Source organism: Equus przewalskii, chromosome X (assembly GCF_037783145.1).
Source record: "Equus przewalskii isolate Varuska chromosome X, EquPr2, whole genome shotgun sequence".
NCBI lineage: Eukaryota > Metazoa > Chordata > Mammalia > Perissodactyla > Equidae > Equus > Equus przewalskii.
In genome coordinates this window covers 43,466,719-43,610,897 of record NC_091863.1, presented here as the reverse complement: position 1 = coordinate 43,610,897, position 144,179 = coordinate 43,466,719, and the positions used below count along the sequence as shown (strand labels likewise).

General features: G+C 39.5%; 1 protein-coding gene and 1 non-coding gene across 5 annotated transcripts; one reads left to right on the top strand and one right to left on the bottom strand.

Moving 5' to 3' along the window:
• Positions 1-27,806: 27,806 nt before the first annotated feature.
• On the bottom strand, positions 27,807-141,068 carry PHF8 (PHD finger protein 8). 4 transcript variants are annotated; one of them, XM_070605487.1, is made up of 22 exons: positions 140,587-141,058; positions 139,207-139,396; positions 96,874-96,959; positions 96,375-96,483; positions 93,839-93,999; positions 93,080-93,221; positions 91,485-91,671; positions 89,480-89,642; positions 81,641-81,728; positions 81,173-81,279; positions 79,798-79,889; positions 77,207-77,296; positions 75,072-75,374; positions 74,205-74,308; positions 69,636-69,811; positions 69,258-69,343; positions 68,618-68,751; positions 67,440-67,753; positions 51,281-51,376; positions 35,404-35,513; positions 31,355-31,691; positions 27,807-30,421 (listed from the first exon to the last, which is right to left on the bottom strand). In XM_070605487.1, the coding sequence occupies exons 2-22, from the start codon at positions 139,302-139,304 to the stop codon at positions 30,333-30,335; spliced, it is 3,072 nt and encodes a 1,023-aa protein (XP_070461588.1). In that variant the 5' UTR covers positions 139,305-139,396; positions 140,587-141,058; the 3' UTR covers positions 27,807-30,332. The 4 variants fall into 4 exon arrangements, with proteins under 4 accessions (XP_070461588.1, XP_070461587.1, XP_070461589.1 ...); XM_070605486.1 differs by having other exon boundaries at positions 140,316-141,044; XM_070605488.1 differs by lacking the exon at positions 75,072-75,374 and having other exon boundaries at positions 140,316-141,068.
• Positions 141,069-142,101: 1,033 nt separating this feature from the next.
• On the top strand, positions 142,102-142,206 carry LOC139081225 (U6 spliceosomal RNA). Its single transcript, XR_011536348.1, has one exon. It is a non-coding gene; the product is annotated as a U6 spliceosomal RNA (small nuclear RNA).
• The last annotated feature ends 1,973 nt before the right edge of the window (positions 142,207-144,179 follow it).

Here is a 144,179-nt window from a genome sequence, read left to right as displayed (position 1 = left end):
CTTCCTCAGAAATCTCACACACACCTATGGATCCAAGTACCACCAGTGTGCTGATAAAAAATGCTCATTATAAGAAATTCAAGCAATACAGAAAAGTACAAATAAGAAAGCCAAAAAAAGAAAAAAATCACCTCGAAATGCCATACTCCAAAACAGCCATCATTAACATTAGGTGAACATCATTTCAGACATGTCCCAATGCATGAGAAAACGTTGTTAAGTTTTTCTATAAGATGATGCACTAGTGGGCGATTTTCTTCTGTCCCTTGGGTTGTGTTTTCCTTCAAACTAGGTTTTAAACGTGCCGTTGCATGTTATGTTCCTGTTTACTTTTTTGCTTTACTATCTTTGCATAATAGCCTGTTTCTTTCCATCTTGTTCGTACTTAAATGGAAAGCTGTGTTCAGTCCGCTGTTTTCTCTGATATGGGGTGGATGAATTCTCCGACACTCATATTTACCTTATCTGGAAACTTTTTGCCCCCCTTCTCAGGACTCCTCTGTAAGATGTGTGTCTAGTTGTCAGCTCACTGTGGCTTAAGGGTTCCCGGAATGGTGGTAATAGTGGTGGTGGTGAATAGTCACTTGGAGGGTCTGGGCTCTATCACTTTTCAAATTCATGGCACGAGGTTAGCTGCCTTCCTTGTTCTGTTGTGGCTTGGTGTGCTTTTTGCTGGATTTTACTATTTTTCTTTTGGGTTCATTTTAGTAGGCACCGGAGGAGGGAAATTCTGGGGTTTGACTTTATGCCACCATGTTTTTTCCCTGGCAGCTGACAGCATAATTTATATTTCCATCCTGGACTTCTCTTTTGTTCTCTAGATCCGTATAACCAAAAGAGTCTTTGACATCTCCCCTTCTGTGTTGTGGCAGTCACTGTCCTTGGCCTACCCAAAAACAGTTTTCCTACCCCACCTTTCCCATGCAGATGTTTCACAGAGATCCCTTGATTTCATGGAGGAGATGAGAACTGATCTAAATGAGCAAGTGTTCACAATCCTCTTAGTTATTGATTGGCCTAAGAGTGGGCATGCAAGAGAGGCTAACATAATACAAGAGGAATTCCACTAGGGAGAAGCTTCCCTTTCTGAAGAAAACGACAAAGCCTCAAAGGAAGGAAAGAAACCTCTTCCTGCTTATCCCTTCTTCCTGCCTTGGACTGGGATGCATTGAACAGCATATGTGACCATGAGGAGAAAAGCCAAGAAAATTACAGGGATGTCAGCATTGACATTTTTTAAATCGCTGAACCAACTCCAACAACCAACTTCACCTAGACCTTTTGTTTTGTCAAATTTTAAGCCCCATTTCTTTAAACTACCCCTAGTTGGGTATTCTGTTGGCATCTGCATTGATATCAGCAGCCAAGAGAATTACTAGCTGTGACACATTTATTGCACACTCCTCAAAATGAGCATAAGTGAACTCATGATCCTCTCCACTAAACTTGATTCTCTTCCAGTCTCTTCCATCTTAGTAACTTTTACACCATCCACCCAGTTGTCTAAGTCGAAAAACGTGAATTTCCCTTGAATATTCTCCTGACACACCCCAACATTTTATCACCAAACGTTGTCAATTCTATCTCTTAAATATCTCTCCAGTCTTTCCATATCTGCTGCCACCACTCCAGTCCAACTTAGCAGCATCTATTGCCTGGACTACTGAAAATGGTTCTCACCACATCTCCTCTGGCCCATCTCCAATACGTTCTCCAAAACCAGCAATAGCGAGGTTTTTAAAGAAACATATCTGATCAAGTCCATCCCCTTGCTTATTATTCTCTAACAGTTTCCCACTTAAGAGTTAAGTCCAAACTCCTTACAGGGCCCATAAGACCTTAAGTGATGTGAACTTTGCCTACCTCTCTAGCTTCATCTCAAACTTGGTCCTCCGCAATCTCTAGACTGGTGTTACTGGCTTTCTTTTACTTTCTCAACCACTTCAAGCTCTTTTTCATTAGGAATATATATATTAAAATAATATATAACATATATTATTATTATTATATATGTATTATTATTTTAATATATATTATATACTATATATGTAATATATTTATAATATAATGATATCCTATATTTTATATAATATATGCCATGATGTCGTATATAATTATGTATGGCATATAACATGTTATATATATAGTTGTATAATATATAAAATATTATTATAAGATCGTATGTTATACAATATATATATAATTCCTCAGCCTAGTACACTTTTCTCCCAATCTTTGCCTCAGTAACGCTTCCTCAACATTCAGGTCTCAGCTAAAATGTCATTTCCTTAGTAAGTCTTCCACGGACCCACGAGACTAGGTCAAATCCTTCGTTGAATGCTACCACAGCACCATGTTCCCTTTAAGCACGTATAACTTCCAGTTACTTGCTCTGTTTTCCTGCTGGACTGGAAACTCCTGAGCACAGGCACCGTGTCTGCTTTGAAACAGAACCCTCATCTTCCCACCAGCAAATCTTTAAACCTACGTTTACTGGGCACCCAATTTCTTCCTCCTGTTACAAGGGAGAAAATGTCTCTCCTATCCCTTCACTTGTACTTCGGATCCCATCCCCCCTCACCTTCTCAAGCACTTTGAACATATGACTCTACCCTAAACACACTCTTTTCAGAATCATTGATCTCTCCCTCTCCTCTGGGTCATTAACATAAGCATTTAAGCATGTTCTAATAGATCCCATCTTAAAGAGAAAAAAAAAAAACACCCTCACTTGACTCTACATCTGCCTCCTGCTACTCTACTACTTTTCTACTCTCCTTCATAGACAATTTCACACTGAAGAGATTGGCAAAATTTTGAGATTTTAGAGTAGAATTTAGATAGGTATTTGCAATAACCTAGCAAAGTCACAGATGCCCATAATGTATGATCCAGCAAATTCCACTTTTAGGTGTATATCATGGAGGATATACAATAGATATACATAGGATATACATAGAGGATATCCTCATGTATATCATGAGGATAGAGCAACGCTTTCTCAAATTGCTGGCTATGACACTTTAAGAATGTGTCGTGAAGTTAACTCAGTGGGTTGTGACTACCATTAAACAAATGAACTAGAAGAAAACAGAATAGAAAATATCAGGTTGTATTGCATGTAGTAAGGGTAAGTATTGTTTTATGAAAGTTTTATTTCATTTACGTATACATGAGGGTGCTTATATGTGTGTAAGTAGGTATATGAATGCTTGTGTATTCCAGGGCACGGTACAAAACGTATTTCTTTCTGAGGTGTCTGTCAAAAAAATTTGCAAAACACTGTCCTGGAGAATCTCTTGAATGCGCGCCAAAGGAGATCTCTACAAGAGTGTTCACTGCAGCATCGATCAAGCCCTAGGAAAGAGGCTGACTGGGTTTCACAGGGAGTTCCCTATAACTCACCTAATCATTAAGAGCCTGCTTCACAGTAGTGGCCCTTTGGTGAGCATTCACGTGGGGCACAAACATTCTCAAATTCTGTGTCTGTTTGGAGAGGTCCATCCGCATACCTCCTCCTCAAACCTCTGTCACCAATCTGCCAGTCTTATTCCATCTCCCAATCATTAACCACAGCCCCATACATCAGTGTAAATCCTGACTTCAGTCCTCTGTACTTCTTGGGAAAATGGGCAGACAGTAAGATGTATTTATCAAAGTTCTGCTCATTGTGAGGATTTCCCTTTCCCCACTGTACTTCAGGGCCACATCTCACTGGGACTGTAATATCACAGCAATCCATTTCCACATGGTTCTGGCTCATCCTGTAGAGCCCTTCATTAAACCAGACTACAGGGTCTTCCTCCCCAGTCACCAGGTCATAAGAAACTCCCACTGAACCCATATGTGTGGGTTCAGGAACAGGTGGCAGCGTAGGAGGGAATAAAAGCCCAGTTTTGACTATACCATTTTCCTTTGGTGTTGGGGTTCTACTGGCTACACTAGGCCTTATGGACTTAGTGGATTCGTCAACACCCAGTGCACAATGGGCAGCTCAGGTCACATGATTATCTGGTTTCTCATGGTCAGTCTCTACCAGGGCCAATAGCAAGCTAGGAGCCGTTTCTCAAAAAGACAATAGTTGCTTGCTGATGGAGGCAAGGATTTGCTTCAACCTTAGGGTCCACTGATATGATCCTCTTATCAGGGATTACTGAAGACTAGTATAGCTGGGTACATAATTCCAGATAATTCCAGAGAATATTTTAAAAGTCAATGGCTGAGAATATTTCAGAATTGCTGAAAGACATGAATCCTCAGATTCAGGACACACAAATCCTGAGTAGGATAAAAAAAAAAAAAACAGAAATCTATAACTAGGCACATCACAGTAAAACTGCAGAACATCACAGGCAAAGCTGACAGAGAGATAATGCAGATTACCACCATGACATGACAATTAGACTGACTGAAGACTTCACAAGGATTAATGGGAGTCAGGAGACAATCTGGAATTATGTACCCTGCTATACTATCATTCAAGAATGAGATCAGAATAAAGATATTTTCAGGCAAATATGGACTGAAGGAACTTTTAAACAGGTACCTCAAGAGGAAGAAAGCTGTACCCGATGCAGGAACAAATGTTAATCAAAGAAATTGACTGAAATAAAACTGATTGCAAACAGGCATATTTTATACGTGTAAAGAGAGTTTTTAAAGCCCTGGAGGCCTGTTGAAGAAAGAATCATCTGAATCACCACCCAATGAACTTCAGGCCCTGACTTCAGTCGATTCATAGACCCAGAGCCGTTCAAATGAAGGGAAATCCAGGAAACAAACATAAATGTGTAACGTGAATCGTCATTCTAGCATTTCTCCAAGGGACTTGCAGCTGTTTAGTTAAGTATATTTGCACCACGGAAAGGGAAACACCCAAACCTTTTAGTGGTTATTGGATATTGACTCTAAGCTAATACCAATGCCTTGGAATGCAGAATGTCACCATGGTCCATCAGCCAGAGGGAGGTCCATGAGGGTCAGATGAAGAATTTTGAACTGGAAGAATCTCCACATTGCCTCTCTAGTCCGTGGAGTAAGAGCTATTGTGCTAAGAAGGGCTAAGAAGTCTCTAGATTGTCTCCTCCCTACCAATCAAAAGCAGTATCACATGCCTGTGCAAATGCCAGCAATTTTGTACCAGCAACAAAGTATTAAAAGATGCAGAGGTAGTGATTTGTATCTCATTCCCATTCCAATTTAGCCAGTGTAAGAGATGGATGGACCTTGGAGCTCATGCTGTGGATAATCAGGTGGTGACTCCACAGCAGTTGCTGTCCCAGATGTGGCCTCTTTACTGAAGCAAATCAATACTCTTTTCTAGATTCCAGTAAGCAGAGAACGCTAAAAGCAGTTTGCTTTCCCTGGCGTGGAAAACTCTATATGTTTACTATCTCGTCCAGAGATATATCTCCAAGTCTGAGCACCAGTCTAGTCTTTGGAGATTTTAACCACGCTGCCATCCAATGGGAATTATGCTAGTCTACTGTTGATGACATCGTGCTGATGGGACCTAGAGAGGAGGAAGGGGCAAGTACGCTAGATACCTTGGAAAGACTCATGAGGTTCCAGAGGCTTTGAGCTAATCCTTTGAAATTACAGGAGTCTGCTGCCTCTGTGAACTTGCTGGGGGGGCCAGTGGCTTGAGAGACACGTCAAGATATTCCCTCCGATGTGGAGGACAAGTTGCTTCAATTTTCGTCCACTACAAGTAATAAGGCACAATGCTTGGTGGTCCAATTTGGATGTTGAAGATAAAATTTGCCATGTTTGGGTGTCCTGCTCCAACCCATTCTGTAGGTGACAAGTAAAACGACCAATACCGAGTGGGGCCCAGAGCAAATGAAAGCTCTCTGATTGTCCCAGGCTGCAGTTCAAGCAGTTCTGCCACCAAGCCCTTATGAGCCAGGGAATCCAATGGTGCTTGAAGTGTCTGTAACAGATCACGATGCCATATGGAGTCTTCAGTAATCCCTGATAAGAGGATCATATCAGTGGACCCTAAGGTTGAAGCAAATCCTTGCCTCCATCAGCAAGCAACTATTGTCTTTTTGAGAAACGGCTCCTAGCTTGCTATTGGCCCTGGTAGAGACTGACCATGAGAAACCAGATAATCATGTGACCTGAGCTGCCCATTGTGCACTGGGTGTTGACGAATCCACTAAGTCCATAAGGCCTAGTGTAGCCAGTAGAACCCCAACACCAAAGGAAAATGGTATAGTCAAAACTGGGCTTTTATTCCCTCCTACGCTGCCACCTGTTCCTGAACCCACACATATGGGTTCAGTGGGAGTTTCTTATGACCTGGTGACTGGGGAGGAAGACCCTGTAGTCTGGTTTAATGAAGGGCTCTACAGGATGAGCCAGAACCATGTGGAAATGGATTGCTGTGATATTACAGTCCCAGTGAGATGTGGCCCTGAAGTACAGTGGGGAAAGGGAAATCCTCACAATGAGCAGAACTTTGATAAATACATCTTACTGTCTGCCCATTTTCCCAAGAAGTACAGAGGACTGAAGTCAGGATTTACACTGATGTATGGGGCTGTGGTTAATGATTGGGAGATGGAATAAGACTGGCAGATTGGTGACAGAGGTTTGAGGAGGAGGTATGCGGATGGACCTCTCCAAACAGACACAGAATTTGAGAATGTTTGTGCCCCACGTGAATGCTCACCAAAGGGCCACTACTGTGAAGCAGGCTCTTAATGATTAGGTGAGTTATAGGGAACTCCCTGTGAAACCCAGTCAGCCTCTTTCCTAGGGCTTGATCGATGCTGCAGTGAACACTCTTGTAGAGATCTCCTTTGGCGCGCATTCAAGAGATTCTCCAGGACAGTGTTTTGCAAATTTTTTTGACAGACACCTCAGAAAGAAATACGTTTTGTACCGTGCCCTGGAATACACAAGCATTCATATACCTACTTACACACATATAAGCACCCTCATGTATACGTAAATGAAATAAAACTTTCATAAAACAATACTTACCCTTACTACATGCAATACAACCTGATATTTTCTATTCTGTTTTCTTCTAGTTCATTTGTTTAATGGTAGTCACAACCCACTGAGTTAACTTCACGACACATTCTTAAAGTGTCATAGCCAGCAATTTGAGAAAGCGTTGCTCTATCCTCATGATATACATGAGGATATCCTCTATGTATATCCTATGTATATCTATTGTATATCCTCCATGATATACACCTAAAAGTGGAATTTGCTGGATCATACATTATGGGCATCTGTGACTTTGCTAGGTTATTGCAAATACCTATCTAAATTCTACTCTAAAATCTCAAAATTTTGCCAATCTCTTCAGTGTGAAATTGTCTATGAAGGAGAGTAGAAAAGTAGTAGAGTAGCAGGAGGCAGATGTAGAGTCAAGTGAGGGTGTTTTTTTTTTTTCTCTTTAAGATGGGATCTATTAGAACATGCTTAAATGCTTATGTTAATGACCCAGAGGAGAGGGAGAGATCAATGATTCTGAAAAGAGTGTGTTTAGGGTAGAGTCATATGTTCAAAGTGCTTGAGAAGGTGAGGGGGGATGGGATCCGAAGTACAAGTGAAGGGATAGGAGAGACATTTTCTCCCTTGTAACAGGAGGAAGAAATTGGGTGCCCAGTAAACGTAGGTTTAAAGATTTGCTGGTGGGAAGATGAGGGTTCTGTTTCAAAGCAGACACGGTGCCTGTGCTCAGGAGTTTCCAGTCCAGCAGGAAAACAGAGCAAGTAACTGGAAGTTATACGTGCTTAAAGGGAACATGGTGCTGTGGTAGCATTCAACGAAGGATTTGACCTAGTCTCGTGGGTCCGTGGAAGACTTACTAAGGAAATGACATTTTAGCTGAGACCTGAATGTTGAGGAAGCGTTACTGAGGCAAAGATTGGGAGAAAAGTGTACTAGGCTGAGGAATTATATATATATTGTATAACATACGATCTTATAATAATATTTTATATATTATACAACTATATATATAACATGTTATATGCCATACATAATTATATACGACATCATGGCATATATTATATAAAATATAGGATATCATTATATTATAAATATATTACATATATAGTATATAATATATATTAAAATAATAATACATATATAATAATAATAATATATGTTATATATTATTTTAATATATATATTCCTAATGAAAAAGAGCTTGAAGTGGTTGAGAAAGTAAAAGAAAGCCAGTAACACCAGTCTAGAGATTGCGGAGGACCAAGTTTGAGATGAAGCTAGAGAGGTAGGCAAAGTTCACATCACTTAAGGTCTTATGGGCCCTGTAAGGAGTTTGGACTTAACTCTTAAGTGGGAAACTGTTAGAGAATAATAAGCAAGGGGATGGACTTGATCAGATATGTTTTTTTAAAAACCTCGCTATTGCTGGTTTTGGAGAACGTATTGGAGATGGGCCAGAGGAGATGTGGTGAGAACCATTTTCAGTAGTCCAGGCAATAGATGCTGCTAAGTTGGACTGGAGTGGTGGCAGCAGATATGGAAAGACTGGAGAGATATTTAAGAGATAGAATTGACAACGTTTGGTGATAAAATGTTGGGGTGTGTCAGGAGAATATTCAAGGGAAATTCACGTTTTTCGACTTAGACAACTGGGTGGATGGTGTAAAAGTTACTAAGATGGAAGAGACTGGAAGAGAATCAAGTTTAGTGGAGAGGATCATGAGTTCACTTATGCTCATTTTGAGGAGTGTGCAATAAATGTGTCACAGCTAGTAATTCTCTTGGCTGCTGATATCAATGCAGATGCCAACAGAATACCCAACTAGGGGTAGTTTAAAGAAATGGGGCTTAAAATTTGACAAAACAAAAGGTCTAGGTGAAGTTGGTTGTTGGAGTTGGTTCAGCGATTTAAAAAATGTCAATGCTGACATCCCTGTAATTTTCTTGGCTTTTCTCCTCATGGTCACATATGCTGTTCAATGCATCCCAGTCCAAGGCAGGAAGAAGGGATAAGCAGGAAGAGGTTTCTTTCCTTCCTTTGAGGCTTTGTCGTTTTCTTCAGAAAGGGAAGCTTCTCCCTAGTGGAATTCCTCTTGTATTATGTTAGCCTCTCTTGCATGCCCACTCTTAGGCCAATCAATAACTAAGAGGATTGTGAACACTTGCTCATTTAGATCAGTTCTCATCTCCTCCATGAAATCAAGGGATCTCTGTGAAACATCTGCATGGGAAAGGTGGGGTAGGAAAACTGTTTTTGGGTAGGCCAAGGACAGTGACTGCCACAACACAGAAGGGGAGATGTCAAAGACTCTTTTGGTTATACGGATCTAGAGAACAAAAGAGAAGTCCAGGATGGAAATATAAATTATGCTGTCAGCTGCCAGGGAAAAAACATGGTGGCATAAAGTCAAACCCCAGAATTTCCCTCCTCCGGTGCCTACTAAAATGAACCCAAAAGAAAAATAGTAAAATCCAGCAAAAAGCACACCAAGCCACAACAGAACAAGGAAGGCAGCTAACCTCGTGCCATGAATTTGAAAAGTGATAGAGCCCAGACCCTCCAAGTGACTATTCACCACCACCACTATTACCACCATTCCGGGAACCCTTAAGCCACAGTGAGCTGACAACTAGACACACATCTTACAGAGGAGTCCTGAGAAGGGGGGCAAAAAGTTTCCAGATAAGGTAAATATGAGTGTCGGAGAATTCATCCACCCCATATCAGAGAAAACAGCGGACTGAACACAGCTTTCCATTTAAGTACGAACAAGATGGAAAGAAACAGGCTATTATGCAAAGATAGTAAAGCAAAAAAGTAAACAGGAACATAACATGCAACGGCACGTTTAAAACCTAGTTTGAAGGAAAACACAACCCAAGGGACAGAAGAAAATCGCCCACTAGTGCATCATCTTATAGAAAAACTTAACAACGTTTTCTCATGCATTGGGACATGTCTGAAATGATGTTCACCTAATGTTAATGATGGCTGTTTTGGAGTATGGCATTTCGAGGTGATTTTTTTCTTTTTTTGGCTTTCTTATTTGTACTTTTCTGTATTGCTTGAATTTCTTATAATGAGCATTTTTTATCAGCACACTGGTGGTACTTGGATCCATAGGTGTGTGTGAACTTCTTAGAAAAAGAGGATAAAATACACAAAAGCATTAGGCTATATCTCTGAGGAATTTTTGTATTTGATGATCGGATATAGTAAAAATTTCTGACAAAATAGACTTCGAAGAATAACCAGAGGATAGGAGGAAAATGTAGAAATTTCATATCAAGGAAGATAAGGCCAGAACGCAGTTAAAATGGCAGGGAGTGATAAGCTTTTTGTTGAATGCTGATGAAGATGAGATGAAGACTAAAAGTGGTCATGGAGTTTAGCAATATATTGATCATTACTGTCTTAGTTAGAGCACTTTTAGGAGCAGTGGAGGCCCAACCAGACTGATGTGGGTTGAGAAGTGCATGAATAGTGAGGAAATCAGGACAGTACCACATAGAGTATTATTTTAATACACATAAGTGTATTTTAACACTCATGAGATGTAGTCATTAGAGATGGAGATGTGGTACAACAATACAAGCGGATAATCACTAAAACAAGATGCTGAAAATGCAGGAAGGGAGTTAAGTGCCGGTGCTGGGTGAGATTTAGATAACAGGAAGGAAGGAGAGGAGTTTGGGACAAATGGAGATCGGTTTATAGGTTTAGTGGTGAAAGATGTGGTTCATCTACATTGTAGTATGTTTCAGTACTCTGTCCCTTTTTGTGGCTGAATAATATTCCATTGTATTGATATACTATGTTTTTTTTACCCATTCATCTGTTGATGGACATTTGGCCATTGTGAATAGTGCTGCTGTGAACATTCGTGTGCCAGTATTTGTTTAAATACCTGTTCTCAGTATTTGTTAAATACCTGTATTTCGTTTAAACACTGTTTTGGTCGGGGATGGGGGGTGGGTATATACCTAGGAGTGGAATTGCTTGGTCATATGCTAATTCTATGTTTAACTTTTTGAGGAACTGCCAAACTATTTTCTACAGTGGCTGCACTATTTACTGTCCCATCAGCAATATACAAGAGTTCCAATTTCTCCATAACCTTGTCAATAGTATTTTATTTTGTTTTTAAAAAAATTAATATAGCCATCCTAGTGGGTGTGAGGTGCCATCTGATTGTGGTTTGAATTTGTATAACCCTAATGATGAATGATGTTGAGCATCTTTTCATGTGCTTATTGGCCACTTGTATATCTTTTTTGAAGAAATGTTTATTTAAGCCCATGTTTTAATTGGGTTGGTTGTCTTTTTGTTGTTGAATTGTAAAAGTTCTTTATATATCTTGGATATTAGACCCTTATGAGATATATGATTTGCAAACATTTTCTCTCATTCTGCAGGTTATCTTTTTACTTTCTTCATAGCGTCCTTCGATGCATAAAATTTTTAAATTTTGTTAAGTCTAATTTGTTTACTTTTTCTTTTGATGCTTGTCCTTTTAGTGTCACATCTAAAAACCCATTGCCAGATTCAAGGTCATAAAGATCTACTCCTGTGTTTTCTTCTACCAGTTTTATATTTTTAGTTCTTACATTTAGTTCTTTGATTTATTTTAATTTTTGTATGTGTTGTGAGATAGGGATCCAATTTCATTTTTTTGCATGTGGACATCCAGCTATACAAGTATTGTTCTTTTGCAGTTGAATGGCCTTGGAATCCTTGTTGAATATTAATTAATCATAGATGTATGGGTTTATTTCTGGACTCTCAATTTTATTTCATTGGTCTATATGTCTATATTTACATCAGTATCACACCATTTTGATCGCTGTAGCTTTGTATTGTGTTTTGAAATAGGAAAGTGTCAGTGTTCCAATTTTGCTCTTGTCAAGATTGTTTTGGCTATTTGTGGTCTCTTAAAACTCCATATGACTTTAGGATTGGCTTTTTCTATTTCTGTAGAAAAGGCCATTGGGATAATTCAGAACTTCTGGAAGTGGCAATGAAAGTGGGGTTAAAAACAGAAGCACTTAGATTTCCTGGTCCCCTCCTCATTCTGTGAACTGGATGATTTATCTCCTGTGTCCTGGCAGAAGACTCAAGGATTATTCTTAGGAGAGAGTAAAACAGCATTTCTGGAATGGGGGACTCTAGGAATAAGTGAGGTTAGGGATCCTATATTGCAACAGAGAGTTAAGGGAACATGTTCAAACAGATTATCAGTCACCTGAGGAAAGTCTCTAACATAAAATACAAAGAAGGATGGGAAGAAACTTGAAGGAAACTATGCACAAAGAGGAAATCTTTTTAAAAAGTTATTAACCATTCCTCAGAAGTAAGATAAAAGAATATATGCATGAAACATGAACAGAATACTTTTTTAAAAACAACAGAAATGTGGTTTTGGAAATTAAAAATATATTAGCAGAAATGAAAAACTTGTTAAAGAAGGGCTGGATGATATGTTTGAAGAAATCTTCCAGGAAGTAAATCCAAACAATTAATTAAAAGAGAGAGACAGAGGAATAGGAGAGGACAGAGAAGAAATAAGAGGTCTAGACCAGAAGAGGTAACTTCCAAATAATAGGGATTTCAGAAAGAACAGAAGAAAGTGGATGGAAAGAAATGATCAAAAAGTCAAGAAAAATCCCCAGAACTAAGGGTTATAAGTTTCTAGCTAGAGCAAGGGCAGGAGTATGCTTGGCACTTTTAAGGAACAGCAAGGAGGCCAGCATAGCTAGACTAGAGTGAATGAAGGGAGAGTGCAAGAAGAGGTCAGAAAGTTGACAGGGGTGACAGGTAAGGCCTCGCAAACTAAGGATTTGTACTTTTACTCTGAGTGAAGTGAGGAATCATTGAAGGATTTTGAGCTGACGAATTATATAATTTGACTTACATTTTAAAACTTTTTATTTTGAAATTATAGATTTAAAGACTATTGCAAAGACAGTTCAGAGAGGTCTCATGTTCACCCAGTTTCCTCTAATAGACGAATCTTACATAATTATAGTACAATATTATTTTGTACTGTGTGTGTGTGTGTAACCAGGAATTTGACATTTTTGCATTGTGCTGTGTATCATTCTATGTCATTTTATCACATGTGTAGATTCATGTAACCACCACACACAGGATACAGCAAGATTCCATCACCATATCACCATAAAGATCTCCCCTTTAAAGTTACACCCCCCACTTTCCCTGCCACTATCCTTAACCCCTGTCAACCAATAATATTTTTTTTCCATTTCTATAATTTTGTCATTTCCAGAGTATTATATAAATGGAATTATACAGTATATCACATTTTAAGACTGGCTTTCTCATTCAGCATAATGACGCAGAGATCCATCCAAGTTGTGTGCATCAATAGTTTACTACTTTTGGTTGCTGAGTAATATTCAATGGCATGGATATACAACAGTTTGCTTAACCATTTACCTACTGACATACAGTATGTAACCTTTTGGGACTAGCTCTTTTCACGAACATAATCCCCTTGAGGTCCATACAAGTTGTGTATATCAAAGGTTCATTTCCAGTTTTTGGCTATTACAAATAAAGCTGCTATGAACATAAACGTACAGGTTTTGTGCAGACATATATATTTTCATTTCTTCAGGGTAAATGTCTAGGAGTAGAATTGCTGAGCCATACAATAAGTGTATGTTTAGTCTTTTAGGAAACTGAAAAACTGTTTTCCGGGGTGGGTGTACCATTTTACATTCCCACCAGCAATATATGACAGATCCAGTTTCTCCTCAGTTTTACCAACATTTGGCATTGTCATTATTTTTTTTTAATTATCTTTGGTTTTTTTAAAGATTGGTACCTGAGGTAACATCTGTTGCCAATCTTCTTTTCTTCTTCTTCTTCTTCTCCCTGAAGCCCCCCAGGGCCATGGGGCTGGCCCCGCCAATCTTTTTTTTCTTCCTCTCCCCAAAGCCCCCCAGTAGATAGTTGTATATTCTAGTTGTGGGTCCTTCTGGCTCTGCTACGTGGGACGCCACCCCAGCATGGCTTGATGAGTGGTGCCATGTCCACGTCCAGGATCCGAACTGGTGAAACCCTGGGCCATTGAAGCAGAGCACATGAACTTAACCACTCAGCCATGGGGTGGCCCCCTGTCATTATTTATTTATTTATTTAGAGGAAGATTAGCCCTGAGCTAACATCTGCTGCCAATCTTCCTTTTGCTGAGGAAGACTGACCCTGAGCTCACATCCATGCCCATCTTCCTCTACTTTTTATGTGGGACACCTATCACAGCATGGCTTGCTGAGTGGTGCCATGTCTGCACCCGGGATCCGAACCGACGAACCCTGGGCCACCGAAGTGGAATGTGTGAACTTAACCGCTGCGCCACCAGGCCAGCCCCCAGTCATTATTTTTTATTTTAGCTGTTCTAATAGATGTGTAGAGCTATCTCATCATAGTTATAATTTGCGTTTCCCCAATGGCCAATGACATTGAACATCTTTTCATGCACTTATTTGCCATCTGTATATCCTCTTCAGTGAAATGTCTATTCATGTTTTTTGACCACTTTTAATTGGATTGTTTTTTTTTTTTAAAGATTTTTTTTTTTAATTTTTTCCTTTTTCTCCCCAAAGCCCCCCCGGTACATAGTTGTGTATTCTTCGTTGTGGGTTCCTCTAGTTGTGGCATGTGGGACGCTGCCTCAGCGTGGTCTGACGAGCAGTGTCATGTCCGCGCCCAGGATTCGAACCGACGAAACACTGGGCTGCCTGCAGCGGAGCGCGCGAACTTAACCACTCGGCCACGGGGCCAGCCCCTTGGATTGTTTTTTTTAATGTTGAGTTTTGAGAGTTCTTTATATATTCTAGATATAAGTCCTTGTCAGATACACGGTTTGCAAATATTTTATCCCAGCCTTTAGCTTGCATTTTAGTCCTCTTAACAGGGTCTTACACAGAGTAAAATTTCAATGAAGTCTAATTTATCAATTTTTTTTTCTTTTATGGATGTTTTTGGTGTTATGTCTAAAAACTCTTCACCAAGCTCTAGGTCCCAAAGATTTTCTCCTATGTTATCTTATCAGAGTTTTATAATTTTTTGTTTTACATTTAAATTTATGATGCATTTTGAGTTAATTTCTGTATAAGGTGTGAAGTCCAGGTCAAGGTTTACTTTTTGCCTATAGATATCCAATTGCTCCAGCAACTTTTTCTTAAAAAGACTATCTTTCCTCCATTAAATTGCTGTTGCACCTTTGTCAAAAATGAGTTGGCTGCATTTGTGTGTAGATAGGTTAGCTATTTCAGGGCTCTCTATCCATTCCATTGATCTCTGTGTTTATCTTTCCAATAAAACCACACAGTTCTGATCAGTGTGGCTACACAATGTGTTGAAGTCAAGTAGAGTGATTCTTCCCATTATTTTTCCTTTTCCAAAATTGTTTTAGCTGTTGTATTAGTTTCCTAGGGTTGCCATAACAAATTATCTGTCACAACCTTGGTGGCTTAAAGCAGCAGAAACTTATTCTCTTACAGTTCTGGAGGCAAGAAGTCTGAAATCAAGGTGTTGGTACGGTCACCTTATCTACAAAGGCTCTAGGGGAGAATCATTCCTTTCCTCTTCCAGCTTCTGGTAACTCCAGGTGTTCCTTGGCTTGTGGTTGCATAACTCCAATCTCTGCCTCCATCTTCACATGGCCTTACCCTTTATGTCTATGTCTTTTCTTCTATCTCTTATAAAGACAAATATCACTGCATTTAGGGCCCACCCAGATAATCTAGCATGATCTCATCTCAAGATCCTTAATTTAATCATATTTGCAAGGATCCTTTTACTGAATAAAGTCACATTCACAGGTTTTGGAGGTTAGGAAGTGGACATATATTTTGGGGGATTACCACTGAACCCACTACAGTTATTCTAGTTCCTTTGCCTTTCCATGCAAATATTAGAATAATCTTGTCTATCTACAAAACAATCTTGCTAGGAGCCTTGACAGGAATTGCATTAAACTTTATCAATTTGGAAGAACTGATAATCCTTACTATGTTGAGCCTTCTAATCAATGAGCATGGAATGTCTCTGTTTATTTAGATCTTTGATTCCTTTGATCAGCATTTTGTAGTTTTCAGCATACAAGTCCTATACATGTTTTGCTAGATTTACATATAAGCATTGCATTTTTTAGTGAATGTACATTTTAAGTTTGCATATTTTAGTTTAAATAATCTTAATTTAAGCTTTCAGGTGTCAATTTCCAGTATACAGAAATACAGTTGAGTTTTTTGTGTGTTGATCTTGTATCCTGTAGCCTTGCTGAAGTCACTTATCAGTTTCAGGAACTGTGTTCATACTGGCTCATTTCTATTGTTCTGTCTTCAAGTTCTCTGATTATTTTCTCATTTGTCTTCACTCTGCTGTTGAACCCATCCATTGAGTTTTTTATTTTTAGTTATTTTATATTTTAGTTCTAAAATTTCTATTTGGTTCTTCGTTATATCTTCTATTGCTTTGCTGAGACTATTTTTTCATTTGTTTCAAGTGGGTTTGCTTGTTGAAACATTTTCATGATGGCTCCTTTACAACACTTGTCAGATGATTTTATCATCTGTGTCATCTTGGTGTTAGCATCTGTTGATTGTCTTTTCTCATTCAATTTGAGATTTTCCTGGTTCTTAGTATAAGGAGCAATGTTTTATTGAAACCTGGACATTTTGAGTATTATGAGACTCTGGACCTTAGTTAAATCTTCCACTTGAGCTGGCCTCTTCTGAGAAGGCTCTGGCATGGGAAGGTATGGTGTCATCTCATTACTGCCAGGTGGGGGTAGTCCAGGTTCTCCACTTGGCTTTCTCTGACACCACCTCGGTGGTGGGTGGAGGGATGTTTGAGCCTTTCATCACAGTCTGGAAAGAGTCTAGGCTCTTCACTCTTTCTTGGTGAGGGTGAGGGTGGAGCCATAGTTTTTCTGTGGTTGGCTGGAGTGGAATGGGCATTGTCTAAAAGTTTTCTGTGTTGCTAGGTTGCCCCTTTATTGATCCTTTGGCTAGAGAAAGCAAGCTTTTCTTGGGTTTTTTTTTTGTCTGCATATGTTGGTGTTTGTTGGTTGCCCACTTCTCTAGTATCCAGTCTAGGATGTATGAGGCAAAAAGAAAACCAAGGAACTTACTAATGTGTTGTTCCTCAGGTCCCAATGCTCTTAGTTGATCTGCCTTCTCTCTATCTTTCAAAGACTTGTATTTGTTTTATAGATAATATCCAGGGTTTTTAGTTGTACTTAGTGGATGAAATAGGGCAAAGTATGTCTTCTCCATCTCCTCTGAAGTGGAAGTTCCTGATTTATATTTTTTAAAAGATCCTTCTTGATGTGGTGTGTTGAGATTAGACCATAGGGAAGCAATGGAACAGTGAGATGTGTTAGGAGGATATTGTAATTTTCCAAGTGAGAAATGATCATGGTTCTAGTCAAGGTGGTAGCAGTGGAGATGGTGAAGTGGTCAGATTCTGGAAATATTTTGAAGGAAAGCCAACAGGATTTGCCTATAGCTTGGATATGGGCTGTGTGAGAGAGAGATGAACCAAGGATTAACCAAGGTTTGTGGCTTGAGCAACTGGAAGGATAAAGTTAAAGTTGTCATCTATTAATATGAGGGAGGTCACGGGAGAAGCAGATTTGGGAGGGAAGATCAGGAATTACATTTTGGGTATATTTCCAAGTGAAAATGTTGAGTAGGCAGTTGTATATTATTTTTCCCATCTCTTCCCCCTATTTATTCCTTCTGCAACTCCAAATACTCATTTGTGAGACCTTCTTTTGTCCTCCAAATATCCTAGCCTATTATCTTTTTCCTCTCTTTAACTATATGTGCTATTTGCTGAGTAATTTCCCAAGATCTGTCTTCCAGTTAAATTATCTCTTCAACAATGTCTAATCTCTGTTTAACTCATTCATTGAGTTTTTAATTTCAATTACTGCATTTTTCATTTCTAGAAGTCTGCTTTGGTTCGTTTGTTTCAAATCTGTCTATTCTTTTTTTCAACAGTGCTTTTTTCTTTTATGTCCTTAATCAATTTTAACATACTTACTTTATTAACTCTATTAGATTCTTCTATTATCTGAAGTTCATGGAGGTTTAATCATAACGTTTGTTGTGTTTGCTGACTCTTGCTTATTGTGGGTTATTTTGTTCATGTTCAACTGGATTTTATTAATGAAAATCCTGTTCAGCCTGGCTTGCAGGCATGTTCATACAGAGAGGTTTGGTGTTGGCTTTTGCCAGATGCCTCAGAGAGACCAATTTTTCTGTTAATTTCATAAGTTGTATGTTTGGGGACCATATAAGTGTTATAGGCTTGAACCAAAAACCCATGTGAAGCTCAGTTACATGGTTAAGAATTCATAAAGGAAAAAATTTGTCTCCCATCCAAAGCCCAGGCCAAGAAAGACAAGCTGCCTCATTATGTCCCTATGCCAGTAGGAAGGCTATTTTATAGTCCCTTTCCCTGAGAGTATAGTTCTTTAAGGGTCTCCTCATCTGAAAGAGGCCCATGAGCTCATCTCCTATCTCTTTCATGTTAAGACTCAATCCCTTAGGTGCTACTCATTATATTTCTTGAACTGGGAAATGATTACATGAATGTGTTCACTTTGTGACAATTCCTCAATCTGTACATTTAGAGTTTATGCCCTCATTTGTAATATATTTCAATTAAAAATTATATAAAAATCTAAAAATATTTTAAAACCCTCAACAATGTGTCAATTCTCTTCAAATTGATCTATAGATTTAATGCAATTCTTTTCAAAATACCAGCAAGGTATGTGTAGGCACAGAAGAGTTTATTCTAAAATTTATATGAAAAAGCATAGGCCCTAGAATAGCTAAAAAATCTTGAAAAAGAATAGAGTGGGAGAAATCACTCTATTTGATGTTAAGGATTACTATATAGCTACAGTAATCAAAACAGTGTGGCATTGGTGGAAGAATAGAACCGTAAGATAAATGGAATAGAACAGAGATTCCAGAAGTAGACTCATACAAGTATTGCTACCTGATTTTTGACAAAGGGGCAAAGGCAATTCAATAGAGAAAGAACAGTTTTTTCAACAAGTGATGCTGGTACAATTGGACATTTTACAGGCTAAAAAAGAACCTTGACCTAAACCTCTTACAGTATACCAAAATTATCCCAAAATGGATCATAGATCTAAGTGTAAAACTATAAAACTTTTAGAAGATAACATAGGAGAAAATTTTTATGACTTGGGGGTTAGTCAAAGAATTCTTAAACATAATAATCCATAAAATAAATAAAATTGATAAATTTGAATTTATCAAAATTAAAAACTGTTGCTCTGTGAAAGATATTGATAAGAGAATAAAAAGACGACTACAGACTGGGAGAAAATATTTGCAAATCACATATCCAACAAAGAATTTGCATCCTAAACATATAAAAAGCTCTCAAAGCTCAACTGTAAGAAATCAAACAACTCAATTAAAAGTATCAAAAAGACTTGAACAGGAACTTCACAAAAAGGATGTACAGGTGGCAAGTAAGCACAAGTGGAAGCATTGTGTTATGTGCAGTCATCTTGTGACCATGAAGAAGTATCCTGGACTTAATGAAGAAATCAAAGGATAAATTTAAAAAAATACATGGAGTCAAATTAAAGTATGACATACCAAAATCTATGGAATGCAGCAAAAGTGGTACTAAGAGGGACAATACAGGCCTACCTCAGGAAACCAGAAAAATCTTAAATAAACAATCTAACCTTATACCTAAAGGAACTAGAAAAAGAATAAATGAAACCGAAAGTTAGTAGAAGTAAGGAAATAATAAAAATCAGAGTGCAAATAAGTGAAATACAGACTAAAAAGACAATAGAAAAGATCAATGAAACTATGAGGTGGTTCTTTGAAAAAGTAAACAAAATTGACAAACCTTTAGCTGGACTCACTAAGAAAAAAGAGAGAAGGTTCAAATAAAATTAGAAACAAAAGAGGAGACATTACAATGGACACCACAGAAATACGAATGATTATAAGAGAATACTACAAACAGCTATACACAAGCAAATTAGAAAATCTAGAAGAAATGGATACATCTTTAGAATCATACAACCTTCCAAGACTGAATAATAAAGAAATAGGAAATCTGAATAGACTGATCACTAATAAGGAGATTGAAACAGTAATCAAAAACCTCCCAAAAAACAAAAGTCCAGGACCAGATGGCTTCACTGGTGAATTCTACCAAACATTCAAAGATTTAATACCTATTCTTTGCAAACTCTTCCCAAAAGTTGAAGAGGAAGGAATGCTTCTTAACTCATTTTATGAGGCCAACATTACCCTGACACCAAAACCAGACAAGGACAACACAAAAAAAGAAAACAGGCCAATATCTCTGATGAATATAGATGCAAAAATTCTCAACAAAATATTAGCAAACTGAATACAACAATACATTAAAAGATCATATACCACAATCAAGTGGGGTTTACTCTAGGGATGCAAAGATGGTTGAACATCCACAAATTAATCAACATGACACACCACATTAACAAATTGAAGGATAAAAATCATATTATCATCTCAATAGATGTAGAAAAAGCATTTGACAAGATTCAACATCCATCTATGGTAAAAACTCTCAATAAAATGGGTACAGAAGGAAAGTACCTCAACATAATAAAGGCCATATATGACAAACCCACAGCAAACATTATACATGATGGAGAAAACTCAAAGCTTTTCCTCTGAGAACAGGAAGAAGACAAGGATGACCACTCTCTCCACTTTTATTCAATATAGTACTGGAAGTGTTACCCAGAGCAATTAGGCAGGAAAATGAAATAAATCCAAATTAGAAAGGAAGAAGTAAAGCTGTCACTATTTGCAGATGACGTGACTTTATATATAGAAAACCCTAAAGACCACCAAAAAACTATTAGAAATAATAAATGAATATAGTAAATTTGCAGGGTACAAAATCAACATACAAAAATCTGTCGCATTTCTATACACTAACAACAAACTATCAGAAAGAGAAATTAAGAAAACAATCCCATTTATAATCACAACAAAAAGAATAAAATACACAGGAATAAATTTAACCAAAGTGCTGAAAGATCTGTATACTGAAAACTGTAAGACATTACTGAAAGAAATTAAAGATAACACAAGTAAATAGAAAGATATTTCATTCTTATGGATTGGAAGAATTAACATTGTTAAAATGTCTGTATTACCTAAAGCAATCTACAGATTCGATGTAATCCCTATCAAAATCCCAATGGCATTTTCAACAGAAATAGGACAAAGAATCCTAAAATTTGTATGGAACTACAAAAGACTCCAGATAGCCAAAGCAATCCTGAGAAAAAAGAACAAAGCCAAAGGTATCATGCTCTCTGATTTCAAACTATATGACAAAGCTATAGCAAACAAAACAGTGTGGTATTGGAAGAAAAACAGACACACAGATCAATGGAACAGAATTCAGAGCCCAGAAATAAATCCACACACATATGGACAACTAATTTATGACAAAGGAGTCAACAACATACAATGGAGAAAATCTCTTCAATAAATGGTGCTGGGAAAACTGGAAAGTCACATGCAAAAAAGAATGAACGTAGACCCCTATCTTACACCACACACAAAAATTAACTCAAAATGGATTAAAGACTTTATGAATAAAGACCATAAAACTCCTATAAGAAAACATAGGCAACACTCTCTTTGAGATCTTGGATATGTCTCTTCATGCAAAGGAAACAAAAGAAAAACTAAATAGGACTATGTCAAACTAAAACGCTTCTGCACAGCAAAGGAAAGCACCAACAAAATGAAAAGACAACCTACTGAATGGGAGAAGATATTTGCAAGTCATATATCTGATAGGGATAATATCCAGAATGCATAAAGAACTCATACAACTCAACAACAGAAAAATAAATATCCCAAATAAAAAATGGGCAGGGGCCGGCCTGGTGGTGCAGCGGTTAAGTTCCCACATTCCACTTTGGTGGCCTGGGGTTCACCAGTTCGGATCCTGGATGTGGACCCATGCACCACTTGTCAAGTCATGCTGTGGCAAGCATCCCACATATAAAGTAGAGGAAGATGGGCATGGTTGTTAGCTCAGGGCCAGTCTTCCTTGGCAAAAAGAGGAGGATTGGTGGCAGATGTTAGCTCAGGGCTAATCTTCCTCAAAAAAAACAAAAAAATGGGCAGAGCATCTGAGTAGACATTTTTCCAAAGACATAAAGATGGCCAACACAGACATGAAAAGATGTTCAACATCACTAATTATTAGGGAAATGCAAATCAAAACCACACTGAGATATAACCTCACACCCATTAGAATGGCTATTATCAAAAAGACAAGAAATAACAAGTGTTGGAAAGGATGTGAAGAAAAGGGAATCCTCATACACTGTTGGTGGGAATGTAAATTGGTGTAGCCATTATGGAAAACAGTATGGAGATTCCTCAAAAAATTAATAGAACTACCATATGACCTAGCTATTCCACTTCTGGGTATTTATCCAAAGAATACAAAAACACTAATTTGAAAAGATATATGCACCCTTTTGTTCATTGCTGCAATATTTACAATAGCCAAGATATGGAAACAACTTTAGTGCCCACTGACAGATGGATAAAGAAGATGTGGTATATATATATACATATACACATGGAATACTACTCAGTCATAAAAAAGATGAAATCCTGCCACTTGTGACAACATGGATGGAACTTGAAGGTATCATGCTAAGTGAAATAAGTCAGAGAGAGAAAGACAAATACTGTATGATTTCACTCATATGTGGAATATAAAACAAAACAAACAAAGGAACAAAAACAAACTCATAGAAGCAGACAACAGATCGGTTGTTATCAGAGGGGAAGGGGAAGGGGGGAGGGCAAAATGAGTAAAGGGGGCCAATTATATAGTGACGGATAGAAACCACATTTTTGGTGGTGAGCATACTATAAGAATATACAGATGTCAAATTATAATGTTGTACACCTGAAGCCTATGTTATAAACCAATGTTACAGCAATAAAAAAAAATGTCCTGAGGACAAAGCCAGCACACACAAAAGAGGGAAGAACCGAGATGATCAGAACCAAAGCTCTGATTAAACTGTGCCTAAAATCCACATACTTCCAGACTTTTCCATTACAAGAGCCAATGTCCTATGCTTGACTTGTGTTTTCTGTTATTTGCAACTTAAAACATCTTTATGTCTACTACACTTATTACCAAAGTCAACATCCTTCACAACTTAACTCCTTCACCTCCAGGAAATTTTTCATGGCTGCTAAATCCCCTTTCTCCTCTTTCCCTTTGAGCTCCTCCAGTGTCAAGAGTCTGAGTCACCCACCTTCTCTCTCCCTCTCCCCCACCCCACCCCATCTCCTTTTCTCTCCCTCCTCTCTCTCTCTCTCACACACACCCCCCAAACCCTTGTGACACTTTTGTGTTGTTTCACCTCATTTTCCATTCTTTCCTCTGTTATAGCACTGATCTTGGCGAAATGCAACATTCCACATTTGTTACACTGAATTGTGGCTGTCAGTGTTTCTGTCTCCCTGACAAAATTGGCTCCTGAGGGGCTGGCAGTTCTTTGACTCGACTCCTGTCTGCTTCGCTGTTTCATGCACTGACCCATAAAGATGAGGCTCAGTAGGGGAGAGAAGGGAGGGGGAGAGAAGGTTGAAAGGCATCTATTCAAGTTCATTTACTAATGCTTGTGTATTCCCATGATTACACGCCTTCATGAATGCTGGAGAGGAAGCCACCCAGGCTCTCTTTACCTGGATCGTCTTTCTGTTTTCACACATTCCAAATCCTACCCTTTCAAACTCAAAGCCTTCTCTAGATGGAGTAAGGGCTATGAATTGCCTGGGAAGGGACATGTGGGAACTTTCTGGGTTGATGGTAATGTTCTGTATCTTGATAGGAATGTGGGTTACACAAGTATATACATTTATCAAAACACATGAAATTATACTCTTAAGATATGTGCATTTCATTGTATGGATATTTTTGCTAAAGAAAGAACCACAAACATATATTGAACTCTACTTAATGGTATGCATGCAGAAGTGTTTAAAGGGATGTGTACAGATGTCTAATTTTGAAATGCATAAAAAATAAGATGGGTTGATGAATGGACAGAGGTTTGAATAGGTCTGTGCGACAAAGCAAGTGTAGTAAAACATTAATTGTAGCATCTAGATGGTGGATATATGAGTGTTCACGGTACTTCATTACTTCGACTTTCTGAATATTTGAAAATCTTCATAGTAAAATGTCAGGGAAAAAAGGGGGTGGGAGTTAACATCTCTGGTATCTTCACAGCCACTGTCCTGGTTTATACGTATTGCATCTTAACTGAAATCTTGCAACCACCTTCATGGTGGCTTCCATACTAACTCACTTCTGTCTCTCCCCACCCCAAGGATCACCAGAGAAAACATTCTGAAACATAAATTAGACCTCCTTGATAGGGTCCCCGCCAAGCTCTTCAGCTTCATCCCCCAACTTGCCATCTTACTCTAGCCTGTACACCAACCCAACTCAAGGGCTTGTAGTTTCACCCACACACCAGGCTGCTTCGACTTTCTGCTTTTGCTTATGTTGTTCCTTTTGTTTGGAATGCTCTATTCCAACGCGTCCTTCTGCCTTCACTTGCCTGGTGAATGTCCTTCAATATTCAACTCAGGTGTTGCTTCTTTGTCTAAGTCTTTCCTGCTCCTCAGACTGGGTTCAGTCTCCTTCTTTCATGCTCCCATAGCACCCTGTACTTATTTGTAACATAGTATTTATCCCAGTATGCTGTACTTGGGTTTCCATGTCTGCATACCAAACCACATGCACCTTGAGGATCAAGCCCTCCAATGGCATGCACAGGGCCTGACACAACAAAGACTTTGATAAATCACTGTAGAACTGAACCAGTGATATTGAACTAGCATGGATGATACTCTGGCACCTTCCAGTGACTTTGTATCATAGATTTAGTTGTATGTCCACTACAGGAGTATAAGGCTCACCACACTTGTTGTCTCACCCATCTCTCTATGTCCTTCAGATACTTTCCTCATGAAGCCAACTCGATTTCTTGCTCCAGTTTAAAATATTCTTTCCAGCTCCTTTAAAGGCTTACTTTCTCTGTAGTCTTTATAAGATTATAGGCCTTGTTGGGCAATTTTTAACTGGAAAAAATTAAACCAGATTCACTGGTCACCTGAGTGCCAGACATTGAATTAAGTTCTTTAAAGATACTAGCTACTATAATTCTTCCCAATAACCCTATAAGGTAGAGATTATATCTTCATTTTACAGATGATGAAACTGAGCCAAGGAAATATGAAGTATTTCTTATTTCTTAAATATGAAGTATTTATGAAGTATTTCAAGATCACATAGGTGGCAGAGCTGAAATTGAATCATTGCTCTTCTCAATTCCTGGGCACATCCTCTTTCCACCACAGGCACATCCTCCATTATCTGAGGTTTTAAAACAAATATTATGCCTAGAAACAAATCAACTTTTAGCATATGCCTTCTCAAATTACACATTCCTTCTTGGAGAGTCTGCATGTTCCCCCAGGTGAAAGTTACAGCTGCAGTTATACTAAATTGTTTCTTCTCTATATGCACATAGGTTCTTTCCCCCCACTTCTGTTTTTATTCATGCTATTGCCTTGGCTTGGAATACTTTTCCCACTGTTCTCTGCCTGAGTGGCTAATTACTTTTCATCCTTCGGCTCAGGCATCACCCCCGACAGAAAGCCTTACCTGAACTCCCTGCTTCCCTGGGACAGATTCCCTGACCAGTATCCTGTGCTCATCTCTATCACCACACTGTACCATATGGTGCTCTTCTCCTTCACCCAGCTTACTGGAGGGCAAGTGCCATTTCAGTCAACTTGGTATGAAAAGGGTCCTGACGGAAAGGAAGGAAGCTGTGTACTCAAGGCAGGGAACACAACACGAGCAAGCAGAAATGGAGATCTGTACTCAGGACAGGTCAGGGCTAGAGGATTCAGTTTGGGAATCAACAGAATCCAGAAAGTTTAGGGGTGACCATGCTTCTAGGGAGCTTCATGGTTGAGATGGTTCCATCTGGCAAATGTAGAAACTGCGACCCAGACAAGCAATCTCCTCCAAATTACTTGGTTAGTCATTAAGAAGCTAGGCTCTTACTGACAAGTTCTATACATTTTTTTTTTACTCCATATTGGAAAGAGGGAAGACTAAAGTTGGGTGCACTTGTTCTCCTTCCAATTTTTAGACAGGAGCCTCTGATCTAGTGGCACCTCCTGTCTGGATGAGGAGTGAGGTGACCAAGACTCTAGCTTATCCCTCTAACTTGAGGCTGGTGACAGTGTTTTGGCCTCTCAGTGGGGAGGGTGGCGAGGGAGTTGGTGCCAAAGAGAACCCAGCCTACCATTCCTGAAAGGGCTCTGAAATCCCTCCCCTCTTTCCTGTTGCCTTTTTACCAGGAGACAATTTCCCATGTCCCAGATAAGAACCTTCTTTATCCAAATCCCGCCTAATAGCAAGACTCAGATTGGGAGAACTGGAGGAGGTCATTTAGCCTGTAGGTGACAAACACAGACAGACTCACCCCGGACCCACAGTAGCAGAATCTCCAGGATGAAGAAATCCTTACTAGGTTCAAATTCATTTTATAGTGACCCTTAGGCAGTAAGCAGCCTGTCCTGGGTCACACAGAGAGTCAGGGTGATGGTGAATTTGGAACTGAGGCTCCCGACATCACCCCAGGGGCTCTCCTTAGGACACAACTCTCAATGCTACATCTTGCACAAAACAGGTGCTCAATAAACATCTCTTGGGTCGTTGAACTACAAAACATATTCTAACATGGCGAGGGGAAAGAACATGAGTCTTGGAGTCAGGGAGATCCTGTTGTAGAGGACCACTGGCAAGCTTCAGTCTCTTTCACTGTAAAATAAAGCTAATAACTATCTCCCAAGCTTGTCAGTAAAGATTAAATGAGATATCTTCAGTAAAACCTCTAGCCCAATGCCTGCACAGAAAAGCCCCTTAATAAATGGTAGCGGTTATCAGTGAGAGGTGGCAGAACAGAGTGATAAGAATACAGACTCCGGAACCAGCCTGGCCCCACAACTTACGATGTGTAGCACTGGAAGCTTTCTTTACCTCTGCTTCCTCATCAGTAGAATGAGGATGTTGGTGAGGATGAAATGAATCAATAAACATAGAACTCTAAGAGCTGTGTCTGGCACAAGGAAATGAGCATGATGTGTTAGCTCTAATAATTATATTCTATCCCTTGCACGGGCCCTAAGCATAGTAATTAAGTTCAGCTGGGAGGAACATGTCAGAGAGAGAGAGAGAGAGAGAGAGAGAGAGACAGACAGACAGACAGACAGACAGACAGACAGAGGGAAGAAGAAAAAAAACCCAAACTCCACATTCACAGAAAGAGGACACAGGTGTGGTCACTAAAAACAGCCCATGGAAGCTATGCAAAGCCTTCCCAACAAACTTGTCAGTCCCCTTTGAATCGCTGCACCCTCTATTTTGTGCTCACTGTACTTCTGATTATCTGTTTCTGGTGTGTGAACTGTGTCTCTCACGAGGGCAGGGATCCTGTCCCCTCCACACCTCAGGTGTGGCTGGGCACCAGGGAAGGACTGAGTTGATGGGAGGGAGGGAGAGAGAGAGAATGTAAAGAGAAGGCAGCACTCCTGGACCCCACCACCCCATCATCCCACCCCCACCTCCACCCCCATCACCAAAAAAAGAATTCCAAGCAAAGCAATTGCCAAGATAAATCACTTTTATCTCTATAGGAAAGGGAGGATCTAAAAAAAAAATATAAATTACATTAGTAACACAACATAAGAAACAAACAAGAAAAAAACAACAGAGAAGTCTGTATGATGCTATTCTAACCTGTTTATAAAAAGGCCCTGCATCAGAAATTCGTAATCCTACCCACTTCTAAAAATATATTTAGACATGTACAGAAGCGGTGGGCTTGTTTTTAAATTGTTTGCTTTTTTGTAAAAATATATTAAAGGTGAATAGAAATCCTCTCTCCCTGCCCCCTATCCAACTCCCAGCTCTGTACTGGGGATTGGAGACCAGAGGTAACTCTCTCAGCATGTTCTAAACCTTGGTTACTACCACTCCCAACCCCTCCCCAACTCACTTCACTTAGAACCTGAAACATTAAAAAAAGAAAAAAAGCACACTAGCCTCTTTGGAAAAGCATAACTCTGAGGGTAAACTTGCTTTTCATTTGAAACACAAAACAACAATTAGGGGGCTCTGAGAGCCCAACTAAACTAAACGCAAACCCAGTCAAACGGAGGTTGGGTTTCAGCTCCACAGAAACTTCTATCAAAGAAACAGAGGGGAAAGAGGCCCGGAACCAGGGAGATTTGCTAGCAATTAGCTGCCTTTGAAAGATCAAGGGGGGACATTAATGGGCAGAAGGGCTGGGGTCCTGGTCTTGGTTACAGCAGCCAGAGCCTAGTCAGGCAGTTGCCAACACAGGGACACAGGCTGCCCCCAATCTCTCCCCTCACTACCCTCTGCTCCGTTGAAATCCCCAAGAAAAGCAAAGCTGGGAGGAAATCGAGGAGAGGGGAGTGGGGACCTCACGTGCTAGGGGGAGGTAGCCAGGCTTTTTGCCTTTGGTGTGACTAGATGGAGAACTGCTTGGCCCCTGGAATCCCCCAGATAGAAAAAGCAAATGGGGCTAAGGGACCCCTGATTCCAAAGAAGGAGAGTAGATGTGGGACTGTGAAGAAAAAAAAGACAATCTGGAGACAAAAAGACAACAAGGGACGCCTCACACATTCCCTGTGGCCTGCATGGTAGCTGTTAAATTCCCCAGAAGCACTGGGAGAACTGGGGTGAGGTTGGGGTGGGGCGGGGGTAGAGGGCAAGGATCCACTTCACTTTGGCAGTGCCAAAATGGAAGGAAGGGGTCATTCGCCATCCAGTTCAGGTCACTAGGGAGGCAAGACAGGGACGGAGCTAGGAAAGGGGGAGGGGGCGGGTGGGCACTGTCTGGATAATAGAGACATCCACAAAGGGAAGACAGGGAGAGGAGGATCAGATGACCTGCTCCTTTACAGATGGGGGTTTCCTCTCCTAGGCTCAGGCTCCTGAGTGGCCCATGTGCACTCTGCTTGAACGCTGGCCTGATGTCTGAGAGTGCAAAGGCCCAGGAGTGAAGATGTGAGTTCTGAGGTCTTCTTCAGGCCAAGACCTTAGGTCGGGAAAGAAGCAGGGAGGCTCTCGATGGAGAACCCAGGGGTGAGCTGTCCTGCCACATCCTCTCCGGAAGGTCCAGGCTGTGCTCTGTGGTACAGGTGAAGGAAGCAGGCCGTAGGGCCAGGGTTATCTCCTTCAGCAGCAGGTGCTTTCAGGCTTCTGGGAGATGGTTTTTCACCTGCTGGGGCCCAGCCATAGCCACGTAGATAATGTTCTGCAGGATCTCAAAATCCAGGCAAATCCCTGGAGCTCACCCTGGGACAGGGGGCTTCATCTGTAGCCACCCAAAAGTAGGTTCCGCCAATGGGCTACAAAGTCATAGTCAAAGGCTTGGGCGTCGGTCCTCTCCCCACCTTGAGAAGTGACAGGAATCTCTCTTCTTCCCAAGGATGAGTGAAGTCAGCCCATGGCCTTTCTAGGCCAACTCTGGAAATGGCCCACAGTGGGGCAGTAAGGAGACTCTGGGCCCTCATCTTTATTTCCATGAAGCATTTGGCAAGACGGGGCAAAGGCCAGACCCTTCTCCCATAAACGAGTCTGGAGTGGGACACATCCACTGGGCTCGGGGGAGGATGGGGAAGGAAGAATTGGCAGAAGTGGGCAGGCTTCTGCAGACAGGACTGGAGTTACACAAAGCCCTGGGCCTCCCACTTCATGACCAGAGAAATACCAAGGCGCCCAGGTTCTTTTCACCTCTCTCCTCATCCTGCCTTTCCAGCTCTAGGTGGGTATGAGAGTAAAGGGCCGACAAGGCCGGTGAAAGAGAAATGGGTTGAAGCAGCAGAAAAGAGGGTTCTAGTCAGCCAGAAACCTTTCCAATTTACCTGCTACTCAGAGGTATGGAGAAGGAAGGCAGGATGCTCTAGTGGAAGTGGGGGAGGGAGTTGTGGGAGTTTGTGATGGGGCCCGTGGGGGAGTCCGTGCCTTTGGTCAGTTCCAAGAAAGCAGGACAATGCGCCTCAGCACCTTGTCCGGGGCAGATAGGATCCAGGAGTGCCCCGAGAGTTGACAACGGAGAAGGCAGTGGGGGTGAAGAATAAAGGACAGGACACAAGGGAGCTCACAGAAGTAGTTTGCCATTTCTGTGAATTTTCAGGATACGGCCGAGTCTCTGCTTTGCTGTGGCCAGGCCCTTTTTAGGACGCTTTCCTGTGGGGAAAGCGAGAGGTAAGCAAAAGTTATGGCAAGGGCTCCCGCAACAATTCTAGCACCCACTGTCCTTGGGCCACCCTCTCCTCTGTTCCTCTGCCCACAGAGTCTCCCCCTCCTTACACCTGGCTACAGGCACATCTTGGGCAAGAAGCCCTCCTTAAGTACTTCCGTCCAACACCACATGCCTTGGCTCTTCCTTCTATGACCTCCTGCAGCAGCTACAAACTCCCTGGTTAATCCTTCTGGTTTCTCTTTCACACTGACTTCTGTGGTCCCAATCATTTTCTTTCCTAAATTCTGCAGGGAGGTGATTGTGCCTGCCTGTCCTCTTATCCTGACCACTAGGCCTTGACAAGTACCTGGTTAGTGATTACAACTCAGTGTCCCTGAAGTTGTCATCCTCAGGGCCTTGTTCCATCAGAAATCCCCATCCTCATGACACTAGTGCCACACCAACCTTACCACCCTTGAGCTGTGTACTCTAGGGACCAGGCTTTGAGGCCAAAGTGAGGAAAAGAAGGGCTTGAGTCCTCCCATCTTGCCTCTTCCTCTCACCCCACATCAGATCACCTCCTTGTTCCATGAGCTCTCCACATTTGATAAATTTATCCCTCCCTCTCCACTCTCTCTGCTAGAGCCCGAGCCTCTCCTCACTGTAGCCGGGACCTGTGTATGCAACTCCTCCCTAGACTTCCCACCTTCAGCCCACCCTCCATTCTGGCCACCAGAAGGATCTTTCCAAACCCACATCTGAGTTTGTCTCTACTTAACAACAGTTAATGTCTCTTCACGGCCTATGAGATTAAGTCCAAGCAACTTAGGTTGGCTATCAGTATCACTCTCAGGTGTATTTATCTACCAAGGTGCTTCAGGTTTAGAGCCTGATGCTCTAAGATCATTCTCAGTTCTACAATCATATGGCAATTGTACCTTGTCCTGCTTGATTGCTCTGGGAGCCAACTGAAGGGCGCCGCTGGGTCAAGAAGACACCGGGAGCCATGGGTGTGGTGCTGCGGTTTGCCTGGGCCATGCCAAAGGCATTGGGACGGGCAGTATACTCATGGTCAGCAAGACTTCCTGAGATGGCCTCTTGTTTGGGCTCAGGAGGAGGCAGGGGTGAGGAGGAGGTAAGAAGCTGGGGTATAGTGGCCAGAGTTGGGGCTGGTGCTGCCATGCTGAGATTGGACTCTTGAGGGCGCGGCTGTTCTACCTCCTTCAACAAAGTCTTCTTCTTGATATATTTCTTCTTTTGGGCCTTCTGCAGCTCCTGAAACACAAGCCAAGTGGGAGGGGAGAATTCAGGAGTAGAGAAAAGAGAATTTCCCAGAAAGGAAACTAGACAATGAGCAATGTGTTTCTGCAACCCGCCTCCACCCCAAGTCTAGCCTGGATGTATGTACACATAATACAGGCCTTTCAATACCTGAAGTCATCTCTTTGGTACCATCCATCCTTAAGTCATCACTGCTACTAATCAGTACAGTGGCAAGAGAAGGGTAAGTGAGTTCAGAGACTTGGGGTTTGGTCTCAGCAATGCCACTTATGAGGTGGACTATGGACACTTCTAACAATAGCTAAATTTATGCCAGCAGCAGAGGCATTTTATATACTTTATCTCATTTAATCTTCAGAGTAGCCTGAGAAGGAAAATCCCCCAGTTTACAGAGAAGAAAACTGACATGCAGGGATATTAACTAACTTGAGCCCAAAGCCTCACAGCTGAAGAGTTGTTGGGTCCAGGATTCAACCAGATTTATCTGAACACCCACCTGGCACACTTCTCAAAATGGGACATCTGAGAGTGAAAGAGTAGTAGCTTTGGAATAAACTTGAGTTCAAATCTAGGCTTGTGTTCGCTAAGCTGGATAACCTCAGTCAAGTTACTAACTTTTCTGAATCTCAATTGCTTCATCTGTAAAATGGGCAAAATAATATCTGTTTTTCAGAGTTGTTGGAAAGATTAAATAAAGATTTAAAAACACATAGCATATAGTAGGTACTCAGCAAGTAGTAAACTATTATTCTGTCTTCATCTCTTACAATGGTTACTCTTCCTTTTGCTGATCTTTTTCTTTTAATAGAGGACTTGACAATCCTCCAGGTCACCAGGTCTTAAAACCTCGATTTTGGATGGGAGGAATGAATAAGGAGTGTGTCACTTCTCTCAGTATCTTGGATTTCATCCATCCATTGCTCTATGAATCTACTATCCACTGTGTAGTGGGTACCTGTATAGCGGGCACCTGGAGCCCTGAGAACCTGGAAAGGTGGTGCTGAGAGCATGTGAACGACTTCACCTTCTGAAATACTACACAGCCACACAGACCAACTCAGTGATTACATTTCATTGCCTTCTCTTGGCAACGAAAGGAATAGGCAGGGCCTACTCCTGCCTTTGGAAGATCTGACAGGCTGTGGCTACCATAGGAATTTCTGAGGGACAAGAATAATAATATTAGTAATACATGACAGGCACTGTTCTATAATTTAACTCATTTAATACTCATAAGAAGTATGAAATGTAAGATTATAATCCCATTTTTAGGAGAAGAAACTGTGGCACAGAGTGGTTAAGTCATTTTCTGAAGGTTATAGGACCAATGAGTGACCAAGCTGGGATTCAGACAAGCCATCTGGCTTCAGAATCTCTTTTCTCAGCCACACTGCTATTCCACCCATACCAGAAACTTCATTTCTGTTCCTATTTTTCTCATCCAAATCCAGAAATTATCTCTTCACACCTAGATCATACAGCCTAAATTTTTCTACCTTTGTTGCCAATCTCCTTCTCATATAATTCATCCAGATTCCTCCACAGAAGACTGTCTTATGACAGGGCCACTTTCACCCTGCCAACTCCCTTGCTCAAAAAGCTGTTAGCAGGTCCCAACCCAAGTTCAAACTCCCTGGCCTGACATTCATGATCTTCCACAGTCTGACCACTTACACTTAGCCAACTCATAATGATAATGATGAAGAGCTAACACGTCTATAGTACTTACTCTGTGGCAAGTGCCATTCTCAGAGCTTTCACATACATTACCTCATCTAATCCTCAGACAAAGACTATGAGGAAACCGAGGCACAGAGAAATTAAGTAACTTGCTCAAGTGGTAGAGCGAGGATTCAAACTCAGGTAGGCTGGCTCCAGAATCCATTTTTCAACCTCTATTTATCTTACCCCAGCATGAAGTCTCCACTCCAGAAAGATTTGCTCGTTCATTTATTCATTCACACACTCAACACTGACTAAACACATACTTAGCATAGCGGAGATACCAAGTTAAATTAGATATATCCCCACCTTTGAGGCACTTACAGTTTAATAAGGGACACAGAAAAGTACACTTATAAGTACCATGAGAGAATGCTACTGAAGCACAGAAGGCCACTGAAATAAATTGGTGGTAGATAGTGTGAAGGAGTGTTAGGTAAGGCATCAGAGAGGGCCTGATTCCCAATGGGCAGACAGAACAGCTTGTACAAAGGCACAGAGGCATGAGACAATCTGATACACTGAGTGAACTTTAAGTACCATAGTGCAATAGTATGGCTAGTGTAAATGGCATGCATTAGGGGCTGGGAGGAGGTCAGGGAGGAGAAGTGACCGGAGACCAAATCAAGAGTGCCTTGTGTACTATACAAGGAGTTCCCTTCTCCTGCAATGTCTCCCTGTCCCCTCCAAAAGCTTAGCCTGAAAAACTCCTCCCCAATTTCAAAACTTCTTCTTTGAAGTCATCCTTGATCAACCCAAACAGAAGTGAGTTCCTTAGAAGGCACTAAGAATAGTTTTCACAACTTTAATTAATTTTTCTTTTTATTTAAAGCAGTAGAACCCCTTTTTTCAAATTACATCTTACATGGCACTAGGATCTATGTAACAGAGAGAAGTTTTGGTCAAAGAAGGGCCACCTGGCCTGCTTGGTCTCTGCTGGCTTCCAACAATAGCCTCCAAGACATTTCTAAGCAAAACTCCAGAGCTCCATGGAACATCATATATTAAAAACATCATTCTATTAAATTTTATTTAAATAGGATGCAATTACTGAATTATATAAACATTTAACTATTTCATTTTATTTAAATAGCAAGTAACATGAAATTTGAAATTAGAGGATATGAGTTTGAATCTTGTCTCCTCCATTTACTGGCTGTATTATCCTGGACTAGTCACTTAAAGAGAGCCTCATTTTCTTCACCTGTAAAATGATGAAAATATCACCTATTGAACAGGGCTATCGGGCAAATTACATGAGACAGTGTACATGGAAGTACCTAAAATAAAGCAGATACTCAATAAATGCTCTAAGCTATAGGATGTGGCATAAAGAACTAAGGGGATGTTGATAAGGAGAGAACCAGAAGATTCACTTCCAACTGCTCCCAGAGTTGCTGAGCACATTATACACATTAAAGAACTTTGCAAACTGTAACATGCTAGGAGGTCAATGTGATTCTAGTGAAGTGACCGTTTAGGACAAAAATTACTGGGTGAAGTTTTCTTGGAGAGTGGGGGTGAAGATCAAGGAAATGGTATTTGGGATAGAGGATAAAAAAAGCCTCTTCTCCAAAAAACCAAACTCTGATACTGCCGGGTGGCCGAGAACTTGAGTGTATTAAACTAAGTTACCTCCTCAAGGCTTCAGCTGAAGGCAAATGCTCTCACCCAAGGACAGACTGGGTCCTTCCATCTGAGAGGTTTTTATTATCCCAGAAAGGCAAGTAAAATCAGCAAGGGCTTTTCTCTGGGCCCCTATTTTCTTTCATCCTAAATCATGTCAACTGTGTGACCTGTGGAAGTAGCTTGACACTGAGTTGGGATGTGAAGGATATAGGAAGGGGCTGGGATACTGCAATTGATAAAGATCACTCCCCATTGAAACAACAGTGAGATTCTATCAGCCTGAAGGTCTGAGTTTTGGAGCTCTAAGCCAAACTGGAATCAGTAGCAGGGCCATTGCCTGGGTGTCAGCACCTACCTGCTGGGCCAGCTTTGCAGCTGCTGCAGCCAAGCCAGTCTCAATGGAAGCTACTCGGGTCCCCTCACGCACTGGACGGTCCTGCTTTGGTAGAGTTGGGGTCACACGGGCTGCAGAGGAAACAGGATGAAGACATTATCTGAATGCCAACCATACTCCCTACCTCTGAGCCCCCTCAAAGGTGGTCTCATTGGTCTTTCCGCTTCTAGCTTTTTCACAAAGCCAGATTTCGCTGTCAGGTAAGAAGCTAATTCACAAATGCCCAAGGTATACAAAACACACACTGATTAAAAGATAAAAATTAACCTCTCTGAACTGACATTTAAGGTTGTCCATGTTGTGCTCTTGGCCTACCTACCTCTCCAGCCTTATTTCCACACTCATATTCTCAATATCTCCAGACAGAACTGCTTCGCTATTACACCTCCAGAATATGTACAGCTCATCCTCTCTCCCTGTGCCTTCATCCTCACCATCCACACTGCCTGGATTCTTCCCTTTTGTCCATCTCTTTAAGACCTGTCCATCCTTCGAAGGTAGGCTGAAATCAACCTTTTATGTAAAACCTCTAGACCTCTCTGGCTTACACTGACCTCTCCCTCTCCTTAACTTATGATATGTACAAGTCACTTAAAACATAATACATACCATCTTGTCGCATTCCCTAATGTTGATGTGTGTTATTCTGTCTACCAATCAGGCTATAAGCTCCTGAAGATGATCGTCTTCTTGTATAGCCTTTTATAATGCCTTAACCATTCGAAATAAAAAAATAGTTACTCATCCCACATTTTACATAGGAAGTGTATTTCAGGATAACCAAACAGCCCAAGATGATGAGGTAAAGTTCTTCTTTACAGAAGAATGCCAGCTAATAAATGTAGAAGAAATGACAGAATTAGAAAATCACAGATTTGCAAGCCCTAATGAAACAACGGATTCCAGAGAATTGGATATTAACACCATACCAAAGTATTACCTCACAGATTACTTGCTAGTCTCAAGAAGAAAAAATTAACTTTACAATGGTGAGATCAGAAGATCACCCCCTTAACTAAGTATCAACGTTATTGTCACTAACAGTGAGACAGCCGACTTCATGCACCTCCTGATGCAATGCAATAGGAAATTCATAGCATCACCTGGGAAGTAGTTTTGCCAAAGATGTAAAATCAAGTAGGTGGTTCATATTACTTCCAGTTTTTAGGAAACACAGAAACAAAAGAACAAGTTAAATGACAGCATGAGGAAACAATCAGACGTTCTACAAGATAACTGACCTGGTTTCACTAAAAAGATAATATCACAACTCTTCCCATTTGCAACAACATGAATGGACCTTGAGGGTATTATGTTAAGTGAAATAAGCCAGACAGAGAAAGACAAACACCATATGATTTCACTCATATGTGGAAGATAAACTAACACATGGACAAAGAGAACAGTTTAGTGGTTACCAGAGAAGCGGGTTGGGGGGTGGCCACAAGGGGTGAAGGGGCATATTTATATGGTGACTGACAAATAATAATGTACAACTGAAATTTCATGATGTTATAAACTATTATGACCTCAATAAAAAAAAAAGACAATGTCACAAGGAAGAAACAAACAAATCTAGAAGCTGAGATGTGCTCCAGGACAATTATCCCAGTTTTTACAACAAATCAATAGCAAAAAACAAAAAAGGGGGACTCCTCTAGATTAAGAGAGACTCAAAAGGTGTGATGGCCAAATGCCATATGGACTATGTTTAGATCCTAATTTAAACAAATGCACCGCAAAAATACTTTTTATTGGTTAGACAATTGAGGAAATTTGATTACGGACTTAGTATTACATAACATCAAGCAATTATCAAATTATTACTTATTCTGTTATAACAGCATTATGGTTATGTGAGAAAATGCCTATATTTTTTAGAGATGCATACTGAAGTACACATGGAGGGAGTGACACAACATGTGGAATTTGCTTTAAAGCATAGACAATTTTGAAAAGAATACGAAAGTCATAGGTGAATCAAATATGGCAAAATCTTGATAACTGTTGATTCTCAGTGGTGTGTGTATGGGAATTCATTGTACTATTCTCTCTCTCTTTTTTTAAAGTAATTTTATTGAGATAATAATGATTTATAACATTGTGTAATTTTGGGTATATATTATTATTTATCAATTTCTGAATACACTTCATCGTGTTCACCCCCCGTAGTCTAATCTTTATCCATCACCATACATATGAGATATCACCTTACACTGGTCAGAATGGCTATAATTACAAGACAAAAAACAACAAATGTTGAAGAGGATGTGGAGAAAAGGGAACGCACACTGCTGGTGGGAATGCAAACTGGTGCAAGCCACTATGTAAAACAATATGGAGATTTCTCAAATTAAAAATACAAATTTAATTTGCCAAAGAAATTGAAATCAATGATCCAAAGCAATTTATGCACCCCTATGTTCACTGTAGCATTATTTACAATAGCCAAGACGTGGAGGCAACCCAAGTGCCTTTCTACAGATGAATGGATAAAGAAGATGCAGTATATATATACAATGGAATACTACTCAGCAATAAAAAAGACAAAATCGTCCCATTTGTGACAATATGGCTGGACCTTGAGGGTATGATGTTAAGTGGAATAAGCCAGACAGAGAAAGACAAATACTGCATGATTCCACTCATATGTGGAAGAAAACAAATACATGGATAAAGAAAACAGATTAGTGGTTACCAGAGGGCAAGGGAGTTTGGGGGTGGGCAAAAAGGATAAAGGGGCACACATGTATCTCTATTTTTAATTACAGAAAAAAGTCAATATCACAGGAAAAAAAAGAGGTGGTGGTGGTACTGACCTAGATTCAAAGATTCCTTCGTTGGTTAGCTATTGTTATTATTATAAAGGAGACTTTCTGTATAAGCAGTATGCAGATGCTAGAAAAGGCAATTCAGGAGGCTGAAGTCCTTTCTTTAAAGGTCATATTTGTTTAAAATATGATCTAAAGCAAATCTAGCAAAAATGTTGATGCACAATTTTTGGTCATGGATTCTTGGATATATTTTATATTTTCTCTATAGTTTTCTGTGTGTGGTGGTTTTAAAACAAGGTCCTAAATTCTTCGACACTTTTCCTCTTGATAGGTGGGGTCTATTTTCCCTCCCATTGAATCTGAACAGGCTTATCTGCAGCCTACAGAATGTGGTGGAAGTGGCACTGCATGACTTCTGAGGCTAGGTCAGAAAAGGCAATTTCAGTTTCCACACTGCTTGCTGGAACACTCACACTTAGAGAGCCCTGAGCAGCCATGTAAGAAGTTTGATTGCCTTGAGGCCACCAGACAGTAAGGAAGTTAGTCACATGGAGAGGCCACGTATTGGCAGTCGGCTTGGCACTTCTAGTCTCTGAGCCCTCTCAGCTCAGGCACCAGACACGAGAGTTAATGAGACTTCAAATTATTCAAACTCTTGGCCTTCAAGTGAACCCCAGCCTTCAAATTTTCCCAGCTGAGGCCCCAAATATCATGGAGTCCCCACTGTGTCCTTTCGAAATTCCTGACTTCATAATACATGAGCAAGTTGTTGTTGTAAGCTGAAAAAGAAACCTCTCCTTGATTGCACCTCGGTTTTGGGGGAAAAAAACACTATTAAAAGAAATTTTGTGGGGACAGTTGAGAAAATTTGGTAATGGACTGGGTATTAGAAGATCTTAGGGAATTATTAACTGTTAAGTATAACAAAGGCATGTGTTTGCCTAGGAGGGTGTCCTTATTCTTAGGAAATACAGAAGTATTAAGGGGTAAAATATCATGTTATGATGGGTGCACATTACTTTGAAGTGGCTCAACAAAAACTAGATAAACAGATATAGATAAATGAAGCAAATACAGCAAAATATTATAATGGTAGGATCTAGATATTGAGAATATGGGTGCTAGTGTATATCTTTCTATATTTACATATGCTTGAAAATTGTCATAAGAAAAAATTTTAAATAATGAATGAGACTAAGAGATTATAATAACCAAATGAAATGCATAGTCTTTGAATACATAGAACCCGATTTGAATAAGAAAATTGTAAAAGATATTTTTGGTGCAGTTGAGAGAAATTTGACTAAGGATTTGGTATTAAACGATATTAGGAAATAAATGTTACTTAACTTAGGTGTCATATAATGGTACTTTGGTTATGGAAGAAAACGGCATTTTCATAGAGATGCATTCCAAACTATTTAGTATGTCATGATGGATGACATCAGCAAAAAGGGAAAGTTAAGGACCTCCAAAAATTCACTCCTAAATTAAAACAACGAAAAAACAGGCAAAAACTATCAGAATAAACTTTTTCAGAACTCTGAGAATTAACCAAAGGCTTATAGGAACCTGGACAGTATTTATTTAAGAAAAAGAGGTGAATCTCAGTAAGAGCAGTGAGCTGTGTGGCATTTTAACTTGCCCTAGGCCCCTCCACCACTCCTCAACACAGCAAGAGCCTTGAAAAATAACAGCCCAGGGGCTAGCCTGGTGGCATAGCGGTTAAGTTCACGTGGTCCGCTTCAGCCTGAGGTTCTCTGGTTCAGATCCCAGGTGTGGACATACGCAGTGCTTATTAAGCCATACTGTGGCAGGCGTCACACATATAAAGTAGAGGAAGATGGGCATGGATGTTAGCTCAGGGCCAATCTTCCTCAGCAAAAAGAGGAGGATTGGCGGCAGATGTTAGCTCAAGGCTAATCTGCCTCAGAAAAGAAAAAAAAAAGAAAGAAAAAGAAAAATAACAGTCCACATTGCCAGTAATGTAGGGAGGGGAAAGGAGCTGGAGCTTTCTTTCAAAGCCTAGTGCTAAAAGCTTCTCCCTGTGAGGATTTATCAAAAATATTTAAAGGCAAGTACTCAATGTCACAGCTACTTGAGGTGATGGATAACAGTTGTGGCAAACAACAGACTACCCAAAACCTTGAAAAGAAAAGCTGAAGAATGAGATATCCATTGGGGATTAGAAAAGCTCCTACATACTTCTAGGAATCTAGAAGGCCATATTGATGCAGAGGGGCTGTGTGAATGATGAATAAAGACTTGAGAAAGCCCTAAGCACCCAAGAATTGGAAGTCCTAGCTAGAGCAATTAGGTAAAAAAAAGAAACAAAAGTTATTCACTTTGGGTGGTCACATGATGTAATCTACACAGAATTTGAAATATATTACAACGTACACCTGAAATTAGTATAATGCTATAAACCAATGTTACTGCAATAAAAAAATAATAAGAAATAAACAAATAAATGACAAATAAAAGTTATCCAAATTGGAAAGGAAGAAGTAAACTGTCACTATTTGTAGATGACATGATTGTATTATGTAGAAAATCCTAAAGAATCCACCAAAAAACTATTAGAAATAATAAGCAAATAAAGTTGCAGAGTACCAAATCAACATAAAAAATCAGTTGCATTTCTATACACTAATAACAAACTAGCAGAAAGAGAAATCAAGAACACAAACCAATTATAATTACAACAAAAAGAATAAAATACCTAGGAAAAAACTTAACTAAAGAGGTAAAAGACCTGTATGCTGAAAACTATAAGACACTATTGCAAGAAATCAAAGATGACGCAAAGGAAATAGAAAGATATTCCATGCTCATGGATTGGAAGAATTAACATAGTTAAAATGTCCATAGGCAATATGGACATTTTATGTGCATGCAGATTCAATGCAATCCTTAGCAGAGTCTCAATGACATTTTTCACAGAAATAGAACGAGTCCTAAAATTTATATGGAACAACAAAAGACTGAATAGCCAAAGCAATTCTGAGAAAAAAGAACAAAGTGGGAGGTATCACATTCCCTGAGTTCAAGGTATACTACAAAGCTATGGTAATCAAAACAGCATGGTACTGGCAGGAAAACAGATACACAGATCAATGGAACAGAACTGTGAGCCCAGAAAGTAATCCAAACATTTATGGACAGCTAATTTTCAAAAAGGAGCCAAGAACATACAATGGAGAAAGGAAGGTTTCTTCAATAAATGGTGTTAGGAAAACTGGACAGCCACATGCAAAAGAATGAAAGTAGACCACTATCTTACACCATACACAAAAATTAACTCAAAATGGATTAAAGACTTGAATGTAAGACCTGAAACCATAAAATTCCTAGGAGAAAACATAGGCAGTACATTCTTTGACGTTGGTCTTAGCAATATCTTTTTGGATATGTCTCCTCAGGCAAGGGAAAAAAAAGAAAAAAAATTAACAAATTGGGCTACACCAAACTAAAAAGCTTACGCACAGCAATGGAAACCATCAATAAAACAAAAAGACAAACTACCTGTTGGGACACGATATTCATAAATCATACATCTGATAAGGGGTTAAAATCCAAAATATATAAAGAACTCATAGAACTCAAAACAAAAAAACAGACAACCCAATTACAAAGTGGACAGAGGATCTGAACAGACATTTTCCCCAAGAAGATACACAGATGGCGAATAGGCACATGAAAAGATGTTCAATATCACTAATTATTAGGGAAATGCAAATCAAAACCACAATGAGATATCACCTCATGCCCATCAGAATGGCTATTATTAAAAGGACAAGAAATAGCAAGTGTTGGAGAGGATGTGTAGAAAAAGGAACCCACGTACATTGCTGGTGGGAATGTAAACTGGTACAGCCACTATGGAAAACAGTAGGGAGATTTCTCAAAAATTTAAGACTAGAACTACCACATGATCCTGCTATTCCACTTCTGGGTATTTATCCAAAGAATATGAAAAGACTAATTTGAAAAGATATATGCACTCCTAGGTTAATTGCAGCATTATATACTATAGCCAAGACTTGGAAACAATCTAAGTGCCCATCGATAGATGAATGGATAAAGAAGTTGTGGTATATATATACAACGCAACATTACTCAGCCATAAAAAAAAGATGAAATCTTGCCATTTGTGCCATGGATGGACCTGAGAGTATCATGCTAAGTGAAAAAAATGGAAAAAAAATAAATACTGTATGATTTTATTCATCTGTGGAAGATAAGAAAAACCAACAACAAACAAACACATAGATACAGAGAACAAGTTAGTGGTTACCAGAGGCGAAGCGGGGTGTGGGCAGGATGAAAGGAGCAAAGGGGGACATTTGTATGGTGATGGATGGAAACTAGACTTTTGCTGTTGAACATGATGTGGTCTCTTTAGAAGTCAAAATATAATGATGTACACCTGACATTTATATCATTTTATAAACCAATGGTACATCAATTAAAAAAAACCCACAACAGTGACATTTACCTGTATGAATTTATGACAAGAATTAGCAACTTGAACTTAGAGGCTTAGAAATTTGAATGTTCAATCTTTAGGTGTCCATTGACTGATTAACGGATAAAGAAGTTGTAGTGTATATATATATACACACACACACACAATGGAATATTATTCAGTCATAAAAAACAAGGAAATACTGCCATTTGCAATGACACAGATGGTCTTTGAAGGCATTATGCTAAGTGAAAAAAGTCAGAGAAAGACAAATACAGCAGTGTGCTGCTTAATGACAGGATATGGTCTGAGAAATGTGTCATTAGGCAATTTTTTGATGTGCAAACATCATAGAGTGTACTTACACAAACCTAGATGGTATAGCCTACTACATACCTAGGCCGTATGGTACTAATCTCATGGACACCATTGTATATGCAGTCCGTTGTTTACCAAAATGTTGTTGTGTGATGCATGACTGTACGGTATGATCTCACTTATATGTGGAATCTAAAATACAAACAAACTCATAGAAAGAGACCAGATTTGTGGTTACCAGAGGTCAGGGGTGGGGAAAAGGGGAACTGGAGAAAGGTGGTCAAAAGGTACAAACTTCTAGTTACAAGATAAATAAGTACTAGTGATATAATGTACAGCATGATGACTATCATTAACATTGTTGTTTAAAGTTGTTAAGAGAGTAAATCCTAAGAGTTCCCATAAGGAAAAAAATTGTTTTTTCTTTTTTTGCTTTCTTTTTATGTTGTATCTATATGAGATGCTGGACGTTAACTAAACCTATTGCAGTAATCATTTCACAATATTTGTAAGTCAAACCATTATGTTGTACACCTTAAACTTACAGTGATGTATGTCAATTATATCTCACTAAGACTGGGGGAAAAAAGAACTAAAGGAAAGTATCAGAATGATGTTTCACCAAACAGAGAATACCAATAAAGAAACCAATGAAGAGAAATTATAAAAAGGAACCAAATGATATTTTAGAGTTGAAAAGTAAAATAACTGAAATAAAAATTTCACTAAAGGGTTTCGACAGCAGATTTGAGCAGGTAGAAGGAAGAATTAGTGACCTTGAAGGTAGGTCAATTGAGATTATCCAGTCTGATAAGCAGAAAGATAAAAGAATTAGGAAAATGAACAGAGCAAAAGGGACCTGTGGGATGCCATCAAATTTACCAACAGATGCATATGAGAGTCCCAAAAGGAGAGAGACAAGGGCAGAAATAGTATTTAAAGAAACAATGGCTGAAACTTTTCCAAATTTGATGAAAAACATTAATCTACATATACAAGAAGCTCAACAAACTCCAAGTTGGATAAACTCAGAGACTACACATCATAACCAAAACCAAAGTCAAAGAGAAGATCTTGAAATGAGCAAGCCAAAAGTAACTCATAACATACAAGGGATTCTCAATAAGATTGACAGCTTATTTATCATCAGAAACCATGGAGGATAAAAGGCAGTGGGATAATATATTCAAAGTGCTGAAAGAAAGACACTGTCAACCAAGAATTCTGAATCTAGCAAAACTATCCTTCTAAAAAGGAGATATCAAGACATTTCCAGACAAACAAAAACAGAGAGTTCATTGCTAGGAGACCTGCCCTATAAGAATTGCTAAAGGGAGCTCTTCAGGTTAAAATGAAAGGATACTATACAGTAAATCAAATCCACATGAATAAAGAGCACTAGCAAAACTAACTACAGAAGTAGATATAAAAGATAGTATAAACACATTTTTTGTTTTATCTCATTGATTCTCCTATCTAATTAAAAAACTACATAAAGCAATAATTATAACTCTATGTTCATGGGTGGGCATACAATGTATAAAGATGTAACCTGTGACAGTAATAGCATAAAGGAAAAAGGGAATGGAACTATATAGGAGCAAAGTTTTTCTATACTATTGAAATTAAGTTGATATTAATCTGAATTACAATGGTATAAATTAAGACATTAATGTTAATCCTCAAGACAATCACTAAGAAAATAAATATGTATACAAAAGAAAGGAATTAAAATGGGACTCTAGTCAGGGATGGCCCCATGGCCAAGTGGTTAAGTTCACATGCTCTGCTTTGGCAGACTGGGGTTCTGCCGGTTTGGATTCTGTGCGTGGACATGGCACCACTCTTCAAGCCATGCTGGGGTGGCATCCCACATAGCACAACCAGAAAGACCTACAACTAGAATATACAACTATGTACTAGGGGGCTTTGGGGAGAAGAAGGAAAAAAAAAAGAAGACTGGCAACAGGTGTTAGCTCAGGTGCCAATCTTTTTTTTAAAAAAAGGGATACTAGAAAATAGCTATTAAACACAAAAGAAGGCAGTAACAGAAGAACTGAGGAACAAAAAAGAAATACGACATAAAGAAAACAAACAAAAATGGACAATGTAAACCCTACTTTGACATCATTTATACTTAAGTATAAATGGATTATATTCTTCAATTAAAAGGCAGAGACTGGCAGAATAGATAAAAAAACATAATCCCATATATGCTGTCTACAAGACACACACTTAGGATTCAAGACACAAATAGACTGAAAATAAAAGGATGGAAAAAGACATACCATGAAGACAGTACCCAAATGAGAAATGGCATAGCTATACTAATATCAGATAAAATAGACTTTAAGACAACAATTGTTATTAAAGACAAAGACGGACATTTTATAATGATAAAAGGGTCAACTGGTCAAGAAGATATGATAAGCTTAAACATGTAGCACCTAACAACAGAGCCCCAAAATACATGAAGCAAAAACTGATTGCATTGAAGGGAGAAACACATAATTCAACAATAATAGTTGGAGACATCAATACTCCACTTTCAATAATGGATAGGACAATTAGACAGAAGATCAGCAAGGAAATAGAGATGTCATGATGTCTTGAAATTTCCCTTAGAATGCCTTGAAAAGAGGATGAAGCGAATACAGCAAAATGTTAGTTATTAAATCTGGGTGATAAATATATGGTACTAACCTCCCTAATTTTGTGTACATTTGAAAATTTTCATAACAAAAATTTTTGAAATATATAAAAGGGAAAATATTTACTGATTATTCTCGTGCTTGTGACCACATTAATTTGATTATTGTAGTACTGTAGTATATTTAAATACCTTATAAGGCTAATTTCTTTTCATTTACTTTTTCTATTCTCAAATTCTTTAACTAATCATACTTGTTTACTCTTTTAAATAAATTTTAGAATGAGTTCCCCACAAAAATTCCATTAGGATTTTGATTTGGGATGTGTTAAACATATACTAAACATATACATTAAATTAAATGACCCTTTACAACACTCAGTCTTTGAAACCAGGTACATGGTACACCTCTATTTATTCAGACCTCCTTTTAAGTTCCTCAAGCAAAGTTTTGAAGTTTTCTTCATGTAGGTCCCACACATATCTTCTTAAGATTACCGTTGGGTATTTTATATAATTGTTTTTACTGTCAATAGGATCTTCTTTTTTCTCAGTATATTGTGGTTATCACCGATATATGACAATTCTTGATTTCTGCATATGTGGTTTATATCCAGTGATTACCCAATTTAATTCTCATATTAGTTTTAACAGTTTTTCAGTTGATTCTCCTGCATTTTCTAATTATACAATCACATCATTTCTTTCACTTGCCAAATACTTATTAAACACTTCCCATGGCCAAGGCACTAAACAAGGTGCTACAGATACAGTGATAGACAAAAATAAATAGGATTTCTACCCTTAGCAAGCTTCATATCATGACTGTCTGATGTCTTAATTTCTAATAGTTACAGTTCTTATTTCTGCTTTATTCCTAATTACGCTATCTAGAACTTCTAGAACAATGCTAAATAACAGCAGAGATAATGGTTATATTTGTCTTATTCCTGATTTTAATGGGAATACTTCAAGCAGAATGCTTCAATCTTTTGTGGGTTAAGAATCTACTTTGAGAGCCAGCCCTGACGGCCTAGCAATTAAAGTTCAGAGCGCTCCACTTTGGTGGCTCAGGTTCATTTCCTGGGTGGGGAACCACACCACTTGTCTGTCAGTAGCCATGCTGTGGCAGCGGCTCACATAAAAGAACCAGAAGAACTTATAACCATACATAACTATGTATTGGGGCTCTATGGGGGAAAAAAGGAAGAAAAAAGGAAGAGTGGCAACAGATGTTAGCTTAGGGTGAATCTTCCCCTGCAAAAAAAAAATTTAAAAAAAAAGAGAATCCACTCTGAAAACGTGATAAAAGTTATTAGTTTTCTGGGGGCCAACCCCATGGCCAAGTGGTTAAGTTCGCACACTCCACTTCAGCAGCCCGGGGTTGTGCTGGTTTGGATCCTGGATGCAGACCTAGCACTGTTCATCAAGCCATGCTGAGGTGACGTCTCACATAGCAGAACTAGAAGAACCTACAACTAGAATATACAACTATGTACTGAGGGGCTTTGGGGAGAAGAAGAGAAAAACAAAGATTGGCAACAGATATTAGCTCAGGGCCAATCTTTAAAAAAAAAAAAAAGAGAAAAACCCCTGGGAGAAAAATAGTTGACTATTAAAAAAAAGTTTTTGGGTTCTCTCTAGAGAAATATACATGCATGTATGCATACATATACATTAAGAAATATAGGTATGTTAATTATCTGCTCTCTGAACAGGGAAATAATAGAAGATCAACTTTTGATATAGAAATACTCAGTTTTTTATGTAGAATGAGGAAAATGTACCATAAATAAATTACATATATAAAGGATGACTATTCCCTTAGTATACAAAAAGGGCAATTTTAAAAGCTTGAATACCAACATGGATAAACGGGCAAAGGTCAGAAATAAAATTTACAAAAGAAGAAATTCTAATGCTAATACAAACATATAGAAAACGTTTAGTCAAAGAAATGTAAATTAAATCAATGAGATACTGTTGTTTGCTTGTGATTTACCAAAGATGAAAAAAATACCATGGTGGAGACTTCTTATTATCAACCCAATATCATTCTCCCTTTCTTGTTTACTAAAAAAAACATGACTTAGTGGGATAGCAATGTACCTAGCTAAAAACTATATTTCCTGGCCTCTCTGGCAGATAATCGTGGCCATGTGACACAATTTTAGCCAAAGAGATATAAGAAAAAGTGGAACTCAGAACTCCTTGGGGAGGGGTGCTCATCAGGCCTATTTCTTTTCCCTTTTGCTCTTCTTCTTCTTCCTGACTACAACTCAGACCCCTCTGCTATAGATAAAGCAGCCATCTTGTGACCCTGAGGGGATAAGCACTCTCTAAGGATGCCTGAGAGGTTCCTGCTCCTCACAGGCAAACACTGTTCCTAACTGATATACAATTTGGCAATACATATCAAGAGCTTTTAAAATGTTCATATTAACAAATTACATTGGCAAAGGTGTAGGGAAATAGGCGCACTCATTCATTGCTTGTGGGAATGTAAACAATCTCTAAGATGTAATTGTTAAGTGAGAAAAGGAAAGTACATAACAGGTCGTAAAGTATGCTTCCCTCCTAAAAAGAGAGAGGGAAACAGGGCCGGCCCAGTGGTGTAATGGTTAAGGTCATGCACTCTGCTTCAGTGGCCCAGGGTTCATGGGTTTGGATCCCGGGACTGGACACACACACCACTCATCAAGCCATGCTGTGGCAGCATCCCACATACAAAATAGAGAAAGATTGGCATAGACGTTAGCTCAGTGACAATCTTCCTCAAGCAAAAAGAAGATTGGCAACAGATGTTAGCTCAGGGCCAATTTTCCTCAACAAAAAAAAAAAAGAGAGAGAAGGAAAGAAAATATATACACATCTTTACTTGCATATACATAAACTACTTCTGACAGGATAAACATGAAACTGATAACAGCGGTTGACACCAGGTGGGGAACTGGAAGGCTATGAAGCAGGTGGGACGGAGACTTTTCACTGTATACCCTCATAAACTTTGGCCCTTCTAGAGTTTCATAGGGATCCATCCTAAGTAAAAAAATCAAAGACACAAACACTTACATATAAAGATGTGCACCTCAAATGCTATAACTAATTGTGAAAACTCGGCAATAGGCTAAATGCCCCACATTAAAGGAGAAGTTAGGTAAACTCAGCATATCCATGGAATAGAATATTTTGTAGCTATTAAAATACTATTTATAAACAACAGCATAGGGACATGCTTAGGATATAATATTAATTTAAAAGGCCAGATTATTTATTGGTTTTCAACTTCAACAGTCAACCTTTAGTCAATGTAGAGTACTAATTGCAAGACGACATAAACGTTAACAACCTTGACAATGTAAATGAAAAAATGTGGCTCACAGAAGGTTGGAGGAAGGAAGAAAGAACAGCAGCACTAATGTCTATATCTTAGAAAGTGGGTAATCAAGAGAGATTGACAGAAGCTGATGGAAGGAGAAATAGAGGTTAAGTTGACAAATCAAGAAACGGTGGTATACACCCTATTATCTTGAGTTTTGGAGGAAATTACCAGAAACTATGAGGCTGCCTCTCAGGCATGGGATTGGAGGTAGGGACAGCAGAGACAGAAGACCACTGCATTTCATCCTGAACTCCTCTATACTATGTGATTTGCTATCAGATATACACATTATTTTGATTAAAAGGCAAAAAATTTTAGGGACCGGCCCCGTGGCTGAGTAAAGTTCCTGCGCTCTGCTTCAGCAGCCCAGGGTTTTGCCGATTTGGATCCTGGGCGAGACCATGGTGCTGCTCATCGGGCCATGCTGAGGTGGCGTCCCACATAACACAACCAGAGAGACCTACAACCAGAATACGCAACTATGTACTGGGGGGCTTTGGGGAGAAGAAGAACAGGGAAAAAAAAGGAAGATTGGGGGGCTGGCCCCATGGCCGAGTGGTTAAGTTCACGCGCTCTGCTGCAGGCGGCCCAGTGTTTCGTTGGTTCGAATCCTGGGCGCGGACATGGCACTGCTCATCAGACCACGCTGAGGCAGCGTCCCACATGCCACAACTAGAAGAACCCACAACGAAGAATACACAACTATGTACCAGGGGGCTTTGGGGAGAAAAAGGAAAAAATAAAATCTTTAAAAAAAAAAAAAAAAAAGGAAGATTGGAAACAGATGTTAGCTCAGGTGCCAATCTTCAAAAAAAAAATTTTAAAGTAGGATATATGATTGTATACATAGTGTGATTTCAATCATAAAAAGAAAAGTGCACAGGAAAAAAGACTAGAAGGAAATATGTCAAAATGTTAACAGTGGTTGCTTCACGGGTGGTTTCTTCTTTATACTTTCTTCCATTTTCCATATTTTCCAAATTTTCTATTATGCTAATCAGCCAGAAACTATAGGAGAAAATATAATCAGAAAATATGTCTGAAGAAAGAAAAAAAGAAACATTTGCTGACTGACTCACTGAGAGAACATTTCCCAGGACTGTCTGGCCACCCCACTCCCACAACCCCAAGCAAACACCAGAAAGGCCAAATAAGGCAGGGTGGGGACAGTGGGCCCTTTGTTTCCTGGGGAACCAGAGGTACTGAGATGCCAGCACCCTCTGTGGAAGACTGCTGACAGTAATGGCTTTCAATGTGCTCACCTCTCTTTCTATGCATATGAGGATTTTGCAGTTACCCTGCTCAGGAGATGGAATCTATCTCTCCACCCCTGGAATCGAGGCTTGACCATGTAACTTGCTTTGACCAATGAGACAATAGAAAACACGACACAAGCAGGGACTTGAAAAGTGCTTGCACATTGGGGCTTCTCCTCTCTTGCTGCTGGATACCTTTCTGCTACCTTGTGAAAAAGCTTACGTTGGCCTCCTGGTGGATGAAAGAACACATGAAGAGAAGCCCCAGCTACCCCAAATTAGGTCTCAGACACCTGAGGGAGATCTTTGTAGACCATTGAGCCCCAGCCAAGCTGGCATAGACTAGAACAGGTCAGCCAACCTACAGAATCATGAGAAATGATCAACTGTTGTTGTTCTAAGCCATTAAGTTTTGGGTAGTTTGTAAGCAGCAAAAGCTACCTGACACACCCTCCAATTTGAAAACCATCCAGCCAAGGAGATGAATAAAATTGTTTTATCACCCTCTAAATTCCATGTTCAACTCAATAATCATTCTTTCTTCCTTCCTCAGAGATAGCCTCTCAGCCAGTACAGGTTTCGGGCCTTGTAGAGATCAACAGTGAGCAGAACTTCCCTCCTTTGACAACAATATTACCAAAGAGCTGGGATGATGGCAGGAGAATGTTCTCATTCTTAAATTGTTTAACCTTGTTTGTCAAAATCTGTTCAAAGTCTTCTTCTTTTCATCTCAAGCCATATAACACCAGACGCAACATGCTCCATTACCTCTGGCTTTGGCGAACTGAGTATACAAACTGTGTTTTACTGATCATTTTTGCTCCAGAACCTAACATGGTACCTGGCACACAACAGGCACTCAACAAATGTTTGCTGAATAAATAAATGAGTGACTGAATCATGTCTTCCTGTATTAAATAACCCACCTACCCCCAGCCCGTTTTTTTCCCAACCACCCCCACAGAGTTAAAGGATAGAATACTGGATTACCTTTAGGACTCCAAGGAGCATCATCTGAATTCTTCTTTTTCTTGGGTCGAGATTTCAAAGCAGGGTCATCATCATCAGATTCTAGGGAAGGGTAAACTGCAATGAGAGGGGAAAAGCAAGGTAAATTGAGATCTCATCCAGAAGGGTGAAGACAAAATGATACCTATCTCAGCTCCTCCCACTCCCCTACAAGTGGGCACTTTACTTAATCCATACTCAACTGCAGGAGCCCCTGAAAGTACAACATGCTTTTTATGTCTTTCTATTTTTGCACCCTCACTGCAAATGTCCTCCCAGCATCATCTAATTCTGATTTGATCACCCAACATCCATTTAGTGAGTAACTTCATGAGTTACTTTACTGATCCTGCAAAATTCAGCTGTAAATTCACTACCTAAAGAAACTTTCCCTTGTTCTCCTAATCTGACTCAGATGTCTCCTCAACTCTCTATAGTATCCTGTGCATACTTCCATTGGAGTTATTTGTTATATACTATTTAAGAGGTGATTAGTAAACCTGTCACCCACAATTTACCGTAATGGCGGGGATATATATTATTTGCTTTCAAACTAAGGAAGCCTAACATAGTGCAGAGCAGGTGCTCAGTAAGTGTTTGCTGAATTAATGGAAAAAGAAATGATACACACATTACTCACAGAAAGGGAACAAAAAGAACACTTGGGCTGAATTGGGAAGATTACCGGAACTGAATGATCTGAATGAGAAAACACACATATACAAGTATCTCATCCTATACAAATACACACAAACATCCAGTTTTATCACATTCTCCTCACAATCCACATGCAACACCTATAGGATTTAATGGGAAGATGGTCTAGAAAGGTCCTACTGATGAGGCCAAACTGCTGATGCTGCTGCTAAACCTAAAAGAGAAGCAAAGTGAGAGTGAAAATTTCCTCATAATACCCTACTCCCCCTCCTCTTAATGACTAGCTTCAAATTTCTCTAGAATTCTACATCATTAGAGGAATTCACTCTCCTGTTTCCTTCCAGAAGGGTTTCTTTGTAGGAAAGAAAGTGAGTCCATTTTTGAGGCCTTTCTCCCTCAAAGAGGTAAAACCCCTGTCTCCTGACTTATTAAAGAACTTTTTTTAAAAATGAGGGGTCATTGATTGTCCCTAGAAAGAAATGACTACTGGTAACAGTTGTTTGTGAAAGGACCCATGCCTAATACCCTGATGGCTATCAATGTTATTTTGTTGGGTCTGAAAGTTTTTCCATCTCAAGGAGAGAAGTGTGGTATGGTAGAAAGACCTTAAGTCTCAGGATCAGACAACCACTTTGAAATCCTAGACTGACCCACTAGCTTTGCAGCCTAGAAGAACTTCTCTAAGTTTCACTATCTTCCCATAAAAATAAAATAATAGATACCACCTGCCTTGTAAAGTTGTGAAGATTGAGAGATGATATGTATAAAGTAACAGGCAAAAGGAATTCCATTCTAAGGTTCATGTCTTCTTCAAGAGACAGAGATGGAGATGGAGATAATAATTAAATCTAGACATTTTGAAGAAAATACAAGTTAAAATGTATATACTAAAAATAGAAGGATGGAAGGAGTGATGCCTCCCAAACTGGTAGGGTTGGGAGCTCCAAGGATCTATCCCTCCACTGAAGCAACCATTAAACTGGCAAAAATTGCAACAATCAACTTTTTTTGGACTCTGAAATTCAATTAAAAACTCACAACATGGGGAATGCTTAATAAAAAAAAAAAGCCTGCTTAATTTAGGCATTTAAAAAAATCTCTGTCAAAAAAATCTCAGCTGACTACTGAAGCAATGGAATGGATACTTCAGGGACCACAAACAAGGAATACAGTCTTTGCAAAAATCATTTGGAAAGTCACTAAATGAACAGATAACTGCAGTTCACAATAAGTAACAATAGCAAACTCTGGGAGGTAAAGAAAATATGATTCCCAGAGTTACCACATTACAATATTCAAAATGTTCAAGTTTCAACTGAAAAATTATGAGGCATGCAAAAAAATAGGAAAGTATGTCCCATTTACAGAAACAAAGAAATTGATAAAAACTGTCTCTGAGGAAGCCCAGACACTGGACTTTCTATACAAAGACTTTAAATTAACTGTCTTAAATATGATCAGAGAACCATGTCTCAACAAAAAAGAGAATATCAATAAGGAAACAGAAAACATGAAAAGGAGCCAAATAGAAATTTTGGAGCTGAAAAGTACAACGGATTTAATTAAAAATTCCTTAGAAGGCTCCAACAGCATACTTTGAGCAGGCAGAAGAAAGAATCAGCAAAAGTAAAGAAAGCTCAATTGAAATTACCCAGGCTGGTGAGCAGAAAGAAAGAATGAAGAAAAATGAACAAAGGCAAATGGACCTGTGGGACACTATCAAGCTTACCAACATATTTATATGGGAATCCCAGAAGGAGAGGAGGGAGAGAAAGAGGCAGAAAGACTATATGAAGAAAAAATGCCCAAAATTTTCCAAATTTTATGAAATACATGAAAACAGACAGTTAAGAAGCTCAACAAATTCCAAGTAGCATAAACCCAAAGATCCACACTGAGACCCATTATACTCAAACTGTCAACAGACAAAGACAAGGAACAAACCTTGAAAGCGGCAAGACAGAAGCAACTTGTCATCTACAAAGGATTCACACTAAGATTAACAACGAATTTCTCGTCAGAAACAATGGAGGCCGGAAGGCAGTGGGATGATATATTTAAAGTGTTGAAAGAAAGACTGCAAACCAAGAATAACATATATGGTAAAGCTATCCTTCAAAAATGAAGGCAAATTAAGATATTCTCATAAACAAAGGCTGGAAGAGTTTGTCATTAGTAAACCCACACTTTAAGAAATGCTAAAGATAGCTCTTCAGGCTAAAATAAAAGGAGATTACAGAGTAACACAAAGCTAAATGAAGAAATACAAAACACCAGTAAAAGCAATTATAGAGGTAAATATAAAAGCAACTATTGTTGTATTTGTGGTTTCTAAATGCTCTTTTCATTTCCTGTATGACTTAAAATTCGAACACATAAAACAATAACTAAGGACAACACAAAAAAGGAAAACTAAAGGCCAATATCGCTGATGAACATAGATGCAAAAATCCTCAACAAAATATTGGCAACCTGAATACAGCAATACATCCAAAAGATCATACATCATGATCAAGTGGGATTTATGCCAGGGACACAGGGATGCTTCAATATCCACAAATAAATCGATGTGATACACCACACTAACAAAATGAGTTATAAAAACCACACGATCAGTTCAATAGATGCAGAGAAAGTATTTGACAAGATCCAAAAGCCATTTATGATAAAAACTCTTAACAACATGGGGAAAGAAGGAAATTACCTCAACATAATAAAGGCCATATATGACAAACCCACAGCCAACATCATACTCAATGGGGAAAAACTGAATGCCATCCTTCTGAGAACAGGAACATGACAAGGATGCCCACTATCACCACTCTTATTCAACATAGTACTGGAGGTTTTGGTCAGGGCAATTAAGCAAGAGAAAGGAATAAAGGGAATATAAACAGGGAGTGAAGAAGTGAAACTCTCACTGTTTGCAGATGACATGATCTCATATATAGAAAATGCTATAGAATCCATCAGAAAACTCTTAGAAATAATTAATAACTACAGTAAAGTTGCAGGGTACAAAAATCAGTTGCATTTTTATAGTCGAATAACGAACTTACAGAAAGAGAACTCAAGAATAGAATTCCATTTACAATCGCAACAAAAAGAATAAAGCATCTAGGAATAAATTTAACCAAAGACTTGAAGGACTTATACAATGAAAACTATAAGACATTATTGAAAGAAATACATGATGACATATAGAGATGGAAAGAGATTCCATGCACATGGATTGGAAGAATAAACATACTTAAAATGTCCAAACTACTCAAAGCAATCTACAGATTCAATGCAATCCCAATGACATTCTTCATGGAAATAGAACAAGGAATCCTAAAATTCATATGGGGCAACCAAAGACCCCGAATTGCTAAAGCAATCATGAGAAAAAAGAACAAAGCTGGACGCATCAAAATCCCTGACTTCAAAATGTACTACAAAGTCATAGTTATCAACACAGCATGGTACTGGTACAAAAACAGGCACACAGATCAATGGAACAGAACTGAAAGCCCAGAAATGAAACCACACATCTACAGACAACTAATCTTTGACACAGATGCCAAGAACACACAATGGAGAAAAGATAGTCTCTTCAATAAATGGTGCTGGGAAAACTGGACAGCCACATGCAAAAGAATGAAAGTAGACATTATCTCATGCCATACACAAAAATAAACTCAAAATGGATCAAAGACTTGAAGATAAGTCCTGAAAAATTAAAACTCCTGGAAGATAATATAGGTATACACTCTTTGACCTCGAACTTAAAAGGATCTTTTTGAATACCATGTCTTCTCAGACAAGGGAAACCAAATAAAAAATAAACAAGTGGGACTTCATCAGACTAAAGAACTTCTGCAAGGCAAAAGAAACTAGGATCAAAACAAAAAGACAACCCACCAACTGGAAGAAAATATTTGCAAATCATATATCCCATAAGGGGTTAATCTCCGTAATATAAAAGGAACTCACACAACTTAACAAAAAAACAAACAGCCTGATCAAAAACTGGGCAGAGGAGATGAACAGACTTTTTTCCAAAGAAGATATACAGATGGCCAATAAACACATGAAAAGATGTTCTACATCACTAATCATCAGGGAAATGCAAATCAAAACTACACTAAGATGTCACCTTACACCTGTTAAAATGGCTATAATCACTAAGACTAAAAATAACAAATGTTGGAGAGGGTATAGAGAAAAGGAAACCCTCATGTACTGCTGGTGGGAATGCAAACTGATGCAGCCACTATGGAAAACAGTATGGAGATTCCTCAAAAAACTAAAAATAGAAATACCATATGACCCAGCTATCCCACTACTGGGTATATACCCAAACAACTTGAAGTCAACAATCCAAAGTAACATATGTACCTCTATGTTCATAGCAGCACTATTCACAATAGCCAAGACATAGAAACAATTCAAGTGCTCATCGACCGATGATTGGATAAAGAAGATGTGGTGTGTGTACACACACACAATGGAATACTACTCAGCCATAAAAAAGACAAAATCATCCCATTTGCAACAACATGGATGGACCTGGAGGAAATGATGCTAAGCGAAATAAGCCAGACTGAGAAAGACAAACACCATATGATTTCACTCATATGTGGAATACAAACAAACACATGGACAAAGAAAACAGTTCAGTGGTTACTAGGGGAAGGGGGCTGGGGGTTGGGCACAGGGGGGAAGGGGAGCACTTATGTGGTGACAGACAAGAAATAATGTACAACTGAAATTTCACAATGATGTAAACTAGCATGAACTCAATAAAAAAATAAAAATAAAAAAGAGAGAAAATGGCAGCATTAAGCCCTCATACATCAATGACCACTCTAAATGTAAATGGATTGAATTCTCCAGCCAAAAGACACAGAGTGGCTGGATGGATTGAAAAAGAAGACCCCACAATATGCTGCCTCCAGGAGACACATCTGAGCTCTAAAGAGAAACACAGGCTCAGAATGATGGGATAGAATACAATACTCCAAGCAAATGGCAAGAAAAAGAAAGCATATAAAAATAAGCTGTGTTTCTATACACTAGCAATGAACAATATGTACAGGAAATTAAGAAAACAATGCCATTTACAACAGCAAAAAGAATAAAGTAAGTAGCAATAAATTTAACCAAGGAGGTATAAGACTTGTATACCGAAAACTACAAAACATTGCTGAAAGAAATTAAAGAAGACCTAAATAAATGGAAAGGCATACCATATTCATAGATTGGATGTCTTAACATTGTTAAGATGGCAATACTACCCAAAGTGTTCTACAGATTCAATCCAATTCCTATAAAAATATCAATGGCCTTCTTTGCAGAAATGGAAAAGTTGACCCTAAAATTCAAGTGGAATTGCAAGGGACCCCAAATAGCCAAAACAATCTTGAAAAAGAAAAATAAAGTTGGAGGATTCACATTTCCCAATTTTAAGACTTACTACAAAGTTACAGTAATCCAAATATCGTAGTACTGGCATAAAGACAGACATATAGATCAAGGGATAGAACTGAAAGTCCAGAAAGAAACCCATACATCTATAGTCAATTGATTTTTGACAAGGGTGCCAAGAGCATTCAAAGGAGAAAGGACAGTCTCCTTAAGAAGTGGTGTTATACAAAGAGAAATAGTAAAAAACTCAATTGATAAATTAAAATGGAATACCAAAAATTATTCAAATAATCCAAATGAAGGCAGGAAATGAGAAGTAAATAAAAAAGAGATATGTTAAAGAAATAGGAAAACAATAAGCCTTCATCTGAACAGATCATTAATTACATTAAATGTAAATGGTCTAAAAACACTAATTAGCAGAGATTATCAATAAGGACTTTTAGAAAACCACAAGATTCAACTAAATGCTGTCTATAAGAAACTCACTTTAAACGTAATCATATAGGTAGGTTTAAAATAAAAGGATAGAAAAAGATATACCATACTAACACTAATTAAAGAAAGTTGGATTGGTTATATTATCAGAAAGGAACTTCAGGCCAAGGAAAATTATCAGAGATAAAAAAGGATATAACATGATAACAAGAGGGTAAACTCAACAAGAAGACATAACAATCTTAAATGTGGATGCACCTAACAGCAGAGTTTCCAACTATGCGAAACAAAAATTGATGGAAGTAGAATAAAAGGAGAAATAGATAATTATACTTGGAGACACAACACATCTCTCTCAGCAATCAATAAAACAATAGACAGAAAATCAGCAAGGATATAGAACATCACCATCAATCAACTTGATCTAATTGAAATCTATAGAACACTTGCAGTGTAAGCCCTGGCAGTTGTTTTCTGTTTTGTAACGAAAGTGCCTGACTTAAGCTTTGATTGCCAAGACATCAATTTCAAAGAGGCATCCACTTCAAGAGGGCTATCTTGAATGAACACATTGCCAGCCACACATCCAGATAAAGAGCCAGGCTGTCTCCCCACACTGAGGCTCCTTTGTTTTAGAGATCTTGTTTGATTTCAGTAAGTGATCATTTGGGGCCACTTGTTTTTTTTCTCTTCTCGCACTTACTTTAAATTCCTGATCTTATGTTTTAAATTCATCAGTAAAGAGTGAGCCCACAGAACCCTAAGCACACTCCTTGACTCCAATAAAAGCTGAACCCCAGGCCTGTGCATTCTCTCTCTACCCATGGCCTCACCGTGTGTTCCCTAGTGTGCTGTGTAATTTCCAGGTCCTGTGAGTAATAAATCTTTATTTTTTCAAAGTTTCCTGATGGTTATTACTGAAGGGCATCTCACAATCATAAGAACTACAAGGGCCAGTCCAACCACAACACTGGTTATTGAAAGGCTGAGACAGGCACAAAACAACACTCAACCCAACAGAGAGCACATTCTTCGCAAATTCACAACACAAAATTATCAATATAGACAAATTCCGGGTAATAAAACAAATCTTAATAAATTTTAAATGAAACCAAAAGCTGATTCTTTGAAAAGATCAATTGATAAAATGCCAGTAAGAATGACAAAGAAAAAAAAAAGAACACACAAATAACTAATATCAAGAATGAAAAGGGAGATATCACTAAAGACCTCACAGACATTAAAAGGATAATAGGAGCATACTACAAACAACTCTATACCCGCATATATACTATAATTTAGCTGAAACGGACCAATTCCTTGAATGACACAAACTACTGAAACTTACCCAAGGTGAAATAGATAATCTGGATAATCCTATATTTACTAAAGAAAATAAATCCATAGTTAAAACCTGAAAAAGAAATTTCTAGGCCCAGGTGGTTTCACTCACAAATTCTACTAAACATTTAAAAAAGAAAAAAACACTAATTCTACACAACATCTTCTAGAAAATAGAAGAGGGAACACTTCCCAACTCATTCTTTGAGCATTGCTCTGATACCAAAAACTAAAGAGAGAGTACAAAGAAAAGGAAATTATAGACCAATATCATTCATGAACATAAACACAAAAATCCGCAGTGAAATATTAGTAAATCAAGTTCAATAATATATAAAGAAAATAATACACCATTATCAAGAAAGATCTATCCTGTGATTTCAAGTCTGGTTCAATATTTGAAAATCAATCAATGTAAACTACCATATTAACACACTAAAGAAGAAAAACCACATGATTATATCTACTGATGGAACAAAAACATTGGGCAAAATTCAACACCCATTTATAAAAAAACTTTCAGCAAAACAGGAATAGAAGGGAACTTCCTTAACCTGATAACCTACAACTAACATCATAATAGTGAAAAGACTGAATGCTTTCCCCCCTCAGGTTGGGAACAAGGCAAGGGTACTCACTATCACCACACTGTGCTTGAAATCTTAGCCAGAACAAAAATGAAAGAAGAAAAAAAGACATACAGATTAGAAAGAAAGGAATAAAACTGCCCATACTTGCACATGACATGATCATCTATACAAAAAAATACCAAGAATATACCCCCCAAAATCCCCTAGAATTAACAAGTGAGTTTATCAAGGTTGCAGGATACAAGGTCAAAAAACAAAAATCAAATTTATATGTACTAGCAATAAACAATTGGAAACCAAAGTTTCAAAACTAGCGCCATTTATGATATCTCCTAAAAATACAGAACTTAGGGATAAATCTAACAAAACATGTACAGGATCTGCATGCCAAAAACTATAAAACACTGATGAAAGAAATTTTTAAAAGACTAAATGTGGAGGGACATATCATGTATGTAGATTAGCACACTCAATATACCTAAGGTGACAATTCTATTGCAGTTAGAGAAAACAGTTTGATGGCTTCTCAAAGAGTTAAATATAGAATTACCATATGACCCAGTAATTCTACTCCTAGGTTTATGCCCAAGAGAAATGAAAACATATGTCCACACAGAAACATGGACACAAATGTCTATAGCAGCATTATTCATAACAGCCAAAAGGTGGAAATAACCCGAATGCCCACAAGCAGATGAATGGATAAACAAATTGTGGTATATCCATACAATGGAATACTATTCAGCCATAAAATGGAAGAAAATACTGACACATGCTACAACTTGGATGAACCTTGAAAACATTATGCAAAGTGAAAGAAGGCAGACACAAAAGATCACATATTATATGATATATCCATAAGAGGCAAATTCATACAGGCAGAAAACAGATTAGTGGTTACCAGGGGAAGAGGGGAGGGGGAAGTGGGGAACAATTACTTAACAGATACAGGGTATTTTCCGAGGTGATGAAAATGTCTTGAAACAGAGAGAGGTAGTGGTTGCACCACACTGAATCGTACACTTTAAAATGGTTAATTATGTGTTATGTGATTTTCACCTTAATAAAAAATAAAGATGTCAATTCTCCCAAATTGATCTATAGATTTAACACAATTCCAATCAAAATCTCAGGAGAAATTTTTGCGGATGCAGACAAACTAATTCTAAAATTTATATGGATAGGAAAAATGGAAGAAATCATATTACTTGATTTTAAGAATCACTATAAAGCTACAGTAATCAAGACAGTGAAGTACTAACAAAGGGACAAACACATAGATCAATGAAACAAAATAAAACAATTCAGAAACAGACCCACACAAATATGGTCATGCGATTTTTGACAAAGCTACAAATGCAAGTCAATGGAAAAAAAAGACAATCCTTTCAACAAATGGTGTTGGAACAATTGGACATCCAAATGCCAAAAAAAAAAAAAGGTGGACCCTTAAACTAAACATCATTCCTTATATGAAAATTTAATCAAAATGGATCATGGATAGAAATGTAAAACCTAAAACCATAATATATTAGATTAAAAAAAGGAGAAAATTGTTATGACCTGAGTTTACACAAAGAATTGTTAAATAAGACACCAAAAGTATAATCCATAAAAGATAAAATTGATAAATTGGACTTTCTAGAAAATGAAAGTATTTGCCTTAAGAAAGAAAATGTTAAAAGAATGAAAGACAAGCTAGAGACTGGGAGAAAATATTTGCAAATCATGTCTAACAAGAGACTTGAATTAAGACTATATAAAGAACTCTGAAAACTCAACAATTAAGAAAAAAAACAACTCAATTAAAAAATGGACAGAAGTCATTCAAAGTGTCTGTTTAAAGACATTTCAAAAAAGAAGATATATGTATGAATGGCAAATAAGTGCATGAAAAGATGTTCAACATCATTAGCCATTACATGAGCCATTAAATGAGATATCGCTGCACGCTTATGAGGATGGCTAAAGTAAATATACTGACAATACAAAGTAACGATAAATAAGCAGAGCAATTGGAACTCTCATATATTGCTGGTGATAATGTAAAATGGCACAAATACTCTGGGAAACAGTTTGGTAGTTTCTTGTAAAGTTAAAGCATCCACTGTCCATATTGCCCAGGAATCCCATGCCTAGGTATTTACCCTAGAGAAATGAAAACTCATGTTCACACAAAAGCCTGCACACAAATGTTCACAGCAGCTCAATTCATAATCACCCAATGCTGTAAACAATACAATGTCCTTCAATGGGTGAATGGATAAAGAAACTGTGGTATATCCATACAATGGAATACTACTCAGTAATAAAAAGGAACAAGCTATTGATTTGCAACAACATGGATGAATCTTAAAGGCATTATGCTGAGTAAAAGAAGCCAGTCTCAAAATATTACATACTGTATAATTCCATTTATATGATATTCTAGCAGAGGCAAAATCACAGTGATGGAGAACAGATCAGTGGTTGCAGGGGTTAGGGGTTGAGAGACGGCATAACTACTAAGGGATTACATAATAGAATTTGGTGAGGTTCTGTATCCTCATTGTGGTGGTGGTGGTGGTAACAAGAATCTCAATATGAGTATATCAGCAAAGCCAACTTTACTTCACACTAATTTAAAAAATAAAATTTGAAAAATTCTTTATCAAAAGAAAAAATAGACTGAAAATAAATGAACAGAACTTTCGACTTGAGATGTTGTACAAAAAAATTAAGGAAAAGGAATAAAATAAAACCAGAAATTAACAGTAAACAAACACCAAATAAACATTAGAGATGATTAGTAATCAAATAACCTAGACAAACTACAGTCACGCATCACATCCAATATTTCAGTAAATGAAAGACTGCATATACGATGGTGGTCTCATAAGATTAGTACCATGTAACCTAGGCATGTAGTAGGCTATACCATCTCGGTTTGTGTAAGCACACCCTATGATGTTCTCACAACGATAAAATTGCCTAACAACACATTTCTCAGAACGTACCCCTGTTGTTAAGCAATGCACGACTATATTGTTAAGCACCATGATCAAGTACAGCTAATCTCAAGAAGGAACTGTCAATTCAAAATCAGTAATTCTATTAACATAAATCACCATTAACAAATTAACAGAGAAAAACCATGTATTTCTATCAAAAGATGTCAAAAAACCACCTGATAAAATCTAATTCCACTCCTGATTTTAAAACAAACAAAAACCTCTCAAACTAGAGACAGAGACTCCCCTGAACTTCATGAGAGGAATCTACCACAGACCTGCAGAGCTCTACATGTTGAATGGAGGAACATTGGCAGCATTACCTTTAAAGTCAGAAACAACACAACGAGGCCCATCACCATTACTACTCAATGCTGCAAATAAAACTAGAAAAATCTACAGGTATGAATACTAGAAAGAAAGGAGATGTTATTGGCTGAATTGTGTCCCCATCAAATTCATACGCTGCATCCCTAAAGCCCCAGTACCTCAGAATATGACTGTATTTGGAGATAAGGCTTTTAAACAGGTAATTAAGTTAAAATGAGGCCACTAGGATGGGCCCTAATCCAATCTAACTGGTGTCCTTCTAAGAAGAGACTAGGATACACAGAGGGACACCAGGGGCCCATGCGCACAAAGGGATGACCACGTGAAGAGGCAGCAAGAAGGCGGTCATCTGCAAGCCAAGGAGAGGCCTCAGGAGAAACCAACCCTGCTAGCACTTTGATCTTGGACTTCCAGACTCCAGAACTGAGAGAGAATACATTTCCGTTGTTTAAACCAACCAGTCTGTGGTATTTTGTTATGGCAGCCCCAGAAAACTAAGATAAGGGACATAGATCACCTACTTCAAGAGCCCAAGACAATTAACTGAAAAACTAATAGAACTAACAAGAGTATAGTAAGGCAATCCAATACAGGATCAATATGGAGAAATCAATTATTTCCCTGCATACTAGCAACAGCTGCTTTCAATAGGAACCAAACTATAAAAGAAAATGCCTAGGGATAAACTGAAGAAGAAATAAACTGAAGAAGGGATATACAAGAAAACCCGAATAAACGGAGAGAGAGACCATGTTTGAAGATGGAAGGACAAGATGGTCTGTTTTGTGATGGCTCATATCCGAAAGGTAAATAGCAGAATGACATCAATGCCATCCAGAAGTTGCACTGGCTCAATAGCAATTTTCCCTGGCATGTTGTTTTTAACCAATCAGTGGTAAATTTTCTCACAATTACAGAGAAAGTCTTAGCAATATATGAAGACCCACAGACAAAAGCTAAAAATTCTGCAATAGTGCCTCCCATCAGAGGAAGAACAAATGGTGGCTATGTTTTCTACAAAATTAAGCTCTAGTGAGAGAAGGGGAGAGCTGAGAGAGCAGATGAAAAAGTTGTGAAGACACTTTCCCCTGTGTTTAAAAAATAAAAGGATTGCTGAAGGCTAGGTCCTGGATCAGATTTTAATTTGATGAAGCTGGTATCTATCTTATTAAGCAAACACTCTCAAGAACCTACATCTTGGAAGGAGGAAGCCTGAGCCCAGGGTTTAAGGCTACAAAAGATCCACTGACTCTGATGCTGGGTGAAAATGCCAATGGGCTGTAACTGGGCAAGGACTGTTATTAGGACTGTCATTATTTGGATCAGTATTTTGGCTTCAAAGTCAGAGATTTTGAGGGGTGTGCCCCAACCTTCTTTTTCTTATAAGCCTCATTATTTTTAGCATACAAATTTTTTTCAGGAATGAAGTTTTTCAGGAATGCATACATCCCATTGTAGCAGAAAGCCTTCTGATGAAAGATGTCTCCATAAATTAATCTACAAATGCCATGCAATAATAATAAAAAATCCTAATAGGATTTTCACGGAATTTGACATGCTGAGTCTAAAACCCATCTTGAATAGAAAAAGCTCAATAATACCCTAAAAATTTGGAAAAATAACAAGTAGGTTGGCATCTCGTTGTTAAATGGCCTTTCTAGTGTTGCAAGGCAAAGCAGGGAGGGGGAAGCAAAGGCTGAGTGACCTATTTGTTCTGAGGGGACTAGTTAGACTAGGTTTGGATGTCTTGGCTGTAGGTCAATGTGACTGTCTGCTGAAGGTAGGAAGAGTGGCCAGGGAACTTGGCATGACCCTAAGACCAACCACAACTCACCCCAGAGATGATGGGCTTGCTGAGAGCAACTGCACTCTCCTCAGGTCCAAAGCAAGTTCTGCAGAGAGGATTTGCCCTACCAGACACAAGGTCTATAGTAACTAACCTACGTGGTATTACCACAGGAATAGACAAATCGATTTTATGGAAAAGGATAGTATTAACAATATCTAACATACAGCACTTATCATGTACTGAGCAATGTTCTAAGTGCTTTATGTATATTAATTCATTTAATCCTCACAACAACCTATGAGGTAGGTACTATTAACACAGAGAGGCATGGAGAGGTTAACTAGTTTGCCCAAGGTCACATAGCTATTAAGGGACAGAAGTGGGAATAAAGTAGAAAAACAAATCCATATATATATATATATATATGGGAATTTAGTTTATGACAAAAGCGAAACTTCAAATCAGGAGGATAATGACGGACTAGTCAATAAATGGTCTTGGGGCAAATGACTATCCACATGAAAAAAAATAAACTTAGATTCTTACCTCCCACAATTCACAAAACTTAATTTCATAAAAAGAGGTAAAATTTTAACTTTTATACAAGTTTTAGGCGAAAATGTAAGACTTCTTACACAAGACAACTTCTTACAAACTGACAAAGATGACAATGTAAAAACTGAAATCTTCTACTTGCTAAAAAACACAATAAAACTAAAATACAAGCAACAGACTAACAGAAAATATTTTTCAACATTGCCACAATATATTAAAAAAAACTCCAACAAATCTATAATATGTAAAGAACTCCTACAAATCAATAAGAAAAACAAACATCCTAAGAGAAAAATGGGTGAAAGATTGAATGGATAATTCATAGAAAAGGAATAAAGAGGAGCCAATAAACACATAAACAAACTGAGACACCATTGTTTGCCATTGGATTAGCAAAAATTAAAAAGGCTAACATCCACTGCTGGTAAGGCTGTGGAGAAACAGGTATTTCTCATATACTGCTCATACTGCCCTTTTGGAGGGGACTTTGGCACTATTTTTTTTTTTTGAGGAAGATTAGCCCTGAGCTAACTGCTGCCAATTCTCCTCTTTTTGCTGAGGAAGACTGGCCCTGAGCTAACATCCATGCCCATCTTCCTCTACTTTATATGTGGGATGCCTGCCACAGCATAGCTTTTGCCAAGCAGTGCCATGTCCACACCTGGGATTCGAACCGGCGAACCCCAGGCCGTTGAGAAGCGGAATGTGCGAACTTAACCACTGCGCCACCGGGCTGGCCCTGAATTTGGCACTATTGACATTTATTTTGTACATACCCTTCAGACCAACAGGTCTAGCTACCCTAGAGAAATGTTAACTGGCACATGGGCACAAAGGGTTATTTATAAGAATTTTCACTGCAGCATTGTTAGTAACACCAAAAAATTAGAAACAACCTAAATGTTAATCAGTAGGGAATAAACATATGATGGTACATCTATGCTATAGACTACTATGCAACAGGTAGATCTCAATGTATTAAAGTAGATCTCTATGTACTGATGTTGAAAGATATCCACGCAAGTTGTGGAACTACATACACTAAACACAACCATACCTTTATTTATGTTTACTTCTGGGTGTAAACACAAGAGCCTGAAAGGTATACATCCAACTGATAATAAAGGTTACCCTTGGGTAACCTTCCTCAGAGGGGGAAGAGTGTTAGTCAAAGGGAATTTTTACTCCCTTTATCTTATTCTAATTTTGGTCAATGAGTATCAATCATTTTTTTTTTTCGAAGATTGGCCCTGAGCTAACATCTGTTGCCAATCTTCCTGTTTTTTTTTTTCTCCCCAAAGCCCCAGTGCATAGTTGTAAGTCATTCTAGTTCCTCCATGTGGGATGCTGCCACAGCATGGCTTGAGGATCAGTGTGTAGGTCTACACCCAGGATCCAAACCCACGAACCCCAGGCCGCTGAAGCAGAGCCCACAAAGATAACCACTCAGCCACAGGGCCAGCACCAGCATTAATTTTTTTTAAAAATAATATTAAAACAAAAACCTACATTAAAGTCAGCTGCACTATACAAAAGAGTGTATGTATGTATACATACAATGAATACATTGTAGTATTCAATAAATCTCCATAAAAAAAGGAGTCATCTCTTAAATGTAAAAAGGCCACTGAAAGGTCATTATATACTTTTGCAAGAGATGAACTGAACGACACAGAACACAAATGATACAGGTGATGGCAGTAAAATAGGCAAGAGGGAAAAAAGAGTCACCAGAAGTGAAGGTTGGACAATGCTAAAAATGGACGATAGCTAATTATAACAGCTACCATTTTTGAGGCCTCCCGTGAGCAAGACATTGTGCCAGGTGCTCTACGCAAGCATCACCTCTAATTCTTACATCAACATGTGAGATATCCCCATTTTACAGATTAAGAAAATATGGCTCAGAAAAACCAAGTAGCAGGCTTAAGGCCAGGCCTTTGCTCCCTACAGGCTGTCCAGGATTGGGATTGGGTTTGGGACAGAGATTGGGGCTAGGGAGAGCCTTTCTGGCAGGGATCCAAGCGCTCAGCTGCCCTTACTATACTCTGCATCCTTGAAGCACGCTCCCAAGCTGTCCTGTTCATCCAGACTGGCGTTCTCCTCCTCCTCTTCGCTCTCAGTTCTCCAGTATGCTGGCCGCTTGATGGGCCGCTTCCCTGGGGTGCGCTGGGAAGCAGGACTGCTAGACACTGTGCCCAGCCCACTGCTGGAGCTCCCACTGCTTCGATCCTGTCCCCCGGTCCACCAGGCCTGCAGGCTGGAGGTAGCTGGTGAGGACGAGGAGGACTGCAGATTGGCCATGCACAGCATGCCCTGGATGGCCTCCTGAGTGCTGGGAGAGGCAGGGGCCTCGCTGCAACGGACAGAAGAGAAATGCTGAGGGAGTTTCTCTACTTGTCAGCGGAAACCAGTCAACAGAACAGTCACGGAGGATGGACAACAGCTTCGAGGGTCAGGGTGGGAGGAAGGAGAGAACCATCCCAGGTGAAAAACCAGAAATCAAATGAAAGGATGAAGATAGTATCAAAGACGGTTTTCATGAAAAGGCCAGTCCTTCTTGCCTCAAGTCTCTCTACAGACAGCAGGCAAGATGGCAAAAAGAGGGGTGCACCTTCTTCACTGTTCACTCATGCTGCATTCTTTCTTTTTTTTTCTTTTTTTTTTTGAGGAAGATTAGCCCTGAGCTAACATCTGCCACCAATCCTCCTCTTTTTGCTGAGGAAGACTGGCCCCGAGCCAACATCCTTGCCCATCTCCCTCTACTTTATATGTGGGACGCCTGCCACAGCATGGCTTGACAAGTGGTACATAGGTCTGCATGTGGGATCTGAACCAGCAAACTGTGGGTGGCCAAAGCAGGATGTGCAAACTTAACCACTGCACCACCGGGCCGGCCCCCATTCTTCCCCTTTTTTAAACAAGGCCCAGAAAAGGCTCAGTTCTCCTTCCATGCCTCTTCCAGCCCCTCTCCAACTTCCAAATAACCCAAACTGATTCCCCTTGAAGTCTATACATCCTCTCTCTATCAGATCTTAAGTTCCTCAAGACAGATTTCTTGTCTACTTTATTCTTCTAGCCCAAATGACCTGGCTAATTCTATGTCCTTGTAAATGGCTTGAAAAATATTTGCTGATTGGCTGACCTAACCCTTTGGGTGGTAAGTTGGGGGGTGTGCTGTCTGATCACCTGGAAAGGGGAGATCAAAGCCAGTACTCACGTGAGGGTAGCATAGTCAGGTCCCCCCACCTGCCTGCTGGCCTTAAGCAGATCAAGAATTCCACCAGCTCCACTCCCATTCCCAAGCTTGCTTTCGACCCCTTCTACCATGTCCTCATCTGTTGTGTAGTCCTCCTGTTTGGGAAAGAGGATATCACCTCAGCTGCCCAGGGTTGGTCTGGTAAGGCGCCAAGACACAGTTGACAGTCTCACTCCTGATACTTAAATCTTCTGACCTCCAATTACAGACCAAGTACTAAGTGTAATAATATTCATTCTTTCATCTTAATCTGCACAGCATCTTTGTGAGGTAGGTATTATAATTCCCATTTTATAGATAAGGAAACTAAGACTCAGTGAAGCTAAATAATTTGTGTAAGGTCACAATCAGATATTCCCAGTTGGATACTCTTTCTGCTACATCACACTGCTCTGTATTAAAGGATTTTAAAAATATTTCAACTAAAAGATAATCTTCCATTTATATGCTCAGCACCACTTAGCACACAATCTTTCACTTAATAAATATTTTAGGAATTAAAGACATAGGATGTCTTTTTTTACCCCAACTACAATGATAATCTGTCCTCTGTCTCTGTAACCAGAATGAGCAGAAGATTAGACACAGGCCAGGCTCCTACCTCAATGTCAAACTCAACTTCTCCTGGTTCACGAACTCTGTTGGGGTCAGAGCAAGGCTTCGCACGGGGCAACTTTCGGGGAAATTCTAGAAAACAATAGAATGCACTTATCATAAAGCTAAGATCAGCATCTGAGCCAAACACCCAGGGGAAAGAAAATAAGATTATAATTTTCCTGAAAGTAATGACCACAGATGACTAATTTAGAGATTAGGAATTAGCTCATAAATAAATCTCTAGAGGAAAGTATACACAGAGGCCTGCCGAGCTGGTAAATCAGAATGTTAACAATCTCAGGCCTAAGGTCTTACGTCTATTAAGAGAACCAAAAACAAATGTGAAATAGGCAGGTAGGAAAGGGAAAGAACAGGTACACACTTGGTCTTATTATCAGGGTTGCCTTCTCCTTTCCCAATCTCTCATCAATCTGCAGTTCATCATCTGAATCCAAGTCAAATTCATCCTCCACCACCTGTCCTGCCAGCCTAGCCCTGTCTGCCTTCTTTGCGATCTTGGCTCGCCGAGACTTGGATAAGCTCTTTACCCTCTTGGTACTGGACAGAAAGAGAAAGAGAACATAAAAACAGTTGCACTCAATATTGTTAAGATGGCAATTTCCCAAACTGATCTACAGATTCAATGCAATCCCTATCAAAATCCAGCTAGCTTTTTTGTAGAACTTAATAAACTGATACTAAAATATATATGGGCATACAAAGTACTTAACGTGGCCAAACAAATTTTGAAAAAGAACAAAGTTGGAGGACTTATACTACTCAATTTCAAAATTTACTATAAAGCTAAAGTAATCAAGGTAGTGTGATATTGGCATAAGGATAGACATACATCAATGGACCAGAACTGTGAGTCTAGAACCAAATCCTTGAATTTATGGTCAACTGATTTCTGACAAAGGTGCCAAGGCAATTCAGTGGGGAAAGGACAGTCTTTTCAACAGAGCTGAGATAACTTGATATTACATGCAGAGAAATGAATGTGGACTCTTACCTCACATCGTACACAAAAATTAACTCAAAATAGATCTAAATGTAAAAGCTAAGACTATAAAATTTCTAGAAGAAAATATAGGGAAATATCTTTGTGACCTGGGATTAGGTAAAATTCAAAATGTTTGTGCTTCAAAACACATCATTAAGAAAACAAAAAGACAAACCACAAAGCATTTGTATCCAGAATATTTAAATAACTCTTAGAACTCAATAATAAGACAAGCCAATTCAAAAATGAGCACAAGATTTGAATAGACATTTCTCTAAAGATGATATACAAATGGCCAAAGGAAAAGATGCTCAACATCATTAGTCATCAGGGAAATGTAAATCAAAACCACAATGAGGGGCCGGCCCGGTGGCGCAGTAGTTAAGTGCACACATTCTGCTTCGGTGGCCTGGGGTTCGCCAGTTCAGATCCCAGGTGCGGACATGGCACCACCTGGCAAGCCATGCTGTGGCAGGCATCCCATATATAAAGTAGAGGAAGATGGGCATGGATGTTAGCTCATGGCCAGCCTTCCTCAGCAAAAAGTGGAGGATTGGCGGCAGATGTTAGCTCAGGGCTGGTCTTCCTCAAAAAGAAAAATAAATAAAAAACCACAATGAGATACCACTTTACATCCATCAGAATGGCTATAATCAAAAAGACAGACAATAAAAAGTGTTAGCCAGTATATGGAGAAACTCATAATTGCTGCTGGGAAGGTAAAATGGTACAGACACTTTGGAATAAATTTTGGCAGTTTCTTAAAAAGTTAAACACAGACTGACCGTATGACTCAAAATTTTACTCCTAAGTGAGAAACGAAAACATATATCCACAGAAAAATTTGTAGGCCAATGGTTATAGCACCATTATTCATAACAGCCAAAAAGTAGAATCAATCTAAATGACCATCAACTAGTGAATGGACAAACAAAATATGGTATATCCATACGATGAAATACTATTTAGCAATAAAAAGGAATCAATTAATGATACATACTACCTCATGGATAAACCTCAAAAACATTATACTGAGTGAAAGAAGCCAGACACAAAAGGACACATATTGTATGATTCCATTTCTATGAAATGTCTAGAAAAGGCAAATGTATAGAGACAGAAAGTAGATTAGTGGTTGCTTGGACCTGAGGAACAGAACCAGGATTGACTATAAGTGGGCATGAAGGATCTTTTTGGGCGGATAGAAATGTTCTAAAATTGGATTGTGGTGATGGTTGTACATTCTTTAAATTTAAATTTAAATTTAAAAGTCATTTAATTGTACACTTAAAACAGGTTAATTGTATGGTATGTAAATTATACTTTAAAAAGTTGTTAAAAATATATAAAGGAAGTGGAAAAAACTCAGAAGTGGCCTAAATAATCCTGTTACACATGGTAAATAATATTAACCAGTACAAACTGCTGAAATAAATCTTATAGATAAAAAGAAACAAGTTTCTGGTAAATCAGTACACTTGATACATTCAAAAATAGTAATTTGACAAACTGGCTTTCAGTGAATTGGTTGTCATTAAATTGACCTGTTTTCTACCTCGTAGGGTTGTTGGGAGGATTAAAAGAACTAATGCAGAGACTAACACATGGCAAGTGCCCAACGGTAGCTCATCTTATAATTAAGTTCTCTGGGCCTCACTTTCCACTTTAGTAAAATGGGGATAACTCTGGGCCTCACTTTCCACTTTAGTAAAATGCAGATAACAACACTTACCTTCAAGGTTGTTGCGAGGACTAAATAAAATAATGTATGTAAACAACTAAGATGGAGTCTAACACAGAGCAGGTGCTAAATAAATGATAGCTATTTATATGCTGATCTTTTATTAACTTCTAATTATGAAAAATGTCAAACTTACAAAAATATACAAAAATTACAAAAATATAAAAGTATAAAACTCCCATGTACCTAGCACCCAGCTAAGCTTCAGCAATTATCAACATACTATCAATCTTGTTTTATCAGCACCTGAGTCCCTGCAAAACACTGGATTATTTTGGAGAAAAGCCAAGACATATCATATTGTCTGTAAATATTTCTATACCTTGACTCCCTAGGTTTACATAACAGCAGGCTCTGGCAGATGCAGGAGGTAACAGAAGCAGCACGAGACAGACTGGCGGGGAAGGGGAAAATGTCCTCAACTGCGTCCTCAACAGCCATTATAGCTGGACCCCTTAGGACTCTCAATTTTTTCTTCCCCAGGAGATGGACCATGGGTTCTGGACAAAGGCAATGCTCAACAGTCTTTCTAATCTTATTCTTTACTAACAAAGATAGCTCTGCTGCTTTCAGAATCTGCCCTACTCTTACACTCCCTTTTCCCTTATTTCAGCCAGGTGGACCTAGTATACTCACTCTTGGGATCTGAAGACAGCCTTTTCCTACAAAAATGCTATTAAGGTATCCTTGTCACTCGTGTTCCTACAGTGTTCATATGCTGTACTTGGTTCTTGACTGCTCCTGTCTGGTCTTCTGAGTGTCCAGATAATAACTCTCACTGTCTGCCTCTGCCTCTGCCTCCCTACACATTTCAGGGTTTCTGATGACCTACTTAACTTCTGGCCATACTGACACTATCATCATCATTACTACCATCATCTTTCATATCAACTTCATCATTATATTTATCAGAGCTACCATTTATTAAGTATTTACTATGTGCCAGGCCCTGTGATAAGCACTTTACATACATTATCTCATTTAGTCCTCCAACAACCCTAAGGTAAGTTTTACCTATAGAATAGATATAATGAGGACACTGAGGCGCAGATAGGTTAATTAACTTGTCAAGGTAGCACAACAAATACATATCAGAGCTGGGGTTCAAACTCATTGTCTGATTCCCAAGTCCATGCTTTTTGTTGTGAACAGCTTTTATTTTATTCTTTTAGAAAATGTTCTGTTAAAAATTATTTTAAGAAAATATATCCTCATTGTATAAAATTCAAATGCCATTGAATTCCTCTCCTGCCTCCCCTATCCTACTTTCCAGAGATAACTACTGTTACACGTTTGGTGTGACAAGTATAAAATATATAACAAATATATTTATTTGCATGAATGTGTGTAAATATCTCTGTAAGGAAATCATTGACATTGGTTGTCTATGGAGAGGGGAACTGGGGAACAAGAGGGGCGGGAGCAAAATTTTCACTATGTATCTTTTCACACTTTTTGAATTCTAAACTGCATAAATTAAATTGTAAACTTCTTCAAAAAAGTTAAATTAAAAATAAAATACAGGAAAAAGTGTGTATGTCACTTTTCTACACAAGCATACACACACGTGCACAGGTGGCTTTTTAAAAAATTTAAATGGAACTATTCCTATATATTATTTTGTAACCTGATTTTTTCACTTAAGAATATATCTTGGACATCTTTCCATGTCAATAGATATTAAACTCATTCTTTTCAACAGCTACATGGTATTCTATTATATAGATGTACCATAATTTATTTATCCCTTATTGATGAACGTGTTTCCAATTACTTACTATTACAAACAAAGATGCAGTGAATACTGAACATTTCTCTTTACACATCTGTGAAATATTTCTGCAAAACAAATTCTTAAAAATCGAATCACAAAAGGTATATAAAAAACTAATGCTGTTAACCAGCATGCCATACTACCTCTTATTCCCGCCAGTGGTTCTGACCCACTGACTTGATGAAATTTCTAGAACTTATGTAAGATTTTTGTCAGGATTGCCAATTAGATTCCAGATCTCCCTCCCACCCACCCCAACATTACCATGGTTCCCTGAACTAAGCAATGATATCTGATAATATCTGGGTATTTCCCCAAATACAGTCCCTCCCCCATCCACGTCTTAGCCCCAGGTCTCAAATCCATGCCCTATCTTAGTGGCATGTTGTCACCAACAGTCCCATTATGTCTGTGCTCCTTCTCCCCACCTCACCTGCCATTAGACATCAATAGGGCCAGCGGGCCCTCATTCCCATCAAGGTCCAAGTCTGGCGAGTCATCATCTGAGTCATTCAAGCAGGTACCAGTGATGTTGAACTGCAGAAGGAGGAGGCTCAGTTGTCACCTGTCTGGGACTCCCACGTGAATCAGGATGGCCAGTTCCCTCTGGTTTCACTGGTTGAGTTCACTGTCAAAACCACCTGAACCAAGGCCTTCTGCTAGACTGTCTCCACCCCTAACCCAAATGATCACAGGAACAAGAGGTTGAGAATGTATGGCTGGCTCAGGGGAAACCTATCAATCTTTTAAAACATATTCCGTAAAAAGAGGAGGGAACATCTTCACATGCCCATGGAGGGCACCACAATCTTGAAGCAAGGTGGAGCCCTGGAAGAAGAGCTTTTCTCAAGGACCTGTTCAAGACTCCAACATGACACTCATACACCATGTTCTCAAATGTCATTCCCATCCCAGTAATTCAAGATTCAGCTTGAGTGTCACGTTTTCTGAGAAGAGCTTCTGACCATCACCCCTACTCAAATAGAATCATCCCCCTATGTGTTTCAGGGTTCCACACACACCCTTGATTGTGGCATCCACAACACCTCATTGCACTCATTTGTTTTTATGCCTATCTTTCTCACTAGCCTGTCAGCCTCTTGAGGGTTACATCCACAGCACCTATCACAGTGCCCAGCATAGACAAGGTCTCAATAAAAGCCTATTAAATGAGTGGGACTGGTAGCCAAACACCAGGGGCCCTAAGGGAGGTGGGAAAAAAGGATAGCCTGTCCTTTTGATACCCTGCTCTTCCAATGGACCCAAAAGGGTTGGGCTGAACCCATGGGCCAGCACCCACCTTTGCTTTCTGGGAAGAGCCTGTCTTCAGTGCCTGATGATTGTATGTGTCCATGAGATTATAGCTCAGTTGGCCAGCAGGCCCCAAGGCTGAGCTCTCCTTGCCCTTTCGCTCTGCCTTCTTGAAGAGTTCCTTGGGCTTCAGGCCTTTCTTCTTTGAACCACTTTTGGAGGGCAGTGACAGCCTGGACATGGATACTGAAGTGGAATGGGCTGGCCTGGTTAAGGGAATGGAGCCAGCTGGGAAGATCCTCTGCAGCCCAAAGATATTGCTCGTCTTCCCAACGTTCTGTTGGAAGATATCCTACAAGAGTGTTAGTACACGAGGGGGTTAGAGCTTACTCAAGGGTTCTCTCTATGCTAAGAGCAGAGATCTGTTCATGGCACTGGCGGTACTGCCATGGAAGTGGCTTACAGATACTCCACATATGCACACCCTAGTTTTTGCACAAAGAATCATCAAGAATTTACTGGGTGGCATTTTGTTACCCAGCCATTGATGAATAAGGAGAAGACGAGCAGAGGAAAAGCCCAGCACTACTGTCAAAACTGGAGAGAAAAGACTCCAAGAGCAGCTGACATGGCAGACACGGCAGAAAATAAATGAGTACAAAACTGTACGGTTAGTCCTAATTCTACTACTAGCTAGCTCTGTGACCTAGGCTAAGTGCTCTGACCACTCTGGGGCTCTGTTTGCTCAGCTGTAAAATTAAAGGATTAGACTGGAAAGTTGGTTTCAAAGATGCTCTGTGGCTCCTTTGAGCTTCTTATGAGAAGCCCTGGGGACTACAGGTAGGTGGAAGGCAAACAAGAGGAATAAGCAGAGCTCTAAGCCTCCTGCCTTCATCTTATTCATACCAGCTATGCCTTGGTTGTATATATTGGGCTTCCATGTAAGATCTCATTTGAAAAAAAGGATTCCATTGCTTTAAAACATTTGAAAGCCAATGGACCAGATATGATTGATCTATCTCTAAGTTCTCTTCCAACCAGCCTTTGTATACAAAACGAGTTTAAGTGGAAAGAACCAGAGAAAAGGTAGGTCTTTTAACTAAACCCTGAAGGATTTTGACAGGAAGGAGTGGAAGAGAATGAGGTAGGAGGTGAACAAGGTAAGCTATGGTGTAGGCAGTGGCACATGCTGCAGGCACTAAGGCTAGAATAGAAGCCCAACTTTCCAGTAGCTCACTCTGACCACCTTTCAGCATGGATTTAGTGCCTATATCCTGGGTGCTAGATGGAACTTTACAGCTTCTGAGCTAAAGGAAAGTTTAAACTTCCTCAAGCCCAATTCTCCTCTGGTGCCTCTGCTACTTCACCAGCCCACAGTGAGTTCTCTCTTTGCTGCAAAGTCTGTTAATAACAATGGCTCACATTTATTGAGTACTTACCCTGCCAGGCACTGTGCGAGGAGCTCTACTTACATTAGCTCTTAATCCTGACAAAACTATGGAAAGGTAGTGTTATCTTCACTTTAGAGATAAGGATACTGAGGTTCTGAAAGGCTTGCAAGTGACAGAATAGGAACCAGAACCCAAGTTTCTCTGAGTCTCTTACCACCACACCTTACTGCCTTGTGCTATACACCACCTGTTGAAACATGGCTTTGTAATCATCTTCAACCCAGGAGAATTGTCATTTTGCAGAATGCAGAGACTGAGTCAAAATATTAATAAGAACAACTACTATGACCTCCACCACTCACCACCTCCATGACCCATCATCACAATTTATTGAGCACCTACTGTGTGCCAAGCACTATACTTAGTGCTCAACCTGAACTATCTTATTTAATCCTTTTAACAACCATTGAGTAGGTATAATTATTCCCACTTTAGAGATGAGGAAACTAAGGCTCAGACAGGTTAACTTTGCCCAAGGTCCTCTATTAGATAGTGAGTTCTTTGTGGGCAGGCATTGTATTATCTATGTATCCTAAGAACCTGGCCCAATATCTGGCACACTTGAGGCACACAGTAATTATCTGAATGAATGAATAAATGGATGAATGAATAGAGTCCTTGGTGGGGTCTTCCCAACCCTTCCCCTGAGCTCTCCCGCCAACGGCAGAAACCTGACCTGCCACTTGAGCCTTGAGCCCTTCCCAAATGCCTCCCCTGCTCGCATGCTTCTTACTTCCACCAGGCGGATCTCCCTAGCCAGATCTTTAATGAGCTGTACGGTCCGCACTGTCTCTGGAATCTCATCCTCGTGGTCTGGCAGAGCCTGTCAAACAAGACATAAGGAATAGACCCATACATAAAGGGACAACTGATTTTTGACAAAGGTACCAAAGCAATTCAATGGAGAAAGGGTAGACTCTTTAACAAATGCTACTAGAAAGACTAGATATCCACATGCAAAAAAAGAACCTCAATCCATATGTTGTACCATATGCACAGACACAGAAATTCAAAATGGATCATAAACCTAAAGGTAAAATCTAAAACTATAAACCCTGTAGAAGAAAACAGGAGAAAATCTTTGTGACCTTGGTTAGGCAAAGATATCTTAGGACACAAAAAGCACGAACCATAAAAGAAAACACTGATAAATTGGACTTAATAAAAAATAAAAACCTCCTGGAAAAACACTAAGACAAACCACAGACTGGGAGAAAATATTCGTAAAACATATATCTGATAAAGGACAGTGTCAAGAGGTGTGAGGAACTCAGTTGTGGGCTTGGGCCACACCCCTTAAAAAGTCAAGGACCTCAGGGAGATCCCTGGGGATGACCCAGCCTCTCCACTTGTGAAGACAGAACTCAGTGCTGAGCAGCTACAGGTCCACAGCTAGCTCAACAGCAACCCAGGGAGAGACCTGTTGGTTGTCTCTCTTTTAATTCGTTAGCAATCTTTTTGAGTACTTGAGATTTATGTCTTTATATAGACAGATCTCTCAAGCTTTTCCTTTGTGATTTCTTCCACCAGCTGTCACTTCATTACTGTATCCAGAGGACTGATAAAAAGTCCTCAGCATTTCGTTCTTGCTTCCCACAGTTTGATGTTTTCCTTTAACTATTTTAATCCATCTGGAATTTATTTTGGTGGCTGGGCAGGGGTGGGGACTGAGAACCCATGTGACCCAGCTGGATAATCTTAATAGTTCCCTTCTCCCAGCTGAGGGGTTCTGGAAAGGTGAGGGAGGAAGTGCCTCCCATGGAAGTCGTCTGCATTTCACAAAAGACTTCTTCCATGAGCGTGGGCTCCTCAGATCTGTGTCCTACTCTCCTCCAGCTTCCTTTGGCCATGTTGTTTGGGGCCACCCCTTGGTCTCTGGGGCCATCCTGGCCTAGGGCATGAGTGCTTAGGACCCACCTACCTTCCTCCCTTTTGATGTTCCTGGGACAGAGTCACTCTGAAGTTCACTTCTTGGGGGAGGGGGGTCAGAGGTGAAACCCAAGGTAGCCACACCTGAGGGGTGTGGAGAAACAATTACAGGCTAAGGCCCAGGTGTAGGTGAGTCCAGGGAGCAAGAGAAGGCCCAAAACATGAAGTCCAAAGACATCTGAAGGGAAGGTTGGCAACAGGAAATGGTAGATTGTGCAAGTTACGCCTGCAGTGGCTGAAAGGTCTCCTTAGGCCACTGTATGCAGGGGAAGGAATCTATAAGGAGTATCAGAAGCATTAAGAGAATATACTGATATGTCTTCTAATCTTTTTGCATTTCTTAAAATTGTTTTTTTAAAAAAATTCAACATTTTGAGTAGGTAATCCATTCACATAGTTCAAAAATCAAACAATAGAAAAAGATATATATATATTGAAAAGCCTCAATATATATCTGTCCCTGTCATCAGCCCCATTAGCCCACCCATACAGGTAACCACATTTATTAGTTCCTTCCACATCCCTCCAGATTGTGTCTTTGGGCAAATACAAACACATATAAACATAATTCTTGTTTTCCCCCTTTGTACACATAAGGTAGCACACTATACACATGGTTCTATATCTTTATGTGACAAATTCTGGCAATCTTTCCAAATCAGTACATAGAGAGTTTCCTTAATCTCTTTTAAAGCTGTTTAGTATTCAACTGGATAGATGGGTATTAGTATATTTCTAAAAAGCCATTTTGGCAGTATGCATCAAGAGTCTTACATTTTTTCATATACTTTGATTAGTAACTGCTCTTCTAGGAATCTATCCTGAAGAAACAACCAAGAGATGAGGGACAAAGACTGATGCAAATAGATAATCACTGCATGATTGTCATAACTACCTCTCAAATAAATAAATAAAAAGGAAGAAACAATAAACAAGTGGTTAGGTGAGGATGGTACATCCCTGCAAAAGAATATCATGTAACTGTTAAATGTTTATGGAGAACTTTGGTGACACAGGAAAATTAAGACAAGCTAACCAATTCAGATACAAAACTGTACATACAGGGAAATAGCAATTATGTTTTAAAGTGCATATAAAAAAGACCAGAAGAAAATATAACCAAATGTTAATGTTAATTCTCTCTGAGTGTTAAAATTTCAGATAATGTTTTTCCTTCTTTATACTCTTCTGTATTTTTCTAATTTTCTATAGTAAGCATGTATTACTTTTTATATAATCAGAAAGAAAGGTTTAAAAACATAATCCCAGGAGTCCCAGCCCAGTCCTCCACTCTAACCCCAGGAGCATAAACCTCCCTGGTCTCTTCTACCTCCCCAAAGCCAGTCCCTACTGAGGGCAGAACTCTAGAGGAGGTAGAGAAATAAGTATATTTACTTCTTTCCTTGTCCAGGCTCTAAAGGCCAAGTTCAGGGCTTTGCCACCATGAACCAGGTAGGAGGCAGGGTGTCTCCTGTTTTCTCGCAAACCTAAAGGGGGAAAGAAGGCAGTGTGTCAACAAAGCAATGCAGGGAAGTGAAGGAATTGTTACTCTTTTCAGGCAACCAGAGAAAATGTTCAAGGCTCTGAGCATAATTCCAGATCTCAGTTCTTATAACAGTGTTCATTTAATGACTACCTACTACATGCTAGGCATTTAACATCTATCTCATTGACTCTTTATACCCACCCCATAAGCCATGTATCATTATCTTCATTTTATAGTTCAGGAAACTGAGGCTGAGAGAGGCAAAGAGACTTAACCAAGGGCACACACCAAGCGAGTACCAAAACCAAGACTGAAACCATGTCTATCTGAATCCGAGGCCTGTGTTCCTTCTACCACGCTACTATACCTCTTGGGTTTCAAACTGCGAACACTAAGGAGGACCACAAGTGCCACCGACACAGATCTGAAGAGCCATTAATGCCCTTGTCCTGAGTTACTCCAGGAGGAGGTTATGACAGCCAGATTTAGGCTCCATAAACAATTATCTACTGAACTGAGCTGTTCAGAACAGGTAATAAGTGGTTAGTCATCCAGCCTCTGATTGAACACTTAGGCTTGTCAGTCTAGGTGGCAGAATAAGGGCTTGAGGTATTGGGTAGGAGACTGTACTCACTGGCCTCTGAGGTTCTTTGTAACTCTGAGATACTGATTCCTTCTGACCAAGTCACCTTAAAGAATCTCAGGTCTGAGCAAGGGAGCCGCTCTACTTCAGAGCAGACCAGGAAAGAAGAAACCCAGTAGGTTGGCTTCCACCTGGACTGATACCCGGAAACCAACGTAACAATGCCAGGATGGTCAGGCCTGGGCCTGTCCCCGACCCCATGGGAAGCACATTCAGGAAACTCTAAGACTATCCAGATTGAGTTTCTTACTTTAATTGGCAGGAAGTGGGGAGAATTTCACTGTGATTCAATTTTCTCAGCCACCTTCGGTAATAAAAAAGTTTAAATCCATGCTCTACCCTACATTATGCTTAGTAAAAAAGCCAATCTCAAAAGATCACATACTGTATGATTCCGTTTTTATAACATTCTTGAAATGAAAAAATTAAAGAGACGGAAAACAAATCAGTGGTTTCCAGAAGTTATGGGTAGTGCAGGGGGAGAGAGTGGGTGAGACCATAAAGGGGTAACACTAGGGAGATCTTCGTGGTGATGGAATAGTACTGTATCTTGACTGAGTTGATGGTTACGTGCACACATGCACACGCACACATGCTCAGGGCAGCAGGGCAAAAGGGACAGTTGGCAAAGGGCTCCATACCTCGAAAGATGTCCAGGATGTGTTTTCCCACATACCAGCAGATGGTCTCAAAGTTGGGGAACTTGAAGAGGTCTGCTGTGCTCAGCCGCTTCTCAATCTCATAGGCTCTGGAGGAAGTAGGCACAACAATAACAGTGATAACAAGGATCCCATTTACTCAGCACCTGCACGTATCAGGTCTTGTTCTGGATGCATTGTATGCATTATCTCTAATCCTCACAACTACCCTGTAAGACCCTACTTTATGGTTAGGAAACTTGGGCTTAAAGGTTACGTGACTTGCCCAAAGTCATGTAACTACTAATTGAGGAAGAGGTATTCATTGCTGAACATCATCAGGAACCAGTATCCATTCCTTTCTGATCATCTCGTCTCCTTCTATGCTGCACTCCTCACTATAGGGGAGAACTCAAGGACTGTAGCAAACGGGAATGGCCAACTAGGGATCACCACAGCTTCAGGACTCACTTGAGCTGCATTTCGATGTTAAGGCTGTGCAAGAAGTTCCCTCCAAAGGCAAGGCAGTCCACGGGGGTAAGCACAGCATGGATCCATCCTGCAGTGTAACAAGGCAAAATCATAGCTGGCAGAGGGCCTTTCTTCCTGTGGACATCTCCACTGTCTGCTCAGCTCAAACACAACTCCTTAGAGCAGCCAGCCTGGCAGTGACTTAGAACATTCTGAGTTCCTCTGACTCAAAACATTCTAGGTTCCTCTACTCTCCCAACACCCATCCTGGCCAAGTCTGCCATCATTATAACTTTGAACTGGACCAATCCACGAGGTTAATAAACTCCTTCTACTTTCCTCCTCTCCACTTCAAAGTCTATCTGTTGCCCCATCCATCCTCTCTCTTGTCTCTAAGAAGGGCATCATCTCCTTGCCATAACTACTCCTTCTAACTCTACCCTAATAAAACAAAGAGCTTTTGTGCTGGACAGACCTGGGTTCAAATTCTGTTTTCTAGCTAAATATCCACTTCACAGGTTAGTTGTGAAGCATGCACCTAGTTGGAACTCAATTATTCTCCTTGTCCTAGACCCTACAATGCCTTCTGGGAACTTCGGATTTTTCTTTTTAAATTTCTCTCATATTCATCTCCCCTTCTCCATTTATTCACCCTACCAATGCTTTAGGTTCAGACGCCTCATTATTTCTCACCTAGGCTACTTACAACAGCCTGCAAACTGCCTCGTCTACATCAGCAGTTCTCAAAATGTGGTCCAGGGAATCCTAGGGCTCCCTGAGACTCTTTCAAAGCATACGCAAGGTCAAAACTATGCTCATGATAATACTAAGATGTTATTTGTCTTTTTCACCCTCATTCTTTCACAGGTGTACAGTGGAGGTTTTCAGAGGGTACATGACATGATATCACAACATGCAGAAGCAGATTTGAGGATCCAGTCATTTTCTATTAATCCAGACATTGGAAGGATTTGCAAAAATGTAAGTGTCACTTTTCCCACTAAATCTTTTTGGTTTGAAAATAGCTATTTCTCATAAAAATTATTACTTATGCTAACATATAATGGGTTTATTATTGTTATTTCTCAATTAATTAACAAATATGTTTAAATTTTGTTTTAATTTATAATATGGTAAATATTGATATATAAAACCACATAAATAAAAACTCTTTTGGGTCCTCAATTACATTTAAGAGTATAAAGGGGTCCTGAGTCCAAAGTGTTCACAAACCACTGTTCGACACCAATCTCAACCTCTGAAGTCTGTCCTCCACATCCCAATCCTAAGTGATATATCTAAAATACAAATCTGCCCACGTCATCCCCTGCTCCAAATTCTTCAATGAAATGTATATCTACAGGAGAATGGATAAATTGCTATATATTCGTACCACGGAATACTAGAAAGCAAGTAAAATGAATGAACAACAGCTGTATGTATCAATATGGATCTCATAATCAAAAAGTTTGAGAAAAAAGTAAGTTGAGAAGAATACATCTAATATGATTCCATTTATCTAACATTCAAAAACATATAAAACAATACTATATACTGCTTAGTGGGGCATACCTATGTAATAAAGGGATAAAAATGCATGAGGATGATAATCACCAACTTCAGGACAATGGCTAGCTCTGAGAGGGAAGAATGGGAATGCAATGGAGGAGAGGTATACAGGAGGATTCAAATATATTCATAATATTTTATATTTTTGGTTATGAATACATAAATGTCCATTATAATATTCTTTATATCTTTTGCTGCACTTGAAATATTTCATTATAAATTAATTAAACAAACAAATAAACCTTCAATGGTCCCGAGTTGCTTCTGGGTAAGTTCAGCCTGCCTACTTTTTCAGTTTCATCTGCTCCCAGCCCTTGGTCTTTAGGTTCCAATATCTATAAACTGCTTCACGCAACCTTGCTTTGCTTATGTCTCTCCCTACGTCTGAGAGGTCTTTCCCGCCTTTTTTTTCCCTTGGTCAGTCCCTACTTACTCTTCAGGTGTCATTCTTCTGAGAGATTTTCACAAACCTCTGGCTAGACTAAGTACTCTTCACTGTGCTCCCCAAATTTTCAGTGAGTATCTCTATTGTGGTTATTAGAACATTACAGTAGTACTCCCTTATCCACCATTTCACTTTCTGTGGTTTCAGTTACCAGTGGTCAATGGTGGTCTGAAAATATTAAATGGAAAGTTCCAGAAATAAACAATTCATAAATTTTAAATTGCACACTGTTCTGAGTAGCATGATGAAATCTCGGGCCATCCTGCTCTGTCCCACCCAGGAAGTAAATCATCCCTTTGTCCAGCATACCCATGCTGTATACACTACTTGCCCGTTAGTCACTTAGTAACTGTCTCGGTCATCAGACAGTCAAGGTATTGCAGTACTTGTGTTCGGGTAACCCTTATTTTACTTAATAATGGCCCCAAGGCGCAAGAGTAGTGATGCTGGCAATTCAGATGTGCCAAACAGAAGCCATAAAGTGTTTCCTTTAAGTGAAAAAGTAAAAGTTCTCGACTTAATAAGGAAAGCAAAGAAAATCGTATGCTAAGGTTACTAAGATTTATGGTAAGAACGAATCTTCTATCCACGAAATTGTGAAGAAGGAAAAAGAAATTTGTATTAATTTTGCTGTTGCACCTCAAATATGTATGCACAGGAAAAGAACATAGTACATATAGGGTTTGGTACTATCCACAGTTTCAGGCATCCACTGGGGGTCTTGAAATATATCCTCCATGGATAAGGGGAGACAACTGTATACTGAAATGGCCTGTAACTCTTTTGTCTCTAGTACCCAGCCCACTGCTGGGGCAGACGATAGACATGCAATGCTTGTAGAACTAAGTAGTCTGCACCCAGTTTGTGGGAATTTCTACCAAGACGCAAATTAATCCAACTCGAATTTCTGGTAGGCAAATCAATTCACCAAACAGTTAGTAAGTGCCCAGTGTAGAAAAGCATTATGTGAGATCTGTCAAAGGATTCAAAGATGGGTAAATAAGTGCTTGGGAACAGGAAACTATAAAAGAGAAAAGCAGATGGGTATGGGGAGGTGGGGAAGGGGTGACTTGCCTCATCATATATTAAATATTCTATGAAACCAATGTAATCAAATCAACATGATATTGATATATGAACAAGTAAATCTGTGTAACAGAAAAGAAAATCCAGAATTATACAATATAATGTTAGACAAAGATGTTAGAATTACATGAGAAGAATTTTTTAAAAATCATCATAAAAATGCTTCAATGAACAATTACAAACATGCTTGAAACAAAAGAAAATAGAAAAAAAGAGAAGATACGAACAAGAAACAAAGGGAAATTTTAGAACTGAAAAATACCATATCTGAAATAAATAATGAAACAGATGAACTCAAGAGAAGAATGGAGATGATGGAGAAAAGAATCAGAGAATTTGAAGACAGAACAATAGAAAGTACCCAAAATGGATAAGAGGGAGGAAACAGACTGAGAGGAAAATAAACTCAGGGACCTATGGGAATACAGCAAAATATGTAATATTCAGATAATCAGAGATCCAGGAGAAGAGAAGTTAAAGTGTGGAGCTGAAAAAGCATTCAAAGAAATAATAGCTAAAATTTTCACTAATATACCAAAAGACATAAACCTAAACATTCAACAAGCTCAGGGAACACATACAGTATAAACCCAAAGAATTCCATGCCAAGACATGTTATAGTGAATCTGCTGAAAACTAAAGAATACAAAAGAAATTCAAAGTAGCAAGAAATGACACATATAGGAGAAAAATAATTTGAATGACAGCCAAAATCTCATCAGAAATCATGGAGGCCAGAAGGAAGCAGCACAACATTCTACAAGTGCTGCAAGGAAAGTACTGTCAACCCAGAATTCTATATCCAGCAAAAATATCCTTCAGAAATGAAAGAGAAATCAAGACATTTACAGATGAAGGAAAACTAAGAGAATTTGTTGCCAGCAGACCTACCCTGAAACTCTAAACAGAAAGGAAATAATAAAAGAAGGAATCTTGGAACACTGGGAAGGAAGAAAGAACAACAGAAGAGTAAAAATACAGGTAAATACAATAGACTTTCCTTCTCTTGGGTATTCTAAATTATGTTTGACAGTTGAAACAAAAATTAAAACACTGGGCCGGCCCCATGGCTGAGTGGTGGTTAAGTTCAAGTGCTCTGTTTCGGCAGCCCAGGGTTTTGCTGATTTGGATCCTGGGCGCAGACCTAGTACTGCTCATTAAGCCATGCTAGGGCAGCATCCCACATAGCAGAACCAGAAGGACCTACAACTATGTACCGGGGGTGCTTTGGGGAGAAGAAGGAAAAAAAAAGATTGCCAACAGATCTTAGCTCAGGAGCCAATCTTTAAAAAAGAAAAATTAAAATACTATGTGATATGGTTCTCAGCATAGGCAGAGGAAATATTTAAGACAAATATATTATAAATGGGAAGGGTAAAGGGATGCAAACAGAAGTAAAGTTTCATCCCTTCCCTCAAACTGGTAAAATGTCAATTAAAATGTCAGTATCAGTAGACTGTGATTTGGAAAAAAAAAATATATATATATATATATATATTTATATATATATATATAAAACTAGAGCAACCACTAAAAAAACCTATACAAAATCTGAAGCTAAAAATTCATATGAAAATTTAAGGGGCCCAGAATAGCCATTAATAATCTTGAAAAAGAAAAACAAAGTTAGAGGGCTCGCACTTCCTAATTTCAAAACTTACTACAAATGTATGGTAATTGAGACAGTGTGATACTGTCATAAGGACAGATATACAGATCAATGGAATAGAATTCAAAGCCCAGAAATAAACCAATACATCTATGGTCAACTGATTTTTGACAAAGGTGTCAAAACAATTCAATGAGGAAAGAACAGTCTTTTCAAATAGTTCTGGGACAACTGAACATCCACATGCAAAAGAATGAAATAGGACCCTTACCTTACACCATACACAAACATTAACTTGAAATGGATGAAAGACCTAAATATAAAAACTAAAACTATAAAATGGTTAGAAAACACAGGTGTAAATCTTCATGACCTTGAAATAGGCAATAGTCTCTTAGCTATAACACCAAAGACACAAGTAATCAACAAAAATAAACAAACTGGACTTTTGTGCTTCATAGGACACCATCAAGAAAGCGAAAAGACAACCCCCAGAATGAGAGAAGATATTTGCAAATCATATATCTGATAAAGGTCTAATATCCAAAATATATAAAGAATTCTTACAACTCAATAATAAAAAGACAAATTACCTAATTAAAGAATGGACAAAGGATTTTTGTTTTTCTTAAAGATTTTATTTTTCCTTTTTTTCCCCAAAGCCCCCAGTATATAGTTTTGTATTTTTAGTTGTGGGTCCTTCCAGTTGCGGCATGTGGGACGCCACCTCAGCATGGATTGATGAGCGGTGCCATGTCCGCACCCAGGATTTGAACCGGCAAAACCCTGGGCTGCCAAAGCGGAGTGCACAAACTTAACCACTCCGCCATGGGGCCGGCCCCTGGACAAAGGTTTTGAATAGACATTTCTCAAAAAAAAGATATACAAATGTCTAATAAGCATATAGAAAGATGTTCAACATGAATAGTCATTAGGGAAACACAAATTAAAATCTCAATGAGATACCACTTCACACCCACTAGGATGGCTATAATCATACAGACAGACAAGAATAAGTGTTGGGGAGGATGTGGAAAAATTAAGACACTCATAGAGGTCGCCCCGTGGCCGAGTGGTTAAGTTTGTGCGCTCCGCTTCGGCGGCCCAGAATTTTGCTGGTTTGAATCCTGGGCTCGGACATGGCACCGCTCATCAGGCCACGGTGAGGCGGTGTCCCACATGCCACAATTAGAAGGACCCACAACTAAAAATAGACAACTATGTACCAGGGGGTTTTGGGGAGAAAAAGTAAACATAAAATCTTTAAAAACAAAAAAGGACCCTCATAAATCGCTGGTGGGAATGTAAAGTGGTGCAGAGGCTTTAGAAAACAGTTTGGCAGTTCCGCCAGAAGTTAAACATAGTTACTATATGACTCAGCGATTCCTCTACTAGGTATATACTCAAGAGAATTGAAAATATACATTAACACAATAACTTGTATATGTATGTTCATAGGAGCATTATTCATAATAGCCAAAAAGTGAAAACAACCCAAATGTCTATAAAATGATGAATGGATAAATGAGGTATATCTACCCAATGGAATATTATTCAGCCATTTAAAGAATGAAGTACTGACAAATGTGATAACATGGATGAACCTTGAAAATATGCTGAGTGAAAGAAGCCAGACACAAAAGACCACACATTGCATGATTCCATTTATATGAGATTTTCAGAACAGACAAATCCGTATACAAAGAAAAGTACAAGTGTTTGACAAGGGCTGAAGAGAGGAAGGAACGGGGAGTGACTACCAATGGGTATAGGGTTTCTTTTTAAAGTAATGAAAATTTTCTGGTATTAGTGGTGATGGTTGTACAACTTTGTGAATATTTTTTTTAAAAAACTAAACTTCACCCTTTAACATGATAAGTTTTATGGTATGTGAATTATATCTCAATCTTTTAAAAAGCACATTTCACTAAATGAAAATGAAAATACAACATATCAAAACATGTGACACAGCTAAATCACTGCTGAGGGTGAAATTTATAGCACTTAATGCTTACATTAAAAAAGAGGAAAACTCTGAAATCAGTAATCTAAGCTCCTGTCTCAAGATTGGAAAAAAAAGAGAGCAAAATAAACCCAAAGCAAGTAGAAAGAAGGAAAAACAAAGATAAAAGTAGAATTCAATGAAATAAAAAACAAAGACAACAGAGAAATCAACGAAACAAAAAGTGGTTCTTTAAAAAGTTCCATAAAACTGACAAACCTCCATCAAGATTGACACAGAATAAAAGGGAAGGCACAAACAACTAATAGCAAGAATGAAACAGAGGACATCACTACAGACTCGGAAGACATCAAAAGGATAATAAGGAAAGACTATGAACAACTCTACACACATAAATTTGACAACTTTGATAAAATGGACCAATTCCTTGAAAAGCACAAACTATCATAACTCATCCAATATGAAATAGATAAGTTGAATAGCCTAACAAAGTCTAAGAAAATTTAATGTTAATTAAAAACTTTCCAAAAAGAAATCTTCAGGTCCATGTGATTGCACTAGAGAATTCTGCCAAACGTCTCAAGAAAACTTAACACTAATTCTGAAATCAAGGAATTAAGAAATCAAGGAAAATCTAAATAGAGAGACATACTGTGTTCATGGAAGACTCGACATAGTAAAGATGTCAACTTTGCCCAAATTGACCCAACCAGGGGAACTTTTTCATAATACATACACTCAGATCCCACCCCAGACCTACAAATTCATAATTGTAGGGGTGAAGCTTAGCCAAGTATTGTTTAGGGAAAAAAACCCATCTCTACCTCAGGTCATTTTGATTTATGCCTACAGTACCAGCATCCCAGTCACTATCCCAAGAGCCACGGGGCTGAGAGTGTTCTTCCTTATCTGTCCACCAAGTTGACATGAGCCCAGTGCAAAGGAGTCATCGACCTCCTCCTGGACTTCCCCACTTGCAGCCTCCCCAAGTGATCATGCTGGCCCCTGGCCATCATGTGAATTTTCTTGAGGTCCAGTTCTGAGCCTTCAGCTGATATGAGAGGGATATCCCGCATAATCAGATCAACACATTATGGGAAGGGGTTGGCTCTAGTGACACAAGCTCCCTCTCTCTTTCCACCCTCCCCAAACTCGCCCAGGGAAGACCTGTAGGAATGAAAAGTGTCTGTCCTTGCTTCACGGAACACTTGTAGCACTTGTCCACCTGGTCCCCAAAGAACATCTCATTCTGGTTAGAGGAGCTGCTCCAGCACTCAAAGAGAGTGAGGTTGGCATTTGTTGGACGAATTAGGTAGAAGATCTTTTCACCCTGAAACAGAAAGAGGTTGAAGTGCCAAAAATGTTAAGGATTTCCAGAAAAGTCCTCCAAGGGGTCTCCAAAAGGATATTCTCTCTTCCATGCTCCAAGATCATGAAGTATGCCAGAATTCTTTCCCAAACCCATCCAAGAATCATTTTTATGTGGATTTGGAAAACTTCAAAAGGTCCTTTTGCACTCCACACTTTTAAGCTTCTGTAAGACTGACAAAAACAATTCGGAAAGGGCATTTCAAACAAAAGTGTTCAACTTAGGACAAATGTACACCAAAGGCTCCTGTTTTAGATGTAATGCCAAATGAAAAATGGCCTCTATAAAATGAGTAGATCAATACTACTAGCCCTAGGAGAATTTAAGGCCACATTTTACTGATGAGAGAAAAACTGATTTTGCCTTTAAATGCCATTTACAGAGAATGTTCCTTCTCACACCTGTAATCAAAGCTAATAAAAAATTTAAAAGTTCAGTTATTGCCCAAGGACTTCTGGAAGATTATGTGTTAGGTGATTACCTGTTGGAAGAACATTTTATTTCCTAATCATGTTTTGCCTGGATAGTCACCAGATAGATAATTTGGCAGAAAAGAAACAAAAACCCACTAGCACAAAAATATCCCCAACCCACAGTTTAACCAATATTTCATGATAAATTTCAATGTAGAAAAGCAACAATAAGAGCAATTATCTATTGTACAATTGGAAAAATTTGAATCAGATCTTTAGACAATAGTATTATATTAACATTAATTTCCTGATTTTGATAACTATACTGTGGTTATATAAAAGAATGCCCTTGTTTTTAAGAAATACACATTGAATTATTACGAGATAAAGGGAGACCATGTTAGTGACTACTGTCAAATATTTCAGAAAAAAATATATATAAAGCCATTTTATGTTTGCTTTAGAGAAAGAGAGAATATAATAAAATAGCAACATTTGGGAATCTGAGTGAAGGGCACACAGGAATTCTTCCTATTATTTTTGCAATTCTTCTATAAAAAAGAAATTATCTAAAAACAGAAAAGTTAAATCTAACATTTTGCATAATAGCACTTTCGTGTCTAATTACGTGCTCCAATTTCTTCATGATAAACCAAAGGAAACAACTGCTAGCCAAGAATTTGTGATCATTTGGAAAAGAGCCATATCCAAGTTTTCTGCTCTTTCTTTGGCATTTCCAATACGAAAACTAAATGTTATAAACAATGGTGGAAAACAATCAAAATTACTTAAGAAATTTGTTTCCCAGATCTCAAAAATTCTTTATAGTCACTGACAATCAATATGCTAATTATGAAATTGTAACAACCACTAAAAGAGAAACTACCTATAAGAAAGCTGACATTAAAAAAACTACTCATAAAGTTTTATCTTCATGGTGGTGTCAGTTATGCGACTATATACAACTGTCAAAACTCATCAAGCTATACACTTAAAATAGATTAATTTTATGGTATATAAATTATACCTCAAGAAAGTTGAGGGGAGGGGAAGTTTCCCACGTAACCAGGAAATTCTGTAGTAAATACGGACATTTCCACCCATAGTGGCAGGAGTACAGATTGGCTCAATTAAGAAGATAACAGTTGAAGAATATCTTAGGCATCTGCTGTTATTCAAAAAAATTTTAAGCATCAAAACTGTAAAGTAGAGACAGTTTATATGGCATATCCACTAAGTGCCCAACTCCGATAGAGCAGTTATGTGGAAATGTCACCCAAACAGAATCTGGGAGGTAGGTAGGCCTCAGCAGCTTGTTTTTATGTTGCCACCTGAAACAAACAGGGAGGCCCAAGGCCTGGCTGCCTTGAGAAACCATATCCATTCCTACCTTGAGCACATGGTACCAGACTGAGGTGCCGCCAAAGTCAATGTGAAAGTCTGTATAGCTATCCCGCACACTCATAAGGCAGTACTTCTGCACATTGGGCCTCTCAAAGATACACTCCTCTGGCCACAAGTTCTCCACCCATGAGAGCTTCCGAACAATCTTCGGTGTCTCCACAAGGTTAGAAAGCCTAGCAAGAAAGGAGTAGAGGGCAGATGTCAGCTGATTGGGAATAGAAGGTTGAAGCCTGAATAAAATGCCCCCCATCCCAGTGAGAGTCAGATAAGACAAAGAAGCTCTCTCCAGAGAGTCCCTAAGGGCACATAGGACACTTATTTCTGTAAGTCTGGTCAGCATCCTCATTCCACTCAGCTCTAGAAGTCCCAAGTCTCAGCTCCACAATCTTCCACAGTCAAAGGTGACCATTTCCTCCACTAAATGCTCATACTCCTCCAACCAGGGCCCACTCACTTGGCACCTAGTTTACAACAGTTATTGTACTGTTCCCATCTCATAGTGTCTTCTTTATGAGGAACCATTAAAGAAACCTCTCAGGGCCCTGTTCCAGGTAAAGCAGTGTTTCTCCCAAACATCTTGTTGTATTTATTTTACGTAAAACCACAAATCTTACAATATTGCACTCCTTTCTTTGCTCTGACCTTAAGGAAATTCAGCAAAAACACTACAGTCCTTCCTCACCATCTAGACATTCATACATGCATTTTGTGCGCAGATTACCCACCAGATGCATCCTATCCACCCCACCTTTATTTTCCTTTTGTTCCAATTTTCTTTTTTTCCTCTCTGCATCTCTATAAGCTACTTCAGTCTTTCAAGATGAAGTGAGGCATAAATGAACAGTTTTTTTAAGCACCCTCAGGTTATTTAACTTCTCATGTCAAAACCAACAGCAACTGTAGTAACTATAGTTACATAAGATGTTGCCATTGAGAGAAACTGGCTGAAGGATAAACAGGACCTCCCTGTACATTTTTTTGCAACTTCTGTGAATCTATAATTACATCAAAATTAAAAGTTAAAAAAGTAAATAATCACAGAGTAAACATTCTAAGGGCAAAAAGATATGTTATGATTCTTTTGGGATCTCCCATGGTTCTGAGCATAGAAAAGACTATATATATCTATTGAGTGCATGAGTCCAAATAGAATCATCTAAAGGTTATAAGATTTTTTTCTTTTTTTTTAAATCTAAGAAATGTTATCCTTAGAGAAACTACTTGGGAATAATTTTAGTAAATCTATTTCCAGGAACAGAGGACCTATCCTCTAGGAGTTAAACAGTGATCATGCCACAATCTAAATATCAGCAAAAGGTCTAAGAAAGCTGTCCTAGGCCCTGAAGGAGACAAAAATTAATTAAAATAGCTACTGTATAATCTATCCAATGCTAGAAACTGTAGAGGAGAAATAGGATTTGGTTGTTATAATGTAAGCAGCTACCCTAGAAAGTATAAACCAGCACCCCATCCCAAAGGAAGAAACCACCAGAGGAAGGGAAAGGAACACTAATATATAATCAGTCTACCACAAGTTTCAGGACCTTTGTCAGGCTTTTTACTTATTCTTGCCCCTCCTACCTGGTATCGGAGAATTCCAAACTGATGACATTGAGGACTTTCTCCCTCTTCCCGCTGTAATAATATTTCACAAAATCACCGAGCTTCATTTTGCAGTCGGCCTGGCGGGTCACATCAATCACATCAATTTCTTTGTCAGAACCTGGAGTAAAGAGATGGGTTCTGCACCGAGTGGTCTCAGGGACTGTGGAAGACTCTCTGGTCCCCTCACCAGTCCCTAGAATAGCCTTACACTCAAAACTTCTCTCCTCAGACACTGTATTTGTATGTGCTTTGGGACATGGAAGTAGGAATCCCTCACACTCTCCTTAGACCTATGTGCTGGGTCCAGGCGTGCTGGGGCAACAGAACTGCCTAACACACAGCCTCACTCACAGTACAATCCACTTGCCTGGGCCCTGCTTTCTTACTTTTCTTCCTATCCCCAAAAACTCATGCCCAGAAGACAACCGGTGTGTGAGGGCTAAAGTCAAAGGCTTTCTCAATGCAACAGAGGAAAGAAAGACCACCATGATCTCTGGAATTCCCCAGGTAAAAAATGGGGCTCAATCTGGGTTTTTGTGGTCTATTAGGAGAAAAAGGAAGACAGCACCAGCATTTTGGTTCTAGCTTTGCCAAAGAATGACTCTAGGCAAGGCACTTCACCTCAGATTCCCAAGATGGCTAGAAAGGAAATGCAAATGGTATATTGCAGGGGAAGGGTCACAGGTCTTGATGGCAGTGAGCAATGTCACAGTTAGGAGGGTCTGTGGTACTTACCAACATAGTGTTCCACATCCCTCACAGTAAATGATGGTGAGGGCAGCGTCATCCCCAATCCATCCTTCTTCAAGACTAGGATGGGCACACTGAAGCTATTCTCTTCCAGGAATTCCACGGTCAGCTGACTTCCAGTGGGCTTCAGAATCACTTCATCTGAGCTGTGGGCCACATGAGAGAAAGCCTGAGTCCCAGAGGCCCTGCCACTAAAGGCCCACTGGATGCTACCACTCAACCAAGAGGTTTTCCTGAGCGGACCTAATGTGGGCTAGCAACTAATGGCATAAACCTCATGTGTCAGGAAAGACATGACCTATCCAAGGCAAAAAGCCAGGTCACTAGCAGAGGTTGGGAGCTAAATGCAGGATATCCTGTCAACAGGGTGTTCTCTGGATGACAAAGGAAGAAATCAGTCAACATCTTACCCATGAAATAAAGACGTGTCTGACAAGTTTATCTGATTTACTCTAACCCAGAGTAGCATCACCCCATTTAAAACATTGGCAAATAAAGAGAAAAGGCTGATTAAAAAAACAAAACCAATTTTTACAACCACTTTCTCGACACACGTACTTAGTAAACAGAAAACAGGAGTTTTTTTTAAAAATCATGCTGGAGAAAAGACAGACTATTTGACAAGTTGTGCTGGGACACACATCTGGAAAAATGATGTCTATCTCACTCTCCACATAATTCTAGATGGATCAAAGATTAAATTGGAAAAACTAAAGCCAGAGAATAGTGAAAAAAACATGGGAGAGACAAGGCCCAGTAGTCATTAAAAATAGTAATAAACAAATTTACCTACATAAAAATTAAAATTTTCTACAAGGAAAGCTATTATAAATCAGTAAGAAATAGGAAGTAACCCCAAAGAAAAATTTTCAAACAATATAAGGAGGCAGTTAATAGAGAAAGAAACAAATATGTCTTATAATGTACAAAAATATATGTGCGTCCTTCATAATTAAAGAAACGCAAGTAGAAACAACATTTCATTTTTTATCTTATCAGAAAGGCAAAACAAGTTTGATAATAAACAATGTTGGCCAAGATGTAGGGAAATCAGCACCCACACATACTGTCTAGTGGGACTGTGAAGTGGTATATCCACTTTGGAAACAATTAGGCAATATATATAAACATTTCTAAAGCACATACCCTCTAATGTAGCAATTTCATTTTAGGTAGTAAATCTACACATATATTCCTCTACATATGCAAAAATTTAAGTACAAAGACATTCACTGCAGCATTTTTTTCTAAGAGCAAAATACTAGAATCAATTTAAATGTTCATCAATAGAGGATTGGTTAAACTATATATCCATATAATGGAATATTAAACATCTGTGAAAAAGAATGAAGAACATGCTATATGTGCTATTATGGACTGATCTCCAAGATACATAATTTAGGTTAAAAGGGAAAAAAAGCAAGACGCAGAACAATATAGAGTGTTTCTACTTGTCTTCTTTTTTAATTTTAGATTGGCACCTGAGCTAACAACTGTTGCCAATCTTTTTATTTTTCTTTTTCTGTTTTTTCTCCCCAAATCCCCCTAGTACATAGTTGTATATATTTTTTTTAGTTGTGGGTCCTTCTAGTTGTGGCATGTGGGACACTGCCTCAGCAGGGCCCGATGAGTGGTGCCATGTCCGTGCCCAGGATGCAAACTGGTGAAACCCTGGGCCGCTGAAGCAGAGCGCACGAACTTAACCACTCGGCCACGGGGCCAGCCCCCTACTTGCATTTTTTTTTTTTTAAAAAGAGATACACCCACACATATATTCATGTTTGTATAAGCAAAAACTCTCTCTGAAAGAATGCACAAGAAATTGGTTGACTTTGGAGAAGGAACCTGAGGGGTCTGGAGTTAGAAATGAGACTCATTGCCTTTAAAAAAAAAAACAGATAAAATAAAAAATATTAAGTTGAACGAACACTTATAATTCTAAATAACACTTCAATTACAGGAAAGCTGAAAATGGTCAAACGAATTAAAAACTAAGAAAAAGAAAGTGCCTTATTCATTAATTTTTCTAACTCATTATTTTTGCTCAATTCAAGTAATTTATTTTTAATAAGTCCATTTTAATCCATTTAAAAAGGAAAAATTCTTTTTCTTGATTGTAAAAGAAATATATGACCACTCAAAATTTTTTATTTTTTAAGTTTCCTCCTCTCTACAATGGGAGAATTAAACTTTCTAATCTTTAAGACTCCTACTTGTAGCATTCCTTGAGTGCATGTAAATATCCTCTCCTGACTTGGGTGAAAACTGCCTCCCAATCTACCAAAAGTTTCTACAAGTGGACCTTAATGTACTCTGCGTATCAAATGAAACTCTAGCAATGTTTCTCAGAAACTCACTAAAACAGAAGATCTCTCCCCAGACGGGACTTTACTGAGCCCTGCAGACACCCTCAAATGGGGGAGGCACCTATTGAGAAAGCCAGTGGGAAAGCTGGGAAGAGATGGGTCCCAGCATCCCAGAGCCCTGGTGTTCACCAGCCCTTGGGTCTAGGGGTCCTCACCTGTCAAAGGTCCTACTACGGAGCTCTCGAATGAATGTAGGGCTTCCAGTCTTCACTGGCTTCCCCTTGTGTGCATCATGCCCTTTTGAAGATACTCGGCGTTTTTTCACTAAGAGAGAAAAAGACATGAGACCATGAGTCAGAATGGCCATGAGCTATGGTTCCAAGAACAAAGGCCTCAGCAGATCCTGCTTCTCTTCCAATCAAACAAGCTCTTGAACACCTGGAGTCAACAAGGCCCTCACAGACTCAGGAAAGTTTCTGGTGAGGAAAGGTGCTTTCCTCTGGGGAATATCCAGGAAGGGAGGGAGGTGAAGCTCTGTACTTCTGCCATCTCGGTGGGGCAGCTGCTGGCCTACAGGGCCCACACAGGCTTCTGCTATTTCCCAAGGGAGATGAATCTAAAGCACTCAAGTCAAAGGCAATCTCCCTTCCAAGCTTCCTTCACTTTGTCTCTTCTCTGGACAGCCTTCTCTTGGAAACCCCAAGATTTACTTACTAATGGAGGGTCCATGTAAGACCTCGCAGTTGGGGCAGTGGTAGAGGTCAATGTCAGCAGCCTTCTCCTCTTCGACACCAACACAACTAGAAAAGAGAAAAACAGCCAACGTTTATGGAAATTTTTTTCGTAAGATCTAGAACTGTGCCGTCCAGTGCACATGGCTATTTACATTCAAATTAATTCAAATTAAGTAAAATTTTAAATGCAGTTGCTCTATCACACTAGCTACATTTCAAGTGCTCAGCAGCCACATGTGGCTAGAGGTTACCATATTGGGCAGATTATCAAATTGTGGAAATTAATAAAAGAAACCTTAACTAAATTGGAGACCAGAAGGGCTTTAGGGGGAGCTCTCACACCCTATTATATGTCATCAATTACTCCAAACAGGAAGAGACATACACTTGTATCTCTGACAGAAAGTACTACTACTTCACTGCTGAAGGAAGATTTCTCTCCCCACCCAGCAAGAGCCCAGCCAATGAGAAACACCATAGCTCAGCCAACAAGAAGCTGTTGCTGCCCTGAACTGTTACTTCCCCTCAATGGACTTTTGTTTAGAACAGGCCTTACCTATTTCCCCCTTTTCCCTATAAAAGCAAATTCCCCTCCTTTGTTTTCCAAATTTGCCTATGGTTCACTATAGCATGCACATCCTGAATTGCAATTCTTTTGGCTATTCCTGAATAAACTCGTTTTGAGAGTAAAATAGTTGGCAAATTGAAGTTGACAAAACATTTTCACCAATGCAAAAAGTTCTATTGGACCACATTGGTCTAAAACAATTATGACAGAACTAAACATGTACAGATAGTAAAGCTTCATTAAGACTCAGAATGGTCAAAGCTGGAGGAGACTCCAGAGCAGTGCTGTCCAATAGAAATGTAACATGAGCCAAATATGTAATTTTAAGTGTTCTAATAGCCACATTAAAAAGGTAAAAAGAAACAGTGAAATTAATCTTAATATTTTATTTAACCAATATACCAAAAATATTATTATTTCAACATATAATCAAAAATTTAAACTTTATTGGACATTTTTACTTTATTAAAATGAAAAGGACTGAAAAGAGTATTTTACAGTCAACAGTGATTCTCTCTGAGTGAAGGATTACAGGCAATCATTTTTCTCTTCCTTCTCTGTATTTTCTAATTTTCTACAATGAACATGTGTCAATTATTTCATATTGTAATGTCTAAAAAACACATTTAATTTTGAAAATTTGCGTTTGCATGTATGTGACACGGTAATCTCACAAAATTAAATCCTTCCTCACCAAAGAAATCATCATATTTGGAGCAGCCCTCCAAATAACTTCTGGCTAAGATCAAACTCCTAAAGTCTTTGGTCAGCCACACATAGTAGGGAGCAGAAAAATAGGGCAAAGCTCCAACTGTTTCAGCCAAGATCATGTTCATAAACTGACTTCCTGGGATCAGGACACCACCTTCCAGATTGCTAATCCTATGCCTACAAACCTGCTGCATATCAATAAATTGGGGATATCATCATCAACTTGGCAGAATCTTTTTAAGGACTCAAATAACGTATATAAAGTGCCTGGCACAATGAGCACAAAGTCTGGTATACAAGTAGTAGTCAATAAGCGATAACTAATATTATTATTTTTACACCCAGTCTAGACCTCACCCTTCACCTGCCTAAATCTTCTTTAAATACATTCCCCAGACCTTGTAGCATTAATTCACTTCCCTGGACTACATGCTTTGTCTTCTACCCCTGTTGGCCTTGGACATTGCTCAAGAAGGAACCCCGCCAGTCATCTCTCTCTCTTGAACTTTCATATCAAATAGCTATGTGCTTTCTCCACCCCAAACATCCACTGCTCATCAACTTTCCCAACTTTTCTGTTGTACCCCCAGCAGCCCCATTCCTTGATGAACAAACCCCTCTACATCCGCATCCCCTTCAACAAACTCCTTCTTCACCTTCCTGGCTTAACTGAATGCAGCTTCTCCTATGAGAAAACATTTTCTCTGTACAAGTGCCACTCAGAGTGTGGTCCACGGACTAATGCTGGTTCATGAACTGTTTACTAAAGGTCTGTGATGACATAAATACAGAAAGTGAGAGTAAGCATTCCAAAACTTTTATGGTAATTTGGCAGAGTAATTTATGTCTGTTGAATCTAATAATAAAAAATTGGGGGGCTGGCCCCGTGGCCGAGTGGTTAAGTTCGCGCGCTCCGCAGCAGGCGGCCCAGTGTTTCGTTGGTTCGGATCCTGGGGGCAGACGTGGCACTGCTCATCGGACCACGCTGGGGCGACGTCCCACGTGCCACAACTAGAAGAACCCACAACGAAGAATACACAACTATGTACCGGGGGGGCTTTGGGGAGAAAAAGGAAAAAATAAAATCTTTAAAAAAAAAATTGGGGCTTATATTTTGTATAGCTTTTTTGTTCATATCATTTTTCTAGTAGTTCATTTTTTATTTTACAAAAGGATTGGTCCCTTATAGATTGGAAATTTAAAAACACAAAACACCCTGGTCCTTTGACACAGAAAGTCTAAGAAGCACTATGCTAGAGCCCTGTCAGGTAGAACCTGTACATTGTCTCAGACCCTTATAACTTAGGGCTGGGCTGGAGGTAGATGTCTCCCTCGCTCTCCAGTGAGACTTCGAGATCATCTCTCCTCTACCCTTATGTAAGACGACCTACTCCTCTGAGTTTCATATCACCCAGCCATACTGCTTCCCACTCCTCTTCACTGTTAGCTACTCATCTCCCAACATACCCCCTTACTCATTGAAGAACCTGCTCACAGGTTCCTCTCTACCTCAGGCCCTGCCAACATCCCACGTGACAGCAGTATTGATGTAGAGGCCCCAAATCCCAGCCTCTTAGCTCTTTGAACTTCTCATCTTCAGGGACTGCTGCCTCTACTCCTATTTCAGCTACCAACTCTCATGGCAATCCCCTAGACCTTGTCAACACTAGCAATTGCTCCATCTCTGGAATATGAAATTCATACATCACACTCTCTGACCACAACTATATCCATCCAGCTCTCATTCATTAGATCTGTTCTTTGCTCTCAAAATTCCTTGATCCTGGGGCCAGCCTGGTGGTGTAGTAGTTAAGTTCATGTGTTTCGCTTTGGCAGCCTGGGGTTTGTGGCTTCGGATCTCAGGCGCGGACCTACACACCACTCATTAAACCATGTTGTGGCAGCATCCTACATACAAAATAGAGGTAGATTGGCACAGATATTAGCTCAGCAACAATCTTGCTCCAGCAAAAGGAGGAAGACTGGCAACACATGTTGGCTCAGGGCAAATCTTCCTCACCACCCCCCACCAAAAAAAGGAAAATCCCTTGATCCTACTTTTCACGTATTCACCTATTCTTGCCTTTACCCTTCCCTATCTAGCTTAGATTCCAGAATTCCTCACTTCATCCACTCTCTTACAGATATCCTCAAATGACTTGTCCCACTCTCTTTCCTTCACCTCCCCATGTTCAAATATCAACCCAGGCTCAATCCAACTATGTAACACTGGACCAGTGGACACAGCTGGAGAAAAATCCCCACTGGATTGCTGCCACAATAAATTCACACTGTCCAAAATATCTGAATCACAGAATAGCCAACACAATATTGAAGGAGAATAACAAAATTGGAGGACTGATGCTACCTGACTTTAAGACTTACTATAAAGCTACGGTAATCAAGACAGTGTGGTATTGCTGAAAGAACAGACAAAAAGACCAATGGAACAGAGCAGAGAGCCCAGAAATAGACCCACATAAATATAATCAACTGATCTTTGACAAAGGAGCAAAGGTAATAGAACAGGAGCAAAGATAGTCTTTTCAATGAATGGTGCTGGAACACCTGCACATCCACATGCAAACAAATGAAGCTAGACACAGACCTTAGACCCTTCACAGTAATGAACTCGAAATGGATCACAGGCCTAACTGCAAAATGCAAAACTACAACACTCCTAGAAGACAACACAGGAGAAAATCTAGATAACCTTGGGTTTAGCAATGACTTTTCAGATGCAATGCCAAAGGCACAATCCATGAAAAAAAAGAACTGATAATCTTCACTTCATTAAAATTAAAAATCTGCTCTGTGAGGGCCTGCCTGGTGGTGCAGTGGTTAAGTTTGCATGTTCCGCTTTTGTGGCCTGGGGTTCAGTGGTTCGGATCCCAGGTGCAGACCTACTCAATGGTTGTCAAGCCACACTGTGGCAGGCGTCCCACATATAAAGTAGAGAAAGATGGGCACAGATGTTAGCTGAGGGCCAGTCTTCCTCAGCAAAAAAAGAGGAGAATTGGTGGTGGATGTTAGCTCAGGGCTAATCTTCCTCAAAAAAAAAAATCTGCTCTGTGAAAGACACTGTCAAGAGAATGAAGAGATAAGCCAAAGGCTTGGAATAAATATTTGCAAAAGGCATATCTGATAAAAGACTGGTATACAAAATAAAGAAAGAACTCTTAAAACTCAACAATAAGAAAATAAACAATCTGATTAAAAAATACACAAAATATCTGAAAGGACACCTCACCAAAGAAGATATACAGATGGCAAATAAGCATATGCAAAGGTGCTCCACAGCATATGTCATTACAAAAATGAAAACTAAAACAACGAGATACCAATATACACTTATCAGAAGAGCCTAAATCCAGAACACTGACAACCACAAATGCTGGTGAGGAAGTGGAGCAGCAGAAACTCTCATTCTTTACAAGTGGGTATGCAAAATGTTTACAGCTACTTTGGAAGACAGCTTGGCAGTTTCTTACAAAACTAAACGTACTCTTACCATACAATCCAGCAATCACCCTCTGTGGCATTTACTCAAAGGAAGTGAAAACTATGTCCACACAAAAACCTGCACACAGATGTTTATAGTAGCTTTATTCATAATTGCCAAAATTTGGAAGCCACCAAGATGTCCTTCAGTAGGTGAATGGATAAATAAACTGTGTTACATCCAGACAACGGAATATTATTCAGTGCTAAAAAAGAAATGAGCTATCAAGCCATGAAAAGACATGGAGGAAACATAAATGCATATTACTAAGTGAAAGAAGTCAATCTGAAAAGGCTAAATATTATATGGTTCCAACTATATGACATTCTGGAAAAGGCAAAACAATGGGGACAGTAAAAAGATCAGTGGTTGCCAGGGGTTGAGGGAGAGAGATAAATAGGCAGAGCACAGAGGATTTTTAGGGCAGTGAAATTATTCTGTATGATACCAAAGTGCTTTAATGGTGGATACATCTCATTATACATTTGTCTAGACCCATAAAATGCACAACACCAAGAGCAAACCATGATGTAAACTATAGACTTTGGGTGATAATCATGTGTCAGTGTAGGTTTATCAATTCTAACAAATGTACCAATTTGGTGAAAGATGCTGATAATGGGGGAGGCTAGGCATATGGGGGGGCAGGAGGCATATGGGTAAACCTCAGTACCTTCTGCTCAATTTGGCTGTGAACCTGAAACTACTCCAAAATATAAAGTCTATTAAAAAAAATATCTGGAACATGGCAGAGTGAGCTTTCCTGGTAATCTCTCCCCTCCACCATACAATGAAAAAGATATTCATACTCCAACAGAGGACATCCAAACACAACACAAAAGACGTCTGAGAGACCCACACAGCCAATACGACAGAGGGCAGAGAGGCTGGAGCCCCCCTCAGAGGAGATGGAACAGAGTAAGAGAAACTTCACTCCCTCCCCAAAAGACTGGGATCTGGGACTGTGGACAGCCTCTGAGAGGGAAGGAACAGGGGAGGTGATGTTCGTTTGCAGGAACATCAAAGATCCCTGAGGGTGCTCACAGCCTAGGGGAAAGCCTCTACCAACGTGAAAGCTAATGCAGGGGTGACCTCATCAGGCCAACACCCACAGAGAGCAGATAGTGAGGGCAGAATGAGAAAACCCCGAGAACACACAGAAGAAAGTGCTCCCCTCCCCACCCGCTGAGCACCAGCTCCAGTGCCTGGGATCTCAGAGGAAAACAGAGGGCTCAGAATACACGGCTCTTGACCACCACCCAGTGGTGACAGGTAGTAACTGCGACCAAACTACCATGATGTGCAAAAACAGAGCCACACCCTCTAGCAGTATCAAAAATTATATTAAATCTCCAGACCAGAGAGAAAAATGACAAGCACCTGGAAATCAGTGCTGAAGACGCAGAAATATGTCATCTGAAAGACAGAATTCAAAATACTATCATCAAAAAACTCAACAACTTAAAAGAGAATGTAGAGAAACAATTCAACGAGTTCAGGAGCTACTTCACAAAAGAGATTGAAACTATAAAGAAGAATCAATCAGAAATATTGAAGATGAAAGACACAATGGAAGAGATAAAACAAAATATGGATTCCCTGAATGCTTGAGCAGACATCACAGAGGAGCAAATCAGCATAACTGAAGATAGACGTCTTGAAAAACTGCAGATAGAGGAGAGAGAACTAAGACTAAAAAGAAATGAAGAAAGTCTCCGAGAAATATCCAACTCAATTAGGAAATGTAACATAAGAATTATAGGTATCCAAGAGGAAGAAGAGGAGAATGGAGCAGAAAGCTTGCTCAAAGAAATAATATCAGAGAACTTCCCAAACCTAGAGAAGGAGATGGAAATCCATGTGGAAGAGGCTATCAGATCTCCTATATATGTCAATGTAAAAAGGCATATAGTAGTGAAACTGGCAAAGCTGAATGACAAAGAAAAAATACTAAGGGTAGCAAAGCAGAAGAAAATAACCTACAAGGAACCCCTATCAGACTTTCAGTGGATTTCTCTGCAGAAACCTTACAGGCTGGGCGAGACTAGAATGACATATACAAATCTTTGAAGGACAAAAACTTTCAGCCAAGAAAACTCTATCCAGTGAAAATATCCTTCAGATATGATGGAGAAATAAAAACCTTCTCAGATAAACAAAAGCTAAGGGAGTTTGTAACCATGAACCCTACCCCTGCACTCCCCCACCACCACAGACACAAGAAATCCTCAAGAAGACCTTCATACCTGGGGGGAAAAAAAGGGAGAAAGGTGAAACAAAGCATGGAGTAAGAAGATAAACAGGTAGACAAAATCAGGAAATTGTAGCTATAGATCAGAACAGGTTAGCAAATACTCAAGAATAGCATTAAACATAGGAGAAAAAGATAATCTTTTCCAAAACAAAGGATAATCTTGTTTAACAAAACAAAGATAATCTTGTCATTTTAACCACAAACTGACAACAAAGGATGGAATAAGATGTGAGAAAAACAACTTTGGAGGGGAAGAGGAAAGGAACTGAATCGGTTTAGTCTAAGGAAATAAGAGGCCATCAGAAAATGGACTACCTTATCTATGAGATTTTGAATACAAACCTCATGGTAACCACTAAACAAAAATGCAGAACAGACACAAATAACAAATATGGAGAAAACAAAGAAACACAACATAAAAAACTACATAACTCAATTGTAGACAAAAATACACAGGATGAGAAACAAAGGAAAAGCAGGAGAACCAGAAAACGAGTGATAACATGGCAGCATTAAGCCCTCATATATCAATAATCACTCTAAATGTAAATGGATTGAATTCTCCAATAAAAAGACAGAGGGTAGCAAGATGGATTAAAGAACAAGACCCAAAAATATACTGCCTCCAGGAAACACATCTCGCCTCCAAAGACAAGCACAACCTCAGGGTGAAGGGATGGCAGACGATACTCTAAGCTAATGGAAAACAACAGAAAGTAGGTCTTGCAATACTTATAGCAAACAAAGTAGACTTCAAGATAAGACAGGCAAAGAGAGACAAAGAGGGGCAATATATAATGATCAAAGGGACAAACCACCAAAAAGACATAACACTAATAAATATCTTTGTACCCAACACAGGAGCTCCAAAGTACATAAAGCAACTATTAACAAACCTAAAAGGAGACATTAATAATAACACAATAATAGCAGAGGACCTCAACACTCCACTCACATAGAAGGATAGATCATTCAGACAGAAAGTCAACAAGGAAACAATGAAATTAAAGGAAAAGCTAGACCAGTTGGACTTATAGACAGATATAGAACACTCCATCCAAAAACAGCAGACTACACATTCTTCTCAAGCGTACATGGAACATTCTCAAGGATAGACCATATGTTGGGAAACAAGGCAAGCCTAAATAAATTTAAGAAGATTGAAATCACATCAAGCATCTTTTCTGCCCACAATGCTGTGAAACTAGAAATCAACTACAAGAAAACAGCTGGGAAAGGGACAAAGATGTGGAGACTAACCAACATGCTATCGAACAACAAATGGATCACTGAAGAAATTAAAGGAGAAATCAGAAAATACCAGGAGACAAATGAAAATGAAAACATACCATACCAACTCATATGGGATGCAGCAAAAATGGTACTAAGAGGAAAATTCATTGCAATACAGGCACACCTTAACAAACATGAAAAATCCCAAATAAGCAATCTCAAACTACACCTGACTGAATTAGAAAGAGAACAAACAAAGCCCAAAGTCAGCAGAAGCAGAGAAATAATAAAACGCAGAGCAGAAATACATGGTATTGAAACAAAAAAGGCAGTAGAAAGGATCAATGAAACAAAGAGCTGGTTCTTTCAGAAGATAAACAAAACTGACAAACCCCTAGCCAGACTTACAAAGAAAAAAAGAGAGAAAGCTCAGATAAATAAAATTAGAAATGAAAGAGGAAAATAACAACAGATACCACAGAAATACAATGGATTATAAGAGAATACTTCGAACAGCTATATGCCAACAAAATGGACAATCTAGAGGAAATGGATAAATTTGTAGACTGTTAGAACCTCTCAAACCTGAACCAAGAAGAAATAGATAATGTGAATAGATCAATCACAAGTACAGAGATTGAAACAGTAATCAAAAGCATCCCCAAAAATAAAAGCCCAGGAGCAGATGGCTTCCCTGGGGAATTCTACCAAACTTTCAGAGAGGATTTAATACCTATACTTCTCAAGCTATTACAAAAACTTAGGGAAGATGGAACACTTCCTAAGACATTCTATGAGGCCAACATCACTCTGATATCAAAGCCTGACAAGGACAACACAAAGAAGGAAAACTACAGGCCAATATTGCTGATGAACATAGATGCAAAAATCCTCAACCAAATATTGGCAACCCGAATACAGCAATACATCAAAAAGATCATACATCACGATAGAGTGGGATTTATACCAGGGACACAGGGATGGTTAGACATTTGCAAATCAACCAATGTGATATGCCACATTAACAAAATGAGGAATAAAAACCACATGATCATCTCAATAGATGGAGAGAAAGCATTTGACAAGATCCAAAAGCCATTTATGATAAAAACTCTTAACAACATGGGGATAGAACGAAATTACCTCAACATAATAAAGGCCATATATGACAAACCCACAGCCAACATCATACTCAATGGGCAAAAACTAAGCGCCATCCCTCTGAGAACAGGAACAAGACAAGGATGCCCACTATCACCACTCTTATTCAACATAGTACTGGACATTTTGGCCAGAGCAATTAGGCAAGAGAAAGGAATAAAAGAAATCCAAATAGGGAGTGAAGAAGTGAAACTCTCACTGTTTGCAAATGACATGATCTTATATATAGAAAAACCCCAAAAATCCATCACAAAACTAATAGAAATAATTAAAAACTATAGTAAAGTTGCAGGGTACAGAATCAACTTACAAAAATCAGTTGCATTTCTATACTCCAATAACGAACTAACAGAAAGAGAACTCAAGAATATAATTCTATTTACAATCACAACAAAAAGAATAAAGTATCTATTAATAAATTTAACCAAGGATCTGAAGGACTTATACAAGGAAAACTATAAGACATTATTGAAAGAAAGAGATGATGACATAAAGAGATAGAAAGAGATTCCATACACATGGATTGGAAGAATACTTAAAATATCCATACTACTCAAAGCAATCTACAGGTTCAATGCAATCCCAATCAGAATCCCAATGACATTCTTCATGGAAATAGAACAAAGAATCCTAAAATCCATATGGGGCAACCAAAGACTCTGAATTGCTAAAGCAATCGTGAGAAAAGAGAGCAAAGCTGGAGGCATAACAATCCCTGACTTTAAAATGCACTACAAAGCCATAGTTATCAAAACAGCATGGTACTGGTACAAAAAGAGGCACACAGATCAATGGAACAGAACTGAACCTGAGAAATGAACCCACACATCTATGGACAGCTAATCTTCGACAAAGATGCCAAGAACATACAATGCAGAAAAGATAGTCTCTGCAATAAATGGTGTTGTGAAAACTGGACAGCTACATGCAAAAGAATGAAAGCAGACCATTATCTCACGCCATACAGAAAAATAAACTCAAAATGGATCAAAGACTTGAAGATAAGTCCTGAAACCATAAAACTCCTGGAAGATAATACAGGTAGTACACTCTTTGACATCGCACTTAAAAGGATCTTTCTGAATACCTTGCCTTCTCAGACAAGGGAAAGCAAAGAAAAAATAAACAAGTGGGACTTCATCAGACTAAAGACTTCTGCAAGGCAAAAGAAACTAGGATCAAAACAAAAAGACAACACACCAACTGGGAGAAAATATTTGTAAATCATATATCTGACAAGGGGTTAATCTCCATAATATATAAGGAACTCACACAACTCAACAGCAAAAAGACAAACAACTCAATCAAAAAATGGGCAGAGCATATGGACAGACATTTTTCCAAAGAAGATATACAGATGGCCAATAAACACATGAAAAGATGTTCAACATCACTAATCATCAGGGAAATGCAAATCAAAAACTAAGCTACCACCTACACCTGTTAAAATGCATATAATCACTAAGGCTAAAAATAACAAATGTTGGAGAGGGTGTGGAGAGAAGGGAACCCTCATGCACTGCTAGTAGGAATGTAAACTGGTGCAGCCACTATGGAAAACTGTATGGAGATTCCTCAAAAAACTAAAAACAGAAATACCATATGACCCAGCTTTCCCTCTACTGGGTATCCACCCAAACAACTTGAAATCAACAATCCAAGGTAACATATGCACCCCTATGTTCATAGCAGCACTATTCACAATAGCCAAGACATGGAAACTATCTAAGTGCCCATCGACTGATGATTGGATAAAGAAGATTGGTTATATATACAATGGAATACTACTTAGCCATAAGAAAAAGACCAAATCGTCCCATTTCTAACAACTTGGTTGGACCTTGAGGGTATTATGTTAAGCAAAATAAGCCAGAGTGAGAAAGACAAACACCAGATGATTTCATTCATATGTGGAATATAAACACACAAAGAAAACAGTTCAGTGGTTACCAGGGGAAGCAGGGTGGAGGGTGGGCACAGGGGGTGAAGGGGAGCACTTATGTGGTGACAGACAAGAAATAATGTACAACTGAAATTTCACAATGATGCAAACTATTATGAACTTAAAAAAAATTACGTAAAATGTGACTTACAAATAAAATGGAATCATAATGTAAAAAAATATACATATATCTGGGGCCTGCCCAGTGGCATAGTGGTTAAGTTCACATAATCTGCTCGGGTGGCCTGGGGTTCCCAGCTTTGGATCCCAGGTGTGGACCTACACACTGCTCATCAAGCCATGCTATGGCGGTGTCCCACATACAAAACAGAGGAAGACTGGCATAGACGTTTGGTCAGGGACAATCTTCCTCAAGCACAAAGAGGAAGATTGGCAACAGATATTAGCTCAGGGCCAATCTTCCTCAAAATAAACAAAAACAAAACAAAAATATCTGGGTCATGCTGCCTAATAATTCTCCTATATTTCCTTGCTCAGTTCTCCCTCTAATTATCCACAGTGGCTATTTCAAATCTCTGACACTACTACATCCTTCTTCTTTCTCAGCAAACGACCCTGCCTCCTACTTAGACAAAATGAAGTAATCAGGTGGGAACTACCTCAACTTCTCACACCAAATCCACCTCTGTCGGCACCCCTCCTTTTCTCCTGTTAGAATGAAAGAATTATCCTTTTTTCTTTCTAAAGCCAGCTTTTCTACCTGGATCACATCTTTTTTTACCTTCTCAATTATCCCTTCTTTCTACAGTATCTTCAATCTGTCCCTCTCTATCTTCTCCTTCACAATAGCATTTAAATAAGCTCACCAATCTTTACAGATAAAAAAGACAAGACTCTCCCTCCTGTCAGCCCTCTCTGCCACTTGCCAGCCAAATATCTTCTTTGTTTAAACCTACACAGCTTCATAATGATTTTTATTTGAATAGGTGTCAGTTATACATATACAAAACTCAAAAGGTACAGAAGTGTATACAGTGAAGTCTCCCTCCTACTCCTAGCCACTCAGTAGTTTCCAGAGATGGTCTATCAGAGCCAAACCTATAAAAAGAATTTTTTAGAGTTGCTGTGTACACTTTCTCACCCACTGTTGCAGTCTGATTTTAGTCCCCACTTCTTTAAAATAATTTCACCAATGTCCTGACCTCCTTATTCATACATGCAATAAGTATTTCTCTCTTTTATCTCACTTGACCTCTTAGCCACACTGCTACAGTGTCAACTCTGCGCTTTCTCCACTTGATGTGCTCTCTACTCTTGACTTCCATGACACCTCATTTGCCTGGTGTCCATTCCTTCAGCTAACATTTAGAGCATCTGCCACGCCCTGGTCTACATGCTTGGGAGACAAAAACACAGAACAAAGCATGCAACAATTGCTGCCCTCATGGAGCTGACATTCTAGTAGGGGAAGCAGACAAGAAACAAGATAAAGCAACGTAATCAGTGAAATATATTGTATGTTAGATAGTGAGAAGAGCAAAGAACAAAAAGTAAAGCAGGAAGGGAAACACATATGCATGTGTATATAATACACACACACACACACACTGTGGGGGGTGAGGGGAATGGCAGTGGTATTGAATTTTACGTAGGGAAGCCGGGGAAGGACTCTCTGACAAAATGACTGAATAAAGACCTGAAGGGAGTAAGGGGGCAAGCCACATGGATAATGAGGGAAGAACATCCCAATTAGAGAGAACAGCAAGTACAAAAACCCTGGGGCAGCAGTGTGCCTAGATTATTAAAGCAACAAAGAGGAGGGTGTCCTGGAATAGAGAGACCAAAGGGGACAGTAACAGGTCAAAAAGGTAATGGGCTCATGAAGTAGCATCTTGTAAGCCATCATAAATGACTGATTTTTCCTGAGTGAAGAACTGGGTGAAGTCCACTGGAGGATTATGAGCAGGGATGTGATGTGATCTTAATTACGTCTCTGGCTGCTCCTTCTGTTTCCCAATGCACTCTTTTCCCCCTGCCCAGTCATTAAATGTAGACATTTCTTAGGCCCTCTTGCCTAGGCACTCTTCTTGCCTCACTTTCCCTCGCTGATCTCACTCACTTTCAAGGCTCCATGTACCCTCTATGCGTCTATAACTGCAAGCCGCCAGATCTCTCTGCTGAGTTTCAGACACCACCCTTGAAATGCCTCCTGTGTATTCCTACTGGTAGCCCACTTACATACTTCAAATTTAACATGTCCAAATTCAATTTCTTCCCCTGTCTGTCCCCTAAACCTGCTCCCTCTCTCAGCAATTGGCACCATAACCTCACCAGGTGTTTAAGCCAGTAACTTTGCAGCCATTGATGACTCACCTCTCACCCTCTCCCTCCTCTATACCCTGAGTAGGCATTTGAGTGTCAAGAACTTAGACTTTACATCCAGACTGCCTGGATTTACATGCTGGCCGTACCTGCCACTTACCAGCTATGGGATCTCAGGCACGTTTCTTAATTTCTCTGTGCCTCAGTTTTCTCATCTCTAAGGTAAGGATAAAAATTGTACATATATCATAAAGTTGTCATCAAAAGCAAATGAGTTAATTTGTGTAGTGTTTAGAACAGTGCCTGGCACACAGCAAGTGCTCTGTATGTGTTGCTATTACCATCCAAGTTATCACCATGTCCTGTCAATTCTATCTCCTAATTAGCTATCAATTGTGCCCTTCTGTGATTCTCACTGTCCCTGCCTTCACTGAGGTCACTATTATCTCTAACTGGGATTATTGTCCTGCCCTCCTAACTGGGCTCCTGGCCTCTACTCTGTCCTCACTGAACTGGTCCTCCATACTACAGCCAAAGTGATCTTTTTACATGCGTGTGTGAGGAAGATTGGCTCTGAGCTAACATCTGTTGCCAATCTTCCTCTTTTTGGTTGAGGAAGATTGTTGCTGAGCTAACATCTGTGCCAAATTTCCTCTATTTTATGTGGGACGCCACCAAAGTGTGACTTGACCAGTGGTGCTAGGTCCACGCCCAGGATCTGAACCTGCGAACCCCGGGCTGCCAAAGCAGAGCATGCGAACTTAACCACTACGCCACCGGGCCAGGCCCCAAAGTGATCTAAATTTTAAAGACACAAACTTGATCCTGTCAACCTTTGCTCAAAAACCCTCACAGGCTTCCTATTTTTCTTAAGGTAAAGTATAAACTTACCATGGCCTAAAAGGCCTTGCCTCTCTGGCCTTACCTCTTGCCCCTCAAACACAGCGTTGGCTACATAATTTGCAGGGCCTGGTGCAAATAAAAATCGAGAGCCCCTTGTTCACAAAACAGGAAAAAAAAAAACTTTTCCTTTCCTCCATGGTCTCTCTCTCTCAACTTGCCATGGCTTTTTGTTTGCTATTTATTGTCACACTCCTTTGGGCATGGGGATGCTCAAGGGGCAAGTGCAGGCCCTCACAGGCACCCAGGGCCCCTGCCCCGTGACTGAGTGCGCAGGATGCACGCACCTGACCCTGACTCTCTCACACCTGCACCCAGGCCCAGTGCCCCAGGCAGCCAGCCACGAACCTGTTTGGGGAGGCAGGAAGGCAGCGGGAGGTAGAACCACACGTGAGCTAAAGCTCTAAGTCCCCAGGACATGCTCCATTCTCCCATTGGACTTCAGATACAAAACACAAATTAAAAGGTAAAATTATAAAGAATTTCAAGACAACCACCACAGAGCATTAAACCTCAAGCATGGGGCCCCTTCCAAATATGAGGCTCTGTGTGACTATAGTTGTCACACCCATGAAGTCAGCCCTGCTCTAAAAAGCCAGCTGGACTCTCAGTGCCATGTTCTTTCTGGTCTAGGGATCTCATCACACATGGCTCCCTGTGCTTGGAACATTCTTGCTCTTCCTCTTCCCTGCTGCCATGGCATCCCCCACACACTATTCCTATTTCAGCACTCATCACGTGGACTTGCAACTGCTCACTGACTTGCTATCTGTCCCCATTACATTTGGCAGACAGCATCTATCTTGTTCACCAAAAGTCTTCATCTTATCCATCTCCTAGTCTTGCTTTATTTATTATTCAACCCAATTCAACAAACATTCATTGGGCTAGATAACTCCTCACATCAGGAAGGCAGATGGCTAAAAATCAGGCTTCTGGCTGCACTGTCTCAATAACTGTCACCTGGGACCAAGGGTCCTGAATGCTATTTTGCTTCCTTCGTGAAGAGGACAATTATAACTGCATCAGGTCTCATGATTAAGATCAATTATTCCCAACATGTACTGTAGAGCCTGGTACATGGTAGGCACTCAAACAATATTTGAGTGAGCACAGAAATTCAATAAATATTGATTGAAAACAGCCACTGCCCTCATGGAGTGGACATTCTAGATGGGCAGACAGACAGGTGGTGCCACAACAGATTCATAAATGCTATAAAATAAATAAAGCAGGGTAAGGGGATGGTGAGTGAATGAGTGAATTTGAAGCCTGCATAAAAAGAACTGAAGAGAAACTGAGCTATGAATTATTCATATATCATCACACTTCATCTCCGCAACATAGCAGGGCAAAAGTACACACTTGGGAGCCATACTGCCTGGGTTGCAATCTCACCTCTGGCAGTTACTAGTTGTGTGAACTTAAGTAATTTACTTAAGTTACTTGCTGTGCCTCAGTTTCTGCATCTGTAAGAGAATATTAACAATACTCCACCTCATAGGGTTGTCGTGAGAAGTAAATGAGCTAAAATGGGTAAAGAACTTAGGGAACCTGGCACATGATAAGTATTAGCTATCATCATCATTAATATTATTCTAATTTAACAGATGAGAAATCTGAGTGGTTACGTTAACTTGTTGGCCATTACAAAACTAGTAAGTAGCAAATCAGGATAAAAATCCAGATCTGTGTGACTCCACTATACCGCTACAACATGTAACTAGAATATAACGTGAGGCTGTTAGTAGAGTCAAGTGCTATGAGAACACAAAACTGGAAACTCAGTTCTTCCAGGGGTGCGGAACTGAGTGGGGGCTGAGGGTTGGAGAAGCTTGAGAGGTGACAAGGTTGCTCAGGATCCTGTCTGGCTTCTTATCTGTTTAACCTCTGCTCTCTGAGGGTGCCCAAAGAGCCAGGTCCTGTCATCACCTGTGTGTGCCCTGGAAAGACAGTATCTTCATTCATAAATAAAGAGGAAAAAGAGTATATTTTACCTTCCTTTATTATACAAAAAATACCAGAAAAATCCAAGTCAATTTCTGGTTTTCTGCAACAAGCTTGACCAGGCCAAGCCCAATCTATAAAAACAGGGATGGACCACCCACTATTCCCACAAGTGGCCCCCCTGCCTCCAGGCACACAGGACTTGAAGTACGAAGGATACTGAGCAAGTTTCAGTGCACTGGGGAAGTTTCTTTTTGGTCTACCCAGTCCCTCACACATAAGTTGCCAATAACACGCAACACTAAATTCTAGATGCACCAACAGAATCATTCAATATGCACTAAACAGGCTGTAATCTCTCGCTCTTAAAAAAACTCAACCAAACAAAAAATCCTCTTGTGACCCTTCCAGTCACTGCCCCATTACTCCGTTCCCCTGTATACCAAAACCCCTCAAAATGGAGTCATCCTGAGTCCTCTTTCACAACCCCAATCCAATCCGTCAGTAAATCCTGTATCAAATCCATCAGCAAATCCTGTATCAATATATATTCAAAATTCAACCACTTCTAATCACCACTAACTCTGGTCCAAGCCACCACTGCCTAACTAGACCAGTGTTTCTCAGATATTAGAGAACATCGGAAACACCTGGATAGCTTAAGACACAGATTCCTGGGCCTCATCCCCAGGGACCCTGATTCAGTAGGTCTGGAGTGGGGCCCATAAATGTGCATTTCTAACAAGCTCCCAGGTGATGTTGATGCTGCTGGTCCAGGGACCATACTTTAAGGAATAAGGATCTACAGTAACCCCCAAACTCTGCTTCCACCTTTGCTCCTCACATTGAGTGTGTCCTCACAACAGACAAAGCCTAAACCAGATCACAACTCTCCTTTGCTCAAAACCCTTCTGTGGCTCCCATCCCACCTGGAGAGAAACCCAAGTTCTTACAATGGCCCATAGGGCCCTATACCTGTAGTGCTCAAACTTGTGTGTATCAGAATCACCTGGAGGGCTTGTTAAACCATAGATTCTTAGGTCCCATCTCCAGAGTTTCTGATTTGGTAGGTATGGGGTGGGATGCAAGAATTTGCCTAACCAGTTTCCAGATGATGCTGATCCTGTTGGTCCAAGGACCACACTTGGAGAATCACTGCCCTACATGATCTGCACCCCCATCCCCGCCCCTATCATCAGCTTCTGCTACTCTCCCCTCACTCACTCTGTATAGTAACATTGGCCTCCTTGCTGTGACCGGAATGCTAACATGCCAGGCATGCTCCCCACTAAGGTCCTTTATTTCCTCTACCTGGAACACTCTTCCCCAACTTACCAGCATGGTTCCCTCCCTCTTTTCTTTCTGGCTTCTGCTCATGTATTACCCATCCATAATCACCCTATATAAAATAACTATGCCTCTAGCCCTGGGGGTGGCACTCTCTCTCCTGTTCACTCTGCAAAACTTTTCTCTACCACTTATTATCACTTGACACGCTATATAGTTACCTATTAGTTTACTGTCTTATGTTCACTGTTGTATCTACAACAATACCTGGCACATAATACATATCTATTGAATAAGTAAGTGTACAAATGAGTGAATAAATGAATGAGTCCATCTTATTTTCTAGCCTGAAGATAATCTAGAAGTCACACTCCGTGTCTTCTTTATTTCTATCTCCCACAGTTCTTAGCTCACTACTTGGCAAAGAGGAAATATTCACTAAACATTTATTGTATGAATGGTCTACGTGACAGCCAGAATTGAGTATCTACTATGTGCCAGGGAGTGTGTGAGATGCTTGACAGACATTCTTTCATTAATCCTCACAATAGCCATACAAAATTTGGATTCTTTCTGTTTTAAAGCTAAGAAGGTAGAAGCTTAGAGAGGTGAAATAACCTGTCCAAAGCAACAGAGCTAGTAAATGGAAGAGCTAGGATTCCAGGCCAGGTTACCCTGACTCCCAAGCCATGTTTTCAGCATTATGCCTCTGTTTCCAAAGCAGACTTTCATTTAGCTCCCATAACTCAGTCCTGGGCATCATGCCTATCAAACCTTCCACCGTACCCCGAATTTTCATGACCTTCCTCTTGGAGACACTGACACCCATCCTTTGGTACATGCTTGCCATCCCAAACTGCTTCCAGGTGGGCTGGGGAAAAAATTACGCCACCCCTGCGGTGAGGGAATAGTTCTGTATTTTGATTGGGCTGGTTACACAAATCTACAAATGTGATAAAATTATATAGAACTAAACACACATAACACCTAACAAACACACAAATGAGTGCACATAAACTGGTGAAATTGGAATAACATTGCCAGATTGTACCAATGTCAGTTCCTTGGTTCTGATATTGTACTACACTTATATGAGACATCATGATGGGGGAAACTGGGTAAGATTACACAGGCCCCTCCCGTACGTTATTTTGCAACTTCGTGTGAATCTATAATTACTTAAAAGTAAAGTGGGGTTGGTGTCAAGATGATGGCATAGGCAGACTCTGAACTCACCTCCTCCCACAAACACAACCAAATTAAATCTATTCTTAGAACAATTATCCCTGAGAGAGAACTGAAAACTTGATAAAAGGAAGCCCCACAACAAGGGACAGTGCTGACTGAGGTGAAGAGGCAGAAATTCGTTTCTGGGGAGAAAAAAAGCCACCTTTGCGAGCCACAGTGCTTAACGGCTCGCTGGGAGCAATGCCAAGGTACACGGCCCTCCCTGGAGGAATGAGGGACTTGAACAGGGGAACATTAGCACTGTAAGTATCCTTTGGACTAAGTACACCTGAGATGAGTGTCATAACATCTGGGTTTGCTGCCTATTAACTACAATGGAGAATACCCCTAGAAAATCAATCAGACATAAGTGGGAAAAAAACTAGCTCTTAAAGGGCCCATGCAAATATTCCCCCATTTTGGAAAGCAACCTAAAATCACCAGAAAGAAAGGTGCACAGTCCTTTCTTGAAAAGAGACTCATCTGACAGGCTTTCAGCATATCTCATGAGAGGTGAGACCACTCCAGGGACTGAAAGATTGGCAGTAGCCATTATAGTGATCTAGTACAGGCGTGCTGACACAGATGCAGCCAGATTCCATTGGAGTTCTTCCACTGGCCTGTTAACCCAGGGTCAGCCCCACCCACTAGAGCACAAATTTAATCCAGCTCAGCCAGGGGAGGCAGCCCACCCTAAGGACTAGCCCCACCCAACAGCAAGCTCTGGGGCAACCTGTCAGCCTGCATAGACGAAGTGCCTGTATCCTCTACAGGTAGGCAAGTGGGTCCAACTCTGTGGGGCAAGGCATACACGAGGAGTGAGTGGAGTGCGTGGAGGCCTCTGCAGTGGGGTGACTGGGTCTGATTCAGGGGATCGAAATGTGTGCATAGTCCAGGACAGTGTTGGTGGTGTGTGTAGAGCTGTGGGCCGTGGGGCTTGTCAGCGGCAGAAGACCATTGCTTCTCAAACAGCTACACAGGGATCTGCCCCACCTTCCAAAGCCTGAAACAACTGAGTGATCCCATGCCTGGAGACGGCACCACTCAGCCACATCCCAAGAGAGCTGACAACAGTCTTGCAGGCCGGAGGCATACAGCAACTGTAAGCTGCTGAGCCTAGCAACAAGCCACACTGGGTGCCTACTCACGTTAACAGAAAAACTGCAAAGCAATGTGCTATTAGACACTGCAGCCAAGTGTGCTGAGGCTTGCCAAACCCGGTAAAGTGACTGAAGGGTCCATAGCAGCCACACGCAGCTGAGCATTACAACCAGCCAGCCAGGTGGATGGCCTGGCCTCCCTGGGCAACTGCAGCAAGAGTAACCCTGCCACAACAGAAGGACACACATAGGCCACACAGTAGACACTCCTGGAACATTTGGAACTGGTGATGGGAGGGAAGCACACTGTTGGGCCTCATAAGGCATCTCTTACATAAGGCCACCTCTCCAAGATTGGGAGGTATAGCTGACCCACCTAAAACATAGATATAAGCATAGAGAAAGAGGCAAAGGAATATGTTCTAAGTAAGGGAACAGTACAAAACCCCAGAGAAAGAACGAAATGAAACAGAAATAAACAATCTACCTGACAAAGGGTTCAAATGAAAAGTCATAAGTATGACCACTATTCTTGGGAGAAGAATGGATGAACAGAGTGAGAATGGCAACAAACACCTGGAAAACATAAAAAAGAACCGATCAGAAATGAAGAATACAATAATGGAAATGAAAAACTCACTAGAGGGACTCAATAGCAGAGTAGATGATACAAAAGAACGGATTGGTGAGCTGGACAAAAGACTAGAGGAAATCATCCAAGCTGAATAGGTAAAAGAAAAAAGAATTAAAAAGAACAAAAACAGTCTAAGGGACATCTGGGACAACATTAAGCACAGTAACATTTGTATTATAGGTGTCCCAGAAGGAGAAGAGAAAGACAAAGGGGAAGAAAATCTATTTGAAGAAATAATAGCTGAAAACTTTCCTACCCTAAGGAAGTAAACAGACATCCAGTTACAGGAAGCACAAAGAACACCAAAGAAGATAAACCCAAAGAGGCCCACACGAAGACACATTATAATTAAAATATCAAAAATTAAAGATAAAGAGAGAATCTTAAAAGCCACAAAAGAAAGTCAACAAATGACATACAAAGGAAACCCCATAAGCCTATCAGCTGACTTCTCAGCACAAACCTTACAGGCTAGAAGGGAGTGGCACAATATATTCAAAGTGCTGAAAGGAAAAAAAACTTACAGCCAAGAATACTCTACCTGGCAAGCTTATTCAGAATGGATGGAGAGATAAAGAGATTCCCACACAAGCAAAAATTGAAGGAGTTTATCACCAAGAAACCAGTTTTACAAGAAATGCCAAAGGGACTTAAGTGAGAAAGGAAGACCACAAATAGGAATAAGAAAATTATCAAAAAAAAGGGCAATAAAATCACTGCTAAAGGCAAAAATACACTAAAGGTAGCAGATCAACCACCTATGAAGGTAATATGACAGTGAAAAAAAAGTACTAAAATTACCTATTTCAATGTTAAGAGAGTCATAGATAGACACACCAAAAAAGAGGTTAGAGATGATATGAAAAACATAACGTGGGAGGTGACATCACTGTCACAGCAGAGTGAGCTTGCCTGGGACTCTCTCCCCTCCAACGTACAACAAAAAGGAGCAACCATATTCCAACAAAAAATATCCTAATCGCACAGGAATCCCTGAAGACCCAAAGCAGCCAAACGACAGAGGGCGGAGAGGCTGGAGCCCCCCTCAGAGGAGCTGGAACAGGGGAAGAGAGAATTTCGCTCCCTCCCCTAAAGACTGGGATCGCTGCTGTGGGAGGCTCTTTGAGGGAGGGAGTGGGGGAGGGGTTGCACATCAGCAGGATCACCCAGGACTCCTTAGTGCCCTTGCAGCCTAGAGGAAAGCCCTCTAACAGGGCGAAAGATTTCACGGGGCATGATCTCATCAAGCCAAGACCCCAGGAGACCAGATAGCAAGAGCTGATGGGGAAACCCGGGTCTGCGCACAAGAGAAAGTGCCCCCCCAACCCATGCTGTGCTGCACCATCTCAAGTGAAGGTGGAGGGCTCAGAATACGTGCCTCTTGAGCCCCATCTAGTGACAACAGGCTGTAACTACAATCGAATAATCTCACAATGGGCAAGACCTGTAGTTCCAGCGTCCGGAAGTTCATAACAGCTCCAGACCAGAGGGAAAACAAGAATCCAGAACTATGTCGTGAGCACTGAGAACTAAGCAAACGAAATGACAATAAATTCAGAATAGCTATTGTCAAAAAAACTCAAGGAGCTAAAGGAAAATATAGAGAAACAAGTCAACCAGTTCTGGAGTTACTTCACAAAAGAGACTGAAACTATAAGAAGAATCAATCAGAAATACTAGAGATGAAAAATACAATGGACCAGATGAAACAAAATACAGATTCCCTGAATGTTTGTGTGGACAACATAGAGCAGCAAATCAGCATAATTGAAGATAAACAGGTTGAATGGCTCTAGACAGAGGAAGAGAGAGAACTAAGATTCAAAGAAATGAAGAAAATCTCCGAGAAATAGCTAACTCAATGAGGAAATGCAACATAAGAATTATAGGTATCTGCAAAGGCGAAGAAAAGGAGAATGGAGCATAAAGCAACCTCAAAGAAATAAGAGCAGAGAACTTCCCAAATCTAGAGAATGAGAGAGAAATGTGTGTGGAGGAAGCTTTCAAATCTCCTAGATATGTCAATGTAAAAAGACCTACTGCAAGGCATATAGTAGTAAAACTGATGAAAGTGAATGACAAAGAAAGAATACTCAGGGCAGCAAGGCAGAAGACAATAACCTACAAAGGAACAAGCTAGGAGAGATTAGAATGACATATTCAAAACTTTAAAAGATAAAAGTCTTCAGCCAAGAATACTCTATGCAGCAAAAATATCCTTCAGATATGAGGTAGAAATTAAAACTTTCCAAGACAAACAAAAGTTAAGGGACTTCGTACCCATGAGATCCCCCCTACAAGAAATCCTCAAGAAGGCCCTTATACCTGAAAAAAGAAAAAAAGGGAGAAAGGGGTCACAAAACACAGAGTAAGGAGACCGATAGAATCAGAATAGGATAGCAAATATTCAACTATAGCATTAGGATAAAGGGAAGAAAAACATTAAAAACAAAGACAATCTTGTCACTTTAACCACAAACTCACAACACAAATGGGAATAAGAGATGACAATAATAAATTAGGAGGGGAGTAGTAAAAGGACTGAATCAGTTTAGGCTAAGGAAATAAGAGAGCACCAGAAAATGGACTATGTTATGCACAAGATTCTGAAAACAAACTTCAGGGTAGCCACTAAACTAAAAAACAGAACAGAGACACAAAAAGTAAGAAAGGAAAAAGCTAGGAAACCCAGCATAAGAAACTGCAGAAGTCAATAGGTAGGCCAAAACATACAGGATGAGAAACAAAGGAAATGCAGGAAAACTGGAAAACGAGTGACAGAATGACAGCATTAAGCCCTCATGCATCAATAATCACCCTCAATGTAAACGGACTGAACTCTCAAATAAAAAGACACAGAGTGGCAAGATGGATTAAAGAAGAAGACCCAACAATCTGTTGCCTCCAAGAAACACACCTCAGCTCCAAGGACAAACACAGGCTGAGAGTGAAGGGATGAAAGACCATATGCTAACCTAATGGCAAACAAAAGAAAGCAGGTGTCACAATACTTATATAAGACAAAGTAGATTTCAAGATAAGGAAGGTGAAGAGAGACACAGACGGTCAGTATATAATGATCAAAGGGACACTACATCAAGAAGAAACAACACTTATAAATATCTATGCACCCAAGACAGGAGCACCAAAGTTCATAAAGGAACTATTAACAAACCTAAAAGAAGATATTGAAAGTAACACAATAATAGTAGGGGACCTCAACACCCCACTCACATCATTGGACAGATCATCCAGACGGAAAATTAAGGAAACAGTGGAATTAAACAAAAAGGTAAAACAGTCGGTCTTAATAAACACATATAGAACACTCCATCCAAAAACAGCAGAATACACATTCTTCTCAAGTGCAGATGGACTACTCTCAAGGACAGACCATATGTTGGAAAACAAGGCAAGCCTCTATAAATTAAAAAAAATTAAACACTAAGAAGCATCTTCTCCGATCATAATGCTATAAAGCTAGAAATTAACTACAAGAAAAAAGCTGAGAAAGGCACAAAAATGTGGAGACTAAACAATATGCTATTGAACAAGCAATGGATCATTGAAGAAATTAAAGAAAAAATAAAAAATATCTGGAGACAAATGAAAATGATAACATGCCATATCAATTCATATGGGATACAGCAAAAGCTGTATTAAGAGGGAAATTCATCGCAATACAGGCATACCTTAACAAACAAGAAAAATCCCAAATAAGCAATCTCAAACTACACCTGACTGAATTAGAAAAAGAACAAACAAAGCCCAAAGTCAGCAGAAGGAGAGAGATAATAAAAAACAGAGCAGAAATAAATGCTACTGAAACAAAAAAGGCAACAGAAAAGATCAATGAAACAAAGAACTGGTTCTTTCAGAAGATAAACAAAATTGACAAACCCCTAGCCAGAATTACAAGAAAAAAAGAGAGAAAGCTCAGATAAACAAAATCAGAAATGAAAAAGGAGAAACAACAACAGACTCCACAGAAATACAACGGATTATAAGAGAATACTATGAAAAACTATATGCCAACGAAATGGATAACTTATAGGAAATGGATAAATTCTCAGACTCTTACAATCTCCCAAAGCTAAGTGAAGAAGAAGCAGACAATCTGAACAGACCTATCACAAGGAAAGAGATTGAAACAGCAATCAAAAGCATCCCAAAAAATAAAACCCCAGAACCAGATGGCTTTCCTGGGGAATTCTACCAAACTTTCAGAGAAGATTTAATACCTATCCCTGTCAACCTATTCCAAAAAATTAGGGAGGATGGAACGCTTCCTAACATATTCTACGAGGTCAACATCACGCTGATACCAAAGTCTGAGAAGGACAGCACAAAAAAGGAGAACTACAGGCCAATATCCCTGATGAACATAGACGCAAAAATTCTCAATGAAATTGTGGCAACTCAAATTCAGCAATACATCAAAACGATCATACATCACGATCAAGTGGGATTCACACCAGGGACACAAGGATGGTTCAACATCCACAAATCAATCAACGTGATACACCACATCAACAAACTGAGGAATAAAAACGACATGATCATCTCAATACATGGAGAGAAAGCATTTGACAACATCCAACAGCCATTTATGATAAAAACTCTTAACAAAATGGGCATAAAAGGAAATTACCTCAACAAAAAAAGGCCATATATGACAAACCCACAGCTAACATCATACTCAATGGGCAAAAACTGAGCACCATCACACTGAGAACAGGAACATGACACGGATGCCCTCTATCACCACTCTTATTCAACACAGTACTGGAGGTTTTGGCCAGCGTAAGTAGGCAAGAGAAAGGAATAAAAGGAATCCAAATACGGAGTGAAGAAGTGAAACTCTCACTGTTTGCAGACGACATGATCTTATATATAGAAAACCCCAAGGAATCCATTGGAAAACTGTTAGAAATAATCAACAACTAGAGTAAAGTTGCAGGGTATAAAATCAACTTACACAAATCGGCAGCATTTCTATACTCTAATAACAAACTAACAGAAAAAGAACTGAAGAACACAATACCATTCACAAGTGCAACAAAAAGAACAAAATACCTCGGGGTGAATTTAACAAAGGAAGTGAAAGACCTATACAATGAAAACTACAAGACTTTCGTGAAAGAAGTGGATGACGATATAAAGAAATGGAAAGACATTCCATGTACATGGATTGGAAGAATAAACATAGTTAAAATGTCCATACTACCTAAAGCAATCTACAGATTCAACACAATCCCAATCAGAATCCCAATGACATTCTTTACAGAAATAGAACAAAGAATCCTAAAATTCATATGGGGCAACAAAAGACCCCGAATTGCTAAAGCAATCCTGAGAAAAAAGGATAAAGCTGGAGGCATCACAATCCCTGCATTCAAAACATACTACAAAGCTACAGTAATCAAAACAGCATGGTACTGGTACAAAAACAGGCGCACAGATCAATGGAACAGAATTGAAAGCCCAGAAATAAAACCACACATCTATGGACAATGGAATACTACTCAGCCACGAAAAAGAATAAACTCGTCCCATTCACAACAACATGGATGTACCTTGAGGGTATTACGTTAAGTGAAATAAGCCAGATAGAGAAGGACAATCTCTGTATGACTCCACTCATATGAGGAATTTAAACATGTAGACAAGGAGAATAGATTAGTGGCTACCAGGGGCAAGGTGGGGTGGGGGGTGGGCACAAAGGGTGAAGGGGTGCACCTACAACACAACTGACAATAATGTACAACTGAAATTTCACAAGATTGTAAACTATCATAAACTCAATAAAAACAAAAAAAAATAAAACGTGGGAGATGGGGAGTAAAAGAGTAGAGCTTTTAGAAAGAGGTCAAACTAAAGAGACCATCAACTCAATATAGATTACTATATACATAGGTTATTATATATAAACCTCATGGTAATCACAAACCAGAAATCTGTAATAAAAACACAAAAAATTAAGAGAAAGAAACCTAAGCATAGTACTAAAGAAAGCCATCAAACCACAAGGGAAGAGAGCAAGAGAAGAAGGAAGTAACAGAGAAGAACTACTAAAACACCCAGAAAAAAAGTGACAAAATGGCAATAAGCACACACTTATCAATAGGTACTTTAAATATCAATGGACTAAATGCTTTAATCGAAAGGCATAGGGTGGCCGACTGGATAAAAATACAAGACTCATATAATTGCTGCATATAAGAGACACATTTCAGTCTTAAAGACACTCACAAACTGAAAGTGAAAGGATGGAAAAAGATACTTCATGCAAATGGCAAAGAAAAGAAAGCTGAGGAAGCAATGCTTTTATCAGATGAAATAGACTTTAAAACAAAAAGTGTAACAAGAGACAAAGAAGGGCACTACATAATGATAAAGCGAACAACCCAACAAGAGGATATAACACTTGTAAATATCTACGCATCCAACATAGGAGCACCTAAATATATAAAGCAATTATTAACAGACATAAAAGGAGAAACAGACAATAACTCAATAATAGTAGGGGACTTTAACACTCCACTTACACCAATGGATAGATCATCCAAACAGAAGATGAGTGAGGAAGCACTGGCCTTAAACGACACATTAGACCAGATGGACATAATAGATATATACAGAAAATTTCATCCAAAAATCACAGAATACACATTCTTGTCATACACACATGGAACATTCTCCAAAATTGTTTACATATTAGGCCAAAAGACAAGTCTCAATAAATTTAAGAAGAGTGAAATAACACCAAGTACCTTTTCTGACCACAAAGGTATGAAATTAGAAATCAACTACAAGCAGAAAATCAGAAAAGCCACAAATATGTGGAGATTGAACAAAATGTTATTGAACAACGATTGGGTCAATGAAGAAGTCAAAGGAGAAATCAAAAAAATACCTGCAGAAAAATGAAAATCAACATATGACAATCCAATATCTGTGGGATACAGCAAAAGCAGTTCTAAGAGGGAAGTTTATAGTAATGCAGGCCTACCTCAACAAATAAGAAAAATCTCAAATAAATAATCCAATAGTGCACCTAAAGGTACTGGAAAAAGACGAACAAGCAAAGCCCAAAACCAGTAGAAGGAAGGAAATAATAAAAATCAGGGCAGAAATAAATGAAATATAGACTAAAAAAAATAGGAAAAAAATCAATGAAACTAAGAGTTGGTTCTTTGAAAAGATAAATAAAATTGACAAAGCTTTAGCTAGACTCATCAAAAAGAAGAAAGAAGGCTCAAATAAATAAAATCAGAAATGAAAGAGGAGAAATTACAACAGATACCACAGAAAAACAAAGGATTATAAGAGAATACTATGACAAGCTATACACCAACAAATTGGATAATCTAGAAGAAATGGATAAATTCTTAGAGTCATACGACCTTCCGAAACTGAATTAAGAGGAAACAGAGAATTTGAATAGACTAATCACCAGTAAGGAGATTGAAAGCGTAATCAAAAACCTCCCAAAAAATGAGTCCAGGACCAGATGGCTTCTCTGGTGAATTCTACCAAAAACTCAAAGAAAACGTATACCTATCCTCAAACTCTTCCAGAAAATTGAAGAGGAAGGGAAGCTTCCTAACTCATTCTATGAAGCCAACATTACCCCAACACCAAAACCAGACAAGAACATCACAAAAAAGAAAATCACAGGCCAATATCACTGATGAACATCAATACAAAATCCTCAACAAAATACTAGCAAATTCAATAGAAAAATACATTAAAATGATCATATATCATGATCAAGTGGGATTTATTCCAGGAATGCCAGGATGCTCAACATCTGCAAATCAACATGATACACCACATTAACAAAATGAAGAATAAAAATCACATGATCATCTCAATAGATGCACAGAAAGCATCTAACATACAGCACCCATTTATGATAAAATCTCTGAATAAAATGGGTACAGAAGGGAAAGTATCTCAACATAATAAAAGCCATATATAACAAACCTACAGCTAATATCATTCTCAATGGAGAAAAACTAAAAGATACTCCTCTAAGAACAGGAACCAGACAAGGATGCACAATTTTACCCCTCTTATTTAACATACTATTAGAAGTCTTAGCCAGAGCAATCAGGCAAGAAGAGGAAATAAAAGGGATCCAAACTGGAAAAGAAGTGAAACTGTCACTATTTGCAGATAATAAGATTTTATACATAGAAACCCTGAAGAATCCACTTAAAAACTTTTGGAAATAATAAATGAATATGGTCACGTGGCAGGATAAAAAATCAGTTGTCTTTCTATACACTAACAATAACGTAGCAGAAAAATAAATTAAGAATACAATCCCATTTACAACTGCAACAAAAAGAATAAAATACCTAGGAATAAAAGTAACCAAAGAAGTGAAAGATGTCTACACTGAAAAGTATAAAAGATTGTTGAAAGAAACTGAAGATGACACAAAGAAATGGAAAGATATTCAATGCTCTTGGATTGGAAGAATTAACCAGGTTAAAATGTACATACTTCCTAAAGCAATCTACAGATTCAATGTAATCTCTCTCAAAGGTCCAACAACACTTTTCACAGAAACAGAACAAAGAATGCTAAAATTTATATGGAACAACAAAAGACCCTGAATAGACAAAGGAATCCTGAGGAAAAAGAAGAAAGCTGGAGGTATCACACTCCAGGATTTCAAAATACACTGCAAAGCTATAGTAACCAAAACAGCATACTGTTTTGTACACACACAAAAATACTGGCACAAAAACAGACACAAAGATCAATGGAACAGAATTGAGAGCCCAGAAATAAACCCACACATCTATGGACAGCTAATTTTTGACAAGGGAGCCAAGAACATACAATGGAGAAAGGAAAGTCTCTTCAACAAATGGTGTTGGGAAAATTGGACAGCTACATGCAAAAGAATGAAAGTAGACCATTATCTTACACCATCCACAAAAATTAACTGAAAATGGATTAAAGACATGAACGTAAGACCTGGAACCACTAAACTTCTAGGAGAAAACACAGGCTGTACGCTCTTTGACATCAGTCTTAGCGGCATATTTTCAAGTACCATGTCTGACCAGGCAAGGAAAACAATAGAAAAAATAAACAAATGGGACTACATCAAACCAAAAAGCTTCTGCACAGCAAAGGAAACCATCAACAAAACAAAAAGACAACCTAACAATTGGGAGAAGATATTTGCAAACCATATATCTGACAAGGGCTTAATATCCAAAATATACAAAGAACTCATACATCTCAACAACAAAAAAAACCAACAACCCAATTAAGAAATGGGCAAAAGACCTGAGAAGAGATGTCTCCAAAGAAGATACACAGATGACCAACAGGCACATGAACAACATCATTAACTATCAGGGAAATGCAAATCAAAACTACAATGACAGGGGCCGGCCCCATGGCCGAGTGGTTAAGTTTGCATGCTCCGCTTCACAGCCCAGGGTTTCACTGGTTTGGATCCTGGGTGCGGACATGGCACTGCTCATCAGGCCACACTGAGGTGGTGTCCCACATGCCACAACTAAAAGGACCTACAACTAAAACATACAACTATGTACTGGGGGGATTTGGGGAGAAAAAGCAGAAAAAAAAAAGAAGATTGGCAACAGCTGTTAGCTCAGGTGCCAATCTTTAAAAATAAAAAAATTTCCCTATTAAAAAAACAAACTACGATGACATATCACCTCACTCCTGTTAGAATGGCTATAATTAACAAGACAGGAAACAACTGTTGGAGAGGATGTGGAGAGAATGGAACCCTCATACACTGCTGGTGGGAGTCAAACTGGTAGCCACTATGGAAAGCAGTATGGAGTTTCCTCAGAAAATTAAGAATAGAACTATCATACGATCCAGCTATCCCACTGCTGGGTATTTATCCAAAGAACTTGAAAGCATGAATGTATAAAGATATACGTACCTCTATGTTCACTGCAGCCTTATTCACAATAGCCAAAACTTGGAAGCAACCTAGGTGCCCATCAAGGGACGAATGGGTAAAGAAGATGTGGTATATATACACAATGGAATACCCTTCAGCCATAAAAAATGATGAAATCCTGCCATTTGTGACAACATGGATGGACCTTGAGGGTATTATGCTGAGTGAAATAAGTCAAATACCATATGATATCACTCATAAGCAGAAGATAAAAACAACAGCAAACACACACATAGAAACAGAGATTGGATTGGTGGTCACCAGAGGGGAAGGGGGCAGGGAGGAGGGCGAAAGGGGTGATTAAGCACACGTATGTGGTGATGAATTATAATTAGTCTTTGGGTAGTGAACATGATGTAATCCATACAGAATTCAAAATATAATGATGTACACCTGAAATTTATATAATGTTATAAACCAATGTTACTGCAATAAAAATACATTAATTAAAAAAGACAAAAACAAACAAAAAATAATAAAAATAAAAAGTTGTAAAAGAAAATTATGCCACTCCCATTGACATCCTAGGAGCCCTGAACAGAGGAGGCTGTCCTTCCGATCCTTCCCACTCCACACCCTTCAAGACTTTCTTTAGGGTGGGTATTCTGCAGCCTACATATTATATCTAATAAATCCTGAATGCCGAGACTTCTCTTCCCTTTGCTACACACTCCTAAAGCTCTAGGCTACCCTTCTGCTGCTTCAAAAAAAGTGGTGTTCACTTTAACCTGATTTCACTTGGAATAAAAATGTGAAGTGTCTGTAAGTTTATACTCCCGATTTTTCTATCTCTCACAACATCTTGAAAAAAGCTTAACCTGAACAGTGCTTTATACTATCTATAGTGTCATATCCTATAGCAAGAGTCCAAGAGACCCAGGTTTGACTCGTGGTCAAGCAATTAACTGGCTGTGTAGCTTTGGGGAAGTTATTTAACTTTCTGGGAGAAAACAGTAACTCCCAAGAGCTATTGTAAAGATTAATTGGTCAGTAGAGTATATACACTTCTCCCTATTCCTCCCACAACTAAAAATCTTGGGCATTTATATTTAAAAAACCCCACAAAGACAACTCTGAAAGGTGAAGAGAAGAAGGCAGCCTGGGTGGGGACAGCATGACCTCAGGCAGTGGGTGTCAATAGTAACCAAGTGGGGAACTGGGACTTCCATTCCTGCCTGGCAGTAACGAAGTGGTACCCTCTTCCCCCACCATGAAATACAGTGTCTGAAAAGGCCTGCAAAAAGAGAAGATTTAAATAATATCAAGAATATCATAACACCTGAAATATCCAGGATATAATGAAAATAATCACTCATATCAAGAAGAAGGAAAATCACAACTTGAATGAGCAAGGACAGTCAACAATCTCAACACTGAAATGACACAGATGCTGGAATTATCTGATTAGTATGTTAAAGGAGTGATCATAAAAATGCTTCAGTGAACAATTACAAACATGCCTGAAACAAATAAGTAGACAGTGTCAGCAAACAATAGAGTCTCCACAAAGAAACAGAAGATACACGAAAGGACCAAATGGCACTTTTAGAACTAAAAAGAGCAATAACCTAAACGAAAACTCTTTGGATAGGCTCAACAGCAGAATCAAGGCAAAAGAGGAAAAAAACAGTAAACTTGGAGATAGAACAACAGAAATGATCCAATCTGAACAACAGAAAGAGAAGAGATTGAACTATAAACAACTATACACTAACAATCTGGACAACCTAAAAGAAATGGATAAATTCTCAGAAACATACAACCTACCAAGACTGAAACAGGAAGAAACAGAAAATCTGAGTGGACCAATTACTAGTTAGGAGATTGAATCAGTAATCAAAAATCTCCCAACAAAGAATAAGCCCAGGATCAGACAGCTTCACTGGTGAATTCTACCAAATATTTAAAGAAGAATTAATGCTAATTCTTCTCAAACTCTTCCAAAAAATTAAAGAGGAGGGAACACTCCCGAATTCATTTTATGAGGCCAGCATTACCCCGACACCAAAGCCAGAAAAGGACACTGCAAGAAAACTACAGGTCAATATTCCTGATGAATATAGATGCAAAAATTCTCAGTAAAATACCAGCAAACCAAATTGAGCAGCACATTAAAAGGATCATTCACCATGATCAAGTGGGATTTATAGGCAAGTCAATAAATGTGATACATCACATTAATAGAATAAAACAAAAAAATCATATAATAATCTCAATAGATGCAGAAAAAGCATTTGACAAACTTCAATATCTATTCATGATAGAAACTCTCAACAAATTGAGTATAGAACGAACATACCTCAACATAATACAGGTCATACATGAAAAGCCCACAGCTAACATCATACTCAATGGTGAAAGGTTGAAAGCTCTTCCTCTAAGATCAGGAACAAGACAAGGATACCCACTCTCACCACTCCTATTCAACATGGCACTGGAAGGCCCAGGCCAGAGGATTCAGACAAGAAAAAGAAATATAAGGCATCAGAAATGGAAAGGAAGAAGTAAATTGTCTCTATTTGCAGATGACATGATTTTATACATAAAAAATCCTAAAGACTCCACCAAACACTGTTAGAGCTAATCAACAAATTTAGTAAAGTTGCAGGATACAAAATTAACATGGAAAAATCAGTAGCATTTTTATACGCTAACAATGAATTATCTGAAAAATAAATAAAGGAAATCCAATTTACAATAACATCAAAAACAATAAAATACTTAGGAGTAAATTTAACCAAGAAGGTGAAAGATCTCTACACTCAAAACTACCAGACCGATGAAAGAAATTGAAGACGACACAAGCAAATGAAAAGATATCCCATGTTCACAGATTGGAAGAATTAACATTGTTAAAATGTCCATACTACCCAAAGCCATCTATAGATTCAATGCAATCCTTATCATGATTACAATGGCATTTCTTACAAAAATAGAAAAAACAATTCTAAAATTTGTATGGAACCACAAAAGACCTGGAATAGCCAAAGCAATCCTGAGAAAGAAGAACAATGCAGGAGACATCATACTTCCTGATTTCCAACTATATTATAAAGCTATAGTAATCAAAGCAGGATGGTACTGACATAAAAACAGACACAAAGACCAATGTAACAGTATCAAGAGCCCAGAAATAAACCCGTGCATATACAGTCAACTACTAGTTGACAAAGGAGCCAAGAATACTCAATAGAGAAAAAACAGTCTCTTCAATAAATAGTTCTGGGAAAACTGGATATTCACATATAAAAGAATGAAACTAGATGCCTAACTTACACCACTCACAAAAATTAACTCAAAATGGATTAAAGACCTAAATGTAAGACCTGAAACCACAAAACTCCTAGAAGAAAATAGGAAAAAAGCTCCTTGACATGGATCTTGGCAATGATTTTTTGGATATGACACCTAAAGTACAAGCAACAAAATCAAAAATAGACAAATGGGATCACATTAAACCTAAAAGCTTCTGCAAAGCGAAAGAAATGATCAACAAAATGAAAAGGCAACCTACAGAATGGGAGGAAAATATTTGCAAATCATTTATCGGATAGGGGGTTGATATTTAAAATACATAAAGAACTCATATAACTCAATAACCAAAAAACCAACAATCCAATTAAAAAATGGGCAGAGGAACTGAATAGACATTTTTAGAAAGAAGACATACAAATGGCCAACAGGTACATGAAAAGGTAGTCAACATCACTAATCATCATGGAAATGCAAATCAAAAGCACAATGAGATATCACCTTACACCTGTTAGAACGGCTATCATCAAAAAGACATGAGATAACAAGTGTTGGCATAGATATGGAGAAAAAGGAACCCTTGTGCACTGTTGGTGGGATTATGAATTGATACAGCCACTAAGAGTATGGAGGTTCCTCAAAAAATTAAAAATATAACTACAATATGATCCAACAATTCCACTTCTGGGTATATATACGAGGGAAATGAAATCATTATGTTAAAGAGATATCTGCACCCCCATATTCACTGCAGGATTATTCAGCACATTGTTTACAATAGCCAAGTCATAGAAACAACCCAAGTGTCCATCAACACATGACTGGATAAAGAAAATGTGATACATACACATACACACACACAACTGAATACTATTCAGCCACAAACAAGAAGGAAATCCTGCCATCTGCAACAACATGGGTGGACCTTGAGGGTATTATGCTAAGTGAAATAAGTCAGACAGAGAAAGACAAATATGTAATGATCTCACTTATATGTGGAATCTTAAAAAAAAACTGATAGAAAAATAGATCAAATTTGCGGTTACCAGAGGCATGGCTGTGGGAGGTGGGGGAATTCGATGAAGGTGGTCAAAAGATTAAACTTCTAGTTATAAGATAAACAAGTGCTGGGGGGGGGGGGTCCCGTGGCCAAGTGGTTAAGTTTACCTGCTCTGCTTCAGTGGCCCAGGGTTCACCAGCTAGGATCCTGGGTGCAGACCTACACACTGCTCATCAAGCCATGCTGTGGCAGCATCCCACATAGAAGAACTAGAATGACATACAACTAGGATATACAACTATGTACTGGGGCGTTGGGGAGAAAAAGAAAGAGGAAGATTGGCAACAGATGTTAGCTCAGGGCCAATCTTCCTTACCAAAAAAAGCCTGTCTTTAAAAAGAAAAAGTGTTGAGGATGTAATATACAATATGATGACTATAGTTAACAGGGCTGTATGGTATATTTGAAAGCTGCTAAGGGAGTAAATCCTAAAAATTCTCATCACAAGGAAAAAACTTTTCTTCTTTCTTTTTTTTGTATCTCTATCAGGCAATGTATGTTAACTAAACTTATTGTGGTAGTCATTTTGCAAAATATATAAGTCAAATCATTATGCTGTACACCTCAAACTCACACAGTGCTATATGTCAAATATACCTCAATAAAGCTGAAAGAAAAAAAGAAAATAGATTGGAAAAAATAGAGCTTCAGCAACCCATAAGACGAAAACAAAAGATAAACCCAAAGAAAACCACACCAAGAAATAGCATAATCAAACTCCTGAACACAAAAGACAAAGGAAAATCTTGAAAGCAGTGAGAGAGAAACAACACATCACCTAAAGGAGAACATCAAGTCCAATGACAGAAGATCTGTCATCAGAAACCATGAAGGTGAAAAAGAAGTAGCACAACAGTTTTCAAGTGCTGAAAGAAAAGAACTGGAAACTCAGAATCTGATATCAAGTGAAAAGATCCTTCAGGAATTCAAGGGAAATCAAGACATTCCTATATGAAGGAAAACTAAGAGTATCTGTTGCCAGCAGACCTATCCTAAAAGAATGGCTAAAGGAAGCTCTCTATACAGAAAGGGGATGATAAAAGAAAGAATCTTTGAGAACATCAGGAAGTAAGAGAAAACAAGGGAAAGAGTAAAAATATGGGTAAATACAATACACTTTTCTTCTTCTCTTGAGTTTTCTAAATCATATTTGATGGCTGAAGCAAAAATTATAACACTGTCTGATGTGGTTCTCAATGTACACAGAGGGAATATTTAAGATAATTATATTATAAATGGGAGCATAAAGGAATTTAAAGGGAAGTAAGGTTTCTACTCTACCCAAACTGGTAAAATGTCAATACCAGCTAACTGTGGTAAGTTATATATGTATTATGTTAATACATAGAGGAAGCATTGAACAAGCTATACAAAGAAATACACTCAAAAAACACTATGGATAAATCAAAATGGAATTCTAGAAAAGGTATAAGTAACCCATAGGAAGGCAGGAGACAGAAAACAGAGAAAAGAACAGAGGGAACAAACAGAAAACAACAAACGACAGACTTAAGCCTTAACATATCAATAATTGCACTAAGTATGAATGGTCTAAATATACCAATTAAAAGAGATTGGCAGAGAGGATAAAAATAATACCAAAATACATGTTGTCTACAAGAAACGCACATAATATTAAATGACATAAGTTGGAAAAGGGATGAAAAAGATATACCATGCAACCTTTAACCAAAAGAAAGCAGGAGTGGCTATATTAATATCATATAAAGTAGACTTCCATGCAAAGAAAATTACCAGAGACAGAGAAGGACATTACATAATAATAAGAGTCAATCCACCAAGACATAGCAATCCTAAATGTATATGCATCAAACAAAGCTGCAAAATGTGAAGCAATAAATGATAGAACTCAAAAGAGAAATAGACAAATCAACAATTATAGCAAGACATTTCAACATCTCCTTCTCAACAACTGACTGAACAACTAGATAGAAAATCAGCAAGGACAGAGAAGAATTCAGCAACACCATCAACCAACAGGAGTAAATCTACATTTATAGAAAACGCCACCCAACAAAAGCAGGATACATATTCTTTTCAAGTGACCATGGAACATTTACCAAGACTGACCATATCCTGGGCCATAGAACAAATCTCAATAAATTTAAAGGAACTGAAACCATACAGAGTATATTCTCTGACTACTATGGAACCAAACCAGAAATCAATAACAGAATGATAAAGGAAAATCTACGAACACTTGGAAACTAAACAAAATACTTCCATATAATTCATAGGGCAAACGTGAAGTCTCTAAGGAAATTAAAAATTACATTGAACTACATGAAAAGGAAAACATATCAAAATTTGTGGGACACAGCTTAATCAGTACTAAGAGAGAAACTGGTAGCACTAAATGCTTACATTAGAAAACAGGACAAGTCTAAAATCAATAACCTAAGCTCCCACCTTAAGAAATTAGGTAAAGAGGGTCAAAATAAACCCAAAGCAAGCATAAGGAAGGACACAACAAAGTGCAGAAATCAATGAAATTGAAAATAGAAAGACAAGAGAAAAAGTCAATGAAACAAAAAGATTGTTCTTTGAAAAGATCAATAAAACTGACAAACCTCTAGCAAGTCTGACAGAGAAAAAAAGAGAGAAGACACAAATTTTCAATATCAGGAATGAAATATCACCACAGAGCCAGCCTGCAGATATCAAAAGGATAATGAGGGAATACTATGAACAATTCTACATACTTAAATTTGACAACTTAGATGAAATGGATCAATTCCTTGGAAAGCACTAACTACCACAACATACCCAACATAAAATAGATAATTTGAATAGTCCTATACTATTAAATAAATTGAATTCATAATTTTAAAACTCTCCAAAAAGTTAAAGATTAGGCAGGGTGTTTAGCATAGTGACTGGCACATTAGCTAGTGCTCAATAAACAAGGGCCATTACCATTTTATTTATATCATCACAACCACTCTCAGGGAAATTGAGGCGTCACAGAGAAAATCCTTTGCTAAAAAGTAAGAGAGTCAAAATTTGAACCCAGATCTGAAGCCAGTGCCATTTCCTCTAGAGCTTAGAATACACACCACAGCCACCTCCTTGGGCATGTGCCAACCAATACTTCCTTTATAGACAGAAAAACTGTAAAAAGGTAAGGTTTTGCCAAAGCCCAAACATCAATAATGCTCACCAACTAACTTTCTCCACCAGTGTACAGCAATGATTCTCAAAAGTTAGGATGCATTAGAATCTACCGGTTTGTTAAAATATAGATTACTGGGTCTCAACCCAAGAATTTGCATTTTTAACAAATTCCCAGTTAACGAACTACACTTTGAAAACAACAATATACAGTAATGATATGTCAGCCCGCCCATCCCCCAACATCAGAAGCTGTCACGCTCCACAGAAAGGGAAGGAATTGAGACAGAATGTTGTTCTCAATCAGTGGTTCTGAGGGTGGCCTCCACTCATCTACTGAATCAGAAACCCTACAGGTGGGGCCTACCTATCTTGTCTTTTAATAGGTCTTCCAAGTGATTCTGATGCATGCTAAAGTTTGAGAACCACTGCTCTACAAATCAAAGTGTTTTTGCAAAACCCAGCCCTTTACAGCAGGAGAAATAGAGCTGTACCATCTTTTTACCACTTTTGAAAACCTGGGCTCTGAAGCCAGAAAATTCTAAGATCAAATACAGACTTAGAAAGTAACTGAACCTCCATGAATTCCAGATTCTCACCAGCAAAATGGAATAGTTGCCTTCCTTGCTATAACCTTTCCAGGAAGTAATTTGGCATTACTAATCCCTAACTGGACTTTAAGAAATGTAGTCTATGAAGTCATCAGAGATGTGAACAGACTGATATCACCTATAGGCATTTACAGGCTTAACTGCTGTGAGCAACCACAAAAAGAGCACAATATTTGGTAATTTTCAATCATGCTGAAGTACAAACTTAAATGGAGCACTGTGCACCTAGTGTATGTGTGTGAGAGCCAGCGAGCAATGCACTGAGTAAGCAAGACCAACCACCCACCAAGGACCTGATTCTCAGCTGGCTCCCTTGTTCTCTGGCTGCCCATACAGAGAAGCATAAGAAGAGATAAAAACTTGGTTTCTTTCACAGAAAAAAATAAGGCAGTTAATTTGTGTCAGGGTGTACACAGAAATACAGGACTCACCACAGAAATGTGATTAAGGGGGTGCCTGGCTCATAAACTCATTTCCACATTTGTAAATTTGGAATTCTTAAAGGCCTCAGTGGTGTTCCTTGTAAACGTAAAATCTCTACTGTGCAAAGGTGTTCACCATGATGTTTTTCTTTTTGTTTTAACCAGCACTCACATCAAAATGCAAAACATTTCCAGAACCCCCAAAGTTCCCCTCACATCACAATATTATTTATAATATAAAAAAGTAGAAATAACGTAAGTATCCAACCCAGAGGAAATGATGGAGTAACTGATGACACATACATACGGTGGGATATCAGAAATCAGGTTTAGATGAGTATTTAATTACCTGGTAAAATACATTATAATGTTAAGTAGGAATAAAAGTCAGGTTACAAAATGGTATTTATAACACAATCCCATGTTGTAAAAATAGCGTATTCTAAGTCAAATGACAGGAGTTAACGCAACAAAAAATTTAACAGTGGACTGTGATGGATATTAGACCCATAGGTAATTTTTTATTTCCTTCTTTACTCTTTTTGTATATTTTCTACAATGAGCATGTCTCACCTATATAAATCAGGAAAAAATTTAAAACATTATTTAAAAAAGAAATATCTAACTTTCAAGGCTGAGCATGGATTGAGATAATTTATACAAAGTTGCTGTCATGAGGCGTGGCACATACTAAGCACTCAGGAAGCACATGTTCCTGTTTCCTGTTCCCAGACTGTGGAGTTAGGGTCTCTATATGGAGGGAAGGAGTTCACTTTCCAGGTTTGAACCTACACACTTCCCACACAATCCAAAGAAAGGCCACAGGCAATAGCTTTTTTCAAGAAGACACTCATTCGTTCGTTCAAAAATGTACTCAGCATCTGTTACATGTTTAGCGTTGAACTAGGGGATATGAAAAGTGAAAAGATATCTCTGCCCTCAGGTAGCTCTGACTAATGAGTGACACAGATGTATTTATAACTATGACATGATGAAATAATTACTTTCCATAAGGATGTACACAAAGTACAATGGGAACCCAAAGGAAGGATGCCTTTTACAGAGGAGGTATGCTGTGAATCGTAAAAGGGAGGACATTAGTAGGAATAGCATGTGCAAAGACAAAGTGGCATAAAGGAGTGTAAAAATTTCCCAGAACTATAAGTAGTTCAGTCTTGTTGGACATAAAGAACAAGGGAGGAGGAATGTGGGAAATGAGACTGATCAAGTAGATCACAAAAGGTCTTGTTTGTCACACAAAGAGACGGAATTTTTTTCTGTAGGGGAACCACCCAAAGAATTTTAAGCACAGGAGTGACTTGATCAGCACTAGCAAAGATACCAGGAATCCTGAAAGATATCTTAATCCCCACTTATTTCCAGGGGAAAGGAAGAGGCTCCATCCTCTAAGCCTCTCCCCTCTTAAATGAAATCATATGAGGCACTAAACAGAACTCTACACCTGGCAAACAGTAAATACTCAATGAAGATCAGTTGAGTATGAATTTGGATGTGCTGTATGGGACAGTCCCTGCTGAGGGCAGAACTTTAGCAGCACCAGCACCGTCAGTTTGGTCTTGGGTATGATAATAGGAATAATTCCTTTGGAAGGGACTAGTGACAAATGAAAATTCTAGAAACTAACAACATTCAACAGGAGGAGGTAGCCACATACGGCTTTGTTGTACAGTAGTCCCCCCTTATCCACAGTCAACTGCAGTCTGAACATATTAAATGGAAAATTCCAGAAATAATTCATAGGTTTTAAATTGCATGCCGATCTGAATAGCATGATGAAATCTCACGCCATCCTGCTCTGTCCCACCTGGGTGCAAATTATCCTTTTGTCCAGCTTACCCACCTTGTATACACTACCCACCCATTAGTCTCTTAGTAGCCATGTCGGTTATTAAATTGATTATCGAGGTATTGCAGTGCTTCTGTTCAAGTAACCCTTATTCTATTTAATGGCCCCAAAGTGCAGAGTAGTGATGCTGGCAACTTGGATGTGCCAAAGAGAAGCTGTGAAGTGATTCCTTTAAGTGAAAAGGTGAAAGTTCTCGACTTAATAAGGGAAGCAAAAAAAATCCCACGCTGAGGTTGCTAAGATCTACCACAACTTTATTGTTAAATTGTTCTATTTTATTATTAGTTATCGCTGTTAATCTCTTACCATGCCTAATTTATAAATTAAACTTTATCATAGGTATGTATGTAAAGGAAGAAACACAGTATACGTAGGGTTTGTTGCCATCTGCAGTTTCAGGCATCTACTGGGGGTCTTGGAGCATATCCCTCGTGGATAAGGGGGGCCTACTGTACTCCACGGCACAAATCCCTCTCATGGTTTTCTTTCCATAGCTGGGATTTAGGTCTCAGTAATGGGATAATATTACAGTTTTATTCCACACACTAACCTCTCTGGAATCCAGGGTGACAGGTGCTTATGTGCACACATAGTTAACTGGAGGGGATTTATTAGTGGTTTTATTCCTGCTGCTTTATTCTCTTCTGCTTGATTCAATTTAGTTGGATGGTTCTGCAGATAAATACTGTAGAAATAAAATACTATTGCATTGCTGCCTCCATTTATTGAGTGCACGCAAAATGCTTTAAATAATCAGGAAGGGTGTATTAGATATATTTTATAGGTGAAGACAATGAGGCTCAGAGAGGCAAAGTAACTCATCCAAGGTTACTCTGATAGCAAGTTGCAAAACCACAACTCAAATCTTCCTTTGTTGGACTCAAATATCTCAAAAACGCAGTACTGTCTCCTCCAAAGCCAGTGTCTGAGGCAAAACAACACTGCCAGAATACAAAGATGATACTTTCTTTGTGGCTGAAAAGAAAATATTTTCTAAACAAAAAATACAAAAGAAGGGTGCAAAGAAAAAATACATATGGAAGAAAGGGAGAAATCCGAGAACAATGTCAGTTAAGCCCTAGTCTGCAAGGAAGGACGTAAGAACCTGGGTCTGGGAGGTGGGCTGGGGCTAATTCTCTACAAGAGAGGGGAAAAAAGTTTCTGAGCGAGAACCTAAAAACAGAGCTGAGAAAGCAGCGCACAAGTGAGCACCTGGCCACTGCACCCTGTCCAGCCTGGCCTGCCCTTCTTACCTGCCGTGAAACCAGTCCTGGCACATGTCACACTCGATCATGAAGCGGGTCACATCGTAAGGCAGGCGGCAGAGGCAATACACCGGCACCGAGGCCATCTTCGCCGGGCCTTGGAGCGTTCTGCGGCGGGCCGGGTTCTTAACGTCAAGAAGAGCAGGAGGTGGCAGCACGCGTCCTTTCTGGACGATGGCTGAGCACAAACAACACTTTTTAAAGAGTGAATCAGGTCCCCCAGGGTACCAACCCTCAGTTCACAAATGGGCAGTTACTGCTGCTGGGATGCAACACAGCTGGTGCGGCTGTAGGGGGCAATCGGAGAAAGTCCACTGGCCTCCAGAATTTCTTTAACAAATAAATAACGGCACTCTGCCGTCGAGGCTTTTTTTAATCCCTACCTCCTTCGGCCCCCAGAGTCAGTGATAACTTCTTTCCGGGTTTCAGGGAAATATCTGACGCCTTTTTAGGAAGCTTCTTTAATCCCTCACTGCACCCTCTCCTTGCCCGCAACCTTGCTTCCCAGGGCTCTCTATTATGACGTAAATCATAGCCTAAAGAATGAGGCTGGGGGTACCTCAGAAAAAGCCCCTTCTCTCACCCCCAAAATAGGGGCACCTAGAGAGAGATAAGGGATCCCTGGAAGTCGGCTCAGATTACTCGAAAATTACCTCGATGCCTTCAGGAACAAGGCAGACAAGACTAGTTGCCCAACTCAAATCACAGTTCTGGGGTTTCGGTCTGAGAGTTTAAATGATCTCCTTCACTCTCAAAATCATTCCATCCCCGACCAGTCGGGAGTCTCATCACTCTAACAACTGAAATAAATTTCCATCTCAAAACTGATCAGATCCTCTTCTACTTCAAAGACGACAGGGTTCTCGCTGCACCCCTGAACCTAAAAAGGATCTTTTCAAGACCCCTGCAACTGATTAGAATTTCCCCACACTCCTGCAACTAAGCAAAGATTTTTTCTTTCCACTGCTCGCAAACTGGCAGGAATCTCCTCACAGCTCCCTCAAAATGACGAGAGCTCCCTTGTCCCCCAGAACTGACAGGGATCTCATTGTAGATCCCAAAACTGACAGAATATCCTTGCAGCCCCCGAAACTTACGAGAATCTCTTCACGCCTCCCAAACTGACAGGAACCTCCTCACACCCCAAACCTGACAAGAATGCCTTCGGTCTCGACCCCTACAGGGACCTCCTCATCCGCAAAGCCGCGGGGATTCCTCACGCCCGCGGAGCTCAGTCCCACCGACGCGCCGGGGCCGGGCTGGCTCCGGGGCCGCTCGGCGCCTCGCTCAGCGGAGGCTGGGCCAGCAGTTCCGGCCCCACCGGCGGCGCGCGCCGAATTCTGGGATCGTCACGGCAACGCTGCGAACCTTGCTCGCCTTCCCCTCGTACCGCCCGCTGGGGCGCGCGGCCCGGGCCGCCCGGTGGTGCTTCAGGCCAGCTTTCTCCACAGCTCTGTCCCGGGCCCGGCCGTTCGGGCCTACTGGAGACCGCGGCTCAGGCCTACTCCGGCGGCCGCCCGGCGACCGGGCGAGCGGCGTTGTCGCTAGGCCGGCAGGAGATCGCCGCGAGCAAACCAACAAGGAATGAGATGAACCGGCAAGCCAGGGCGGAGAAAAACGGCCCGGAAAGTCGCCGGGAGAAGCCCGGTGGCGGTGGTGGGCAATTCGGAGTAGTCAATAAAGTTTATTCAAAACAACGAGGAAGTTGAGGCGGAGAGGGGAGGAGAAATATGGGGTAAACAGCTACCATATTGAGAGTGGCGGCGTCGCTGCGGAGAGGCGACCCGACCGCCATCTTATGAGGGCCGGGCGCACGAGGGAACCGCGGCAAAGGCGGGGAAGCGAGAGCCGCCAGCTCCCGCGTGACGCCATCAGGGGCGGAGCGCCACCTTGAGAAACGGGAGGCGGGGATCGGCTGCTTTTGGACCCGCTCGTCTCTCCTAGGTACCCAATCGATGCCGAGGACTTTGAAGTGAGAGGCGGGGAAGCCGCCATGTTAAGCGAGGCAGTCGCCTGGCTCCATTTTGAGTGTGGCCAGACCTTTGCCAGGCTTCCTATTCCTGCGGGTAAGCAGGGAATGAAGCACCCCCCTCCGCCACCACAAACACACTGCTCCTCCCCAGCCTTCTCCTATGAGAAGAGGTGAACTCTGTGACTGCAAACTGCAAAATTAATAGGTGGCGGCTGGGACAGGCTTGGGCCAGAGTAGAGGCGGAGTGCTCACGGTGGCTCCCGTTTATTGAGCCCCTTAAGCGCGCTCACGCGGTCTTCGAGTCGTTTATTCTTCACCCTATAAGGAAAGCTCTGTTACTATCCCCAAGTCGGGGCACGGGCTTAGGGAAGCCAAGTGGCTTGAGTTTCAGAGCCAGGAAGTTGAACTTTGCACCCTCAACTACCCCCGCATTCTGTACTCGGTCCTTTGCTCCTAGTTCCTCCGTAAAGCTTATGTCAACTTCCCAGCTCCCTCTGAACTGTCTCTTCCTTGACCCGCACTGGTTCAGTTCAGATACAGTTAAAGGATCTCCATGCACATATCCCATGATTTTCTGACGACAGCCTGAGGGTGGGGTGGGAGAAGAGAGTGAGTGAATGGAACTCCACACACATGCTTCAAGATGGCGCTGGTTTTCTCAGACATTCTGGAATATTGTCTAGGAATCCTCTTACTATTGCATTGTTTCAAAGGGTCCCACCGCTTTGAAGAAGAAAATGTGTGTGTGCACACTAGTTGCCAAAGTGATGGTGGGTTAGGACCTGGGGATACAGTGATGAAAAGAGAGACTGCAGTGGGAAATTGACAGCCATGTGGGAAACAAGCTTGAAAATAAACAATTGGACTGCAATATCCAGTAAGCTTTTTTAGCTTCACAAGGAGGCAGGAGGGTGTTGGCTTCAGCAGCACATATATTAAAATTGGAAAGACAGAGAAGATTAGTATGGCCCCTGCACAAGGATGATATGCAAATTCATGAAGAGTTCCATAATAAAAAGTAGAGGGAGAAGGTGGCAGGATGGAGGAGGCTTGTTGCATTAGTCACGGAAAAAAAGGATGAGGCCTGAATCAGGATAATTGCAGCAGGGGTAGAAAAGGACCAGATAAAGTGGGGTATTTTGGAAGTTGAATAGGCAGAGCTTGGGGACTAATTGAAAATAGTGAGTCTGTGAGTGAAAGGAGTGTGAGTTCATTTCTGGGTTGCATGTCAGAGTGGATGATGGTGCCATTGACAGAGCCGGGGTACACAAAGGAAAAGCAGTTTTGGTGGGGAAGAAGAGACTAAGTTCAGTTTGGAGTATGTTGAGTTAAGGTGTATGTGGAACATTAATTCACTCACCCAGCAATTCTTTATTGAGCATCTACTATGCACCAGGCACTGTGTAATGGTGGGCCCTCCAGAACCAGTTCACCTGACCCCATCTTATCAACAGAGTAATTAAGAGTGGGTTTTCAGGAACTGAGAACCCTTGCCCAGTTCAGGCCAGTTGAGACCACCAACCCATTGACTAGGCCTGTGTCTAGTGACCTTTTTGATGTCAAGGAGCTAAAAACTCCACCCTCAGATCATGGTAATGCTGCCATTTTGTGAACATGCTTCCTATGAAGAGGCATGAAGCTTGACTACGCTTGCACAGATCATCAGTTACCTCACTTTTCCTTACCTCCAATCATCTATTCCCACACTTCAGACCATCTTGCCGCCTACCCCATAAATATCGCTGAGTCTCCATTTTCGGGGAGGTGGATTTGAAATTCCTCCCCCTTCCTCACTTGCCTGCCTTGTGATTAAATCCTCTCTCTGCTGCAATCTCACTGTCTCAGTGATTGGCTTTCTGGGCAATAGGCAGAAACAAACCTGGTTTGGTAACAACTGTGCTAGATGCTGAGGATGTAGTGGTAACCCAGATAAGTTCCTGGTCTTCCTTGTGCTGACATTCTACTGGGGGATCAGTCAATAATAAAATGAGTACAATTTCATTCATATATTAATTGAGCACTTCCTATATACCAGGCACTGTTGTAGGCACTGGGGATTCAGAAAAACTCCCTGCCCTCCTGTGATTCACATTCCAGTGAAGGAGACAGACAATAAAGTGAGTCAAGTAAGAAGATTTCAGATTGCAGTGAGTGCTATGAAGAAAATAGAACAAGTTATGGCATGACGATTTGGAAGATGGAAGGTAGTCTATTTTAGATAGGGTAGTCAAGGAAGGCCTCTTGGAGAAGGTGATGTGTGAGCTGAGAGCTGAATAAGAAGAACTGGCCAGGGACAGAGCAGAAGGAATAAAAAGTGCAAAATCCCTAGTGTCATGGCAGGGGGGGGGGGGGGCGGGGGGCAGTTCAGGGCACCCTCTCCAATAACATTTATGTTGGACCAAGCATTTATGATGGACTGGGCTGGGTACAGCTTGGGGTGGGGGTCTCCAGACATGAGTAAGAGACCCTGTATATACCCTTAAGAAGTATACAATCCAATGAAGGAGGTAAGGTTCAATGAATAACAAGGCTGAAAAAGGTCAAACCCTAAGTCTGTCTAGAGGTATGAGCAACATGTGTGGGAACAGAGAGCCACAATTAACTCAAATATGTTCAGTGAGTGTGTCGGAAAAATCTTCATAGGAGATGGCATTTGACCCAGGTACAGTGGTACTCACCCCTAAAAGTTCCTCCCCAGTGTTCTTAGGAGGTGAGGTGGGGGTGCTAAAGGATAATGGGGAAGGCAAAGCTGTCAGGGGGCTGAATCTGAGACAGTGAGATTTGCTAGCAAAGGAACTGTTTGCACTGCCATGGATGGGAGGCAGCTGGTTGCTGCCCTGGAAATGTGTGTTCCAGTTGTGTCTCTCATAGCGTCAGTGCACAATCCGAACTGGGTGCCATAATACAAGGTGTCCCTGGAAACCTTCCTCCTCTACCCCACCTCCACTTGACAATTGTAAACATTTATTTTTAATTTCACAGGCAATAG

Coding starts and splice junctions, on each gene's coding strand:
- PHF8 (XM_070605487.1), bottom strand. CDS start 139,304: ATGGCCTCGGTGCCGGTGTATTGCCTCTGCCGCCTGCCTTACGATGTG. Junction 94,000..96,374: donor CGTAGTAGGACCTTTGACAG/GTGAGGACCCCT, acceptor TGTGGCCCACAG/CTCAGATGAAGTGATTCTGA. Junction 69,344..69,635: donor AACCCTGATAATAAGACCAA/GTGTGTACCTGT, acceptor ATTGTTTTCTAG/AATTTCCCCGAAAGTTGCCC.